Below are 144,179 nucleotides of genomic sequence, written 5' to 3'. Positions count from 1 at the left end.
ATATATATATATATATATATATAGGCTCATAGTCAAATATAAACCAAACTTAAAATAAAAACTAGAAATCTCCTATTTTATACTACCTACTCCACCCACTTATGCTTCACCTGATACCCTGCCGCCTATCTTCCCCAATCCCGACTCTCCTCCAGACCTCCAGATGGTTAAAGATTTTATAATTCATTAAGATATCTCATCTTCCCTGAGTAATGTTCAAATCACACCCACAAACAATAACCCAATCTACTTTTCACCTGCCTTCTTCTCCCACCTCCTTGCCGCCAGAATAGATACATATACACATACAACATGGATATATTTACATAAATATCACCACCTACGAGCAGTATATTCAGTGAATTACACTATTATTTAATAGATCTCGATGAGCTTAGAAGATTAAGATATACATCACCCCCTATAAGCAGTAAATTAAATGAATCGTGTCACCTTACTGTGATGTAAGTTAGTGATTCTTATAACAGGATTGGTGATTTTCGTTATATAAATTAGTGATTTTCGTTGTATAAATTAGTGATTGTCGTCGCTCGATTTAGTGATTAAAGTGTAGACCTGGTGATTTATTTCATAAAATTTGGTATTTGTATTCATATATCATGTTCAAATTTCAGATCTTGTGAGTTTATTGAAAATTGGTGGTTGTTGTTGGTAATTGTCAATAATTTTATATTTCATATATCTCCCCCTCCTATTTCACAGTAATCATTCAAAATTTCACTCTCCAACACCTTTGCGGCCTGTACATTCAACTCCGATCTTTTTCATCATTTTATATTATACAAGTTAGTGATTTCTGTAATATAAACAGTGATTGAAGTCGGAAATTTTGGTGTTAGATCACGGTGGCGGACGAGGTAAATCGGAGATGATGGTGGAGATAGATTGGAGATGGTGAGGTTGAACAGAGTTTAGTATAATAGAAGATGAAGATGGTGATTAAAGATGGAGTATGCGTTTTGTTGGTGTGATGTACTGTTGTGTGTATGTATATCAAGCTTATGTATAATCTTTGTATATGTAATTGGGTCTGTTGCAATGAGTTGGGCCGTGTAATTTAAATGGATTGGACATGTTTCTAGTTTTTATTATAAGGTTGTTTCTATTTGAATATCCCTTATATATATATAATTATAAATATTAAAATAATATTTTTCGTTCGGTTTTTTAGTTCGGTTAATAAGCCAATATCGAAACCGAACTATTATTTCGGTTCAGTTCGGTTATGGGTTTTTTTTCAATTTTTCGGTTTCAAATTTTTCGATGCGATTTTTCCATTTTTCGACTCGGTTTTTATTTTTCGATTTTATTTTGCTCAACATACTTAATTATTGATTTTTTAAAGAAACCTATTAACGAATAATGAACTTAATTAATTAAACCACATGTTTCTTGTCGTTTTTGTTGTTACCGGAGGTACACACGCATTTTAAACCTTCTTTGTATCTTTTTCAATTAATAATATCCGGCCCGCGTACATACATATATTTGCCTAGATTAAATTACGTCATTCATCATGTCACAATAATTTATAACGAATTTGAAAAAAAAAATATAATATATAACACTGAGTTAATTATTGTAGTTAAAACAATGAATTAAAATAAAATAAAATGCAGGCAAGCTTCATGTATATGTTAATTAATCTTTAGTTGGCAAAAGGATAAGTGTAGAACTTCCCAAACTAGTCTCGAACCATCTGGCATCTGCCACCTGCCACGTTTTGAAGAAACGTGAAACGTGTCAACATCATATATCCCCAACATAGCACCTCCTAAAAATATGTACGCCCTGCACTTTGCATAACATACAAACATATCACATTTACTTGGGCTTCAAAATAATACCCCAAAGAAACTTCGAGCAAAGTTAGCAAACACAACTCAAGCTAAAACATACTACAAAACACCATGCAAACAAGAGTAATAGCCACAGCTTTCTTCTCAAAACTCAAGCCTTTAGCTATAACTGAGCCTAATCGTTTATTGACAAGGCTACTTTGTACATCTACTGGAAGTACGGCCGACCCAGCAGTTCACTCGACAGATGATGCAATGGGCCCAAACTCAGCTATTCATTCACCCGAAGAAGCTTACAAAGGTATGGAAGCCACCGGAGAAAGAGATCCAACTCCTGTTAAAGATAAGGACCTCTTTGAAACCTCCAAAGCACCTTTATCTTCATCTCCTCAGCTTAAGTCCAGCGTTGCTGATCAGCCCATCAGGCCCACCACACAACAAAAGCGCAGTAATGTCACTATTAGCTGTACGGGCTTGGATGCATGGGCCGAAGAGAAGAGTGATGGGGAAATGAATAGGAGGGAGACGAGGAAAGAGCAAGAGGAGGATGATAAGCAGTATTTTAGTCATCGTAAGGCGTCTCCGTTGTCGGAGGTTGAGATTGCTGATACGAGGAAACCTGTGACTCAAGCTACTGATGGGACTGCTGGTGGGAGTGATATTGGTTATGATGCTGGTGGCGGTGGTGTGATTATGTTTAGGGAGGAGCAGCGTGTCGGTGCGGAGGAGACGATGAGGAGAGCTATGGAGATGTGGAGGGAGACGGCGGCTAGAGGTGATCCTTTGTCGCCTCATGGTAGGGTTTTAAGGGCTCTTCGTGGTGAAGATTGGTGATTCGGTCTCGATCGATTTATTTGGATTTTGTAGCGTTTTAATTTCTCATTTACAATGTCAACCTTAAGTATGTTAATGCTTTTTCAAAATGTGTATGTCAATATGATTTTGCACCGGACTTGTTTCTTTCTAGTTTGAGTTTGGTTTTTTGTGGCTTGGCTATAAGTCATAATCTTGATCATAAACCGCATCCCTTTTGATTTTAAAGTTTATACTGGGTTACTTTTTAACATTCTTCTCAGAAGCGGAAATCTATATATGTTATTCAGTAGCAGTAATCTTTCATTAATTAATTTGATAATCGGTGGATCGATTAATCAGAGTATTAATCGGATGTGTTTAATAAAATATAAAAATAATTAATTTATTATATTAAATATATTAATTTAAGAAAATAGTGTAGTTAAAATTGAATCGGCAGAAGATATTAAAACAATGATCTGATTAATAGGTAATTAAAACAATGATCTGATTAATAGGTAAACAACGATTGATAGGTTGATTAATTGGTAAAATTGATGATTTTTATGATAGCTTTTTAACATCCAAATTCGTCTGCATCCAAGCTTCCAAATAAGCTTGCAATATCCTGGTCAGCTATCTGAATTTCGAGTGCATTTTTTTTATGGACAGAAAAATAACATAAAGATTAAACGTAAGTTATCAAAGACAGTTTCCTTTTAGCTGCTGGAGGCCCAAACCAGTTTTATTTTAATACTGGCCCAAACCAGTTCTTATATGTCTCTATTTAGAGTTTCAGTCTTTCAGACGCATTTGCCTTTAGTTTATGAGCAAGTCCTGAAATGGATGGTTCCGTTTTGTAGTGCTATCAGGAAAATTAGATGACTGTTTTATAATTTTTTTTATTTATACATATTTTGAGTTATAATATATAAAAATAATATTTTTGAGAAAGTTTGATGGGAAACTGATAGCTACTTTTTATAAAAGCTGAAAACAACTTTTTTCAAAAGTATAAGTGGACATACTTTTGCTAACAGCAGTTTTTAGACCAAAAACATTTTTGCAGACAGCAGTTTCTAGAATTTATCAAACACCTTTCTGATAACCTTTTAGCAAAAAATTGTTGTAGTTGTTTGTAACCGCAAATACCAAACGGAGCCATAATCTTCGAGCCAATATAATTCAAACGGAGCCATAATCTTCGAGCCAATATAATTCATTTCAGGGAAAAAGAAAAATGCTACTCAGAATAAGTAAATTCACCTGTATCATTAAATAAGTGCATTCTCGTGAAATCGAATCCAACCTAGGACCTAAGCCCCCTAAAATCTCAGTTCCTCACTAGTTGAGCTACTTGGGTCGGCATATATAATAAATTTTGTTATCAAATGATTTAAATTGATGACTAGTCGTGTACTCTTTAATACATGGTTCGGTACGAATTCGAAACTGGTTTAACTCATCAGTTTAAAAACAAAATGGGGTGTATTTAGTTGGGATTTTGAAAGATTTTTTTGTATTTTTAAAATTCCGGAATATTTAATTTGAATTCTAAATAATTATTTAAAATCTGATGATATTTAATAAAAATTGCAAAAAAAAAATAAATTAAAATCTGGGTGTGTATTCAATTTATTTGATGCCCTCAAATCCGGGTACTGACGGCTCACAACACATATACTAAACAATATAATTAATATAATAATTAATCCCGAGACTCATAACAGGATCAATCCAGGATAAAGTATGAAACAAGACTATAACTATCAACCAGGAGCTTAAAATTACATAAACAACTTTTTTATTACAATTTACAACTCCGAATTTGAATGGCAAGATAACCCATAAATATCTGGAACCAAAATTTATATAACAAAAACTAAAGTGATCCTCCCATTTGCCATCTACCTGAGCAGGGACTGCAAACCTAACAATCTGCAAAGGTCCACTAAACACACTCTTACGGATGTGCACCTAAGAATCGCCATCTTCATGCTTAACTGCCAAGGATTAGATCAAAACAAAATAAATGAACCACATAGCTCAACAAGTAATTTGAATTAACAATAATATTTAAACTTGGCAGTAAAAGTCTAACTAAACATTTCAACTCTAACTCAACGTGATTTAAGGTTTAAGCCGAAGGTTATGAAGAGGGTATTAAACAGGGTTCTATAGTTCCTTTCTGTTGTGCAAGACATGCCTGAACAATAACAAGACTAAGTCAAATTGACAACCCTAAGTAAGTTGTATTGTAATCTAAGTTTGCATTTTGTATTGTACCACTTAAGTCTGTAAAAATGTTCAAGCAGACTGGAGTCTTTCTCTGTAAACAATATCAAGACTAAGAATTCTATCTGGAAGAAGATCAAGAATATCATGACTCGGAAGAATTATGAAGAAGTTTGGAGTTGAATAAATCTGTTGTGGGAAAAATATTCTAAGTCAAGATCTCTACAAGTCACAAATTAAGTGTTATAGAGAAGTCATTCGAGAACTCCAGAATAACTTATCGAGAAGTCAGGAAAGCTACTAGAGAACTCAGAGATATCGACAAGCCAATTTGAAGACATGAAGAATGGAGATATCGACAAGTCATTTCTTCACTAGAGAAATCTGAGATATCGACAAGACAAAATATCACTAGAGAACTCTGAGATATCGACAAGTCAAAAATATCATTAGAGAACTCAGAGATATCGATAAGCCAAAGTGAAGACATGAAGATGAGAGATCTCGACAAGCCAAATTCTCTTATAGAGAACTCAGAGACTTTGATAAGTCAAATCAACTGTAGAGTGATTAGAGATCTCGATAAGCCAATATACTTATCGAGATGTCAAGTTCTCTATATGCCAAAATAGAGATCTTGAGGTAAAACTCAAAGTACAAAATGCAGACCAGTTCAACATCCAAGATTATCGATCAACAAACAATCTAATCAAGTTGGATTGACAAGTCTACAAAAGCAGCTTGAAGAGTGCAAGATCAAAGGTCAAGATTAATTGGCAAAGTAAAGTCACAGGCATGCAAGACTAGAAAAGATACACTAAGCCAGAAATAGAAAAATTTGATTATCTAAAAATAGGGTTTAGTACATGTTGTTGCATGTTGTGTAATAACCAGTGTTTAATCTTCTATAAAGTAAACACTGGATGCTTTACTAGATGTAACAATTTAGATAAGAAAAATCTTGTATTCTCTCAAGAAAGAAGCTAAGCTCTTTATCAATAAAGAGCCTAGAAATTTTGTAACAAAACATTCTTAATTTTAATATAAAATTAAGTGAGTTTTGAAAGATTTGTGTCCATTGTTCTTGCTTGCTTAATTTCAGTATTAACACATTTCACTACAAGATTTAATTTGTTTTGTTCATTACCATAAACATTTCAAGAAAAGCAGAAAAACCCAAAAACACATTCACCCCCCCTTGTGTGTGATTCATTATCTAACAAGTGGTATCAGAGCAAAATCTGAAAGTAAAAAGATTCAAGATCTTGGAAGAATGAACACACAGAAAATCAGTAGCATCAAAATCCCTACTTTCGATAAGACTAACTACACTCTTTGGAAGAAGAAAATGTTGTTGTTTATCAGGATGGCCAATTTATTATATATTCAGATTCTCAAAAATAGGCATTTCACTCCTATGGTAAGAGTTGAGGAATCTACAGATGAAGACATGGTCATTTCAGCTCATTATGCTCCTAAAGACCCTTCAGAGTACACTGATCCTGAGAAAGAAAAAGTTTCCCTAGATAGTGGCTTACAGCTGATCTTGATATAGTCACTTGACAATGTAATGTACAATAACATTGTCAACTGTGACACTGCTAAGCAGATCTGGGAAAAGATTGAGATACTTTGTGAAGGAACATAAGAAGTTAGGTCAAATCAAAGAAGGATATTGATTTTACTGAAAGAGATGTGTCCTAAGTCCAATCATGTATGATGATTTAGGAATAACTTTTATGTAATCTGTTTTGATTTCATTGATATTAATAAAAGACTTGTTTTGGTTTTATTGCGGGCTTTATCTATTTAAGTGTTTAAATAAGATATACCATAATTTAGAGTAAATCTTTTTATGGATTATGATGAGATCATAATAATGAGACCTAAAAGATGATAACTCTAAACTTAAATATTTCCTGGTCGTAGGATTACTAAATGGTAATTAGTAATCCGCAAAGATCGGTACATACTATGCTTGCTTCATTATGAAGGATGTCTGTTCTCATAGACATTTGTGTGGTGACACTATAGCTAGTATGTAGGTGCTTATTATAGAATAAGTTCACTGAACATGACTCACACAGCTGAACAACTGATGGAGTTCACTCACATGTCAGCAGATGTTCACATAGTGATAGTTGTACAAGTATCCTTAGACTTGATGTCATCATAGTCATCTTGTGTACACTGAACTATACTTTGGTTTAGTTTTTAGTCTCTAGGGACAATAATAAGAGCTCTACTGGGTGTAGGAATTTGTACACGAAGATAGTGTATGATCAATAAAGGATCTACCCCTTCCAGTGAAAGGAAGAGAATGTTCAATGTTGATCCACTTATGCTAGTTCAGGAATCTCTGGCCAGAGTGAATGAAATTAGAAAGGAGTTTCTAATTTACATTAAATAGAACTAAACATAGTGAATGGGAAAGCAAATGATTAAATAAGATAGGCTTGACACAAGTTCCATGCCTTGTATTTAATTGTGACATTGCAGGGTAGAAGGAATTGATTGTACGGTAACTACTCACTGAATAGGTTCTTGGTATTCTAAGCAGTGAATTCGTATTATCCACGATAGTCGCGATATACTGAGAAGTATCCCTCACGATGTAGAATAAATATGATAAATTATTTAATTAATCATATTTAATGAATTAGAGAATTTATATAAATAATGATAAAATAATTTTATTATTATTTATTTCTACTACCGGCTTAATATTGAACCTACAGGGTCACACCATAAAAGAGAATGATTTAATGGTGGATGAATTAATTAATAATGGCTGGTAATTATTTATTTGTGAAATAAATAATTAATTAGCATATTTAATAATTGATTAAATGAGATTTAATTAATTCTTAATATTATTAATTAAGAATTTAATTTTGGAAATTAAATCTAGTGAGAGAATTATTTTTCTAAAGTGTTTACAAAAGGGATTAATGATTAAAATGTGTTTTAATTATTAGTTAATTGGTTAATAAGAATAATCAATTAAAGGGTTAATAATAATAATATTTTATGGAAAAATTTCAGCTGAAAATTTTGTCTATAAATATACTATTATAAACCCTATTTGCCTTAACCCAAATAAAAACCCTAATTCTAAAGTAGAAATAGAGGGAGGCAACTAATTCTCTCAACCTCTTCCTCCTCCATTACATTGATCTCTTGGTGGATACCGGTGGAGTGCTTCACACTTGAGGAGCAGCTGTTAGGGATCTCCGCTCATCGTTCTTGGATCGCTATTAAAGACCTCCATCTTTCCATTAACGTAAAGCTTCTTAAGGTAAACATATTGAACTACGAATTAAATATTATTTTTCGCATGGATCCTGCTGAGGGTTTCGGTTTTTTTAAGATTTAAATTTACATTTTTGTTGCGTTTATGTGCTAAAACCTTTCATTTACAGTATGAGGGTTTCATGGCTAAGCCAAAGGAAAGTATTACTGATGTGTTTGAAAGGTTTAACAAGCTGATTAATGACTTGCAGCTACATGACAAATATTATGAAGCTGAAGAAGTGAACTTGAAGTTTTTGCTCACACTCCCTGACCATTTGGAATAGAAATTCTCAGCAATCAGGGAAGGGAGAGACTTGAGCAGGATAACTCTGGAAGTTCTATATGGAATTCTCAAAACCTATGAACTAGAGATGATTCAAAGGAAATCACTGAGATCTGGCCAAGGACATGTTATAGATGGTTCAAGTGCTTTAATTGTCAATGAAAGTCAGACCTTTAAAGATGAGCCAAGATCCCAGACTTCAGTTGTCCCAACAAGTGAGCAAAGAAATAATGATTCACAGGAACAAGTCATACGGGAATTGGAAGAAGATGATTATACACCTTGGATGAACTTGATAAGCTAGATCAGTCAATGGCCTATTTGGCAAGAAAGTTCTCTAACATTAGAGTAAAGAAGCCAAGATTCTTCAAGGGTAAAGGACAATCATTCAACAAAGACAGCAGCTATAAAGGAAAAGGGAAGTACACATTTGATAGCAAAAATGGTTACAAAACTGGATCTGTTGACAGATCAAAAATAAGGTGCTATAACTGTGATGAGCTAGGCCATTTTGCTACAGAATGCAAGAAACCCAAGAAAGGAAAGAAAGACAAAGCTTATCTTTGACTGGAAATAAAGTATGAAGCTCTTCTGAAGAAACAACAAAGCGAAGCCTATATTACAGAGGGAAAGAGTTGGGATGATTTTGATAATGATGAAGATGAGGAAGTTGGAAATTATGCATTTATGGCGTTGGAGCAAGGAGAGTCATCCTCATCAAAAATACAGGTACCAACTCATACCACCATTGATTTAAATGTGAGTCAATATAAGGAAACTGTTGAAAAGATGAGCACAGAAATATTTCACATTCATACAAGTATGGTTGCTGCTAATGAAAAGGTTAGCAGACTGACAAAGATAAATGAGAAGCTTGAAACTGAGAAACAAGAGACTGAATTGTTGCTCGTAGAGCTTGAAGCCGTGAAACAAGAAAATGCATATCTAAAGAACAAGTTCAAGTGTGCAAATGTGATTGAAGTTGTGTTAAGGGAGAAGTTAGAAAAGAATGAAGTCAAGTTGAAATCTTTCAGGAATGCATCTGAATTGGTTGGACAATACCATGAGAAGAACAAGCCATGTGCAAATATTGCTATTGGTCTTGATTATGATGCCTTGAATAATAAGAAGAAAGTTGTAGGTGAAAAAGGGAAAGCAAATGAAAATAAAGATGTTCCAGCTATGCTGAAAAAGGTTGGCTCACCTATGTTCAAAGCATGTGAAGTAGATTTTAGTGAAGAGGAGTTGATCATAAAGCAAGAAATTGCTGATGAAGACAATGAGAGGAAAAGTGCAGAAACAACTCAAACTTCAAAAACTGAAAAGAAGCTCATGGATAACCAAGATTCCAAGACACCTGTCAAGGAAACAAAGACTGAAGATGCAAAAAAAAGAATAGAAATGGGAAGATTGGGATAAATAAAAGTAACAATTTTTCTTATGTTACAGATGCTCCAAGAAAGAAATGTGAAAAGTGTGGCTCTGTGAATCACCTAACTCACCTTTGTAAAAAGGTTGTTAGTAAGCCAACTGAAGGAGCCTGCAAGTATAATGAAGCCAAGGCAAATGATCTCTATTCATTTTCTGATAAGTTTGACTACATTCCCTGTAACTTAAAAGTAATGAAAATTTTCCACAAGCTAAGAGTAGATCTCAAGGAAGTTAGTATTAGATCTACAGCTGCAAGGGAAAATGCACAAATATCTATGAATGTCATTCTTTCTGAGACTTCTAACTTTACTTCTGCCAAATTAGTTAACAAGAAGAAATTACCCAACACTGTTGGGGTTGCTAAACACATTTAAAACTCATTGTGTACAGGGCAAAATGAAGAAGGTCATATGGATCATAGACAGTGGATGCTCCAGGCATATGACAGGTGATAAGGCCCTGCTATCACAATTTGGGGAGAAGGCTGGCCCTTTGGTGACCTTTGGAGGCAACAACAAAGGATTCACAATGGGATATGGCAAGATTGTTTCTGGAAATGTTGTCATTGATGATGTAGCATTGGTAGTTGGTCTTGAAGTAAATCTTCTTAGTGTCATCCAGTTTGCAGACAAAGGTTTTAAAGTTTTATTTGACAAAGAAGAATGTATTTTCATCAGCAAGAAAACCAATGGAGTTGCTCTGAAAGGAGCAAGGAAATGAAGCTTGTTTGTTGCAGACTTGGACTCAATAGATGAGAATGGAATTTTTTACTTCTACACCAAGGCATCCATAAAGCAAAGCAAGTTATGGCATAAGAAACTCTCACATCTAAATTTCTAGGCAATCAACACTCTAGTCAAGAAAGAGTTAGAAAGAGACATGCCAAAATTAGAGTTTGCTCAAATTGAAGTATGTGAAGCCTGTCAGAAAGGAAAAATGAAAAGATCAAGTCACAAGTCAAAAATTGTGAATTCCATTAGTGCACCATTTCAACTTATTCACATGAACTTGTTTGGGCCAGTGAATGTCTTATCAATTTCAAGAAATAAATATGCACTTGTGATGGTGGATGACTACTCAAGATACACATGGGTAGAATTTATTCATTCTAAAGATTAAACTCTACACATCATAATTTAGCACATAAAGAAGATAGAAAACAGGCTGAAGATCAAAACTGTGTGAAGAGATTGAGAAGTGATAATGGAACATAATTCAGAAATGCAACTTTGAGTGAATTCTGCAAAAACAAAGGTATTGTTCAAGAGTTTTCAGCTGCTAGAACACCTCAACAAAATGGATTAGTTGAGAGAAAGAACTGAACATTAGTAGAACCTGCAAGAACAAAGCTGCAAGATATCAATCTGTCAACTAGTTTTTGGAAAGAAGCTGTAAACACTACATTCTACACACAAAACAGATATCTCATTAACAAGGTTCATGGCAAATCACCTTACTCAATCACGTCTAAAAGAAAGCCTACTGTTAAGCATCTTCATGTGTTTGGAAGCAAGTGTTACATTTTAAAAGACAACTCTGAATATGTGGGAAAATTTGACTCAAAGGTTTTTGAAGCAATTTTTCTGGGATATTCATTGGAGAGAACTGCCTACAAGGTCTATGTAATTGATCAAAAGAAAATCATGGAGAGCACAGATGTGACTTTGATGATGATAACTGTCCAAGCTTGGAATGTCTTGATGAAAATGAAGTTGAAGCCCTTGCATTTGAAATTCTCAACATTACCAGTAATTTGATGAAGAGGATGAAGACAATGCACAATAGATGATGAATGAAGAGACTACTGAACAGGATAATCATGAAAATAGAAGCTCATCTCATACACCTGAATTTGATAGCACAAACTCAGGGGAAGAAAGAGAAGAAGAATCTACCAGTCATACAAATAATGAAGAATATGATGAAGGCACCAGTCAACAAACTCACACCAGAAAATGGGATAGGAGTCATAATCAAAATGCAATAATTGGTGATCTTAATGCTGGTGTAAGGACTAGAAGTGCAACTGCTAATGAGTGCCTACATGCATGCTTTCTGTCTCAAGTAAAGCCCAAGAAAATTGAAGAAGCTCTTATGGATCCTGATTGGATATCTGCCATGCAAGAAGAGCTCAATCAGTTTGAAAGAAACAAAGTTTGGGAGTTAGTTCATGCACCTAAGAATAGAAGTGTAATTGGAACAAAATGGGTGTTCAGGAACAAGAAGGATGAAAATGGTATAGTTACCAGAAACTAGGCAAAGTTGGTTGCAAAAGGCTACTCACAAGAAGAAGAAATTGATTATGATGAAACTTTTGCTCCAGTTACAAGACTTGAAGCAATAAGGATTTTTCTAGAGTTTGCTTCACATTCAAACTTCAAAGGGTATCAAATGGATGTCAAGAGTGTCTTCCTAAATGGTGAGTTGGAAGAAAAAGTTTATGTGCAATAGCCATCTGGCTTTGAAGATCCAGAATTTCAAATTTTGTGTACAAGCTATTCAAGGCTCTATATGGACTAAAGCAGGCACCTAGAGCTTGGTGTGACACACTGACAGATTTTCTACTTAAACATGGTTTCAATAGAGGAACAATAGACAAGACACTATTCTACAAGCTGCATGGTGGTGATATGATCTTAGTTCAGATTTATGTGGATGATATCATCTTTGGTTCTACTAATGAGAAGCTCTGTCAAAGATTCTCTAAGCTTATGCAGAGTGAATATGAAATGAGTATGATGGGGGAATTAAGTTACTTTCTTGGACTTCAAGTCAGTCAAGGAAGTGATGGAATCTTCATCAACCAAACTAAGTATGCTAAAGATTTATTAAAAAAGTTTGGTATGGTTGATTGTTCACCTGCATCTACACCTATGTCTATAGCAATAAAGTTGGATGAAGATAAAAAGGGCAAGAGTGTAGATATTTCAAGCTATAGAGGAATGATTGGATCATTGCTTTATTTGACAGCAAGTAGACCAGACATCATGTTTGCTACATGTCTGTGTGCAAGATTTCAAACCAATCCAAAAGAATCACATTTGATGGTTGTGAAGAGAATTTTCATATATTTGAAAAGGGACTCCAAACTTGGGATTATGGTATCCTAAGGGAACTGGTTTTAAAGCTGTTGGATACACATATGCAGATTTTGCTGGATGCAGGGTTGACAGAAAGAGTACTAGTGGAAGCTGTCAGTTTCTTGGACAGAGACTTGTATCCTGGTATAGCAATAAACAACAATTTGTGTCAACTTCCACAGCTGAAGCTGAATACATAGCTACTAGAAATTATTGTGTTCAAGTGCTTTGGATTAGAAATCAGTTAATGGACTATGGTCTAGTGTTACACAAAATTCCAATTATGTGTGACAATACTAGTGTTATATCTATTGTGGCTGTTAAGTAACCAGTACGTCTAAAATCTTAAGGTGGTAGAGTAAGGCCCGAACATGAACTTATACTCTTTAACAGTGGCTAATCCAGTTAATCATTCTAGAACAAAGCACATTGAAGTAAGGTACCATTTTGTTAGAGAACATGCTGCAAATGTTACCATTCAGCTCATTTTTGTTCCAACGGAAAAACAATTAGCTGACATTTTTACTAAACCTTTGGATGAAGCAACTTTCACTAGACTTGTAGGTAAAATTGGTATGCTCAATTCTTCATCCTAAGGTAAGAACTCAGCTAATGTGTTGCAGCAGAGTAATTTCTAGTAAATCAAAATTAATTTTATTTAATTAGAAATTAACTGAAATATGAATTATAAATATGTCAGAAATCTCTGCATATTTATTTTTCAAAATTCAAAATTCAGCTTGGAATTTTTCAAATTCTAAGAAAACTGTCTAATTGTTAGTTTACATTTTCAATATATGAAATTAACACAAGATAGAATCAAAGTGATCAAAAGTATATATAGAGAACTGAGTTCTCGATAAGTCTAACTAACTTATCGACAAGTCATTTTAATACTTCTCAAGTGAGTTCTCGATAAGTCAATTTACTGATTTCTCGAGTGACTTCTTGATAAGCTTTATTATGACTTATCGATAAGTCTTTGTAGAGTTCTCTATAAGTGTTAACTTATAGAGTTCTTTACAACCATAATTTTAGACTTATGAATAACTCAGAACTGAAATAATTTAATTTAATAAATTACTTTAGTAAAATACTTTTGGAAAAATTATTCTGATTTTATTTTGATTTATTCAAATAAAAATTGGAAACAATTTAGTCCATTTTTGGACAAACTGGGTATTTATTTGACATCTCGATAAGTTAATTTTTAGTTCTCTAAAAGAGTAAACTAAAATGAATTCTCGATATGTAATTCACTTTCAAAATAACTTCTTGATAAATATATTCCAAACGTCTATTTTTGACTTCTCGATAAGTCATCTGCTTTTACTATAAATACCCAGACATCTTGATACACATATACTTACGCCTTCGAGAACTTTAAGTGACCTAGCTTTTTTAATCCAAAACCGATTTCTTTCTCGTTTCGAATCCTTTCTCTTCAATTTCTTTTACCCATTAATATTTAAACTCATAACAATGCCAGCAAATAATATTGTACCCTTCATCCCAAAGGAGACCAACTTCCTTGCATTCTTAGATGCAAATCAAGCTCCTGAAACTTTCAAAAGTTTTGTCAAGTTCTTGTCTGAGACCTATTTTGTTGAAGCTCTCACAGCTAATCCAATTCTTTATCTGAATGTTTTGGGTGATTTCTGGAACACAGCTGTAGCTAGGACAGTTGTGCATAAAGATCAATCTTTAAACCTGGTTGTTAACTGTCAAATCAAAGGACAACAGGTTGATATAACTGAAGTTGACATGAACTTGGCCTTGAACATTCCAACTGACAAGGTAGTAGGGATCCCAACTCAGGATGAGCTGTATGAATTTCTGGACTTCATCAACTATTCTGAGAAGATTAACTTGGCCAGCTTGAACAAGAAAAATCTAAGAAAAGAGTGGTCTTTTCTGTTTGATTCTGTGATAAGAGCTTTCACATACAGAAAATCAGGATTTGACAACATTTCTAGTGTTGTCCAGAAGCTGGTCTACTCAATGGCTCACAACAAACAGATCAATGCAGGACACTGCATTCTGGAGGAACTGAGCATCAGGCTCATCATGCCATTCACTTCAAGAGGTAAAGAAATTTTCCTTACTAGATTTATTATGTCTGCTTTAAATTAGAAAGTAAATGACATACATATGCTTGAAGGTGTAAATAGGTCATTAATAGGCGATTTTAAACAAGTGTCCAAAATCCTATTTGGATCACTTTTACTAAGAATAAGGTTCCAGTTGGTCTTAAGTTAACACCTTTCATTCTTGAAAGATTTAAGACCTACCCTTATTATATGCCTGACATGAGGCCTAATGTGATTCTACCTAGTGCAACAATGGTTCCTGGGCCTGTGGAAGTACAAATACAGGCACACCCTTAGGAACCTACCCCTGTTGAGCCTACTTCTTCAAAACCATTAGCAGCTAGGAAACCAATCACATCATTCTCTCAAAAGGATGAAGTGAGTAAAAAGAAGAGAAAGGAGATAACCCTTACAGTAATGAATGAGAGTGGTGAGGAGCAAACACAACCTGAGTCACCTTTGGTCAGAAAAACAAAGAAGGCTAGGAAAACTGAGTTGACCACTCAAACCACCTCTGTATCCTCCCAAAAGGATGCAATTATACAAATGGGGCCAAAACAGATTCTAGAGACATCTTCTCAACATGATATTTCTACTGAAAAGAGCATTCTCCCAAATGCATCTTGTACAGAGTTTGCACAACTAACACTTGAACAAATCCAAGTGTATGGTATGAGAAATAAGGATGGCACACACAAGGAGAGCACATCCCTTGAAGCTCCCTCATCCACTCAGGGGGAGCTTTCAATACTCAAACTAAGCTTCATAATCTTATATCTAATATTTCTTCTTCCTACATTGAAGCACTTGAATCAAATCCTCAAGTGTTGTCCCAATTCTAGTGACTTGGTTCAAGAAAACTTGCTCACTACCCAGAAACCATAATTAGTTTGTGAGAGGCTGCATGCTGGGGTAGACCTTGATGACACCAACACAAATATGGAGGATTCATCAATTTTTACTAAAGACCCCATAGAGATCACAAATGCACCTTCATGTGCAAATCACTCTTCACAGACTATTAGGTTTAAGGGTAGTAATCCTGAGGGGGAGCTATCTAAAACCTCTCCAATTAAATTGGAGGTTCCTGTTCCAGGAACAACTCTCCTCAAAACCCTAGCAAAAATTGCATTAGCAGTTGATGCTAGGAGTACAATTGCAAATGATCCTGTCATAAAGGAGGCAAGTATAGCACATTTAAGTGACAGTGTGGTGCAAGACACACAAGGGTTTGAGACTGGTGCACATGACAGTAACCCAGTCAAATCCCCTCCAATTCAATTGGAGGTTCCCCCTACATGTGAGGAACAACAACTTGTCACAAACACAGAGAAATCTGTGAGTCTAACCGTGAGTTCTGTCACCGGTGGTTCTGACCCTCAACCCTCAACCTCTCAACCTCAACAACCTCACCTAATCTCCAAATGGCTCCAAGAAACTGCAGATCAACCTTCAACCATTGAAGATCTTAGAATTGATCACCTTGGAGGCCTTGCACAAATATCACAACAGCTACTCACATCCAACATGTCAAACCAGAACTACCAAGCTATCATGCTCACCTACCAGGCTGATGTTGAAGAAAATCAAGCTAAAATTGTTGATGAAGCTGGTCAGGATGCAAACTGTGATGCTTGGCTGGATTAGGAATTCACTATTGAAATGGATGTTGTGCTAGCTCAGTTCAGAGATGAGTACATCACCATTCTGGGAAGCAATGCTAGATCCCTAACTCTTCAGGAAGTGTATGATGCCATCAATAATGTCTACAAAGATCAAATCAAGGCATTCCAAAATTATGGAAAAGCACTTTAAATCATATTGAATGGACATCAAGACAAAATTATGAAAATGGTGAGGGAAAAGATGGATCAAATCATCCCCTCTCAGACTGAGATCAAGAAGCAATTTAAAACCTTCTCAGAACAAATGTCAAGGTATGATCTCAATGGGTTTGACAAGAGTGTTACACAACTGAAGGACTCCTTTGTAGCTTTGCACAAGGTAGTTCAATATCACATCACAAACTCCAATGACACAAGGTGGAAGCTGGATCAAATGTACACTGCAAGATACACTCCTTCCCCTTTGGTTATTGATGAAATACAGAAGCATGTACAAGCTTAATTTGGACCATCTACTGCTATCTCTACTTCAGGATCATCTACTCAAGAAATTCAAGACCTCAAGACACAAGTTGCTTCTCTACAGACCTCAAATGACTCTTTAAATGCTCAAGTCCAGGCTTTGACTTCTCTAGTCAAGAGTCAACAATAGGATATCAAGACCTTAGTGGACTCTCACAAGCATCTTCAAATGCAGAATTATGTTGCTTTGGGAGCCATCATGGGAAAACTCAACATTCCACTGCCCTCACTACCTAAAGACATTAGGCCAGAATTACCAACTCACATACTCTTGCATGTCATCAAGACTAAGGGGAGATTGAGGCTAAGATTTAACAATCCAGGGATGCTGAAGCTAAGTCTAAAGAGCCTATTCAGGTTGGTCAAAGCTCTTCAAGTACTCAAGTTGATGTTGGAAAAGAAAGACTTCTAAAGGCTGCAGAAGGACCCAATCAAGACGAAGACTTCAGTGAACTTCTTGTAGTGCTAAGAATGACTCTTTAAAATAACTACATGACCTACAAGAAAGCTTTGGCCAAGAACATCAACTTCATCAGGGCAGCAGTTGTAAAAATTAATAATTTCTTGGAGAAAAGAATTATTGTGAATATCAATGATGGTGGTGTGGATAGATGTCTTCAGGTGTCTCCTCCAAATCTCAAAACCTTAAGAGTATCTAAACTGGATGTAATGATTGACAGAATAAATCCAGTCATTCCAGAAGACACTCAACTCCTCCATGAGCTCAAAAATGCACAGATAACAGCTTTTAATGAAGCCTACCTATATCTGAATAAAGGAGTAGTCTACATTTGTCCAAAAACCAAGAAATGCAAACATTCATTGTTCCCAAGAACTGTGTGAGGGAATATGAGGCTGATCATGACTCTTCAAGCTGATTTGAAGTATAAAAATATCAAGAAAATTAAAGATAAAGAAATGATCAGGATTCTTGAAAGGTATCTCAGAAATGTCGACACCATGTTGTCATCCACTCAGTTTAATCTAAGAAGTGACAAGGATGATGATGAGCAGAAGAATGATGAATAAAAACCTTCTGCCTCAAATCCAAGTCAATCTTCAAGAGCAACTGGTAGCAATAATAAGAAGAAGGATGAGAAGAAGGATGGTGATAAGAAAAGAGGAGAGGAAAGAAGAAGCAAGAAAAGGCAAGATGGCTCAGAACCACACCAACAAACCCTGAAAATCCAAATTGACCAAGCTCAATCCTGTGTGCCAACAACCTCAAACATCAAACCACTTCAAACCTCTAAGCCTAAATTCCTATAAAAACAAACTGCTAACACCCTTCTAAAAATACCAATCATCTCTAACTAGACATCTCTCAAGAAAATCACAATCCCACCCTCTATAAAGCCATCACTCATAGTCAACTACAAGTCTGTTGGGGGGAAGACTAAGAAATCCAAGCATAATGAAAAAGTGCAAGTTACTAAAAGGGCCATCTGGAACTGTTTCAAGCAAAGTGATTTTCTACCTCTAAATTGGTGCATCTCAGATGAAGAATATTTTCAACAACTAGCTGAGGAAATAGTTAGAGTCTGGGTTATAACTTTAAGTGAAGTAAGAATCTACATTGAAGATGGGTCCTTCACATTTCTTGGCAGCAACTTAATGGACACACTCTCTCTCTCCCACATAAATTAAAAGAGTGATAAGCTTACTAAAGGATAAGGATACTACTACAAGAGCATGGAGATCTATTTTAGCTGAATGGTTGATTGCAAGGGAGGAAAGAAGTGCAAGGAATAAGGCTGAATATGAGGAGAAAAAGAGGAAGTATGATGAGGGGATTGAAGTGTATATCAAAAGATCAGAAGAACTCAAAGCAAAAGGGATGAGCATAATTTCCAAAGATGGAAGATTTCTAAATATAAAAGTTGGCTCATTCTCAAAGTTTGGGATTGAGATGTTAGATGGTTATCCAAAGCAAGACAGACTCAAACTTGTGGAAGCTCTAACAAGGACACCAATCATAGAGGAACTTAAAATTCTTGTATATCTAAAGGACCTCATTAGAGAAGAATCAAAAGTTGTAGTCTTTATCTGATGCATGTAACTATTCAAACTCAAGAAATCATCTAATGTTAAAATGTTGTATTTGTGTCAGTTTTTATGTATTAGTCTTATTTTCCATTATAGCTTGGGGTTAGTCTTGTTAACATGTATGAATTTGTGATAAGCAATCTTCTCACAAATTGGGGGAGATTGTTGTGCAAGATATGTCTGAACAATAACAAGACTAAGTCAAATTGACAACCCTAAGTAAGTTGTATTGTAATCTAAGTTCGAATTTTGTATTGTACCATTTACGTCTGTAAAAAATTTCAATAGCAGACTGGAGTTTTTTTCCGTAAACAGTATCAATCCTAAGAATTCTATTTGGAAAAAGATAAAAAAGATCATGCCTCAGAAGAATTATGAAGAAGCTTGGAGTTGAATAAATCTGGTCTGGGAAAAATATTCTAAGTCAAGATCTCTACAAGTCACAGATTAAGTGTTATATAGAAGTCATTCGAGAACTCCGGAATGACTTATCGAGAAGTCAGGAAAGCTACTAGAGAACTCAGAGATATCGACAAGCCAATTTGAAGACATGAAGAATGGAGATTTCGAAAAGTCATTTCTTCACTGGAGAACTCTGAGAGATCGACAAGTCAAAATATCACTAGAGAACTCTGAGATATCGACAAGTTAAAATATCACTAGAGAATTCTGAGATATCGACAAGTCAAAAATATCACTAGAGAATTCAGAGATATCGATAAGCCAAAGTGAAGACATGAAGATGAGAGATCTCGACAAGCCAAATTCTCTTATAGAGAACTCAGAGACTTCGATAAGTCAAATCAACTGTAGAGTGATTAGAGATCTCGATAAGCCAATATACTTATCGAGATGTCAAGTTCTCTATATGCCAAAATGGAGATCTCGAGGTAAAACTCAAAGTACAAAATGCAGACAAGTTCAATATCCAAGATTATCAATCAATAAACAATCTAATCAAGTTGGATTGATAAGTCTACAAAAGCAGCTTGAAGAGTGCAAGATCAAAAGCCAAGATTAACTGACAAAGTAAAGTCACAGGCATGCAAGATTAGCAAAGATACACTAAGCCAGAAATAGAAAGATTTAATTATCTAAAAATAGGGTTTAGTACATGCTGTTGCATGCTGTGTAATAACCAGTGTTTACTGTTTTATAAAGTAAACACCTGATGCTTTGTTAGATATAACAATTTAGATAAGAAAAATCTTGTATTCTCTCAAGAAAGAAACTAAGCTCTTTATCAACAAAGAGCCTAGAAATTTTGTAGCAAAATATTCTTAATTTTAATATAAAATTAAGTGAGTTTTGAAAGATTTGTATTCACTGTTCTTGCTTGCTTAATTTTAGTATTAACACATTTCACTACAAGATTTAATTTACTTTGTTCATTAAAATAAACACTTCAAGAAAATTAGAAAAATACAAAAACACATTCACCCCCCCCCCCCTCTGTGTGTGATTCATTATCTAACACTTTCAAAATATCTTTCTTTTCAAAATATTTTCATTTCTTACCATTCAACAATTTGAATTCACTCTGCTTTTAAATGTAAAAGTGCTACCGCACATATATCTCATTTTAAAATAAAATAAATTTTTTTCAATTGAAGTGTATATCAATTTCCATAAATCAATAATGCGGGCGATCAGCCCGTACTGACCTCCATGTGGTCATTATAGGTACCTAAGGCACTGTTTGGCCTTTAAATATATTCCGGTCCAGCTCTGGATTCAATAACACACCGGTCCTCTCCGGCTTCATACACTTGGCAGGACAATTTTTATATGGCTGATTATGCTTCCAATCTTTAGGATTTCATTAAAAACCTTTATATTGGAAAATCATTTCACTTTTCAAAAGTTATTTCATTTTAAAAATATTTACCAACATTTGAAATTATTCACTCTTTCAAGTCAAAAATCAGTTGTCGCTTAAATACGGTTTCAATAAGGCATGGGTATTCAATCAACATAGGTGTTATTAAAGCAAAGTTATCGTTGTTCGTAATATCAACAGGATGAAAGTATCAACAGAACATAAAGGTTATTAATGGTGCAATGTTTAGGTTTCAATTAAGGTTGATAAGTATTTTAAAGAAAACTAGGTTAAGCAATGTAAAGCTATGAGATTATCAGAAATCATACTATCATTAAATCCATATTTTCATTTCATGATCACAATCTTTATCATTATAAGAAGGGCATAGTTACTTGTCTCACAAGCTTTCCCTTTTTATCTGAATCAGTTTACTGCCACTCAGAACCCCATTTCCTTTCCTAGTTCACGTTTCCTCACTTTCCAAGTCTACAATCAATAATAAACCCTAATTAGGGACCCTTTTAAATAAACGACATTCCCTTGACGTCTAAACTTTCTACCATTTTGAACCCAATATCATACTTATATACATACACGAATATTTATATTCACTTTGCCACAGACACATAATCATATTGTCACGTTTATATGTATAATCATATATATTACTTACTTGTATTCATCCTTCATCGATTTTACTTTGCTATCTACCAAGTAGTCATGTAGGTACACCTCGACTACACATAACACGTTTTATCATTCACTTGGTGTAAGTCATGTAATCACGATTAATAACATACTCATATTCGTATACTTATCGTACAAGTATTTAAACAATCATTACTAATAGTCATAGACCCTTACGTCTTTTAATTATTAATCGATTACATTCTTATCAAAAAATTGACATGATGTATTCGTATTTATTGACTATCCATTTTGCACAACCAACCACCCATCACAATTACACACTCCGTTTTATATTCATCCAATCTAAACTTCGTAAAACCAAAACACGTTCTCAAGTCTCATACAATCATATGCTATATTTTCATATACAACTAGTAATCATAAAACCGAATCGAATTTAAGCAAATTCGAACTAACAATCTAAAAATCCGAATTAACATGCATGCATACATACGAACGAGTTTATTATCAATTTTTAACTACAAAACCCGATTCAATCTTAAAAAAAATTGAAACAAGATTTTGAAAATTTTGAATAAGTGACATGCAATCATAATTCCAGATTTAATTCAATTATTAGGGCTCAAGGGAAGCATCACAGCCCACCACCGGCTCACCGTGGTTCACCTCTAGTGGCGGTAAAGTTTCGGTGGTGCCCGATACGGGTTTTCACCCGAAACTCTACCTATTTACGTAATTTACTGCAAGAACACACTTAACTTCACAGATTCAACTCGAAACTATCAAACCCAAATCAGGATTCAGAAAAACCGAATAAATTCGAAAAAGGGGTTTCGAAAAACCTCAACTAACACACATGCAAGAACACAGAGTCATAGAGGAAGCAAAACCACACACACATGTGGTCTCAGATTGAAAATTGAGTGGAAAACAAGAGAGGGATATGTGAGATACCGAGAGAGAGAAGAGAGAAGTCGAGAGACTGTGAGAAAGAGAGAGCCACGGAGAAGAAGAAGAAGAAGAAAGGAGAGGGGGAGGTGTCCTTGGGTTTTATATGCCCAAGGGCTTCTTCGTAATTTTACAAGGAAACATTTCATTTATAATTTTTTGAATATATTTAAGTATCGATTATGATTGATAAATCCAATAAAATAGGAAGATGAGGAATTTAAATCCGAAATTTATATTTAGAATAAAGATCATGAAATAAGCTACCAAGCCATATTTTTAAAATAATTTTTGAGCGAGTGGTTGAATTTCGCAAGATAAACCATAAAATAGAAATAATTTTTATAAAATTTTAAAATACCAAAATCTTAAAGTAAATCCAACCCCTATTTTTAAAAAGTCTCTAGGAATATTCTAGAGATAATAAAGCAAGTTTCATAACTTTAACATACTCTGATCTTTTTATAAAAATATTTAAATATCAAATAAACCTCATTTCTCATAAAATAAATTATTTAAAAATATTTAAACATTTTCCAATCACAGTTTTGAGCATATAAAGGTCAAATAACATACATTAATATATCTTATTCAATCAAATCTCATATCTGCCATTTTTCTCATTTAAACTTTATTTACAAGTAATTTTCGCATTTAACAATAAATCGATAATTCCAATATTAAAGCAATTTCACATACCCTTAATCAAATAATTATATTAACACATGCAACCCTTTTTCATCTCAAATATTCCACATACTTCATTTATATTCCGCTCTTAACCATCATATAAATTCCACTATTCATTTAAGCAGCTTTTACGGGTCACGTCTCATCTGTCGGCCCAGCTGACACTTTAACTCGGTTATTAACCTCATTTCATATTTTAAGTCATGTGATGACTCCTCAAACTGGAATAATATATTTTTAAATATTTCTCCACTAGTTCATATAATTTGCATATAATTCATATAATTTATATTTTATTCACATAATATAATTTACGAAAATCCCAATCGTTACATCCTTACCCCCTAAAAAGGATTATGTCCCCAGAATCTTACCTAAGTAAACAAATGAGGATATTTTTAAGCATTTCACTGTCAAGTTCCCAAGTCGATTCTTCAACTCTAGAATTTCTTCATAACATTATTCCCAATGGCACTACTTTATTTCTAAGTGTGTTCACTTTCCGATCTAATATTTGAACTGGTTGTTTGACATAAGACAGACCTTGTTGAATCTCCACTGGTTCAATTTCTATCACATGATTCCCATCGGCATTATATCTCTTAAGCATGGAGACGTGAAAAACATTACTGTACGCCATAAATGGCCTTATACAACATGATTAAGTGATGTTGTCGTAGAAGATTTTGCCACATCATTATGATAATCTACCCTATTATAACATATTTTAATTATGTTAGCATAAGTCTGTTAAAGTGTTTCCAAGCCATACTATAAATTAAAATATTCAATTTTTATTAAAAATAATTAAAAATCTGCTAACTTCTCACATGTGGGTCCCACATGAGGGTTCCCCTTGCTGACATGTCCCTGGTAGGCCAATTTGCGGGCCCCACGCTGCTGATGTGGAAGGTGTTGTCCCCACGTAGGCGACCATACACTGCTGATGTGGCTGATGGGTCCCACATGGGTTACCCATACTGTTGACGTGGCATGTGTGGTCCCCACATGTGGGTTCCATACTGCTGACATGGCATGTGTGGTCCCCCATTGCTGACGTGACGGGGGGTCCACCCTACTGATGTCGCCACAGATGGGACATATTTGTGGTGAGCTGGCAGTAATATGAAGGTTAAGTAAAAATTTTGCACAACCTGGAAATTGAATCCATGATTTCCCATATAGCAATATGAGGTGCAATCCACTACACCACACATGACAATGTATTTTATTCCACATTGTTTAAATATAATCTTATACAAATAACTGATTTTTATTTAAAAGAAAAGACTCTTTAATTGACTCCTTTAATTTTTTTAATTATTTTTTGACGATCCATCCGTATGAATTTTAAAAACTATTGGTGTACCGTCATTTTTAGGATTTTATATATTTATTTTGTAAGATAATATAGAGTCAAAGTAGTCAGAATAAACTAACCCTTAAAATGCATTATTGTCTCGAATGAAGTATCAATTTTTTTAAAAATAAAATTTCGATAATCCATTCGTACTGATGTTAGAAACTATCGATTTTGGGGGTTTACCATCATTTTTAGGATTTTATATATTTATTTTGTGAGATAATTTAGCATTCAAAGCAGTCAGAATAGACTAACCCCTAAACTGCACTATTGTCCCAAATGAAGTATCGATTCTTTTAAAATAAAATTTCGACGATTCATCCATACGGATGTTAGAAACTATCGATTTTAGGGGTGCGTCATAATTTTTAGGATTTTATATATTTATTTTGTAAGATAATATAGCAGTGAAAGCAGTCAGAATAGACTAACCCCTAAACTGCACAATTGTCTCGAATGAAGTATCGATTCTTTTAAAATAAAATTTCGACGATTCATCCGTAAGGATATTAGAAACTATCGATTTTAGGGGAGTGCCATCATATTTGGGAGGATGTTAGAAACTATCGATTTTAGGGGAGTATCATCATATTTAGGATTTTATATATTTATTTTGTGAGATAATATAGCAGTCAAAGCAGTCAGAATAGACTAACCCCTAAACTGCACTATTGTCCCGAATGAAATATCGATTCTTTTAAAATAAAGTTTCGAAGATTCATCCATACGGATGTTAGAAACTATCGATTTTAGGGGTGTACCATCATTTTGAGGATTATATATATATATATATATTATGAGATAATATAGCAGTGAAAGCAGTCAGAATAAACTAACCTCTAAACTGCACTATTGTCCCAAATGAAGTATCGATTCTTTTAAAATAAAATTTCGACAATCCATCCATACGGATGCTAGAAACTATAGATTTTAGGGGCGTACCATCATTTTTAAGATTTTATATATTTATTTTGTGACATAATATAGTAGTCAGAATAGACTAACCTCTAAACTGCACTATTGTCCCGAATGAAGTATCGATTTCTATAAAATAAAATTTCGACGATCCATCTGTACAGATATTAGATCTACCGATTTTAGGGGTGTACCATCATTTTTAGTATTTTATATATTTATTTTGTGAGATAATATAGCAGTTAAAGCAGTCAGAATAGACTAACCCCTAAACTGCACTATTGTCCTAAATGAAGTATCGATTCTTTTAAAATAAAATTTCGACAATCCATCAATACGGATGTTAGAAAATATCAATTTTAGGGGTGTACCATCATTTTTAGGATTTTATATATTTATTTTGTGAGATAATATAGCAGTCAAAGCAGTCAAAATAGACTAACCTCTAAACTACACTATTGTCCCGAATGAAGTATCGATTCTTTTGAAATAAAATTTCGATGATCCATTCTTACGGATGTTAGAAACTATCGCTTCAGGGGTGTACCATCATTTTTAGGATTTTATATATTTATTTTGTGAGATAATATAGCAGTCAATTTTTAATTTTACCCCTAAAATACCGCATGGTCCCAAATGAGTCCATATGTTATAATACTAATTAAAACTTAACAGTACTTAATATATGTTTTTATTATTCACATGAAATACAAGAAATATTTATAAAATTAGAATAATAATTTAAAAATGAACAAATATATGTAAAAATAAAAAATAATTAAACATTTCTTTTTGTGATAATTACACAAATTATACAACAGGCCAAAGTCCAAATTATTCAGTTGTCCTAAAATTTGCCGCCTTGTCCAAATTATATGAAAACGTGGCTCAAAGTTGACTAAGTAAAGTTCCCTTTTATGAAAATAAGAGCGGCACAAAAAAGAGGGTTTGGGAGTTGGAAACGAAGAACTGAAAAGGATAGCTGAAAATTACCGTTTGGAGAGCTCAATTAGGGTTCTTGAGATTCAATTAAGGTTCGGGATGAATTAGATCTTCAATTAAGATACTATTCTTACTTGATTTTGTTTCTTATATGTGTATTCTTACTTGATTTTGTTTATAGATTGTTGTTTGTGTATGTGTATGTGTTAACTCACTCACTCGCTCACTCAATCACCCCCCCCCCGCTCTCTCTGTATATTTATGTGTATTTTTATAGATTTTTTCTTGTATGTGTATGCTCGCTCACTCACTCTCCCCCTCTCTATGCATCTCTCTCTCTCCCTCCCTCCCCCCTCCCCCCTCCCCCCCTCTCTCTCTCCCCGTGTCTCTATATATCTCTGTCTCTCTCTCTGTGTCCATTTCTCTTTAAATCTCACTTACACGCAGTCTCTCTATCTCTATATGTCTCTATGTCTTTTTCCCTCTAAATCTGACTGACACACAGTCTCTCTCTATCTCCCTCTCTCTCTCTCTCTCTCTTCAAATCTCTCTAAATTTCACTTAGCTTAATTATTGTCGCTTGAAATGTAATCAGTCTTTACTTGCTTAATTGTCGTCGCTTTGAAATTTGATTAGTCTTTACTTGCGTAAGAGTCGTCGCTTTAAAATTTGTAGTTACAATGACTTGTCCTGTTTGTATTTGTGATTAGCAGTGGTCACTTTGAAAATAAAAAAGTATCATAAGAATGCATTTTTCATTAGTCCTAGCAAGCTGTTTATAGTATCCTTATGTTGTAGGAAGGTTGTGTTTGTGCAGTAGTTGTTATAAGCATGCATATGTGCTTAGTACTTTTAGGCGTGATTAGTCCTTTTAAGCTTTTTAATCTTTTTCTATAGTTATAGACGACGAGGATAACATGTGGAAAGAACTTCCAAAATTTAGCGAGAGATATATAAGTGGTGTAAGAGATTTTATTCGAAATGCGTTTTCTAGATTCAGCATAGGTTGTCCTTGCAAATTTTATAAGAATACCAAGTGGCGTCCTCAAGATATAATATATGATATGAGGAACAATGCTTGCTTATAATAATATGAGGAAACGCCAGAGGAAAGATAATGAAAATGGTGGTACAAGTGGAAGCGGCACTGGAAATCAAGGAGAGGCTGGAAATGCTGGAAATGAAGATAAGTTTCCAGTTTTTAAAATTCAAGATGTAGAAGGTATATAATTGCCTAATATTAAAAATGAAAAGGAAAAAGTCACACACATTGTTCTTTATATGATAGCACTAATTTTAGTTGCATAAATTGCACTTTAATTTATGATATTATTTAACTATCATTGTCATTGGTTTTTTTAGTATATTATACTTGTATCAGCCGTAGATTCAAGACTGGGAAAAACTGTTGGTTCTTTACTAAGCTTAGGTTTTAAATTTCAGTTTGTTTTGGTTTAAATTCGTGTTGGATTTTAAGTTTTATTGGATAATGTTTCGTAATATAAGTTTGGATTATGGACTCAGTAGTAATGAAATGAGGTAAGAGTAAAATTGGGAAGAAATGCGAGGAAATGAATTTAGTGAGGGTAAAATAATGAAGAAATGTGAAGAATATTAGAGGAATTTTGATTGTTGTTCTTGTGTTCAGTTTGATAGATATGTTGAGATGATATTATATTAATATGATAAGATTTGGGAATGAATTAGGTTGAGTGTGAAAATTAAGTTAACAATTTTTCATGGATTGAGATTTGTATTGTATATGAGAATGTGAAGAACATTGGAGGTGCATGTGAAGAATGAGTGGGTTAAAGTAGTAATTTATATGATAGCACTAATGTTAGTTGCCAAAATTGTACTTTAATTTATGATATTATTTAACTATCATTGTCATTGTTTTTTCGCTAAATTATACTTGTAGATAAAGCTCCTATAAGACCCGGGAAAATAATAGGATGGATAAAGTCCATACTAGGTCAGTTGACAAACAAGTTGTCATAAGAATGAATCACAAGTTCCAACCTGTAGCAGATGATGATACAATTAGAGCTGAGCTGGGAAGTTTTTTGGGGACGCTGAAGAGGTGTGTATCACTAACTTACAAAAATTGGGCTCATGTTCCAAAGAACTTAAAGAAGACTCTGTGGAATTATATAAAGGTATTGTATTAATTATTCTGATGTTTAAATAAATAATTAAAAATTCAGATACACCAACATTTCTTATAAATTCTTTTGCCTTTTCTTGAATTTTATTTAAGAAATGTTACATTATTCTCGACCAATTGAAAAAGTACTGTATCCAGTCAATTCGTGATTCATGGATGGGGTGCAAGTGTCGCACTAAAAAGAATCATTGTGTAGATTATAAAACTGATCAATAGAGGCTGGAACACAGGCTAGATGATATTCCACTAGAGGAATTCAAAGTGCTGCTAATGTACTTGGCTGATGAAGATGTTCAGGTTAAACTTGAAAATTGATGCCATTAAGTTGTCCATCATCTGGTATAAATTTTTATGCGGAATAATGAAGTAATCTTTTTTTTGTTATTGTAGAAAAATGCTGAGAAAAATCCTGAAAGTCATATAAATCGTATACGGACACACACACACCGCTGGTCCTATATCTTTTGCCCAAATTCGGAACAAATTGGTATATACTACCTTTGTTTGTTATTAATTAGTGTCGTATGAAGATTACTCATTTATTTAGTTTTAGTTGTGCTTTATATCTAGTGCATTAGCGAATAAGAGTTCGTTTATAATCTGTGCTAAAATAATTTAGAAAATTATTTTAGTCTAGTTTGAAATATACATGTATAAATTAGTCTAAAGTAGCCTTGTTCATACTTAGTCATATAACTGTAAAACTAGACATTCTGTTTGAGAACACTGTGATTTATTTTAAACACAAGAATTTTTATATTAACGAACTTGAATTCATGTAAAATTGACTTAATTCTGGTTTTGGATCCTTTTTTCACTTTCAATACTAAGATGCATGATAAAATTGTCTCAATCAAGCTTTTTTTTTACCAGTCACCCGGTTACTTTCAATTTTAGTACTCAGTCATAACTATGTTGTAAATGTGTGTTGAAATTGTCAACATGTATCGGCCCATACCATCAGATGCAGCAGTTTTTGTTAAAACTCGCAAGCATAAAGTCGGACACAAGTACAAGTCTGATACTGCGGTGATGAACTACGGACTTGTAAGCATGTGATTTTTTAGTCAATCCAATAGAACCAATTACTTAATGTAGTATCAAATGTCATAAATTGTTCTTGGTTTATTTTTAAAGGAAAGATTGAAAAAGCACTGACTGAAGAGGACGGCACTAGTAATGTCAAATATCTTGTTATTGATGGTAAATCGCATGGCCCATCTTGGCTTGTTAGGCGACAGGTAAAGTCTGTTGATGTTTCAACCTTTGCTCCCACAGACACATACATCGAAGAGTTGACAACTCAAATCAAGAAAAATCTCCAAGTTGAATTTGAAGCCAAGGTAAAGAAGGATGTCGCTGCATAGGTCAAAAAGAATGTGCAGGAAGAAGTAGATTCAAAGTTGGTTTCGGTTCTTAAAAAGTTGAGCGAGGCTAATCTAACTTTGCAAATTAATTTAGGAGGTCTTTGTGCGGCCATTTTTAGTGACGACGACAATGGTACTCCGTTGACCAGGGATTCGAAGTTGGCTTAGGCAGATAATACAGTTAATTAGATATTAAATTGTGTGGTCTTTTGGTACTTTATATCTATTAAATATCTGCTTGCAATTTCGTTAGGACCCTTATTTACTTTTGTTTAGGAAATTGGTACTTGTGTCATCTTAAGATGCTTTGGTATTGGTCTATGCATCTCTAGTAATATCACATTTCCAAATGTGATCTTTTGGTACTTTGGAATTTGTCTAAATGATGTAGTTCATCAGTACTGGTGCTATTGTATTGTATTTTTCATGACTTTGATTAGGAAAACAGTTCTATATAAAATTGGGCATTGATATATGCAAAAGTATATTTCAAAATTGACCATTGCGTAAATATTGCAGTAGGTATTAAAAAATGTTGCAAAAACTGTATATTGTTGTTGTTATCTTTAATAAAGTGTTGGCATTTCTGTAAGTGTTACAAAATAAAAGGGGGACCCGCATGTCAGTGGGACCCACATGTTAGTGGACCAACCTGTCAGTGGTCCCCACATGTCAGTGGGACCCACATACATGGGACCCATACGTCAATGAGACCCACATCTCCACGTGTCAAAGCCACGTGTCAAGCCACGTGTCCAGCTACGTGGCAGTCCACGTGACAATCCACATGTCATGTGGGCCCATTTTTTTAAAATCACAATTTTTGGCAACATAATTTCTTTTGTTGCACTAAATTAAGAAATATTGCCTTTGAACCCTAAGGCAACATCGAAAATACTAACATCAGAAAAATATTGCCAGCGGAAGATATTTAGCATAAATGACCCCAACTAATCCAAGATCTTTTAAGGTTACAGTTCTAGAAACAAGAATTCCAAATTCCACAAATAAATTTTTCACTTCCTTTTAAAACTCTTTTCAATAATTCTCAATCTCAAAACTAAACCCACTAGTATAACTTCGAAATGAAGTATACTAGGCCCAAATAAAATACACAACTATAATATAATATAAACAACTTTACACAATAGAACTTACACTAGTTCACAAACCCTGGACCAACCACCTTCCAAAAGCTTCTTCTTTGCTTCCTTAAATTACGCAGCTAAACGGCGCAAGCTAACCCTCACTGGAGGTTAAATTTGAAAACAGACAAGTATGGGCGAAAGAAATGCTCAGCAAGATCATTATGACATATATAGGGTCTTTTGATATAAAACCGACATCTACATTAGAGCAGAACATTTAAAATCATAATTGCTGAATCATAAAATTTTAGTGAGGAATCCCATAATTGATTTCTTAATTGTATTCAAAACCATTTTGATATTTTTGAGCAAAATGCTTCAGCAATACCTTGAATCTTGACGAGAATAAAACTCGTAAAACATTGTTTACGGAAATATCATAAACAATAATAACAAGAAACAATGATTATGGATTGAATCATAAAACTTTACTCAAAACCGAACTCTTCAAATTAATACTTATTTTGCTGTCATATCAAATTAGATATCAATACGAGCTTTGATGCTCACAACACCCATACTGAAGTCAACATCAATCATCTATAGTAATACCACATTTGATATTTAACAACAACGTAAGTATCAGCATAAATCAGAATCTGAATCAAAACCGCATTTTACCATTATTCCAAAACAAAAACAGCTGATAAATCATTTTTTCTATGAATATCAAAACGATATGATAATTTAGATTAGGATCATCCTCCGACGGACGTACTATCACATGCTGATCAGCCCGTGTGATAGCACAAGGTCATGAATCGTAGAAACGTGACCCCAAAATACGAGTACTCAAACAAAAAGGAAATATACCTGCCTGTGGAAAAAATTGTGTCATAATATTCCATATGGCACTTAGAAATAGCCCTCCGATGGACTGTCTGTCCCGGTCACTTATGCAATTATGATCCAACCTTAAAACCTTTTATTGAAATGGGGTCATAATAATCGACACCCGAAATAATTTTATTCCCCCAATTCTTGGGTAGGAATATTCGTAACCAAATCACTTTTCTCAAAATCCAAAACATTTGTAAATTCGATAATTGGATAAGTAAAATCACTTAGCTGCTCTGAACATAGAATAGCGGAAGAATACTTGCATAAACAAAATTATTTATTCCAGTGATGTGTAAAACAATTATCTATTACGAACTGAATAGGGAAAGCAATACTTGCATGATAAGATTCAAAATAAATATCACTTGAACGATAAGTGATGATAGGGATATTGCCTTTGGGTTTTAGCAGTTAGTCACACTCGTAAAGACGCATCTATTCTAACATTTTGTCTCAAAACATCACCGTCTTTCCTTTCAACACTTTACTGATATGCTGCTCCTGCGATTACTAGAAGTCAGCTACCCAATGTCATTCCATCTTATTTTTTATCCAACATCTTGTCCTGATCAACTCGAATGATCCGCATCTATAATTAAAAGATATAGCTTTAATTGTCTAAACGATAATCACTCGACGAACTGCGCGTCAAAAGCCTATCGTCTACCCATACGATAACCCACGCATAAATATAACAGACAAACACAGGACTCTTGATCCACATATACACATAATTCACATAGCACATAAGCACATAACTCATATATCACATATGACTCGGTTCGTCAAAAGGTTCGACTCAATATGTTTAAAACTGAAATTGGGTCCAAAAATATGATTTATCGATCAATAATCGACTCAGAATGATTCGCAAAACAAGCGACCTTTCGAAACAAAAGGATTTGGGTCTCGAAAGTATTTTTAATGAAAGCGGAATATTTTTCTGAGTCTAGATGCTTTCGTTTCGTATTAAACGGACGAACGGTTGATTTATTATGAATTTTTGAACATTTTTAAGAATAAAAACGGGTCTCTAAATCATTTAATAATTAAATAATAAGGCTCGAACATCCGTAAATAATTTTATAAGAATTATTGAGCCTGTAAAATAATTTAAAATAGTATTTAAAGCTCAAAACTATTTTTCAGAATTTTTAAATCAAAATAATTAATTAAATCTAATTAAATAATCAATTAAAATTAATTAATAACTAATTAAATTAATTAATCAATTATTATTTAAATTAATTGACTAATTAAATAATTAATTATCAACTAAAATTAATTAACTAAATAATTTAAATTTATTTTTGAATTAAAATAAATTTTCAGAATTAAAATCACGAATTTTTTAGGATTTTTAAATAATTAAAACAATTTTCTGAAAATAAATATAAAAGAAATATAGTTTTTATAAATTTTAGAAACAGAAACCTAATTTTTGAAATTTTTATAAACAGAGATCCAAATTTTATAATTTTTTAAAACCTGAATATCAAATATGCAAACCAGGGAAAACTTCGGGTACTAAAAAGTAATTTTGCCCGTCGTCTTCCCCCTTTTCAGCTCCGGTGACCGGCCGCCATTAACGGCGGCCATCGAGCTTTTCCAGCAAGCTACAGACTGCCCAGAAACTTGTAAGATTAGCAGCGTTTGTTTGTTTCAACGAAGGGAATCCAAATACGCAATTATATTATCCGAACAACACATATTTTGGCCGGAACGATTGATTGAAAATATCGCTGTTGGTGAGGTCATTTTTCCGGCCATCACCTTCCAGGAATCATTTATTAAAACCAGTGGTACCATTCGATTCTTCTTTTCATGATCTACAACATAGTGTAATCAATTGCGTCTAATAACCTGTTAGGTCACACACACACTGTAGAGGGGGGTGAGTACAGTGTATAGCACAATCAAATCGAACTTTAATAACTCAAGTAACAGAAAACAAACTTTATTGAAATAATAAACTATGTTACAGTATGGAACTGTTCTCTCTCAGTGATGAACAAATATCACGAGAGCTGTTAGGGTTACAATGAATAATCTCCTCGATTGTGATAACACTTTTAGTGTAAACCCTATGTCTGTGTTTATATACTACACAGTTACAAGATAATCGCTAATTGATATGGAATATAATTCTGCTTCCTAAAATATATCAATCAGATATCTTTTCTTCCAAGTATTCTATTCTTCATAGAATTTCATCTTCATGCATATCTCTTCTTATGTTTGTCTCGATCTTCTTTCCTTTAACCAGCTGCCTTCCTTATCTGAACGTCCTTCAGTACTTAAGTTCTGATATCTATCTTCTTATGATTATCTCCTGATAAGATAAGTACTGATATCCTTAAGTCCTGACTTCCAGTAAGTACTGATTTATTATGTTTAAGTAAGATCTGAAAACTAAACATAAATCACATTAGCCATGACATTATCAAATATATCTAACAATCTCCCCCAACTTGTAAATTAGCATAATATACAAGTTTAACAGATATTTGATGATGTCAGAAACATTAAGTACAAATGCATGAGAATTTGACTAGATAACTACAACTTACAGTCCTTAAAGTTTTACCAATCTTTAACTTCTGATAACAACTTCAGTCTGTATCCATATCAGAATTTAAGTAGTTATAGATCTTGACTTGGCTTCATCTTCTGATCTCTCTGATGTCAGGAGTTGTTCTGGGATAGTTCTTCAACAAACATCTCTCAACATATCTGAGTTCATCAATCATCCTCCTTTTAGCATCTTTAAGTTCTGCAGAATCTTCACCAGTTTGAAAGATTGCAGCCCTGAGATCATTAATTCTAGCTTTCCTTATGTCCTGATCCAGTCTGATCAAATATGCCTTGTCAGACTCAAGATTGAATTCCACAGCCCTGTAACCCAGAAAGGTACTTATAATCTTAGCAGAATTGGACTTCATCTCAACAATATTACCCTTTTGATCTCTGTACTTTGGAAGATATGAGCTGTCAGGCTTAACAGAATAAAGCTTTTTCTGTTTCTGAATTTGTCTCTTCAAAAAGTTTGCAGCACTTTCTGTTATTTTGTCATTCACTTGAAGTAAGAATAATACATGTTCCAGTTCTTCAAAATACTTTAGTGGAATGGCATTTTCCCTTATATGATAAACCCTACCATCTGTCATGAAGTACAACAAGATGTGTTCTTTCAAGTAGGTATGGTAAACCATTTGTACAGATTCTAGTTGATTCAATCTCTCAGGAGTTGCTCCAATACCTGGTTCACTTAAGGAAGTTGGATCATTGGTTGTGTTCTGTATTCTTCTTTCATCAGCACTTCCCAATCCCGTTTTATCTCTTGCTTCCTTTCCAGTAACCACTCTTGCTTCAAAACCACTTGCAGCAGTCTTCAAAGGTTGAGTCTGTTTGGCTTTGGTGAATCCGGGTAGAAGTATCTTTGAAGGTTTAACATGAGCAACGTCAGAGGTTTCCTTTGATTTATCTTCTGATATCAAGTTAACTTGAGCTATGTCAGAGGTTACTTGCTTCTTTGAGATATTAGAACTAACTATCTCTTGACTCTGAATAACTTGAGCCATGTCAGAGGTTGTCTTAGAAACTTTTCTTGAAGTCAGAGCAAGATCAGCATCTTCATCAGTAATTTCTTCATTCACAGGAGGCACATAAACCTTTATAGGTTCACCAACTTTCTCTTTGCCCTTGGACCTTGGATCTATCTGCAGTTGTGATTTAGCTTTGGTTGCTTCAGAATTTGTCCTTTCTTTTATCACAATGCCTTTGAGTTTTGGAAGTTTCTTTTTACCAGAAGCTTCAGATTTAGATTTGACTTTTTCTGATTTAAGTCTAGCTTCTTCTTCCATCAGACTCTCCAAGTCCATTCCTGGATTTTCCTTAAGAAAAAACTGTCTTGACATTTCTTCATCAAGATCTAAAAGTTCATCAGAACTTATCCTTTTACCAGTAGCTGAAGTAATTCTTTTTCCAGAATCAGAACTTGTCCTGTGACTTGTGATTTAAGCTTTTCTTGATGAGAAACCTCTACCTTGACTATGACCTCCACCCATTCCAGAGTTTTCCTGGTCATCTTTTTCATCATCCTTCCCCTTTAGTATCTTATCAGTTTTGCATTTGGACTTAATTACTTTCTCCCCCTTTTTGGCATCAGCAGGTAAGAGAAGAGAGACAAGCAATTCCACTGAGGCTTGGATTTCATCAAGTTGAGATTACTGAGAAGCTTGATTTTTCAAAATATCATCAATCTGAGATTGTTGTTTCTCTTAAGTCTTTTCAATATAAGCAACTCTGTAAAAGGTAGGTTGGAAGAATTTTTTCTTGTCAATTTTCTGAACTTGTTCTTGCTTGATTAATTCTTCCTGAATTTTATATAACTCTGCATGAGTAGTTGAATGGAGACCTTGCAGATGTTTAGTACTCAATGCAGTGACTCGAAGCTGTGTTTTGAAATCATCAGTAATTAACATCTCATCAGCTTTTGTCAAGTGCTCCGCAAGATTCTTTGCAGATGGAACACAGGTAACTGAGTTCCATTCTCTAGTCCACTCTTGTCCTGCAGGAGTTTCACTCCAAGGCACTGGTACTTCTCTTGTAACAAACTTCTTAACTAGTTCAATTTTGTGAACAGTTTGCTGAGGTGCATATCCTGAAGGACCTGCTTCATCAGCATCTACATTTGGAGCAGCATCACCAGTATCATCAGCATTTGCAGCATCAGAACTTACAGAATCAGCATCTTCTGATAAAACAATAGTATGAGAAATAATTGAGGCTTCAGCATCATCCTCTTAGTGCTGATCTGGTTCCTAGTTCTGATCAACATCCATATCCTGATGCTCATCTATATTCTGATCATCAACATCTAGATGCAGAGAAGGTGTAGTAGACAATTCTGGAGTTTAAGTAGCATCAGTAACAGGTGTTGTTGATGGATTAATTGATGTTGAAGCTTTTAAGTAAAGTACCTCAGGCACAACCTGGTTCTGAATATCAATTTCGGCACTTGTGCCTGGATCAATAGGAGATACAGTCTTATGTACAGGAGACACAGATGGTGTGTTGGCCTTTTCTGTAGCAGTTTCATGAGTTGGAGTCAATGGAGAAGCAATGGCTTCAGCAAATTCTGGTTCTTGTGAGATCAGAGATTCCTGATCTCCTTCCTTAGCTGCTACTTCATCATCATCTGAAACTGGCCTTTTAGCTCTCTGTTTCTTGTATCTCTTTGAAGGTGGGGATTCCTCGCGAGGTTCAGCTGAAGTCATTCTTCTAAGCCTTTTGAGAAGCCTAGATCCCCCAATTCCAGAATCCTTCTGAGAAGAGACCTTCCCAGCTTCTTTAACAATAGGTTCTGATGGAGAAACCTGTTCCTCACTATCAGACTCATCTCTCAGAACAATCCTCCTTCTCTTCTGTGGTGTTTGAGAAACAGTCTTTGTCCTCTTGGGCTTGGAAGATGAAGGCTTCACAGTAGGTGCTGAGGATGAAGATTGAGCTGTCTGTGAAGTTGAGAGATATGATTTGAGATATGTTCTGAGGGAAGGTTGAGGTATAGATGTATGAGTGGTATGTTATGATGGTTGCTGTGGTGTTTGAGTTGTGGTGGTGGGTTGGACATCAGGATAAACAGATCTATAGGTTTGAGAATCGGCATTTACCAAGATCTGTTTTACAGACTGAGGAATCTGTAAAGGTCTAACCACCTTTTTCTTAAGGTCAGCATTTACCAAGTCATTAAAAGCTCATTTTGCAATTTTGAAAGGTGGAGTTAAGTCAGTGGTAGGTTGGGGTTCATCAGCACAACAAAAATTATATATAAGCTGACAAAATCTAGCAAAGTAGACAACATTCCTATCTTCTGTCATCCTATCCCCAATAAAACCTATCACAGCATTTGCAAAATCAAAATGAGTTTGGTTAATGATAGCATACCCGATGTGCTGACTCATTATAGGAATGGCATCAAAGTTGGAACACTTATTCCCAAAGGCTTTAGTGATGCAGTCGAAGAAGAAGCTCTATTCCTTTCTGATATGAGCCCATTTCAACTGTCCAAGCTTAGCCAAACTCTGCTCATACCCCAAACTTGCCATTAACTCTTGTAGAGCTGATTCATCCGGTGTTGAGAAAATACAACCTTCTGGTAGATGTAAGGCCTTGCGAAATGTACTAGGAGTTACCACATGTTCAGCATCATCCACTTCAAAAACAATGCTGGGAGTACCATTAGCACCACCATTGTCAAAATGCCCAGTCCGCCAAAACGTCAGAACTTGTTGGCTTGAAAAGACTGAAGGCTGGGTCAATGCATACCCAATTTCACTGTGTGCAAGAAGATCTTGCACAAAATACAACTCAAACGGAGCTTCAGCATGATCGAGAATTGCAGCATAGTTATTTGGAACGAACTTAGCTCCATCAATGATCAAATCCTTAGGTGCCATGAGAATAATTGAAATTTAAGATTGCCTGTTAGGTGTTTGATAAAATGTCTGTATGAAAAACCAACGTCAGAAGATGAGAGAGAGTAAAAGCAAAAAAAGAGAGATAAAGTGTAAAAGTAAATAAAAGATTGTATAATCTTCTCTCTCTCTTACTTATACTTGGAAAAAAAATAGCCGTTGGACACCTGTCAGACATGCAGCAATAATGAATAGTTAATGGGCACGGGAAAACAGTAATCATTACTTACCCACTTGCAGTTTTTCAAGGAAAAACCGTTCCACTTACCCAGTAATTCCATTAATTGAGGTAAATCAGTTTTAATTCAAAATTTAAACTGTTCCCACTTATTCAATTATTTGCACTACAACACCAATATTCTGGAAAAAAAATTTGAGTGTGAGAATGACCAAAATAAATCAAATAAACAAGTACTGATATTTTAAGATCAGAACCTAATTTAAATCAAAAATGAAATGGTCATCAGAATATAGATATATCAGAATTTATCAATGCATTTAAATTACAAACATCTCAGAGACAAAAACTTGCAAAAAGTAGAAATTTCATTAATATATTAAGAGAATACATTCATGAAATTTAAATTACATCAGAGCATTACAAGATTGTCCTAAGCTTCTAAACCTAACATCAACAGCTTTTGTCCTAGCTCAAGAAGCAGGGCAAAGCTGACGATGAAGAAAAACAGGAAGAAGAAAATAAGTTATTTCTTCTTCCTACTCTCTACAAAAAGAATAGCGAGTATGATGATTCGCTCTTGCTGGCGGAGAGCTTCCGGTCTTTCTTCCTCCAATCACTCCAGATGGCGATGGTAGTCCATGTAAAAGAACAGGAGGTGTGTGAGAACCTCCTGGGGAACCGAGTCCCATATCTCATCAGGAATGACAGTCATGTGTCATTCATGCTGCCAGGCTTCACAGCTCAGCTCCATGTTGAAGGTTTCATAGTTCAAAAACATGTTATAGTTGACCATGGTTTTGTTGGTATGAAGAAAATGAAGGTGAGTATGTGAGAAAAGAAATTATGTGTAGGCTGTTGTGAAGTGTTTGTTTATATATGCAAGAGAATGCCAGGAGACGCAAGGAAATTTAACGCTGACAGGTAGAAATAATTCTACCTCGTCTCCCTAGACTTGGAAGAAGAAAAACAGTCATTGGAAAGGTAAAACAGGGTTTAATGCGCACAAGAAACAAGTAAAAATTATTGTGCATGTACGTGTACCATTATCCCTAAATATATTGACTGTTAATATTCCACCCAAACATATTCTGATTTAAAATGAGACTGTTTTTAGATTTTATCCACAAATAAGTCAAGTAAAGGATCAGAATTTAATATCAGAACTTAGACTTATATCAGAACTTAACAGTTATCAGAACATGATTTCTTAACTCGAAAAATGAATGCGTGTCTTTGTAATTCTTCACACAAATTCTGATATAGATTCTTCAGAACTTAATCATCAGAACGTTCAACAGAACTTGTCCTCAAAATTTATGCAATCTGACACATAAACTGTTTATCTAAAATAACATAGATCACCACAGTAATTTTCATCATTCATATGGAGTGTTTTAGTGTGTACATTAAGCTAAATATCAGACAAAGAGTAAAGTCTGATTCACTTTAGTACATCTTAGAAGTAAGGCATAACTAAAATTTACTAAAAATCTGTCATTATTCCGAAGCCTACTATTGAATGAGTTCATGCTTGAGTCCACCTCAACTGTTTTGTGCTAATTTTGTGCATCTTTTTAAATTCCACTTTATAGTGGCTTCTCAGTGTAAGTGACTCACGACTGCTTATCAGAATTTATGCTATTGTCAGAGTATTTCTCCAGTAATCATAGAGTGTGAAAAGTCACCAAGAAAATATTTTGCTTTTCTGATGCATATTACTTAATACCAGCAATGCACTTGGGTCGTCCCTTCCACATTTTTACTCTAGACCTCAAAGGAGTACCTGATTTTTATTTCTTTTTCGTTTCCATTTTTCTTTTGATAAGTGAGGTTTGTCAGCACTTGGTACATTCAGCAGATTTACTAACATCAGAACTTAACAGATGAGAAGCATTATTCTAGTTTTTGACTTAGTAATAAGATAGACAGAGTAAACTTAACTAAGCTCAATATTCTGATTTGCTTATGTCAATGGATTTCCATATAAATAATTACTTCTAGCATGGGATCTCTAGTATATTGAAGACTACTAGGTCAGCATCTAGCACAGGTATCCTCATAGGATAGAATAGTTACATAAACAGACATATCACTATTAGAGTTTAGAAAGTCACATCAGACAACAGTCTGTACTTAAGCAATTTTCAATTAAGCACAGAATACACAAAGAGAGTAATTTCTGTAAATACTGATCATAAAGTCTGATGCATCAGAACAAAACTAAGCAGATTTAGAGAAAGAACCTAAAACCATTCCAAGTTCATTTACCAATCTTGTAAAAGTAGCTTCACACAGAGGTTTTGTGAAGATATCTGCTCGTTGTTGATCTGTTGGAACAAAGTGCAATTCCACTGTACATTCATCCACATGTTCCCTTATGAAATGGTACCTGATGCTGATGTGCTTTGCCATTGAGTGTTTAACTGGATTACCTGTCATAGCAATAGCACTTTGATTATCACAGTAAATAGGGATTTTAAAATATGTTAAACCATAATCCAGTAACTGATTCTTCATCCAAAGAATCTGTGTACAACAGCTTCCTCCAGCAATGTACTCTGCTTCTGCAGTTGATGTGGAAATTGACTTTTGTTTCTTGCTAAACCAAGAAACTAATCTGCCTCCAAGAAATTGGCAGCTTCCACTTGTGCTTTTCCTGTCAATTTTGCAACCTGCAAAATCTACATCTGAGTAACCTATTAGTTTAAAATCTGATTCTCTGGGATACCACAATCCCAGATCAGCTATTCCCTTAAGATACTTGAAAATTCTTTTCACAGCTATTAAGTGAGGTTCTCTTGGATCTGCTTGAAATCTTACACAAAGACAGGTAGCATACATGATATCAGGTCTACTAGCAGTTAGATAGAGTAGAGAGCCAATCATACCTCTGTAATCAGTAATATCTACTGATTTACCAGTATCCTTATCCAGTTTTGTTGCAGTGGCCATGGGAGTGGATGCACTTGAACAATCTTGCATTCCAAATTTCTTCAGCAAATTTCTGGTGTACTTAGTTTGACAAATAAAGTGCCTTCTTCATTCTGCTTGACTTGAAGGCCCAGAAAATAGCTAAGTTCCCCCGTCATACTCATTTGATATCTTGACTGCATCAGTTTGGCAAACTTCTTGCAAAGTCTGTCATTTGTAGAACCAAAGATGATATCATCAACATATATCTGAACCAGAAGTAAGTCCTTTCCATGGTTGAGGTAGAACAATGTTTTGTCTATTGTTCCTCTGTTAAATCCACTTTCCATAAGAAACTGAGCTAAAGTTTCATACCATGCTCTTGGAGCTTGCTTAAGTCCATAAAGTGCTTTATCAAGCCTGTAGACATAATCTGGATATTTGGAATCTACAAAGCCTGGAGGTCGTTCAACATATACTTCTTCCTCCAATTCTCCATTGAGAAAAGCAATTTTCACATCCATTTGAAAGACAGTAAACTTATTGTGAGCAGCATAAGCCAAAAATATCCTTATGGCTTCCAATCTAGCAACTGGTGCAAATGTTTCATCATAATCAATTCCCTCCTGTTGAGAATATCCTTTTGCTACCAGCCTTGCCTTATTTCTTGTAATTATGCCATCACTATCAGTTTTGTTTCTGAATACCCACTTTGTACCAACAACAGATCTGTTATTTGGTCTTGGCACTAGGGTCCAGACTTTGTTTCTTTTAAATTCATTTAACTCTTCCTGCATTGCTTGCACCCAATCAGCATCTTGAAGAGCTTCTTCCACTTTCTTTGGTTCAGTCTGAGAAAGAAAAGAATTATAAAGACATTCACTTGAAGTAGCTGTTCTAGTTCTAACACCTGCATCAGGATTTCTAATTATCAAATCAGGTGTATGTGATTTAGTCCACTTCCTTGCAGATGGAAGGTTTTCTCTAGAATTGGATGCTCCCCCATGATCCATGCTGTCTTCATTAACATTTTCGGATGCTCCCCCTGAAACTATGCTCTCTAAGTTGGATTCTTCAGAATTTAGATTTTCAGAACTATCAGAACTTGGCTTATCCGAACTTGACGAATCAAAACTTGAAGAGCCAGATGTATGTTCTGATGCTTCTTGAGATGTGGTTATATCTTGAGTATGCTCCCCCTGCATAGGTGCATCTTCCTTTGGCGTAGTCACCACAGTTTCAATAACATCAAAGTTTAATCCATCAGAGTTTGCAGTATCAGGATTTAGATTGTCAGGATTTTCAGTATCAGAATTTGAGTCTTCATTTTCAAATCTCAGCTGATCATGATCAATAAAATCTTCAAGTCCAGTAATCTTCTTATCATCAAAAGAGACATTGATAGATTCCATGACCACTCTTGTTCTCAAGTTATAGACTCTGAAGGCTTTTGTGGAAAGTGGATATCCAACAAAGATTCCTTCATCAGCTTTTAGATCAAATTTGGATAGCTGTTCAGGATGAGTCTTAAGAACAAAACACTTGCATCCAAATACATGAAAATACTTCAGATTTGGCTTCTTTTTCTTCACCATCTCATATGGTGTCTTTCCTTGCTTGTTAATGAGTGTTGCATTCTGAGTAAAATAAGCAGTCTGCACAGCCTCAACCCAGAAATAGGTTGGAAGCTTTACTTCATCAAGCATTGTACGTGCAGCTTCAATGATAGTTCTATTCTTCCTTTCAACAACTCCATTTTGCTGTGGAGTTCCAGGAGCAGAGAATTCCTGTTTGATTCCATGGTTTTTGCAGAACTCTTCCATTATCAAATTCTTGAACTCAGTACAATTATCACTTCTTATTATCTTCACTGAGTCTTTGACCAATTTATCCAGTTGCTTGACATGATCAATCAAGAGAGATACAGTTTCACTTTTTGTGTGCAAGAAATACACCCATGTGTATCTGGTGAACTCATCCACTATGACCATAGCATATTTCTTCTTTGCAATAGACATGACATTTACTGGACCAAATAGATCAACATGTAGAAGGTGATAAGGCTCAAGAATTGATAATTCAGTCTTGCTCTTGAATAAGGATTTCCTTTGTTTAGCCTTCTGACAAGAATCACAAAGGCCATCAGGAGCAAATACTGACTTTGGCAGTCCTCTCACAAGATCTTTCTTGACTAGTTCATTTATATTATTGAAATTTAAATGAGATAGTTTCTTGTGCCAATTCCAGCTTTCTTCAATTGATGCTCTACTCATCAGACAGATTGCAGAACCATCAGTACTTGTTGAAAGCTTGGCTTCATAGATGTTACCACGCCTGTATCATTTCAGAACAACTTTGCTTATAGATTTACTTACAACTTCACAGTGTTCTTCAAAGAAATCCACATGATAACCCCTGTCACAGATTTGACTGACACTCAGCAGATTGTGTTTAAGTCCTGAGACCAGAGCTATTTCCTTAATGATGATATTCCCAAGATTGATATTGCCATATCCCAATGTTTTTCCAATGTTGCCATCTCCATAAGAAACACTTGGGCTAGCCTTCTCCATAAAGTCTGATAGCAGGGCTTTATTTCCAGTCATATGTCATGAACATCCACTGTCCAGAACTAGGATATTTTTCCTGTTGCCCTGCAATCACAAAGACCACTAATGATTAGTTTTAAGGACCCAGACATGCTTGGATCCTTTGGACTTATTAAGTCTGTTAACATTTGCAACAGATTTTCCATCAGAGTTTATGTTAACAATTTTCTTATCAGAATTTACACTATCAGACTTTGAATCAGAACTTACACTCGAAGGAACAATGGTAACTTTCTTTAAAGAAGGTTTTATTTGATAATAATCATAGTACAAACTATGATATTCCTTACAAGTATAAATGGAATGCCATAAACTACCACAATGAAAACAAGGATTTTGTGGCTTATATCTAACAGACTGACTCTTAACTCCTGACTTTGAAGGTAAGGAGTTTATGTACTTATTCTTCCTACAAAAAGAAGCCAGATGGTTAGAACTTCCACAGTTATGACACGATTTCCTAGGAGCTTCAGGAACAGGCTTATAATCATTGCTTTTATTCACACCTTCCTTTCCATTCCTATTTTTCCTAGGTGATTTTACCTTATTTGCATTCTTACCATCTTTCAGCTTATGCTTAAGCTATTTCTTAGTCATTAAGCCTACGTTTACTTCAGTTGTCTTTTCCTGTTTTAGTTTGTCAGAAGTTAATTCCTTTTTGACTTCTGATTTCTCGTTATCAGACTTTACAGCTACAAACTTAACAGGTTTTAACTTTGGCTTTTGTTTAACAACTACAGGTTTAATATCTACAGTTCCTTTATCATTCTTATCCTCTACAAAACCTAAGCCCTCTTTCCAGTTTTCACTACTTAACAAATTCTGAGTTGTTCAGCCAGAGTTAGTCCAAGTCCTAATAATCTCTCTTTCCTTTTCTAACTCAAGGTTTAGAGATTCATTCATTTTAAGCACTTCATCCCTAACATAGAAAGCATCATCTCTATCTTTCTGAGTTTGATGGAACATGACTAACTCTTTTTCTAAATAATCATTCCTCTTTTTGCAAGCAAGATTTTCAAAAGTTAATCTTTCACATGTCAAAGTTTAATCTCTATAACTAATGAACATGGTTTTAAGATATCTTCTCAACTCATTAATATCATCAGTATGAAAGGCATAAGTAGTTTGAGGTACCTTTAATTCAGCAGCTTCAGAACTGCTTTCAACACTTGCCTTATCAGCATTTGCCATCAAGGCATAATTCTCCTCACTTTCAGAATCTGAGGTGTCTGTCCAGCTTTTCTTCTTTGTGACAAGAGCCTTGCCTTTGTCACTCTTCACTTTCTTGCAATCAGGAGATATGTGGCCTTTCTCACCACAGTTGTAGCATTTGACATTTGTATAATCTCCTCTGTCAGACTTTTCTCCTCTGCCCTCAGATTTTATGAAATTCTTCTTATCAGAACTTGTGCCTTTCCTGAAAAACTTCTTTCCCTTCCTGAACTTCCTGTATGCAATCTTTGTGATCCCTTTCACCATAAGAGCACACAGCTTCATCATCTCGTCATCAGCATCCGTCTCAAGTAAGCTTTCAGATTCTGAGTCATCATCACTTTCAGAACTTGATGATCCAGTATCAGACTTTGTGAAGAGAGCTTTACCCTTGTCTTTCCTTGAGGTAGCTGCCTTGGGGGATTCTTCTTCAGCCTTAAGAGCAACTGTCCTTGACTTTCCTCCTTTCCTCTTGCTTCTTTGTTCCATCTCAAGTTCATGAGTCTTGAGCATTCCATAAATTTCATCAAGAGTTGTTTTATCAAGATTATAGTTGTCTCTTATTGTTGTTGCCTTCAAATCCCAGCATTCAGGAAGAGCTAACGGGAATTTAAGGTTTGAATCTTCAAGATCATACTCCTTATTAACCAGTGACAAATCATTCAAGAGTTTGACAAATCTATCATATAAATCAGTTAATGACTCATTAGCCTTTGAGTCAAAGTGTTCGTACTCTTGAGTGAGTATTGTCTTCATGTTCTTCTTAATCGTGTCTGTTCCCTGACATCTTATTTCCAAGGCATCCCATATCTCCTTTGCAGTCTTGCAGTTTATTACCCTGTTTGACATTACATTATCAATAGCACTATGCAGTAAGTCTCGTACCTTAGCATCCTTAGCAATTGATGCGATATCTTCAGCAGTGTAATCACTCTTCTCTTTTGGTACAGACTATGTTGCTTCACCTGCAAATGCAACAACGAGCTTGTTTGGTTTGTGAAGTTCTTCCTTGATTCTATCAAGATATTCTGGATCTGTAGCTTCCAGAAACATGGTCATCCTCACCTTCCATATGGCATATTCAGATGGTCTCAATATGGGAACTCTAATAGTCTGATATCGACTTTGAATTTGTATCTTTGGAGGTTCTTCAGCTTTGGTGGGCTTAGTTGGAGTTTCTGCTTCAGACATGATTGTGTTTGGATCTTAAACTGTTTGTGTGTTAACAGATAGGCTCTGATACCACTTGTTAGGTCACACACACACTGTAGAGGGGGGTGAATAAAGTGTATAGCACAATCAAATCGAACTTTAATAACTCAAGTAACAGAAAACAAACTTTATTGAAACAATAAACTCTGTTACAGTATGGAACTATTCTCTCCCAGTGAACAAATATCACGAGAGCTGCTAGGGTTACAATGAATAATCTTCTCGATTGTGATAACACTTTTAGTGTAAACCCTATGTCTGTGTTTATATACTACACAGTTACAAGATAATCGCTAATTGATATGGAATATAATTCTGCTTCCTAAAATATATCAATCAGATATCTTTTCTTCCAAGTATTCTATTCTTCATAGAATTCCATCTTCATGCATATTTCTTCTTATGTTTGTCTCGATCTTCTTTCCTTTAACCAGCTGCCTTCCTTATCTGAACGTCCTTCAGTACTTAAGTTCTGATATCCATTTCTTATGATTATCTCCTGATAATATAAGTACTGATATCCTTAAGTCCTGACTTCCAGTAAGTACTGATTTATCCTGTTTAAGTAAGATCTGAAAACTAAACATAAATCACATTAGCCATGATATTATCAAATATATCTAACATAACCCCTAACAAAGAAACGCCTAATTTTCAATTAAGAATATTTATTGCTTCAAAACCCTAATTTAATAACCCGAGAATCAAACATCAATTTATATATGATATTGAACTCTATTTTTGAATTATAATATATGAAATTGACCAGGAAAACATGCTCTACAACATGGAATCATCAAAACACTCAAATAATCACGTCTGCAAAAATTCATATTTTATTCACTAATTAATTCGAATTAAAAATAATTAAATAAGAAAATACCTTGATTTCTGCACTGAAATGGTTGGTTGAATCAGAAAGAACTTTTCGAGAGCTTCGTTTTGATATGCTGCATGCCCGAATCGGAGTTCGATAACGCCTTCGTTTGTGCGATTGATTCTCAGGAACGTATCGGTTTCTAGGATTTTCTCTGTATTTACGGTATTTTTACGGGTTGCAAAATGAATAAAGGAAATAAAGGAAATAAGAAATAGGTTATTTATATTTATGGAATATTGGATCGTTCTGGATCATTTTGGATCGTTAATTTAGTTGCTTAGCCGCTAAGTAACTACAAGATGATCCAAAAATAGATTACGTAGCCGCTAAGTAACTATAAAAACGATACAATTCAATATCAGAATTGAATAATTATCAAAATCGAGCTTTTCATAAAACACCATATACGAAAATAATGTAAAAATATCCCGTCTTTCCAGAATACGGGTTTTATTGATTTATCGAAATAACTATCGTTTCGAAAATCTTACGTCGGGGCCGCGCACGGGTCAAACCGTAATCCGGATTGAAAAAGTCAAAACACGAAAAATGTCCGGAATTACCAGATTAGGTTAGGAAGGAGTTTTCAGAAGAGTTTCGAGTTGTAAAAACGTAAAAACAGTTGAAGTTGAAAGATTCCCGACTTTATAAAATAATTTTGGTAATTATTCAGAAAATAATTAATAAATCATTATAAAATCATCTAACAGTCCAAAAATTACCAGAAAAATATCACAATTATCAAAATTTTATTCTGGACATATAATAATTCAAATACTCAAATAATATCACATATAAACACCCAAACATCAATTCCAATTACCAGATAATTCCCTAAAATTCACATAAATAATTCCAAATAATTATAATAATAATATTTGAAAATACGGGATATTACAATCTACCCCCCTTATAAGGATTCCGTCCTCGGAATCAGCAGAAGAAAACACTAAGGGATCTTCTAGCCAACTTTCCATTTCCAAATAACCTCAATTTTCCATAACCTTAAATAAATCTTGTATTCCTTGTGTTAGATATATTTGATAATGTCATGGCTAATATAATTTATGTTTAGTTTTCAGATCTTACTTAAACAGGATAAATAAGTACTTACTGGAAGTCAGGACTTAAGGATATCAGTACTTATATTATCAGAAGATAATCATCAGAAGATGGATATCAGAACTTAAATATTGAAGGACGTTCAGATTAGGATAACAGCTGATTAAAGGAAAGAAGATCGAGACAAACCTAAGAAGAGATATGCATGAAGAAGGAATTCTATGAAGAATAGAATACTTGGAAGAAAAGATATCTGATTGATATATTTTAGGAAGCAGAATTATATTCAATATCAATTAGCGATTATCTTGTAACTGTGTAGTATATAAACACAGACATAGGGTTTACACTATAATTATCGAAAATATTATTCGTAGTAACCCTAGCAGCTCTCGTGATTTTTGTTCATCACTGAGAGGGAACAATTCCATACTGTAACAGAGTTTATTGTTTCAATAAAGTTTGTTTTCTGTTACTTGAGTTATTAAAGTTCGATTTGATTGTACTTTACACTGTATTCACCCCCTCTACAGTGTGTGTGTGTGTGTGTGACCTAACAAGTGGTATCAGAGCCAATTTGTTAGCGTACAAACAGTTTAAGATCCAAACACAATCATGTCTGAAACAGAAACTCCAATTAAGCCCACCAAAACTGAAGAACCTCCAAAGACACAAATTCAAAGCCGATATGAGACCATCAGAGTTCCCATATTGAGACCATCTGAATATCCCATATGGAAGGTGAGGATGACCATATTTCTGGAAGCGACAGATCCAGAATATCTTGATAAAATCAAGGAAGTGCCTCACAAACCAACCAAGCTCGCTGTTGCAGTTGCAGGTGAAGCAGCAAAGACTGTACCAAAGGAGAAGAGTGATTACACTGCTGAAGATATCGCATCAATTGCTAAGGATGCTAAGGTACGACACTTACTGCATAGTGCCATTGATAATGTAATGTCAAACAGGGTAATAAACTGCAAGACTGCAAAGGAGATATGGGATGCCCTGGAAACAAGGTGTCAGGGAACTGATACGATTAAGAAGAACATGAAGACAATACTCACTCAAGAGTAGGAACACTTTGACTCAAAGGCTAATGAGTCATTGACTAATTTATATGATAGATTTATCAAACTCTTGAATGATCTGTCACTGGTTGATAAGGAGCATGATCTTGAAGATTCAAACCTTAAATTCCTGTTAGCTCTTCCTGAATGCTGGGATTTAAAGGCAACAACAATAAGAGACAACTACAATCTTGATGAAACAACTCTTGATGAAATCTATGGAATGCTCAAGACTCATGAACTTGAGATGGAACAAAGAAGCAAGAGGAAAGGAGGAAAGTCAAGAACAGTTGCTCTTAAAGCTGAAGAAGATTCCCCCAAAGCACCTACCTCAAGGAAAGACAAGGGTAAAGCTCTTTTCACAAAGTCTGATATCGAGTCATCAAGTTCTGAAAGTGATGATGACTCAGAATCTGAAAGCCTGCCTGAGACGGATGCTGATGAAGAGATGATGAAGCTGTGTGCTCTTATGGTGAAAGGAATCACAAAGATTGCATGCAGGAAGTTCAGGAAGGGAAAGAAGTTTTTTCAGGAAAGGCACAAGTTCTGATAAGAAGAATTTCAGAAGAGCTGAGGGCAGAGGAGGAAAGTCTGACAGAGGAGATTATACCAATGCCAAATACCACATATCTCCTGATTGCAAGAAAGTGAAGAGTGACAAAGGAAAGGCTCTTGTCATAAAGAAGAAAAGCTGGACAGACACCTCAGATTTTGAAAGTGAGGAGAATTATGCCTTGATGGCAAATGCTGATAAGGCAAGTGCTGAAAGCAGTTCTGAAGCTGCTGAATCAAAGGTACCTCAAACTACTTATGCTTTTCATACTGATGATGTTAATGAGTTGAGAAGATATCTTAAAACCATGTTTGTTAGTTATAGAGATCAAACCTTAACATGTGAAAGATTAACTTCTGAAAATCTCGCTTTTAAGAAAAGAAATGATTTCTTAGAAAAAGAGTTAGTTATGTTCCATCAAACTCAGAAAGATAGAGATGATGCCTTTTATGTTAGGGATGAAGTGCTAAAAATGAATGAATCTCTAAAAACTGAGTTAGAAAAGGAAAGAGAGGTTATCAGGACTTGGACTAACTCTGGCAGAACAACTCAGAATTTGTTAAGTAGTGAAAACTGGAAAGAGGGCTTAGGTTATGGAGAGGACAAGAATGATAAAGGAACTGTAGAAATTAAGCATGTTATTGTTAAGCAAAAGCCAAAGTTAAAACCTGTTAAGTTTGTAGCTGTAAAGTCTGATAATGGGAAATCAGAAGTTAAAAAGGGATTAACTTCTGACAAACTAAAACATGAAAAGACAGCTGAAGTAAACATAGGCTTAATGACAAAGAAGCAGCTTAAGCATAAGCTGAAAGATGTTAAGAATGCAAACAAGGTAAAATCACCTAGGAAAATAGGAATGGAAAGGAAGGTGTGAATAAAAGCAATGATTATAAACCTGTTCCTAAAGCTCCTAGGAAAACGTGTCATAACTGTGGAAGTTCTAACCATCTGGCTTCTTTTTGCAGGAAGAATAAGAACATAAACTCATTACCTTCAAAGTCAGGAGTTAAGAGTCAGTCTGTTAGATATAAGCCACAAAATCCTTGTTTTCATTGTGGTAGTTTATGACATTCAATTTATACTTGTAAGGAATATCATAGTTTGTACTATGATTATTATTAAATAAAACCTTCTTTAAAGAAAGTTTACATTGTTCCTTCTAGTGTAAATTCTGATTCAAAGTCTGATAGTGTAAATTCTAATAAGAAAAATGTTAAAATAAACTCTGATGCTAAATCCGCTGCAAATGTTAACAAACTTGATAAGGCCAAAGGATCCAAACAAGTCTGGGTCCTTAAAACTAATCATTAGAGGTCTTTGTGATTGTAGGGCAACAGGAAAAACATCCTTGTTCTGGACAGTGGATGTTCAGGACATATGACTAGAAATAAAGCCCTGCTATCAGACTTTGTGGAGAAAGCTGGCCCAATTGTTTCTTATGGAGATGGCAACATTAGAAAAACATTGGGATATGGCAATATCAATCTTGGGAATATCATCATTAATGAAGTAGCTCTGGTCTCAGGACTTAAACACAATCTGCTGAGTATAAGTCAAATCTGTGACAGAGGTTATCATGTTGATTTCTTTGAAGAACTCTGTGAAGTTGTGAGTAAATCTACAGGCAAAGTTGTTCTGAAAGGATACAGGCGTGGTGACATTTATGAAGCCAAGCTTTCAACAAGTACTGATGGTTCTGCAATCTGCCTGATGAGTAGAGCATCAATTGAAGAAAGATGGAATTGGCACAAGAAACTCTCTCATTTAAATTTCAACAATATAAATGAGTTGGTCCAGAAAGATCTTGTGAGAGGACTGCCAAAGTCAGTATTTGCTCCTGATGGCCTTTGTGATTCTTGTCAGAAGGCTAAACAAAGAAAATCCTCATTCAAGAGCAAGACTGAATCATCAATACTTGAGCTTTATCACCTACTACATGTTGATCTATTTGGTCCAGTGAATGTCATGTCTATTGCAAAGACGAAATATGCCTTGGTCATAGTAGATGAGTTCACCAGATACACGGGTGTATTTCTTGCACACAAAAAATGAAACTGAATCTATCTTGATTGATCATGTCAGGCAACTGGATAAATTGGTCAAAGATTCTGTGAAAATTATAAGGAGTGATAATGGTACTGAGTTCAAGAATCTGATAATGGAAGAGTTCTGCAAAAACCATGGAATCAAGCAGGAATTCTATGCTCCTGGAACTCCACAGCAAAATGGAGTTGTTGAAAGGAAGAATAGAACTCTCATTGAAGCTGCACGTACAATGCTTGAAGAAGCAAAGCTTTCAACCTATTTCTGGGCTGAAGTTGTGCAGACTGCTTGTTTTACTCAAAATGCAACACTCATTAACAAGCAAGGAAAAATACCATATGAGATAGTGAAGAAAAAAAAGCCAAATCTGAAGTATTTTCATGTATTTGGATGCAAGTGTTTTATTCTTAAGACTCATCCTGAAAAGCTATCTAAATTTGATCTAAAAGCTGATGAAGGAATCTTTGTTGGATATCCACTTTCCACAAAAGCCTTCAGAGTCTATAACTTGAGAACAAGAGTGGTCATGGAATCTATCAATGTCTCTTTTGATGATAAGAAGATTACTAGACTTGAAGATTTTATTGATCATGATCAGCTGAGATTTGAAAATGAAGACTTAAATTCTGATACTAAAAATCCTGACGATATAAGTCCAGATACTGCAAACTCTGATGGATTAAACTCTGATATTATTGAAACTGTGGTGACTACACCAAAGGAAGATGCACCTATGCAGGGGGAGCATACTCAAGATATTACCACATCTCAAGAAGCATCAGAACATACATCTGGCTCTTCAAGTTCTGATTCGTCAAGTTCTGATAAGCCAAGTTCTGATAGTACTGAAAATCTAAATTCTGAAGAATTCAACTCAGAGAGCATAGTTTCAGGAGGAGCATCAGAAAATGAAAATGAAGACAACATGTATCATGGGGGAGCATCCAGTTCTAGAGAAAACCTTCCATCTGCAAGAAAGTGGACTAAATCACATACACCTGATTTGATAATTGGAAATCCTGATGCAGGTGTTAGAACTAGAACAGGTACTTCAAATGAATGTCTTTTCAATTCTTTTCTTTCTCAGACTGAGCCAAAGAAAGTGGAAGAAGCTCTTCAAGATGCTGATTGGGTGCAAGCAATGCAGGAAGAGTTAAATGAATTTGAAAGAAACAAAGTCTGGACCCTAGTGTCAAGACCAAAGAACAGATCTGTTGTTGGTACAAAATGGGTATTCAGAAACAAAACTGATAGTGATGGCATAATTACAAGGAATAAGGCAAGGCTAGTTGCAAAAGGATATTCTCAACAGGGGGGAATTGATTATGATGAAACATTTGCACCAGTTGCTAGATTGGAAGCCATAAGGATATTTTTGGCTTATGCTGCTCACAAAAAGTTTACTGTCTTTCAAATGGATGTGAAAAGTGCTTTTCTCAATGGAGAATTGGAGGAAGAAGTATATGTTGAACAACCTCCAGGCTTTGTAGATTCCAAATATCCAGATTATGTCTACAAGCTTGATAAAGCGCTTTATGGACTTAAGCAAGCTCCTAGAGCATGGTATGAGACTTTAGCTCAGTTTCTTCTGGAAAGTGGATTTAACAGAGGAACTATAGACAAAACATTGTTCTACCTCAACCATGAAAAGAACTTACTTCTAGTCCAGATTTATGTTATTGATATCATTTTTGGGTCTACAAATGACAGACTTTGCAAGAAGTTTGCCAAATTAATGCAGTCAAGGTATCAGATGAGTATGATGGGGGAACTTAGCTATTTTATGGGCCTTCAAGTCAAGCAGAATGAAGAAGACACTTTTATTTGTCAAACTAAGTACACCAGAAACTTGCTGAAGAAATTTGGAATGCAAGATTGTTCAAGTGCATCCACTCTCATGGCCACTACAACAAAACTGGACAAGGATACTGGTAAATCAGTAGATATTACTGATTACAGAGGTATGATTGGCTCTCTACTCTATCTAACTGCTAGTAGACCTGATATCATGTATGTTACCTGTCTTTGTGCAAGATTTCAAGCAGATCCAAGAGAACCTCACTTAACAGCTGTGAAAAGAATTTTTAAGCATCTTAAGGGAACAGCTGATCTGGGATTGTGGTATCCCAGAGAATCAGATTTTAAACTAATAGGTTTCTTAGATGCAGATTTTGCAGGTTGAAAAATTGACAGGAAAAGCACAAGTGGAAGCTGCCAACTTCTTGGAGGCAGATTAGTTTCGTTTAGCAAGAAACAAAAGTCAATTTCCACATCAACTGCAGAAGCAGAGTACATTGCTGCAGGAAGCTGTTATGCACAGATTCTTTGGATGAAGAATCAGTTACTGGATTATGGGTTAACATATTTCAAAATCCCTATTTACTGTGATAATCAAAGTGCTATTGCTATGACAGGTAATCCAGTTTAACACTCAATGATAAAGCACATCAGCATCAGGTACCACTTCATAAGGGAACATGTGGATGAAGATACAGTGGAATTGCACTTTGTTCCAACAGATCAACAACTGGCAGATATCTTCACAAAACCACTGTGTGAAGCTACCTTTACAAGATTGGTAAATGAACTTGGAATGGTTTCAGGTTCTTTCTCTAAATCTGCTTAGTTTTGTTCTGATACATCAGACTTTATGATCAGTATTTACAGAAATTACTCTCTTTGTGTATTCTGTGCTTAATTGAAAACTTGCTTAAGTACTGACTGTTGTCTGATGTAACTTTCTAAACTCTGATAGTGATATGTCTGTTTATGTAACTATTCAATCCTATGAGGATACCTGTGCTCGATGCTGACCTAGTAGTCTTTAATAAACTAGGGATCCCATGTTAGAAGTAATTATTTCTGTGGAAATCTATTGACACAAGCAAATTCTGATATTGAGCTTAGTTGAGTTTACTTTGTCTATCTTATTACTAAGTCACAAACTAGAATAATTCTTCTCATCTGTTAAGTTCTGATGCTAGTAAATCTGTTGAATGTCCTAAGTGCTGATAAACCTCTCTTATCAAAAGAAAAAGAAAAGAATCAAGGATTTAAATCAGGTACTCCTTTGAGATCTAGAGTAAAAATGTGGAAGGAACGACCCAAGTGCATTGCTGGTATTAAGTAAATATGCATCAGAAAAGCAAAATATTTTCTTGGTGACTTTTCACACTCTATGGTTACTGGAGAAATACTCTGATAATAGCATAAATTCTGATAAGCAGTCGTGACTCACTTACACTGAGAAGCCACTGTAAAATGGAATTTAAAAAGATGCACAAAATTAGCACAAAATAGTTGAGGTGGACTCAAGCATGAACTCATTCAATAGTAGGTTTCAGAATAACGACAGATTTTTAGTAAAGTTTTAGTTATGCCTTATTTCTAAGATGTACTGAAGTGAATCAGACTTTACTCTTTGTCTGATATTTAGCTTAATGCACACACTAAACACTCCATATGAATGATGAAAATTACTGTGGTGATCTATGTTATTTTAGATGGACACTTTCTGTGTCACATTGCACAAATTCTGAGGACAAGTTCTGATTGCACGTTCTGATGATTAAGTTCTGAAGAATCTATATCAGAATTTGTGTGAGGACTTACTAAGATAGGCATTCATTTTTCAAGTTAAGAAATCATGTTCTGATAACTGTTAAGTTCTGATATAAGTCTAAGTTCTGATATTAAAATCTGATCCTTTACTTGACTTATTTGTGGATAAAATCTAAAAACAGTCTCATTTTAAATCAGAATATGTTTGGGTAGAATATTAACAGTCCATATCATTAGGGATAGTGGTTCATGTACATGTACAGTAATGTTTACTTGTTACTTGTGCGCATTAAACCCTGACTTACACTTCCAATGACTGTTTTTCGTCTTCCCAGTCTAGGGAGACGAGGTAGAATTAACTCTACCTGTTAGCATTAAATTTCCTTGTGTCTCCTGGCATTCTTTTGCCTATATAAACAACCACTTCACATCAGCCTTCACATCAACTCTTTTATCACAAACTCACCTTCATTCTCTTTATATCAAAAACACCATGGTCAATTACAACATATTTTTGAACTATGAAACATTCAACATGGAGCTAAGCTGTGAAGTCTGGCTGCAGGAATGGCACGTCACTGCCATTCCTGATGAGATATGGGACTCAGTTCCCCAGGAGGTACTCACCCACCTCCTGTTCTTCTACATAGCTCTCCACCAGCAAGAGCGAATCATCAGACTCGCTATTCTGTTTGTCGAGAGTAGGAAGAAGAAATGATTTATTTTCTTCTTCCTATTTTTCTTCATCGTCAGCCTTGCCCTGCTTCTTGAGCTAGGACAAAGGCTGTTGACGTTAGGTTTAGAAGCTTAGGATAATCTTGTAAAAGTTCTGATGTAATTTAAATTTCATGACTGTATTCTCTTAATATATTAATGAAATTTCTTTTTTTTTGCAAGTTCTTGTCTCTGAGATGTTCCGTAATGCATTGATAAATTCTGATGACCATTTCATATTTTGATTTAAATTAAGTTCTGATTTTACATTATCAGTACTTGTTTACTTGATTTATTTTGGTCATTCTCACTCGAATTTTTTCAGAATATTGGTGTTGCAGTGAAAAATAATTGAATAAGTGGAAACAGTTTCAATTTTGAATTAAAACTGAGTTACCTTGATTAATGGAATTACTGGGTAAGTGGAACGGTTTTTCCTTGAAAAACTGTAAGTGGGTAAGTAATGATTACTGTTTTTCCGTGCCCATTAACTATTCATTATTACTGCATGTTTGACAGGTGTCCAACGGTTATATTTTTTTTTCAAAGTATAAGTAAGACAGAGAAAGGATTTTCTAATCTTTTTTTCACTTTTATACTTTATCTCTCTATTTCTTTTACTCTCTTTCTTCTCCTGACGTTGGTTTTTCATATAGACATTTTATCAAACACCTAACATGCACTCTTAAATCTTGATTATTTTTATGGCACCTAAGGATTTGATCATTGATGGAGCTAAATTTGTTCCTAATAACTATGCTGCAATTCTTGATAATGCAGAAGCTCGGTCTGAGTTGCATTTTGTGCAAGATCTTCTTGCACACAGTGAAATTGGGTATACTTTGACCCAACCTTCAACCTTTTCGAGCCAACAAGTTCTGACATTTTGGAGGACTGGAAACTTTGATAATGGTGGTCCAAATGGTACTCCTAGTATTGTTTTCGAAGTGGATGATTCTACATATGGGGTAACTCCTGGTACAATTCGCAAAGCCCTACATCTACCAGAAGGATGTACTTTTTCAACCCCGGAGGAATCAGCTCTTAAAGAGTTCATGGCTAGTTTGGGGTATGAGCAGAGTTTGGCAAAGCTTGGGCAGTTGAAACAGGCTCATATCAGAAAGGAATGGAGCTTCTTCTTTGACTTTGATGATATCCCTATAATGAGTCAGCACATCGGGTATGCTATCATTAACCAAACTCATTTTGATTTTGCAAATGCTGTGATAGGTTTTATTGGGGATAAGATGACAGAAGATAGGAATGTTGTCTGCTTTGCTAGATTTTGTCAGCTTATTTGTAACTATTATTGTGCTGATGAACCCCAACCTACCACTGACTTAACTCCATCTTTCAAAATTGCAAAACGAGCCTTTAATGATTTGGTAAATGTTGATGTTAAGAAAAAGGTGGTTAGACCTTTACAGATTCCTCAATCTGTAAAACAGATCTTAGTAAATGCTGATCCTGACACCTACAGATCTGTTTATCCTGATGTCCAACCAACCACCACATCTCAAACACCACAAAAACCATCAGAACATACCACTCATACTACTCAACCTACCCTCAGGTCATATCTCAAATCATATCTCTCCACTTCACAGACAGCTCAACCTTCATCCTCAGCACCTATTGTGAAGCCTTCATCTTCCAAGCCTAAGAGGACAAAGATTGTTCCTCAAACACCTCAGAAGAGAAGGAGGATTGTTTTGAGAGATGAATCTGATAGTGAGGAACAGGTTCCTACTTCAGAACCTGTTGATAAAGAAGCTGAGAAAGTTCCTTCTCAGAAGGATTCTGCAATTGGGGGATCTAAGCTTCTCAAAAGGCTTAGAAGAAAGACTGTTGATGAAACTCCCAAGGAATCCATACCTTCAAAGAGATACAAGAAACAGAGGGCAAAAAGGCCAGTTTCAGATGATGAGGAAGCAGCAGCTAAGGAAGGCGATCAGGAATCTCTGATCTCACAAGAACAAGAATCTGCTAAAGCCACTGCTTCTCCATTAACTCCAACTAAGGAAGCTGCTACTGAAAAGGCCAACACACCATTTGTGTCTCCTAAGAGTGTATCTCCTGTTGATTCAGGCACAAGTGCTAATATTAATATCCAGAACTTGGTTGTGCCTGAAGTACTTTACTTAGAAGCTCCAACAGCAACTAATCCATCAACAACACCTATTACTGATGCTGCTCAAACTCCAGAACTATCTACTACACCTTCTCTGCATCTAGATGATGATGATCAGACTAAAGGTGAGCATCAGGATATAGCTGTTGATCAGAACTTGGAACCAGATCAGCAATTCTAGGATTATCCTGAAGCCTACATTGCTACTCATACTGTTGTTTTATCAGAAGATACTGATTCTGTAAGTTCTGATGCTGCAAATGCTGGAGATACTGGTGATGCTGCTCCAAATGCAGATACTGATGAAACAGGTCCTTCAGGATATGCCCCTCAACAAACTGTTCTTAAATCTGAATTAGTTAAGAAGTTTGTTACCAGAGAAGCACCAGTGCCTTGGAGTGAAACTCCTGCAGGACAGGAGTGGACTAAGGAATGGAACTCAGTTACATGTGCTCCAACTGCACAGCATCTGGATGAGCACTTGACAAAAGCTGATGAAATGTTAAATACTGATGATTTCAAAACACAGCTTAGAGTCACTGCATTGAGTACTAAACATCTACAAGGTCTCCATTCAACTACTCATGCAGAGTTACATCACTTAAGGGAAGAATTAATGAAGCAAGAACAAGTTCAGAAGATTGACAAGAAAAAATTATTCCAACCTACCTTTGACAGAGTTGCTTATATTGAGAAGACTCAAGAGTCACAACAAGCTCAGATTGCTGATATTCTTAAAAATCAAGCTTCTCAGCAATCTCAACTTAATGAAATCCAAGCCTCAATGGAATTGCTTGTCTCTCTTCTCTTACCTGCTGATGCCAAAAAGGGGGAGAAAGTAATTAAGTCCAAATGCAAAACTGATAAGACACTGAAGGGGAAGGATGATGAAAAGGATGATCAAGGAAACCCTGGAATGGGTAGAGGTCTCTCATCAAGAAAAGCTGAAATCACAAGTCACAGGACAAGTTCTGATACTGGAAAAAGAATTAGTTCTGCTACTGGTAAAAGGATAAGTTCTGATGAACTTTTAGATCTTGATGAAGAAATGTCAAGACAGTTATTTCTTCAGGAAAATCCAGGAATGAACTTGGAGAGTTTAATGGAAGAAGAAGCCAGACTTAAATCAGAAAAAGTCAAGTCTAAATCTGAAACTTCTGGTAAAAAGACACTTCCAAAACTCAAAGGCATTGTGATAAAAGAAAGGACAAATACTAAAGCAACAATGGCTAAATCACAACCGCAGATAGATCCAAGATCCAAGGGTAAAGAAAAAGTTGGTGAACCTATCAAGGTTTATGTGCCTCATGTGAATGAAGAAATTACTAATAAAAAGGATGATCTTGCTCTGACTTCAAGAAAAGTTTTTAAGACAACCTCTGACATGGATCAAGTTGTTCAGAGTTAAGAGACAGTAAGTTCTGATATTTTGAAGAAGCAAGTAACCTCTGACATAGCTCAAGTTAACTTGATATCAGAAGATAAATCAAAGAAACTCCTACCAGGATTCACTAAAGCAAAACAGACTCAACCTTTGAAGACTGCTGCAAGTGGTTTTGAAGCAAGAGTGGTTACTGGAAAGGAAGCAAGAGATAAAACTGGATTGGGAAGTGCTGATGAAAGAAGAATACAGAACACTACCAATGATCCAACTTCCTTGAGTGAACCAGGTATTGGAGCAACTCCTGAGTGATTGAATCAACTGGAATCTGTACAAATGGTTTACCATACCTACTTGAAAGAACACATCTTGTTGTACTTCATGACAGATGGTAGGGTTTATCATATAAGGCAAAATGCCATTCCATTGAAGTATTTTGAAGAACTGGAGCATGTACTATTCTTACTTCAAGTGAATGACAGATTAACAGAAAGTGCTGCAAACTATTTGAAGGATCAGATTCAGAGACAGAAAAGGCTTTATTCTGTTAAGTCTGACAGCACATATCTTCCAAAGTACAGAGATCACAAGGGTGATATAGTTGAAATGAAGCCCAACACTGCTAAGATTATAACTACCTTTCTGGGTTACGGGGCTGTGGAATTCAATCTTGATTCTGATAAGGCATATTTGATCAGACTGGATCAGGATATAAGAAAAGCTAAGATTAATGATCTCAGGGCTGCAATCTTTCAAACTGGTGAAGATTCTGCAGAACTTAAAGATGCTAAAAGGAGGATGATTGATGAACTCAGATATGCTGAGAGATGTTTGTTGAAGAACTATCTCAGAACAACTCCTGACATCAGAGAGATCAGAAGATGAAGCCAAGTCAAGATCTACAACTGCTTAAATTCTGATATTTGTACAGACTGAAGTTGTTATCGGAAGTTAAAGATTGGTAAAGCTTTAAGGACTGTAAGTTGTAGTTATCTAGTCTAATTCTCATGCATTTGTACTTAATGTTTTTGACATCATCAAATATTTGTTAAACTTGTATATTATGCTAATTTACAAGTTGGGGGAGATTGTTAGATATATTTGATAATGTCATGGCTAATATGATTTATGTTTAGTTTTCAGATCTTACTTAAACAGGATAAATCAGTACTTACTGGAAGTCAGGACTTAAGGATATCAGTACTTATATAATCAGAAGATAATCATCAGAAGATGGATATCAGAACTTAAGTATTGAAGGACGTTCAGATAAGGACAGCAGCTGATTAAAGGAAAGAAGATCGAGACAAACATAAGAAGAGATATGCATGAAGAAGGAATTCTATGAAGAATAGAATACTTGGAAGAAAAGATATCTGATTGATATATTTTAGGAAGCAGAATTATATTCCATATCAATTAGCGATTATCTTGTAACTGTGTAGTATATAAACACAGACATAGAGTTTACACTATAAGTGTTATCATTATCTAAAATATATTCGTAGTAACCCTAGCAGCTCTCGTAATTTTTGTTCATCACTGAGAGGTAACAGTTCCATACTATAATAGAGTTTATTGTTTCAATAAAGTTTGTTTTCCGTTACTTGAGTTATTAAAGTTCGATTTGATTGTACTTTACACTGTATTCACCCCCTCTACAGTGTGTGTGTGTGACCTAACACCTTGTATAATAAAACTTTTACAGGAGCTTCACTGTGCACCACTGTTCCATTCACATCCTTTGACCAATTCTTCAATAGAATTATTTTTTTACTGATTGCGAGAAAGAAGAATAGAGAGAAAGATAGAGAGAAAGAAACGAAAGAGAGAGATAGAGAAAGAAGCAAAGAAACAGATAGACTTCGTTATACGCCGTTGATATTTTAATTGCATTGCAATTCACTGTCGTCTTTCGTAATTCCATCACATCGCCCTGCTTTGACTTGACTAGGATACTCAACTTAACCTGATTGGCATACCTTCGAATATTTGGAATGATAAAATCATGAAATTTCAAAAAGAAAAAGAAAATAATTTGATACCATAATGGGAGCAAAATCTGAATTTGAGAAAAATATTGTCGAAATAAAAAAAATAACTGAGAGATCAATATGATCAAACGAACTTGGTATTGCGTGTCCAAATTAAGACACTACTAAAGGTTGTTAACCTTCTTATAGTCACAACACACACAAGTGATGGCGTCCCATCCAACTCCTATCACACAGACAGGTATACCTTGTGTCCCCCATAGTTAGGGTTGTTCATCTCAGTCAGAATAAAAGAATATCAAAGGAATTCAAAATCAAATGAATAAAATTGAAAAGATTTCAAATCTGATATTTCTAAAGAAAATGAAATCCTGAGAACAAAATTCTGGCACAAAGTGAATAAATGGGTGTTAGGGATTATGTCTTCTAACTGATATTTCTTTTTGAGAGAAGTCAAAAGAATTTATAGAAAGAGAAGCAATTGCCAAAGTCTTAATATTTATCTTCAATTTGAACTCTTCAGTTGACTCGCCATCTGATTCTAGACGCTTCTTCATGTTCCAAGGATATCAATAATCTTCATCGTCGTCAAATCGTAGTATCCTCGGAAGATTCCACAATAGAAGTTTGCAGCTTCCCGGAGTTTCATCCAGCTGAACACAACCATCTCGAACAAATACGCCTATCTTAACTTACTTGTTGGTACTATATCCAATAATCCAACAGGAACTCGATATGAGCTCAATCATCCTCACATAGCTATACACACTCCTACACACTCTCGTTTCTAGTTTACTATAACCTCGGCTCTGATACCAACCTGTAACGCCCCCAAATCCGGGGTCAGGGGATTTGGTCGTCACGAAGAAACATCAATCCAAATCAACCTGTTTAATCGATAAATAAATGCCAGCGGAAGATATTTAGCATAAATGACCCCAACTAATCCAAGATCTTTTAAGGTTACAGTTCTAGAAAAAAGAATTCCAAATTCCACAAATAAATTTTTCACTTCCTTTTAAAACTCTTTTCAATAATTCTCAATCTCAAAACTAAACCCACTAGTGTAACTTCGAAATGAAGTATACTAGGCCCAAATAAAATACACAACTACAATATAATATAAACAACTTTACACAATAGAACTTACACTAGTTCGCAAACCCTGGACCAACCACCTTCCAAAAGCTTCTTCTTTGCTTCCTTGAATTACGCAGCTAAACGGCTCAAGCTAATCCTCACTGGAGGTTAAATTTGAAAACAGGCAAGTATGAGCGAAAGAAATGCTAAGCAAGATCATTATGACATATATAGGGTCTTTTGATATAAAACCGACATCTGCATTAGAGCAAAACATTTAAAATCATAATTGTTGAATCATAAAATTTTAGTGAGGAATCCCAGAATTGATTCCTTAATCGTATTCAAAACCATTTTGATATTTTTGAGCAAAATGCTTCAGCAATACCTTGAATCTTGACGAGAATAAAACTCGTAAAACAGTGTTTACGGAAATATCGTAAACAATAATAACAAGAAACAATGATTATGGATTGAATCATAAAACTTTACTCAAAACCGAACTCTTCAAATTAATACCTATTTTGCTGTCATATCAAATTAGATATCAATACGAGCTTTGATGCTCACAACACCCATACTGAAGTCAACATCAATCATCTATACTAATACCACATTTGATATTTAACAACAACGTAAGTATCAGCATAAATGAGAATCTGAATCAAAACCGCATTTTACCATTATTCCAAAACAGAAACAGCTGATAAATCATTTATTCTATGAATATCAAACCGATATGATAATTTAGATTAGGATCATCCTCCGACAGACGTACTATCACATGTTGATCAGCCCGTGTGATAGCACAAGGTCATGAATCGTAGAAACGTGACCCCAAAACACGAGTACTCAAACAAAAAGGCAATATACTTGCCTGTGGCAAAAATTGTGTCATAATATTCCATATGGCACTTAGAAATAGCCCTCCGCTGGACCGTCCGTCCCGGTCACTTACACAATTATGATCCAGTCTTAAAACCTTTTATTGAAATGGGGTCATAATAATCGATACCCGAAATAATTTTATTCCCCCAATTCTTGGGTAGCAATATTCGTAACCAAATCACTTTTCTCAAAATCCAAAATATTTGTAAATCCGATAATTGGATAAGTAAAATCACTTAGCTACTCTGAACATAGAATAGCAGAAGAATACTTGCATAAACAGAATTATTTATTCCAGCGATATGTAAAACAATTATATATTACGAACTGAATAGGGAAAGCAATACTTGCATGATGAGATTCAAAATAAATATCACTTGAACGATAAGTGATGATTGGGATACTTGCCTTTGGGTTTTAGCAATTAGTCACACTCGTAAAGACGCATCTATTCTGACATTCTATCTCAAAACATCATCGTTTTTCCTTCCAACACTTTACTGATATGCTGCTCCTGCGATTACTAGAAGTCAGCTACCCAATGTCATTCCATCTTATTCTTTATCCAATGTCTTGTCCTGATCAACTCGAATGATCTGCATCTATAATTAAAAGATATAGCTTTAATTGTCTAAACGATAATCACTCGACGAACTGAGCGTCAAAAGCCTATCGTCTACCCATACGATAGCCCACACATAAATATAACAGACAAACACAGGACTCTTGATCCACATATACACATAATTCACATAGCACATAAGCACATAACTCATATATCACATAATTCATATCACATATGACTCGGTTCGTCAAAAGGTTCGACTCAATATGTTTAAAACTGAAATCGGGTCCAAAAATATGATTTATCGATCAATAATCGACTCAGAATATTTCGCAAAACAAGCGACCTTTCGAAACAAAAGGATTTGGGTCTCGAAAGTATTTTTAATGAAAGCGAAATATTTTTCTGAGTTTAGAGGCTTTCGTTTCGTATTAAACGGACGAACGGTAGATTTATTATGAATTTTTGAACATTTTTAAGAATAAAAACAGGTCTCTAAATCATTTAATAATTAAATTATAAGGCTCGAACATCCGAAAATAATTTTATAAGAATTATCGAGCCTGGAAAATAATTTAAAATATTATTTTAAAGCTCAAAACTATTTTTTGGAATTTTTAAATCAAAATAATCAATTAAATCTAATTAAATAATCAATTAAAATTAATTAATCACTAATTAAATTAATTAATCAATTATTATTTAAATTAATTTACTAATTAAATAATTAATGATCAACTAAAATTAATTAACTAAATAATTTGGATTTATTTTTGAATTAAAATAAATTTTTAGAATTAAAATCATGAATTTTTTAGGATTTTTAAATAATTAAAAGAATTTTCTAAAAATAAATATAAACAGAAATATAGTTTTTATAAATTTTAGAAACAGAAATCTAATTTTTGAAATTTTTATAAACAGAGATCCAAATTTTATAATTTTTTAAAACCAGAATATCAAATATGCAAACCAGGGAAAACTTCGGGTACTAAAAAGTAATTTTGCCCGTCGTCTTCCCCCTTTTCAGCTCCGATGACCGGCCGCCATTAACGGCGGCCACCGAGCTTTTCCAGCAAGCTACAAACTGCCCAGAAACTTGTAAGATTAGCAGCGTATGTTTGTTTCAACGCCAAGAATCCAAATATGCAATTATATTATCCGAATAACACAGATTTTGGCCGGAACGATTGATTGAAAATATCACCGCCGGTGAGGTCGTTTTTCCAGCCATCACCTTCCAGGAATCGTTTATTAAAACTAGTGGTACCATTCGATTCTTCTTTTCACGATCTACAACATAGTGTAATCAAATTGCGTCTAATCACCCATAACAAAGAAACACCTAATTTTCAATTAAGAACATTCATAGCTTCAAAACCCTAATTTAATAACCCGAGAATCAAACATCAATTTCTATATGATATTGAACTCTATTTTTGAAGTATAATATATGAAATTGACCATAAAAACATGCTCTACAACATGGAATTATCAAAACACTCAAATAATCACGTCTGCAAAAATTCATATTTTATTCACTAAATAATTCAAATTAAAAATAATTAAATAAGAAAATACCTTGATTTCTGCACTGAAATGGTTGGTTGAATCAAAAAGAAATTTTCAAGAGCTTCATTTTGATATGCTGCACGCCCGAATAGGAGTTCGATAACGCCTTCGTTTGTGCGATTGATTCTGAGGAACGTATCAGTTTCTAGGATTTTCTCTGTATTTACGGTATTTTTACGGGTTGCAAAATGAATAAACGAAATAAAGGAAATAAGTAATAGGCTATTTATATTTATGGAATATTGGATCGTTTTGAATCGTTAAATTAGTTGTTTAGCCGCTAAGTAACTACAAGATGATCCAAAAATAGATTATTTAGCCGCTAAGTAACTATAAAAACGATACAATTCGATATCAGAATTGAATAATTATCAAAACCGAGGTTTTCATAAAACATCATATACGAAAATAATGTAAAATAATCCCGTCTTTCCAGAATACGGGTTTTATTGATTTATCGAAATAACTATCGTTTCGAAAATCTTGCGCCGGGGCCGCGCCGGGGCCGCGCACGGGTCAAACCGTAATTCGGATTGAAAAAGTCAAAACACGAAAAATGTTTGGAATTACCAGATTAGGTTAGGAAGGAGTTTTCGGAAGAGTTTTGGGTTGTAAAAACGCAAAAACAGTTGAAGTTGAAAGATTTCCGGCTTTATAAAATAATGTTGATAATTATTAAGAAAATAATTAATAAATCATTATAAAATCATCTAACAGTCCAAAAATTACCAGAAAATATCACAATTATCTAAATTTTATTCTGGACATATAATAATTCAAATACTCAAATAATATCACATATAAACACCCAAACATCAATTCCAATTACCAGATAATTCCCTAAAATTCACATAAAATTCACATAAATAATTCCAAATAATTATAATAATAATATTTGAAAATATGGGATATTACAATTAGCGAGGATGTTATCTTTTTTACTTTTGAAGGAAACTTAAATTTAAAAATCCCAGAGTTGATTGATGGTAACGAGAAAACTAGCTAACTACCGTATTATCCCGAGATATGTCAAATATGGTGGAGTAAAATCCTGAGTTGGTTGATGTAATGATGTAAGGAGTGAATTCTTAAATTGTATTATTTATATTGTTAGGGGTATTTTAGTACAAATATACATGTTTATGAGTTAATTATACTAGTTTAAAATCCATGCCATGCACGGATTGTTTTGAATATTTAATTTATTTTAAAGAGGAAATTTTAAGATATGAACTTTTATTTATTTAAAATTTTAATTAATATGATTTTATAATAATTATATATTTACGCATTTAACGCGTAGTGATTTTTTGAAATAAGTGATATTTTAGTTTTTTTTTAAAAATATTAATAATTAAAATATATTGTTTAATTGATATTTATATATGTATTTATAAAAGATAATTATATTTTAATTAAAAAAAATTAGTTTAGATCAATAGTATACGATTTATCTTTAGTTTGATTTTAGTCTTGTTTTCGCCCGAATCAAGTTTATGCATTATTCTGTATTACCCTGAATCCCATTATACCGAAAAGATTGAACTAACTATCTTCATATTTATTTTAGTTTAATTTTTTGAAGTACAAATCATTGTTAATTTTTTATTTTAGTCGAGATAAAGTATATATAATTTTTTAAAATGGTCTAGTTATATTCTGATTTTAATTTTATTTTATCATAGATCAATTGTATTAATTTTTTTAGCTCATATGCATACTATATATTGATTTGTTCTAGTCTGAAACTATTATACCAACTAAGAAATTTCTCTAGTTTTGTTTTAATAAAGTAGTATGAATACTACAAAAGTTGAAAAAAACTCATAATTATATAAACTCAGTATACACAAACTAACTATAAAACTTTTTATGTCTGGGTTGTTAGAGGAGGGTACAAACTCAGTATACACAAACTAACTATAAAACTTTTTATGTCTGGGTTGTTAGAGGAGGGTACCCGTTATCATACTCATTTTAAATCCATATTATACGTGCCAGCTAATTAAGTAGACTATAATTTGATTTTAGCCCGATCTATAATATAAGAATTGTCTTTAGTTTGACTTTAGTTTTGATTTTAGCACATGTCAATATTATACATTATTTTGTTTTAGTTCCATACTCGTTATATCAACTATATCCACCTAATTATATTTAATTTTTTTTTTATTTTTATTTTAGCTCGTAATGAATATTAATTTGGTTTACACCGGATGAATAATAAATATTGTTTGTTTTAGGCTGATGACATTATACCAACCAACGAATTACTTTTCAAATTTTAATTTTGTTTTAGCCTAGTTCAATGGTATAATTCTTTCTAGCCAAATTAGTAGTATTTATTATTCAATGGTATAATTGTTTTTAGCCTAATTAGCAGTATTTATTATTTTGTTTGAGTCCGAGAAAGCAAATCTAACTATCTAACTATATTAGTTTAATTTTATTTATTATTCAATGGTATTATTTAAGACTTGATCGATATATATAATTTTGTTTAGCCCGAATAAATAGTATATATTATTTTCTTTAAACCTCAAACCTTTATATAAAATATAGTTCTATTTGTATTTGTATTTATATAGCTATATATGTAATATTGATTTTTAAATATAATTATAATTGCAGGTGGTCAAACCGACTAATAACAAAATTATCATTTTTTCATCTCTAATATAATAGCACAAATAGATAAGATAAATTTATTTGAGTTGAATTCTTAATTTTTTTTACTAATATATTATATATTTTAATTTCAATTTTGTTTTAGTTTGTATTAATTGTGGTAATATTCTTTTTTAGCATGAATGAATAATTTTAATTATTTTGTTTAACCCTGGTTCAAATAATATAATTTTATAGTCGGATTAATAATATTTATTATTTTGTCTTAACTCAAGTCACATTGTATCAATCAAATCCAACTAATTATATTTAGTTTGATTTAAGTTTTATTTTAACTCGTATTAATAGTTTACTTTTATTTTAATACGGGTGAAAATAGTAGTTTTTTATCTCGAGGCCGTAATACCGAGTTACAAATTATTTTTTATATTAGAGATATAGATATCTATAATATCTATAATATCTATATAGTAGATATTATTATATATATTGTAGTTTATTAAATATTATAATATTTATTTTACAATTTTTTAAATAATACTTAAATTGATTGTTATAGTAAAGATTATTTTAGATTTCAATGAAATAAATTTAAAATTAATAGAATTAGTTGACTTCAATATCAATCAGAATAATATAGATTTCAATCTAAATTAAAATTTAAAATTTTATAAGAGGTTGATTTAGAGTTAGATATATTTTGGAATTTAAATTGATAGAAGAAATTGACTCCAATTTCAAATTAGAATTGACCAACTGGTCAATCGAGCAACCAATCATTTAATGTTGGTGACATCCGGACTGGTTTTGGATATGTGCAGCAGGTGCACCTGCACATGGCCCAAGATTTTGGTCAAAATTTAGGGAACCCAAATTTTTACTACCGTCTTTTATTTGCTACTCTCCTGATGACAAATATAAATCTTCTTATACGTTCAAGTGATAGTTAATATTTTTTAAATTGGCTGCAATTAAACAACAATTGTAGGAGTATAATTTATGGACTATGTTTTGTTACTCTAAATATTTATAAAAAAATTGTCATTAGTGAGGGCCTCATTTTTAAAATTAGCACAGGGCCTTATAAAAGTCCCACAAAACCATGGGTGAGATGATTGTACCCGATTTGTGATTAATGAATTTGTTGGATTGAGTATCAAATATCAACTAATAGAGTGGCTTCTGCTGCAGAGACAACTTTGTCGGACAGAGTGAGATTTCTGCTAGATACAAAATTATTCGGGGAGACTGAATTATGTAGAACAACGATTGGGTATAATACTAATTAAATAAAAATATTTCAAATATTTATAGTTATGGGTTATTAGATAAAATCTACCTTATGTGTAATCCTCTTGTTACGCCCGGATCCTTTCGGTCGCGTGAACAGGCTTTGGCTGGATTGAAGATGGCTTCGGCCGTACCTGAAAGTGAAGAGAATGCGAGGGTTTGTACCCCCGATTCACCTCCGGTATGAGAATCAGAATCTGGCTGTAAAAGTAGGGTAGTAATACAAGAGAAGTAGAGTGTTGAGAATGTGTGTATGTTTTGTTTTACTTCACAAGGGTTTTTATACCCAATCCAGCCATCAATGTTCATCCGTTACAAATCATTAAGGAGGGAGGGAAAAGGGGGCGTTATGTCCCTTGTTCTGTCCAACGGTCCGCGAGTAATGGGTCTCGGCCTGGGCATCCGTGGGCCTGGAGGTCCTTCGGCCCAATAGCTTAACCGCTTAATGGGCCTTCGTTCAATGGGCCTTATTGGGCCTATGACCAACATGTCCCTGTCCTTCGGCTGGGCCTTCGGGCCGGCCGACGGACATCGGTCTCGGCCCATATTGGGGTGAAGGAACCCTAGGGCGATCGCTTCAGTCATGCCTCGATCTTCGGTCGTACACGTGGCAAACGTGTGGGGACTTGTAGTGCATTGATGACAGCTGTTGGCACGTCGTTCCATGACTCAATCTCAGCCGTTGAATGTCAACCGTCTTGATCTGGGACGTCCATTTCAAAAACCCCCAAACGTCGCTTTTCTAAATTTATTTTAGGCGCCTATATAAGCCCATTTGTATGTTTCATTTTCTTTTTATCACTTTAGTTTCTCCATACACAGTGACAAATTGTGGTGAATCTTTCAATCACGGGCAACAGCAACTCAATCTTCCCAAATCATCCCATTTCAATCCACGAACATCTCCAAATAAGTAAGTCTCTTTTCTTGTTTCCCAGTTTTGAATTTGCATGCTAGTTTTCTGTCTTTTTGGGAGTTTGCATGTGGACTGTGGTTTGGTTCTGGATTCATGGGGTTTTTCTGGGTTTTGTATGTGTGCCATTGTATCTGTTTGGGGTTTTTGGGTAGGTAATAGAGGTTTCTCCTGGGTTTTCCACTTTAAGGGGGCCCCATGGGTTTAAAGATGGCATGCGGGGCGTTTTCTGACCAAGAACGTTCTTCGGGATTTCTTGGTTTTAGAACGCCTTTCGGGAGCCGACCCAGGGCTTAAACCGGTGGTCTGGAGTGATGTTTGCGAAAGGCTCTGTAGGCAAGAACATCCTTCGGGCGGGCTTGCCTTAGGAGCAGCCTCCGGGGTTCTGGTTCGTTCGGTCCTGGGACGTGTACTCGGGTTTTTACTTTTTCTTTTATTTGCTAATCCGAATACATGGACTAATATCTCTCTGTTCCTGATACAGGGACATGGACCGAGCAGACCGTCCTCCAGATTCTTGGGACCCCTTATCCAACAGCTTGGTGGGAACGCCTTCCATTCGCCCCGAGCGGACGGGACGGGCCCTATATGCTTCGGCTGCCGACTATCCCGCAGCCAATAACAGATCTGAACTGACGAAAGGGCGCGTAGTTCAAATGTATGATGATTACTCTGTCCCTCGAGGGTTTTGTTGGTTGTACGCGCCGAGGGAAGGCGAGAGGATCTACGACACTCCCGGGGTGTCGGATGGATATGGAGGCTGCGCCGTAGGGATTTCGGAGGCGGCCTTCAAGTGTGGCTTGAGGGTGCCACCGTTGAAGCTGATCAAGCACATTTTCTTCCAGATGGGTATCGCCCTCGGACAGATGGACCCGAACGGGTTCATCCATATTAACTGTTTTCAGAACAGGTGTCTTCACGCCGGGATCGCACCCAGCACTCACCTATTCTGGTATCATTATGATTTTAGAAAGAATCCAAAGAGTGCTGTTTTTATACCATCGCCCGTCGGGCGGGGCTACCTGATTGGACGGTGACCAATTTGAACAATAAATCCACTCACACTCATTGGTGCTATGTGAGTGGTCCAAGGTTGGCGGCCATGTCGGTTTGGCGGGATGTGAACCCCGCACTGCTTCTCATGCCGAGCTTGACCTTGGAGGAGAAGGAAAATTACACGGCGTTGGTGGACGTCAATGTGAAGAAGCTGGGTCCCGGAGAATTTCTGGACAAGGACTGGCTCTTCAGCTTGTGGGATGGGGGTAACAAAACTTCTTCCTTGGTCTTTTCTTTAGTTTTGTCCCAGCACCTGTATTTGCTTTTCCTTGTTATGCATTCGATTATATATATGCTTGGACTGACTTGTTTTCCCTTCATATTTCAGTGTCTTCAAGGGAGGCTCTGATCGAGAGAAAGAAGGCCAGGGCGGCCGAGAAGAGGGCGGCCGAAGAGGCGGCAAAGAAGGCCTCCGACCGGAGGGTTACTCCAGACCCTTCGGAGGGCACAGGCGAGAGGGCTCAGACCGAGAGAGCTCCGTCACCCGCCAATCTCATGCGGCTTCTGAGGCCGAGGAGGGGGACGATCTAGAGTATATGGGAGAGCGGAACCCTTCCAAGAGGACCCGGAGTAAGGAGGGGATTGTGCACTCTTATCTCCCGGGGTGGGGCGTGCTCACGTCCGACCATACTGTGTATCCCGCCCGGTAATCCACGAAGGAGGTGGCTTCGGATCTATGTCATGGCCTCCAGCTTCCGGTCGATCTTCCGACCTTCGCTTCGGCCTCTGCTACCGAGGCCCCACGGAGCTTCTGTCCTTCCTATCCTTGGTACGTTTTTTGGTCTTTCTATTTTTCTTCCATCTTTTTCCTTTCGACAGCTTTTAGTAATATTTTTGTCGTCCTTTTGCAGGCTGCCCCTTGGGCCGCAGTCGTGGAGGATAAGGTTAAGGACATGGAGACTCGAATGGCCGAGGTGAAGGAGTTGGAGAGGAGGGTCGCGGCGGCCGAGGAGGAACTTGTAAGGGTGAAAGCCCAGAACGAGGTCGAAGCCGTGGCGCTGAAGAAGGACAGATCTCGGCTGGAGACTGAGCTGAAGAGGGTGAACCGGAGGATCTCCCACCGGAACGTCCAGCTGAAGAGGTCCCGAAAGGAGCTTCGGAAGAAGCAGAAGCAGCTGGACCGGACGGAGGAACGATGCTTCCAGTTCGGCGCTAATTATGTCCTGGAGAAGGCCCATGGCCTGAACTGGGACTATAAGCAGTTGTTGGACGACAGCCTAGAGGATCCTATCGGCCGTCCAGCAGTCGAAGTCCCTCCTGTCTCCTCTGGCGAAGATGAAGAGCTCTCGGATGAAGACCCTCAAGCCTAAACCTTCAGCACTAAGGTGCTTGACATGACGGAAGATGATCTTGTTGTGAAGTTTGCCATTGGTGTTTCCATGGTCTTACCCAACTCTTGCAGCGGCATTCTTCGTTCGTCTTCCTGTATTTCTATTTTTTGTAATCGGTACTCTTTGTAATTGGCACTCCTTGTAGTTGGTACTCTTTTTAATTGGTATTTGTAATTTAACTAGCCTTCGGGGTTTTATATTTTAATGCATCTTTTGTTTTTCATCAGCATTGTCCGACTGCATTTAATTGTTTGCCTTAAAAACGAACCGTCTCTTCGGCGTTATTGGTGCCTTAACGAAAAATGAATTGTATCTTTGGCTTCGTTCGCCTTAACAATCTTACAAAATGAATTGTATCTTTGGCTTCTTTCGCCTAAACAATTTTAATAATTTGAATAAAATGAATCGTATCTTCGGCTTATTCATTTGCCTTAACGAACTTATCGAATTGTATCTTCGGCTTTATCTGCCTTAACAACAATAATAAAATGAATCGTATCTCCGGCTTCATTCGCCTCAACGATCTTGTTGAATTGTATTTTCGGCTTTGTCTGCCTCAACAATTTTGATAATTTGAATAAAATGAACCGTATCTTCGGCTTGTTCATTCGCCCTAACGATTTTAATGAATTGTTGCCTTACTATCCCTTACGGCCCCAAGGGTTAAAGGTCGAAGGTGAGTTCGGGCTGTTAATCCTTTTACTGAATTCAGGCGAGGGAACATGGGTGCTGATCTTTAAGCGATTGCCCCTAGATCAGCAGGTCATGGTTCGTTTGTCCAAGTGGAGGTCTTCTTCAGGATCGCCCCTAAACCTGGTTTTTGGTATAATTTTTAATACCTGAGTGAGGCTGAAGGACCATGTTCTTCTTTTGATCGCCCCGGGACGGGTTCCTTGGGCCTCGTTAATAACAAATGATTAAGTTAAGCCGAATGATAGGGCATTATTTTAGGATTGCCCCTTAAGGCCCTTAATTCGTGTTTACCAATTCCAAATTGTCATAATTATGTAGTGAAGGGTGTGTCGGGCGATTACCACTTATGTCGCTTAATTAACAAATTAGACAAGGGCGGCGGCTGATGGTTTTATCTTCTTCGGGATCGCCCTCAGATAATACTTGGGCGGCCGCAGCACGTATAAATAAAGAAATTTGACGGGAAATGCATCTTTATTTAGTCAGATTGCTTACATTTTTCACATATAATTCAAATACAAGCTTTTAAGAAATTTCTTACTGACAAAATTTTCGAAGGTGACTGGCATGCCAAGTGTTTTTGATTGATTCCCCTGAACGACTTCGATCACCTTGTAAGGCCCTTCCCAGTTAGGCTGGAGCTTCCCTTGTTTGGTCGGCATAGATGCGGCCAACTCCCTTAGTACTAGGTATCCTACTCCGAAGGCCCTTTTCTTCACATTGGAGTCATAGTGTTATGCCGCTTGCAGTAAATACCTCATATTCCTTTGATGTGCGGCTTCTCTTTCTTCCTCCAGTAAGTCTATGTTCGCCTTCAACCCGAAGCTATTAGTTTCCACATTATAGGTCTCGGTTCGGTATGATTCGAAGCCTACTTCAACAGGAACTAGGGCCTCGGTGCCATAAGCCATTCTAAAAGGAGTTTCTTCGGTCGATGTCCGGGGGGTGGTTCGGTAGGCCCATAAGATCCAAGGGAGTTCTTCCGCCCATCTTCCTTTTGCCTCGCCCAGCCTCTTCTTGATTCCCCGGAATATCACTTTGTTCTCCGCCTCGATTGCCCCATTTCCTTGCGGGTGGGCGACTGAGCTAAATTTCTGTTCAATTCCGAAGTGGTGCAGAAACTTACGGAATTTGTTCCCAATGAATTGAGTTCCATTATCTGAGATGCAGGTTTTAGGAATGCCAAACCGGAGAATGACCTGTTTCAGGAAGAACTTTTTAGCGGCTTCTTCGGTTATGGTTTATAGAGGACGGGCTTCGACCCATTTGGTCATGTAGTCGATGGAGATTATGCAGTATTTCGCTTGCTTCGTGCTAGTGGGCAGTATTCCAACTATATCCACGGCCCATACGGCGAATGGAATTGGGCTTAGCACAGAGGTCATTTCTTCTGGAGGCTGTTTCGGGACAGTGGAGAACAGCTGCCATTGTACACATCTTTTTGCATAGTCGATGGCGTCTGCCTTCAGAGTGGGCCAGAAGAATCCCTGCCGGAGAATTTTAAAGGCGAGCGACCGGCCAGCCAGGTGCTCGCCGTAAATTTCTTCGTGTACTGCCTCCAAAGCCTGTTGCTGTTCTTCGTTGTTCAAACAGCGTAAAAGGGGTTGACTGACTGATCGGCGATACATCCACCCATTGATTATAGTGTAGTTAGATGCTCTGTATTTAATTTTCAGCGCATCCTTTCGGCCGGGTGGTAGAATGCCTTTCTCTAAAAAGTTCCTGAGGGGGGTCATCCAGTCGCTCCCCTGGTGAATCTCTAGACATTCTTTCTTCTCGATCGAAGGCGTCTTGGCTTCGGTGAGGTAAATAGAACCAGTTAAGTTCTGTGTCTCGGACGAAGCTAGCCTAGAAAGGGCATCTGCCCTAGAATTGTTCTCTCTGCCAATTTGACTTAGTTCAAAGGTTTCAAATGATAAAGAAGCATCACGTACCTTGGCAGCATAGGCTTTCGTTCGGGGATCCCTTTGTTCACACTCCCCCGTGAAGTGTTTCACGACCAACATGGAGTCGCTGAAAGCCCTTAGGTGTTTCGCCTCGAGGCTTCGGGAAAGCTTCATTCCTGCGAGGAGGGCTTCATATTCGGCCTCATTATTTGTCAAGGGGAAGTCGAACCTTATGGCTTGAAATATTTGAAATCCTTCGGGGCTGGAGAGGATCAAGCCGGCCCCACACTTTTTTCCGGCTACCGACCCATCTACAAAGAGCTTCCACTTTCCTGGGATTCAGATCAGTTGTTCATCAGGCGAAAGATCCTTCGGACCCGAGAATGTGCATTCAACCATGAAGTCGGCCAAAGCCTGGGCCTTAATTGCCGTTCGGGGAACGTATTCGAGATCAAATTCCCTGAGTTCGATGGACCATACTACGACTCTCCCAGAGGCTTCGGGCCTCGTCAAAATCTTCTTCAGAGGTTGGCTGGTGACAACTTGGACCGTCCTGCCTTGGAAATAATATCACAATTTTTGGGAGGCCATAACCAACCCATATGCGAATTTTTCGGCGTTGGGGTACCTTGTCTCTGCGTCCTTGAGGACATGGGACACGTAGAACACAGGATGTTGATTACCTTCATAATTTTTCACAAGGACGGCCCCCAGAGTTCTGTCGGACACAACTAGATAAAGCTGAAGAGTTTTCTTCGGATCGGGCCTCATCAAGAGTGGTGCCTTCGTCAAATATTCTTTTACTTCCTCGAACGCCTTTTGGCATTCGGGCCCCCACTCAAAATTCTTTGACCCTTTGAGCACGGCGAAGAAGGGAAGTGCATTTGGGAGGTTCCATATTGATAACTGTTTCGATCTTCTCCGGGTTCACCTCTATTCCCCGGGCGCTGACCATGTACCCGAGAAACTTTCCACTAGAGACTCTGAAGGTACATTTGTTCGGATTGATCCTCATGTTATTCTTTCGGAGAGTTTCGAAACATTCCATTAAGTCTTCGGCTTGATCTCGGAATAGTGACTTCACTATCATATCATCCACGTATGCTTCCATGTTCCTCCCGATCTGCTCTTTAAAGACCTTGTTCACCATTCGTTGGAATGTGGCTCCAGCGTTCTTCAATCCGAAGGGCATTTTAATATAAGCATAAGTCCCCTTCGGAGTTATGAACGCTGTCTTGGGCACATCCCTATCATTCATAGTAATTTGATGATAACCAGAAAAAGCGTCCAAAAAACTAAGTACCTCATATCCTGCCGTTGCGTCTATTAGTTGGTCGATGTTAGGCAAAGGGTAGTGATCCTTCGGACATGCTTTGTTGAGATCATTGTAATCCACGCACATCCTTCATTTCCCATTTGACTTCTTCACGACCACCACATTGGCTAGCCAGTCAGGATACTCGATCTTCTCGATAAATTTGGCTTCTAAAAGTTTTTCCACTTCGGCTTCTATTACCTTCTGTCGTTCGACTGTAAATGTCCTCTTCTTCTGCTTTACCGGCTTGGCCTCAGGCTGCACATTCAAGCAGTGCGTTGCCGTCTTGGGATCCAATCCGGGCATATCTTCGGGGCCCCAGGCGAACACATCATGGTATTGCCGGATGACAGCTATTACCTTTGCCTTCAGATCCGCCCCCATGTTTTTTCCAATTCGGACCATTTTTCCCGAATGTCCCGCATACAATTCCACTTCTTCGGTTTCTGCTGCGGGTTCGGTAATTGGGCTTGAGAGATCGGCCCCAAATTTCTCCAGCTCGATGTTCAATGTTTCCCGGCTTCCGCGGGGTTCGGATTCTGCCCGCTTCCTCTTCCCGGTTCCATCTGGCCCTTCGTACTCCTGGTCTTTCTCAAGGTCTTTGAGCATTATGATTCGGGCGGTTTTCTGATCGCCCCTCATTTCTCCTACCCCTTTTTCAGTTGGGAACTTGAGTTTGAGGTGGGGTATAGACTCCACTGCTTCGAAAGTTGATAAGAAGGGCCTTCCAAATATTGCATTGTACGGGCTTTCAATCCGGACCACATAGAACTTCACCAGCTTCTCGGCGGTATACGGCAACTTGCCCAGGAGGACCGGAAGAGTAATCGTTCCTTCGAACTGAATAGGATGTCCTCCGATGGCATAAAGGGTAGCCTCGTTACAGGGCTCTAGTTGCTCTCCCGCCAAGTTCATCTTACAATAGGTTTTGTGGAATAGTATATTGGTCGAGCTGCCGGTATCCACCATCACTTTCCATATCTTGTTCTGCCCGATGATAGGATTGATGATCAGAGGGTCCTCGTGCGGGCGAATGACATCCTCATAGTCTTCAGTGCTGAAGGTCATGGGCATGTGGGGCTTTTCCTGCCCGAATTGATACAGATTGTACACCTGTCGGGCATACTTCTTCTTTGCTGTCTTGCTATCTTTATCCAGGATGCTTCCCCGAGATATAGTTTTTACTTCGCCCCTTATCATGTCCCTTCGCTCTGGCTCATCGGCCTCTACTTCCTCCTCTGGGTTCTCCTTCGGCCCCAATCTATCTCTCAGATCTCGGACAAACTGATTAAGCTCGCCGTCTTTGATCATGCGCTCAATGAGCTTCTTGAGGTGATAGCATTCATCAGTGTTATGCCCCTTGTCCCTGTGATAGTCACAGTACTTATCGGGGTTTTTCTTGTGGTTCGGGACCTTCATTTTGGCGGGGCGGACAAATCCTGGCTTGCCCTTTATCTCATGGAGAATCTTGGAGATCGGCGCATTCAAAGGAGTGAACACGGCCGAATCTCTATCTCGACGCCGTTCGGCCCCACGATCTGTTTCTTTCCTTCCTTCCTTTCTGCTATCCCTCCGGTCAGATCCTGATCTTGAGCCCTCATATCTGTCGGCTCGCTTTGATCGGTCGTCCCTTCTTGAGTCTTTATACCCCCCGATACTTTCCATCTTTCGGCGAATATTCTCACCTCTTATATATATATATCATTTAGGGATTTTGGGGGGAAATCGTAAAGATATGAGCGAAGCCTTTTACCTTTATAGGGGTCTAGCCCCGCCGTTAGGAAGCCCATTGCTTTAATTTTATCCAGATTAGTGACCATCCCCGCTTCTTTCTTGAACCTAGCGAGATAATCCCCCAGCTCTTCATTCGCCCTCTGCCGACAGTGGACCAAGCCTTCGGTATCCTTCGCCTTTCAGCACAGGTGCGAGTAGTACTTTAAGAATTTCCTCTTCAACTGCTCGTAAGACCCGATGGACCGAGGCTTCAGGGATTTGTACCACATCGAAGCAGACCCTTTGAGATAAGTCTTGAACATTTTGCACAGCATGATATCGTTGTGGCCCATCCCAACCATCGGGAGTTCATACTTTTCACAGTGGTCCTCGGGGTCTCCTTTCCCGTTGAACTCGCTCATCTTGGGGAATTGTCTCTTCGCCCGGAGGGGGTCGGTACAGTTCAATCTCTTGTGTTACAACAGGTTCTCGATCGGGCCTCCTATCACCGAACAAGGCCTTCTCTAAGTGATTGAGCCTGAGGTGGGATCCATCGGGCTCCTCATCTGAATCGGAAGAGTAAGGTTGCTTAGCCCTCTTCCTTCGGGGATGCGAATCAGATTCAGACTCATCTTCTTCGTCATACGCCCTACGTTCCCTTCTATCTTTATTTGCTCTGTCGGTCTCTTCGGCCCGCATCGCTTCCCTCAAGGCTCGTTCTTGCAGTTCAATTTCCTCCCTCTGCAGTTGCAGGGCTTTCAGCCGGAGCGCATCGGCTTCTCTTTTCTTGGCTCGCGCTTCCGCTTCTTTGTCAATCTGATCAACTTTGGTCTTACCCTTCTCCGCGGCCTTTTCCGCCCGGATCTTAGGAGTAAGGCCTCTTCTTCAGGGGTTAGCGTGATAACCCCTTCCTCATCGACTAGGGAGGATGGTTGTCCCTTGTCGGTGAAACCAGGTGGCGGTGAGTGCTCATGAATTATTTCTGTCATAGTCTTCTCAACTTGTAACTCTCGTACTTCCCACAGACGGCGCCAAATGTTACGCCCAGATCCTTTCGGTCGCGTGAACAGGCTTCGGCTGGATTGAAGATGGCTTCGGCCGTACCTGAAAGTGAAGGGAATGCGAGGGTTTGTACCCCCGATTCACCTCCGGTGTGAGAATCAGAATCTGGCTGTAAAAGTAGGGTAGTAATACAAGAGAAGTAGAGTGTTGAGAATGTGTGTATGTTTTGTCTTACTTCACAAGGGTTTTTATACCCAATCCAGCCATGAATGTTCATCAGTTACAAATCATTAAGGAGGGAGGGAAAAAGGGGCGTTATGTCTCTTGTTTTGTCCAACGGTCCGCGAGTAGTGGGCCTCGGCCTGGGCTTCCGTGGGCCTGGAGGTCCTTCGGCCCAGTAGTTTAACCGCTTAATGGGCCTTCGTTCAATGGGCCTATGACCAACACCTCTAAAACTAAATGTAGGTACCGTATCAAAAATTTTAATATTTCGTATATAATATATATAAATAAATATGAGTATAGATAAAATTTTAAATTAATTTGTATATACATCTAATAAATAAACGCAATCATCCAGCTAAATTTTTGACTTCCGTAAAAAAAACTAAATTCTTGACCTATTTTTGTTGAGAATTTAATTAACCCGAACCAGTAACTGATTCTTCGGAAAGTGTTACATTAAATTTCATAAATTTTTAGTTGTATAGCCGAACTGGGTTTAGGCGGAAGATGGGGAGTTTAGCCAATTAGATATGATACTCAATCTTTTAGGCACAAGAACTAGACTTCTTAAGATGGGGAGTTTAGCTAATTAGATATGGTACTCAATCTTTTTAGGCACAAGAACTAGACTTCACTCCTTAAATGTTGAATGCAACTCTTCTCTTTATATCTTCAGGAAATCATCTAAATCCCCCTGGCGGGCTGCTGCCAACACTTTCTATAAAGTTCATAATCGGACTCCTGATCCATGTTATCCAAAATTTGTTAATATATATTATTTAATAAAATTGATATTATTTAAAAACATGAAATAATTAAGGATAGTAAAGTAATTTCAGCAAGTACTGTCGACCGACTATCAAATTTTTAATATTTTGTGATAATATATACATGCATATTAGTTATATATGAGTTTAAATTAACTATAGGACAAATTTATTTTTTATGAATAAAATAAAATATATTCACAAACTAACTCATTAATTTGAGATATATTATATAAATTTGCTTTAGAAAATGAATATACGGCCCTTCTGTAATATATGAACGGCAAGGCATTCAACTTTGATTTTGAAGTTCTAAAATCGTCGTGTAGCATTTGTTGTTCTGCTTGTATTTATACGGCTTGTTTGTTAGTAATAAGTTGTAAGATATGACCACTTGTTTCTATATTCGTATATCTTCAAAGACCCGAATGTATATTCTTCTCGTTCTTAACACCACAGTAGTTTTTAATTATCGCAGGTACATGTAACCAAATAATGAGGGCATCTTAAAATTTAATATATGGCTTATAGCTCATAAAAAAATTCATGTTGCACGTTATAACCGGATTCCTGTTCCCGGAAAAGTGTGTAAATCTTGTATTATTCTGGTGATCTAGAAGAATACTAACTAGTTAACAGCTGCCATATATATGCATTCCAATCGATGATCAGGGCTCCTGGATTTGGAGGATTTGATGCTCATAGAATATACCTGCGACATTTATTAAAAAATAAATTGTCATATATATAGGGAAATGGGTTCCATTCACATCATAGGAGTTCGAGTGTCATTTGCAAGTCAAACAAAAATAAAATTAGCAAGTTAATTGCAACAGGCACTTTCCCGATTGTTACCCAGTTATTCTCAGTAGTCAAATTTAGATGAAGTGTTCATTTTGGCTGGCTAGCGCATTGTTTGTGCGAATAAAACATCTTTGAAAATGACTAGCCTGCGTACCAAATAAAAAGTCAAGTAACTAATTTTTATCAGCAATCCCAGTAGCTTCGGATCTTGAAAACTCGGATGATAGCTCCAATTCACACCTACCGGTTAAGTGTGACGTTCTTGTCAATTGGACTAGTACAGGGGTAAACAAATGACTAAAACCCAGACTTAAAGTCAACTAGGCGTAGAAAATGGAGAGATTTAAATAAAGCTATTTTGGACTGAATCTCATTCTCATCCGCATAACTGGCAACAGAAAACCAATAAACCATTGCATTTATGTTTGCGTGTTTCTTAAACACCAAATATACATGCACGGTGTAACAAAATTTGCAGTTGAAGTAGTCTAAACCTGATCGCCATTTAGAGATGGGTCATCATTTCTGACAATTATTTATCAAATACAATTTATATGATACACTTCGCCCGGACGACATATTTATATTTGAAGGAATAAGAATGAAAAAAAAAATATCAACCTCTTTCATTCTGTGAAAAACAATAAAAAACTCTGCAATATAAATAATTGATTTTTTTTCCATTGCCTGAAAAATTGAAACATATTATTTTTTACTTTTCGCTAAAATTTCAACAATATAAACCTCTTTCATTCTGCGAAAAACAATAAAAAAAATTTGATTTAAATATTTAAAATAGAAATTTAATAATTCTGAAGCAGCGTGTTATAGAACTTACCTAAGAACATATCTCTGTGTCTAACATATTGGATTTTTGACATTTAAAATCGTTCAACCTATCCAAATATATATAAATTCGTTTTTATCAGATTATAATATACAGCCAGTTCCAAAATAACCATAAACATATACATGTAATAAGTTTAAATATAAAAAGTTTTCCAATCTAGAACTTTTGCTAAATCTGATTTGATATCGCTATTGCTGTTATTTATAATTATCCGAATAGATGATCGCATATTTTAACGCGTGCGGCAATTTAATTAACATAAACAAACACCTATTTACTCCAGGAAATATAAAAGTACTAATTTTAAATCCTCACAGGTCACTCTAAAAATATATAAATCGTGTCAAAGGCAAAAACAGAGAGTTGACGGAGGATGAGTAACCCACGTTAGAAGCAATAAAAAATCAAACGGTGAAGATTTAACGTATCTACATCGTGCACATGCATTTGATATAATTATATAATTGATACAACTACAACCCCACACTCTTACCATATCACCCGTGAAAATAATATATAAACACTATATTTAGGTACGAACTGCAATCACCCAAACAACCAAAACCAGCTTCTCATTTATGGTTTCATCACTCCTTCCTTCATCTCTTCAAACATTTCTATCTATATATACTTTTTTATAGTATCTCGTTATCTCTACATCTACTGCATTAATAGTCTCACGCTTTCTTTATTTCTTTATATATGGTCACGCAATTTTCCTCACTTTCATCTCTCTACGCAACGCAAATATACAATAACTAACTACTAGTACAGCAGAGAGAGGGAGATAATTAGAGACTGAGAGTGAGAGAGATTATCAGAGAGAGACAGAGAGAGAGATAGAGATTATCAAAGACCGAGAGTAGATCAGAGAGAGAGACATAGAGAGAGAGAGAGAGAGATTATTAGAGACTGAAAGTAGATCAGAGAGAGAGAGATTATACAAATATATTGAAGAATGGAAGGTGTATCGACAAAAGTGTACAAGGGACTAAAAGGCTATTGGAGAAGAAGGGGTTACGAAAGAATTAGTGGCCCCGGAAGCCGACGGAATATTCGGGCGGTTGAGTTGGGTTCCGGCGGGTCAACCCGGAGGAAACGGTTTTGGAAGGTGAAGATCAACCGCAAAATAAAGATCAAATGTTTATTTGTGTCACCTAAGAAGTTTTTTAGCGGGTTACGTGACGGTTACGTAAGGATGATGATGCGGTTTGCTAATTCGAGAGCTGTGGGAGTTAGCGGGTACGGTTCCGGGTTCGGAGGTCCAGCATGCTTTGCAACCCGACCCATTAAAGAGTATGATGAGAAAATGATCGTAGAGTTGTACAAGTCGATTTTGCTGGCTCAGAATCAGTTGGTTCAACGGGACGCAGCCCGGTTTGGATCCGAGATCGTTAATTCTTCGACGGTAACTAGTAAACTAACCGTGTAAAAGATTTGGCATTTTCATAATATTTATAATATGCTTTTGTTTTTAATTTGGTGATAATAATATATTATTATTAGATTACAATCTGTGACGAATGGTATTCAAAAAATAATGTTTGGCGTTTATTTTTGTATGCATGTTACATGTAGTTCAAGGAAAGTATGTATATAAATAATAAATTATCATATGATATTTTTTTTTATTAAATATACATACATGTATTATGCCTGTCTTCCGTAAGAAATAAAAGATTTCAATCAATGCACTTATCTTCCGCAAGTGATACAAGAGCTCAATTAATGCACCAACATTTCGTTGGCACGATATACTTGGTATCGTAAATAAATTAAATGTGAAAAAAAAATATAAAAGTAATATTATTTAGTCCGAATTGGTTATAAAAATTTTCATATAAGAGTAGTTCAATATACCTAGCATTTTTCATAATATAATTATGATTACTAACAGGTGCAATTGGTCTTTTTTAACGGGTGCTAAGTGTCGAAATTTCTATTTCAAATCGTTGCAAATGATCGTTTTTGTTTTTCAGACTAAACGTAGATGATCATTTTTGTAGCAGTGAGAAGAGAATGTAAAAGATGTGCTATCTTTGTGCGGTTTGAAGAGAATTACGCCTATTACAATGTTGTGATAGTTCAGGTTATTGATGCAGTACAAAAGAGAAACCGAAAACCTGATTTAGCTAAATAATTAAAGCGGATATCTTTGGATTGTATTTTTGAAAAAGAAAAAGATTTTGGTAAAATGTCAAATTAAACGTGTACTCCATAAGCGTTAGCATTATCGTGTAATAACGAGTTTGCTATCCACTGGTACTCGGTAAATACTTTAAGGAGCTCTAGGCTATACATTAAAGAGTTAAGAGCAGGTTACAGTTAAACCTCGATAAATTAATACTAGATAAATTAATAATCTCGTTAAATTATTATGTCTTAGTCGAAATTTTAAATATAATATAAAATATTATGTCCTAATAATTTAGGACATATTAATCTTATTTGAACTCTAACAATTTATCTTATTCTCATTATATATTTAATATTTTATTATTAAAAACTTACAATATAGGTGTTCACTAGTGGAAGGGACAAAAGTACCGAAATTGCCCCACATACCAGTCATTAAAGTACAGTATATATTAGAGAGGAATGGAGGAAATGTACCACAATCTATACTATATTATAATAACCGGAATGGAGAAAATGTACCAATCTATACTATACTATAATAACCGAAATGGCCTATAATTTGTAATTTGGTTAACCCTCATTTTGGTTATTCCTTTCCATCATTACCGTCGGATCTTGTTCATCAAATAATCAGAGCCATTAGATCAAAATACTAAAAAAATACAGTACACAAGGTCTCAGGTTCGAATCCCGCCAATAACAAACATTTATATTATTATTTATAAAGATACATATAAGTTCTTAGGCTCGAATCTCTTTAATAACAAATATTTAAATTACTATTTATAAAAATATATATAAGTTTTCAGGTCAAATCTCACCAACAACAAACATTTATATTTTTATTTATGAATAGGATCTCATAAATCATATATTATTTATACTATTTGAACTTATCTTAAATTATACATCATGAAATTATAATTATATAATCATTATTTAGTATTTAAGATCAAAATACTAAAAAAATATAGTACACAAGGTCTGAGGTTCGAATCCCGCCAATAACAAATATTTATATTATTATTTATAAAAATACATATAAGTTCTTAGTCTCGAATCTCTTTAACAACAAATATTTAAATTACTATTTATAAAAATATATATAAGTTTTCAGGTCAAATTTCACTAACAACAAATATTTATATTTTTATTTATGAATCGGATCTCATAAATCATATACTATTTATACTATTTGAACTTACCTTAAATTATACATCATGAAATTATGATTATATAATCATTATTTAGTATTTAATTATTTATAAAGAAAAATAATAACATTATATAAAATAAAAATAAAAATATATAAATATTTATTAAGACCCGTGCATCGCACGGGCCGTGAGCTAGTATATAATAAAATATGAAATAGGGTAAGGATAGAAGTGACTTATGTTGTCCTAGTGATATAAGACATCACTGGACATTGTTGAATCAATTTTTTTTGTAATATGCCCTAAATTTCAATTTAGATATTATATAAGGCATCTCTTGGATTTGCTCTAAAATCAAATTAATAGTATCTTTTTTTATTAACCTTTGGATATTTACAAATGAAAAGGATAAATATCATGTAAATATATTATTATTTTTTTCGCAGTAAGATGGTTATTCCCATACTTTTAGTGTATATCAATGCATTATCGCACGATACTGGAATCTGAAATTGTAAAAGAAGTTGAAGTAGAACGCACGATTTAGTGAACCAACATACAATCATGTCATATATATATATTTTTTATATGCCTATAATTTTGAAGAAATGGTCCCATAGATCCCCTAATGCATATGCATTTTTCAGCCAGGATCACTTTAGATAGGTTAATTATCCCCAAATTTTTGTAAGGAAAATTCTTATGCTATCTTATTTTATTTTAAAATTTCATATAGGTTATCAATCTATTCATTTATCCATTCATACTAACTATAATATACGAAATATTAAATATTTGGTTAGTCGGTTGATCATTTCGAATTTTAATTAATATTAAAGTCAAATTTCTCTATCAATTAAATATCTAATATGATGTTTATATTATTTTAATCAATACCGAAGTCAATTTATTCTACTAATCTAATATTTATTTAATTAATTTTTATAACAGTCTTTACTATAACAAATAATTTAAATATTATATAGATATTATAGAATCTATATTTATACTGTCAAAAGTTAATATATCAGAATATAATTCGACTAATTTGTCAGGGTTAAAACAAAATTATCATATTGAACTGACTTAAAAATTCAAAGTAAACTAATAAAAATTAGTTGAATTTTGTCGGTGTAACTAGTCTCGAGTTAAAATACAATAATGTAAACTATTAATTAGGATAAATTGAAGTTAATATTAGACTAAGTATAATTTATATATTATTGATCCAAACTAAACTAACTTTAATTAAAATATAATCATTATTTGTAAAAACACGTAGAAATATTAATAAAATTTTATCGTTCAATAAGTATCATTATATTTTTCAAATATCTTTTATTAAAAATATCATGTACATATACGAGTATTAATATATTTATCACGAAATTATTTCATTTAAAAAATTCAAATGAGCAAATTTAGGATTTCAATTTAAATTACTTTTTTAAAAAAGTTATATGATATTAAAAAAATATCTATGTATCCCACGAGTTTTAAGTTAATAATACATCTACGTTAAAATATAAGTGTACTAAACGTACAACTACAAGTCCAAAAAGTATTGATCTTTGTAAGAAAAGCAAAAGCTGAATGATTAATGATTTTATGAAAATAATCTTTTAAATATTTTCTACAAATTTAAATTGTTTCTTGTTCAAATATTTTAGTTGTAATGTTTGTAAATGTAGAATATTGTTAAGAGTATCGAGAGGATGCAAATTTTGAAAATTAAATAGCTAACGAAATTATTAACTTAAATTATAATGTTTTATTAATAATATACAAGAAATTTAAAATATATGATTATCACTTGTAACTTGTAAGTCAGAAATAAAAAAGAGTCTAATTTGAAAAGAAGAAAAAGTTAAAAGCAAAGAGTATCATTGACAATATTCATTTTATAAAGTCAAGTTTTATGAATACCACGTTTTCGTTTTAGACCACGGAGACCATTTATGTTCTACAACTAAAATCTTGTATAAAAATATTGTAAAACGTATTATTTTAAAAAAGAGTCTAATTTGAAAAGAAGAAAAAGTTAAAAGCAAAGAGTATCATTGACAATATTCATTTTATAAAGTCAAGTTTTATGAATATCACGTTTTCGTTGTAGACCACGGAGACCACTTATGTTCTACAACTAAAATCTTGCATAAAAATATTGTAAAACGTATTATTTTACGAATAATATTCTACAAAGATCATTAATTTATTCAAAATCTTAAATATCAAACATATACCGCATGTAGAACATCACAAAAAGTTATATTCTACGAAACATATTTAGTTTGCAGAACATTTGTTCAAATTGCAGAACATACATATTATACTTATTAAACTTAAACGATCTTCAACAATTTTAATGAATTAGTGATATTCATTGACATACTTCACAAAATAATATATTTCATAATATTTTGATTGCAGAACATAGGTGGTTTCCGAGTTCTCCCATAAAAATGTGGTCTCCATAGAACTTCTCTCTCATTTTATGATATAATAATTATATTGAAATTTCTTTTACTATGTCAGAAGAGCAATCTAATTTTTATAAAAATATATGTAAAATTGTTTCAGGCTCTCCTGTAATTAATATGAGTACAATATATTTGCAGGATGAGTAGAATTTTTATGGCTTTATCACTGTTCGTTTTTCTCTTGTTTGTCCTTGCACCACATTAAATAGACTCCATATAAATGTCAAGAATGGACAAAACTTAGGAGTTGGTAGAAATTTAGAGAGCTGAGGAATTAATACATGAAGGCCGGTACGAGTTAGGTGGGAGGTCATGCATGCCTACCGATCGTATCACATTTCCGACGACAGCTTATTTATAACCTTGCCAAAATTATTTATTCCCTTGGATTAGACAGGATCCTTAATTAAGGACCAAGGTCACATCACCACTGTTTATGGGTGGAAAGAATGATAAGTTGACAATGGCTTATTAGAGATCGCCCCAATCTCATTAGCGGCTACCGGTCCATCTAAAAATGCAACTAATATTTCAACCCCAATGAAAATGCATTTGTTAATTCGGATATGTGGTGGGGTTCTCTAGTTTTAATTGATTGCTTGAATTTGTAGAGCGTACATTTATCTTAAATTTCGTGTCAACCATGAAGTGTCTCTTAGAGCAGCCCCAGCGCGGGGACAGTTGCATACCTAGGGCCACTACAAACGACTTGTCCACTGAATTAGCCGTTGGAGCAAAAAGAAAAGGTGTCCCCGAGGACACTTTCCTGTCCCTGGACAACTTGTTCACTTTCTCTTTTTTTTTATTCTTTAACATGCATATTAACGTATACATAGTAACGTATATAATACCGTTAACATTTCTAAAATTGCTAGCCGTTAAATGTCTACACAAAAATTCTATAAATAGCAGGTCATTTGATTTTTTCTTTACACAACCCACAAAATGAACCCCAAAAATTCCACTTCTTCAAACTCACAAAATCCAAACCCAAATTCTCAAGTTCCAAATGCTCAATTTAACTCAAATTTTCAAGCCCCAAATGCTCAATTTAATCCAAATTTTCAAACACCAAATACTCAATTTAACCCAAATTTTCAAACCCCAAATGCTCAATTTCCATATTCATTTTCAAATCCAAATCCAAATCCAAATCAACAATTTCCATTTCCAAATCCATTCTTTCCATACACTCAAAATTCTCAATATCAATTTCCATATCCTCATAATTTTCAAACATTGGGTTCGCAACTTGGATCCCAAGAAACGTCTATGAATAATCAAAATTCTCCACATTCACAAGTTTCTGCTTTTGATGGTACAAATATTATTGATCTCAATGATGAGCATGATGAATTTGAAAATTCGCGAGAGATTATTGGTCAGTGGAAATGGAGTGAAGATAAGCTCTTGATTAGTGCATGGTTGAATGTATCGATTGATCCTCTTGTAGGAACAGATCAAAAAGCAGACGCATTTTGGGATCGAATTCGTCAATATTGTGAAGAAAGCAATCCCGGTCTCATCAAGAGAGGAGTTCAAGCTATAAAGAAAAGATGGCAACGAATAAATGAAGGAGCCCAAAGGTATGGATCGTGTTATGATCAAGCTGAGCGAAAAATAGGTAGCGGTTCAAATGTAGACAACATCATCGAATTAGCCCATGAACTACATAAAGCAAGATACAAGAAAAAGTCTAATTTCGACAAGCATTGGAGTGAGCTTCGAAAACAACCTAAGTGGAGAACTCCTTCATCCAGTGGAAGTGCGAAAAGAACTAAATTAAGTGATTCGGGAGCTTATTCGTCATCAGCTAACAATGAAACACCGACAAATGATAATGATGTTGCGATGTCCCCGGTGCGTCCTCAAGGCACAAAAACAACTAAGAGAAAATCAAAGGGAAAGGCAAAGGCAGAGATGATTGAAGAGTTAGAAGAAATAAAAGCCGTTGAAAACCGAAGATTATCACTGTTGGAAAAATTTAATGCAAATCACGAAAAGGAGATGGATCTAAAAATTATTATGGCGGACACTAGTGTTATGAATGAGGCTCAGCTTAAAGTGCATGCGACCCTACTTGAAGAAATCATAAGGAAGAGAAGTTAGTTTATTGTCATTTAGTCATTGTCTTTTAGTCATTGTCTTTTACTCTATGTTTTGTAGTCATTGTCTTTTACTTATTGTTTTTATGTCATTGTAAAATGCCGTTGGAATATATTCCTTTGGAGTTTTATATAAGTTCTTCAATGCTGTGATATTAGCTCATTCTTGTACTGCTTTCTTCTCACAAACAAAATCTACACTAAAGCAACCATCATGGATAATAGTTCTGAAGCAATGAAGGATTTCATCAAAGATATGCTACTCGATGATTCTCTACACAAACGACGTATTGAGCTTGTTAACGAAGTATACGGAGAAGGCTCTTCATCCACGCCTCGTAGGATGATACATCGAGATCGTGAATCAGGTCATGAACGTCTAGTGAAAGATTATTTTACAGAAAATCCGGTGTACCCACTAGAAACGTTCCGGCGAAGGTTCCGTATGGGGAGACATATTTTCCTTCGTATTGTGAATGCTATCTCAAACTTCGATCCATATTTTCAGCAAAAAGTTGATGCATTAGGAAGAAAGGGCTTATCACCCTTACAAAAATGCACTGCAGCTATGCGTATGTTGGCCTATGGAATATCTGCTGATGCAGTTGATGACTATGTGCGAATCGGCGAGTCAACTGCTGTTGAATGCTTGAAGAAGTTTGTCAATGACGTGATATTGGTATTTGAAAGTGAGTACTTGCGGAAGCCAAACTCAAATGATGTTCAACGTCTACTAGCAATGGGGGAGGCTCGTGGATTCCCTGGTATGATGGGTAGCATTGATTGCATGCATTGGCAGTGGAAAAATTGTCCTAAAGCATGGAAGGGGATGTTCTTGAGCGGTCACAAAGGCATTCCAACAATTATACTAGAAGCAGTTGCCTCATCTGACTTGTGGATATGGCATGCTTTTTTTGGAGTTGCTGGTTCAAACAACGACATAAATGTTTTAGATCGGTCACCATTATTTGATGAAGTGTTAGAAGGTCGTGCTCCAGAAATAAATTACAATGTTAATGGTAATAATTATAGCATGGGATACTATTTGACAGACGGCATATATCCTGAATGGGCAACATTTGTCAAGACGATCCCACGTCCACAGGGTGAGAAAAGGAAATTATTTTCCAAATATCAAGAAAGCCAACGTAAGGATGTAGAACGAGCATTTGGTGTGTTGCAGTCTCGCTTTGCAATTGTACGTGGTCCAGCTCGATTTTGGGACAAAAATGATCTTGCAAAAATAATGAGAGCATGTATAATTTTGCATAATATGATTGTGGAAGACGAGAGAGATACATATGCTACTCCATTTGGACCTCTACCAATTTATGATGATACAACAAACGGTTTATCACAACCCAACCTTGGCGAGGAACCTTTTGCTCCTTATGAAAGATATATCGAAAGAAATATTCAAATTTGTGATAGACAAAAATATCGTCAATTACAAACAGATTTGGTGGAGCATATCTGGCAATTTCATGATACCACGCAAATGATGTAATTTCTTTAATGATGTAACTTTTTTTAATTCAATAATATTTCTTGTTGTACTAGCTTTTTAAATTATTTGATTCTAAATATTCTAAAATAGTTTGATATAATTATTTAAATATAATATACATATATAATTAATAAAATAAATATATTTATGAAAATGTTTTTTTCATTGCTAATTGAATTGAAAAAAAAAAGGAAAAAACAAAGAAAGAAGCAGCTGTCAAAGTGTCCCTGTCCCTTGCGTTGGACAGAAACGGAAACTTTCCTTTAAAGTGTTCAGCAGGCTTACTTGGCAATATGGTGGGGTCAAAAAAAAGGGAAGTTGTCCCTTGGGGCTGCGGATGCTCTTACTCAAATAGTAACAATTTTGATTTCAATGTTAGAGTACTCGTTCATTTTCTCGCATGATGTATTATTGTGTCTGTTTCGGAAATTCTAAAATAACTAATTTATAATTTAAAATGAATAATTGACTTATAAGTGATAAGTAGATGAATATTTATAAGTTAAATACGTGTTTGGTTAAATGTTAGAATATTTTTTACTTAACTGAGCTAAAATAAATAAATTTTAAATATAATTATCTTAATTCATAAATTTTAAATCAGAAAGACAAGTAAAAACATAAATTTTAAAATAAAAATTAATAAAAAAGCGAAAAATCAAAATAAGTTGAAAAAAAGTACGCCGTTGATAACATTCAACTTATTAGCTTATAAGTTGTAAATTCGACTTATAAATTGGGTCGACAAACACTCGCTAATAAGTACTTATTGGCTTATAAGCTAATAAGTAACTTTTTTTAGTAGCCACACACGCTCATTATCTTTCATATTTTTACTAGATAAAGAGGGTTACCTGATAAATTGCGGATACAAATGTGAATACAGTCACATCTATATTTGAATTATATGTTTAGCAGTCCTATACTTCTTAGCACCCGTGTATAAATCAAAAAGTCGGAAAATTTAACTTATTAACGGCGATAAGTAGTAAGTATATTTCGGGGTAAAATGGCATTTGGGTCACTCAACTGACCGGAAACTTGCAGTTGGGTCATCCAACTCAAAAAACTTTCAATCACATCATTTTATTCTTAAAACTTTTCATCCAGGTCACTCGCCGTTAAATTCAACTTATTAGCTTATAAGTTGTAAATTCGACTTATAAATTGGGTCGACAAATACTTGCCAATAAGTACTTATTGGCTTATAAGCTAATAAGTAACTTTTTTTAGTAGCCACACACATCCATTATCTTTCATATTTTTACTAGATAAAGAGGGTTACCGGATAAATTGCGGATACAAATATAAATATAGTCATATCTATATTTGAATTATCTGTTTAGCAGTCCTATACTTTTAGCACCCGTGTATAAATCAAAAAGTCGGAAAATTTAACTTATTAACGGCGATAAGTAGTAAGTATATTTCGACAATCATTTGGTAGACCTAAGTTTAAAAATTTGGTACTCTCTTATAAATTAGATTAGTGCAATTTATCCAAATTCATTTTGAGAATCTTAATCAAATGGGTTGAAGTGATTTGTAAAATTTTAATTTGACACTCCTATACTTAATTTGACAGTCCTATACTTATTAACGACCGTGTATAAACCAAAACGTCGGGAAATTCAACTTATTAACGGTGATAAGAGCATCTCCAATGAGATTGATTATAATGATTGATTAAAATGGATATGTAAGATATTATGTAAAATTATAATGGTTGATTAAAATGGATATGTAAGATATTATGTAAAATTTGTTGAACCTGTAAGATATTTTGTTTTGATGGTATTGATTATATTGGTTGACTATAATTTAAAAATAGTATGTTATTAATATTTTAGATTGTTATAAATAAAATATATCACTTTAATATGGTAATAACTGATGTGTAATTTTCCTACATATTTTTTACAGGCATGCAGTGGATCGACAAATATAGACATCCATGGGAGGTTGGTTATAATTAGAGATGCGTAAAAAGCCTTTACCTGAAAATCTGACACGGCCCGATCTGATCAAAACCCGGTCAAGCCCGGCCCGGTCAAAGTGCCGCCCGGTCCCAGCCCGGGCTTAGAGCCTCAACGGGCCCTATATTTTGAGGCAAAGCCCGGCCCGGTTAAAAGCTCGGGCTTCGGCCCGACCCGGTCTTTGGCCCGACCCAATTTAAAGCCCGAAAAAACCCGGTTAAAATCTGATTATTCTAATATATTTTGTTATATATTTATGAATTTATGTTTACAATAAATATAAATAATACTTTAAACACGTATATATTTACATTTTCGTGATTAATAATATTATTTATATACTTTATTGCATGACTAATGAAAGAAGATATATTAAGTACACTTGGATAACATTGATAAAACATATTATTCTATAAACATGTTTATTTTTTGACGAACTTAAATGTTTTAAACGAAGTAACATTTTCATAAAATATTCCATGCAAACTAATACATTTTTCCGATGATCTAATCGATAACATATGTAGTCTTCATAATCTCTAATAAAACTCGATCCAATTTAAATTAGAAAAAAGTCTGGCCCGGCCTGAAAAAAGTCCGTTGAGGCCCGCCTCGAGGGCCCAAACGGGCTCTGAAATTTTTGAAAAGCCCGGCCCGACCCGGTCAAAGTCAAAGCTCGAAAAACCCGACCCGATCAAAGCCCGGGGCCGGTGGGCCTTTTGTGCATCTCTAGTTGTAATTATAAATAAGGGGTGGTTATAGTTGAAGTGTGATTTTTTAAAGAGGTTGGCTATATTTTTTATTTCTGGTATGCTAATTCACCTTTGAGCCAAGGCTCTTAATGATTGGACACAGTGGCGGATCCGGGAAATGAGAAATGGTGTGTCGAATATTAAAATTATTTATGTATAATTTTTTTTACTATTCTTGAATATTTTGTATATTTAATTTTCTTAAGTTATGTTTGAATAATTTTTGGTTAAATTGAGCAAATTTTGACCTTAATTTTTCAATTTTGTAGTTATTAAGTAAAAAAATAAATAAAATTATGAAATTATCTTTAACATGTTATCATTTCCAAGTTTAAGTATCCAATATTAATAAATATTTATCTGTCACCGTCAAAATTTGCCTAATTTTAAATAAAATTTAGTCAAAGAAATTAGATAAGAACTTAATAAGTATAATATTATTAAAAGAGAAAAATGTGCCTAAGTACATATATAGAGGCCGCGGGTTATATGAGTAGAATGTGTATTTTTAATCTGTATTTTTAATGGTGGAGTTCTAAATTTTTAATCAAATTCAGTATTTATTCATGAATTCACATTAAAAATCTCTTAATACTCGCTCAAGTTAGGTGACCCACTATTAATAGTAAAACATCATTACTCCAAAATTATTACAACCTCCTACTTTTAATTATGAAGTACAACAAAGTAGAAGAAAAATTGCTTTTAGAAAATGAAGATAACGAGTCTAGGAACATATAATATATTATATTTTATGCATACTTGTTAAAAAAAAAACTTCTTCCCCAAATAATGGCGTGTCATTTGACAAACCATGTCCATATGTATATTCACCACTAATTGGAGATAATTGGAGATGCTCTAAGCAGTAAGTATATTTAGACGATAATTTGCTAGACCTAAGTTAAAAAATATGATACTCACTTATAAATTAGATTAATGCAACTTACCGAATTCATTTTGAGAATCTTTATCAAATGGGTTAAAGTAATATTTGTTAAATTTTAATTTATCAAGACATATATATATATATATATATAAGTCGGTTTCATTTTCATCTCATTGTTAATTAAAATATCAATTATACACTTTACACGTCAATATTTAGGAATTAATTTATAAACTAACCGGAAACTGATGCACAAGATGATAAGGAAATCAAATAAATTTTCACGTACAACGGTGCAATACACTTGCTTTTGGGCTTCAGAAGTTTGATTGGGCTGGTTAGTCGGACTCGATATTTATCAACTAAATGAAAACGCCATGGCCATTTATTCTTACCTACGTACACCACAGTTTGCATGTGTGTAAATAATTACTCCATTTATTTTTATATATATCTATCGTTTAATTTTTCTGCAAGCTCAGGTTATGGAAGAAGGAGAAGAAGATGTATTTTTATATGAAAAAAATAAAAAAGTTAAATAATTATTTTAAAAAAATTATTTTTGTGAATTTCGGTATAAGTTATATATTTTTATTAGGCTAAAATTTTAAAATAATTATTTTTACTAGCCAATCAAAACACTTTGAGATTTGTGCAGAAAAGTCAAACGACGAATACAAAAAAAACAGATGGAGTTAGACCAGGCAACTTTTTGTATCGTATACAAACGTTCCGTGTGCTTTCGTGTATCAAACCTTAAACCCGAACCCGACCCGGATTCGCATTCGTGTACCAATTTGGTGACATTAACCCAGAACTAATATATTCGTGTTTACCCGCTTTAGTACACTAAAGTACACGGATTATATACGAAAAATATTAATTGTTAAAAAATGCAATACATAATTTAATGGTGAAGTGCTCACTCACGTAAGCAAGAAACAATAAAATATATTTTATTTTTTATAATTATATATATGTTATTTAGAATAGATAAAATTCACATTTGGTATTTAATATATATGTATATTATATATTTTTAAAAATTTAATTATTTATTTATTCCATGTACTTTCGTTCCGTGTCGTGTACCAATATTGGAAACCCAAACTCGACCCTAATTATATTCGTGTTTTTTCGTGTTCGTATACTTTCTTGTTCGTGTACCAAATTTTCGAATCCAAACACTAATTATTCGTGTCGTTTCGTACTGTGTTCACGTGTCGTATACCAGTATTGCCAGGTCTAGATAGAGTATATAGCCTCGAGGCCCGAGCAATATAAAATTGTACAAACTCCAATACTGTGCAGTTTGAAAAAATCGATGAGTGGTCAATTTAGTTTAATTTGAATGCTTTCCTTTTAAAGAAGATCATTGTGCCAAAAATCTGAGCAACTTATAATTTGTTAACCGGAGAGCATTAAGGGGTCAGCCATGGCACAGTACAAAATCTCATCTTCGTTAAAGGAGGAGTTGGTCTTTAAGGAATGATGGAGTATTTGTTATTGTCTACTTAAGGAATAGTTGTTCTTCCTTGAAGAATCCATACAACAATAGCAATTTTATCGCGAGCTATATGAAATACAACTAATATTTTGAATATAGGTTTAGTGGTATCAAATGCTAGTGTGATATTGCGGCTCCATGCAAAAAATGAATGTTAATAAGTGTAATACTTTTCTTTAACCGAAGAGTCGCTACTCCTTTAAGTAGACATTGAAGATGGAAGAAAGAAAAACAAGAACCCTAATTGACAAAGAAAGAGAATTAGGAAATGGAGTAAAAAAACATGGGTTGTGCTTATATAAATTGATTTTATATTGGTTGGGTCGGATCAAAATTATCCCAGCTGACGTGTTCATGCCGCATTGGATCCATTGAAGCTAACTCATCAAGCATCGTCATCTTTCTGTCTATTTTTTAACGTTAGTAACGACTAATGCCATGATTGCAAGTTTTTAAGAATGAAATGATCTGATTGCAAGTTTTTTGACTTGGATGAATTAGTTTCAAGCTTTGAGATGTTAAGAGATCAAATTGTCATTTCACCCTTTATTTATATCGAGTATGAAGATATATGAGATGTGCATACTTACTTAAATCCCAAGGTAGAACACATTTCAAGAAATACTATCAAAAGTGATATTTTGGATGCATATAGTATTGAGAAAAGTAAAATAAAATCTATACTATACTATTATAAGTGAAACATGGTTTCGTTTGGTCGATCGGTTAACAACTTCCAAAAAAATATATTAACACCTTCCAAAATAAAGTTTTAAAAAAATATTATTTAATGAAAAAAATTAAATTTATGTATCTAATATAAATACAAACTCTATCAATTATTATCCAACTTAATTTATAATCAAACTAAACTCCTTTCTTACCCCTTTTTTAAGGAACCAAACACTTTCAAAACTAATTTTAATAATTAAAATTATAATATAACAAAATAATTAAAAAAAACAAGAAAAATTAAAAAATAATATAAAAAACAATATCAAATCATGCACATACACCACTACTATTCAAAACACACACTTTCCTATAGGCTCTGCCCCACGCAGCGAAGCGATCTGTAGGCTTTAGTAGGAGGACATTTTAAGATTTTAACTATCTAAATTTTGAATCATTCAATAATATAATATATACAAAATAATATGTAAATAGTTTAACTTCGTTAATCTCAATAATATATAATTACCGTCTTTTATAAATTATTTTTATAAAATAATAAAATAATAAATATATAATTCATCCGTGCATCGCACGGGTTATAGGCTAGTATATATTACAATCCTTACATGGAAAAGTATGTCTTACTTCTGATTTGTGGTCTTCATCAGTTATGGATGAATATATGTTTTTTACTGCTTGTTTTTTAGAAGGTAATTGAAAACCACATTCAAGAATTTAAAATTTTAGATTTATGCCTCCATCACACAATGGACAATTATTGGCTGAAAAATTTATTAATTTGTATTATAGCCAAAATTTGGTACAAAAGATATCCGGGTCAAATTTGGGTGAACATAATTTAATAAGGGCGGACAGCCAAGGGTGTACAACCAAGGGCGGACTGCCAAGGGTGGACTGCCAAGGGCAGACGACCGGGGGCAGACGACCAAGAACGAACGACCAAGGAAGGACGTCCAAGGAAATGGGTTTTTGCTGGAAAAGTTAGGGCGAGCCCAAACCTTGGACGAGTTAGGGCGAGCCCAAACCTTGGACGAGTTAGGGCGAGTCCAAACCTTGGATAGCTTGGCGAGCCTAAACCTTTGGACGGGTCAGGGCAAGCCCTTTTCATTGGAAGAGTTAGGGGGAGCCCTAAATATTTGATTGACAGATTCCTTGGACGGATTTCTCGGACATAATTACTTTGACGGATTCATACATTGGCTTTTCTTGGACAGAGTTAAGGCGAGCCCTAACCATTAAATAAGTTAGGGCGCGCCCTATAAAGAGATCAAAGGCTGATAACACAAGGTGGCGCCAACATACAGAAATGTTTGGGCGCACCCTTAGATTCTACTTAGCGCAGAATACAGCTTTGACATGTTGCTTGGACGTGGACTTTGGATGCTTCAAGGAGGATGGAAATTATTATTACTAATTTATTTGATGCAGGTACTCTATTGAAGAACTCCTTTCTATAACACATTTATAGGAAGGCGGTGTCCGTGGTTAGAGACCTCTAGGAATATGCCTAGACTGAAGACCTCCTTCTGTAGTCAATGAGTGTCCTCATTGGGGATGTGGGGTAAAATCTGGTGTGTGCTTTGGGAGCTCTGTCTCTGTAGTCAACGGGTGTCCTCGTTGGGAGACTTCGGAGTATCCTGCACTTTGCACCCAAAAGTTTGGGATCACTTATCTTGTAATCTGGTAGGGGCTCCTTATCGTGGGGCAAGGATGCGTCCAATATTTGGGGTAAACCACGACTATACCTGCGTCCACGGACTAGAGAAACAGCTGGTAGCGGAGGGTTATCCTTGGCCAGGGAGATGCCTTATCCGTGAAGTCTCAAAGCCGCGGACGAGCCTTGGGCCTTTATGATGGGGCCTCATCGGCGGATATTCCTAAAGCTAGTAGAAGACGGTTTCCAGTGAGTTTCCCATTGGGCCTCGGGACAAGAGATCTAAGCCCGTTAGGTTTCTTGTTCCCCAAGAACTATGTTAGCTTGATTCCCTATAAATAGGGATACGTAGGCAAATTGCAAGGGGTCAGAAGCGAGAGCGCAAAAGGAGCCACCACTAACCTTGAGCAATCTCAGCCAACAATAATCACCACCACCAAACACTGTTCATAATTTCCGATGAACACTGTTCATCAGATCCATCGGTTACTGTACACATTTCCGATAAAGAACCACCGTCACAGATCTTCTTTCCTGCTACGAACCTCAAAATTTGTTGTTACCAAATTCCTCCATCAACAAATTAGCGCTAGAAGGAGGGGCTAATCAAGATCTGCATCTAGGAGGAGAGATGTCTCAATACCGTGATGGAAGTTTTTATGAAGGAAGCTCTGAAGAAGAATCTGATCATGACTATGATCGCCATGAGCCTTATATTCCGTCTATGACTGATCGCCCCACCCAGATGTTGGGGGACAGCCACATATGCTGATCAGTAACGCCGACTTGCTGGAACAACTTTATTGTATGGGAGATGCTCTGAACGGGTTCGACTCAAGGCTGAGCACCGTGGAACGACGAAAGACGAAGAGGGGCCTTCGCCAAAATCGTGCCGCCCACGCACCTGGAAAAACACCCATAACTGAGAGAGATGACTTGGCCGACCGCGGCCGAACTGAAGAAGGGTGCATGCCAATAACCCCGCGGTGCCTCAATTACTCCAACGATGTGACCCCGATCGTTGAATTAGTTGTTGAGGACCCGGATGATCGAGAGAGGTCGCGGACAGATAATCAAGTGATTACTTACCCTCATCGGTCCGGGCGTAGTCTCGAGGAATGACAACAAGTAAAGTCTATGTCGGAGAACGAGCAACGGAGATTCGCTGCTTTGAAGGATCGTTTGGGGATCCGCCTGGTAGGTGATGATCTAAGGATGCTACTGTTGGAATGGCAAAAGGAAGCCGACCGCGGAGATGTGACGCCCCATGGTACAACGCGTGTGCCCCTGACTTCCCTTGGGAATAAGGAGCGGCACCGCGATCATGAGAGAGCTCCTCCTCGCGGGTCGTTGGATCGGTATGGCCGGGGATATGGAAGTGACCACTGGCGAAGATCCCAATGGAGGGGAAGAGGCGGAGGACGAAGCCGGTACTCGGATGGCTACCGCCGCGATAACTATCGGGGTTATAGGGGCACTCGCACCTATGACCACACTGAAAGAGACAACAATACGGAGAATCATGGCCGGAGAGAAACCCAAAATTATGATCACGAAATACCTCGTGGCCGCGGCCAAGGCCAAAGAGGAACCCAGGGAGGAGATAGAGGACATAACAGGAAACAATAGAAAGGCCTGGAGAAGGGAAGACTAATACCCATGGCACCGATCAACAACAGGCTCCTCCTGGTGGCGATCGAGTAGTGATACCTCTGCCTCAGCCCCAAGATCCACAACCTCATATGCAGGTTATCCCGGGCGTGGGAACTTTTAACGTGGATGACCTAAAGAGGCTTCTTAATCACTTGGAAGGAAGGGTAACGGCCACGCCCGAAATCCCCTCTCCGTTCTCTGTTATGGTAAGAGAGGCTCAGTTGCCGGCCGGATATCGCAACACTACTAGCGATCTCTATTTCCACGGAAGCTCTGATCCTGTGGAATTCTTGGGCCGATTCAATACAGAGATGGACGTGTATCAAGTTCCGGACTTGGCTCGATGCCGATTCTTGGTGGAAACTTTCAGGGAAAGTGCTCAGCAATGGTTCCAGAAACTCGGGCCAGGGGTGATCACTTCTTGGGAACAAATGAAGACTTTGTTCCTAACTAAGTTCCAAGTAGCTGTAAGATACGCCCATCTGTCACCACTCTTGCCAACGTCAAATAAAGGGAAAATGAAAGCTTAACATCCTATTTTAAAAGGTCCAACTCAGAATCCACCAGCGTGAGAGGTGCTTCGGATGAAGCTCTGAAAAGTTTTTTGATAGCAGGACTAAGGGTTGGCTCGGATTTCTGGAAACATCTATAGGGAAAAGACCCGGCAACTTTGGCAGATGTCTTTGCCTTGGCAGAATCATTCAAAGCCATAGAACAATCTCCGACGGAGGTACAACCAGTTTCACAAACAGGTTAGAGAGTCAAGGCAAGGAAGAGAGATAGGTCTCCGAGTCCAAGATACCGAAAGAATAGTTGATGTCCAAATCGGATAAATGCTACGACTACAAGGAGGGAATGTAGTCCTTCCTCGAGCTATGACAACAGAACAAGTGGATACACGCCTTTGACCGTGTCAATTGAGCACATATTTGAAGTAATCAAGAACAAAGGACTATTTAGAAAGCCAGAGGCTCTATCATCTTGGCAAAGCAAAGATAAAAAGAAATATTGAGAATACCACGAGACATCTGGACATAGCACACATAAGTGTCGGCAGCTCAATGATGAAATTGAAGCTTTAATCAATGAAGGATACCTCGGAGAATGGGTGGTGAAGGAAGTAAGAAGACATAAAAACAATGTTGACAGAGTAAAGGAGGCATGAAGTCATACACTTCGAGGGCCAAACAACGAAATTCTGGAGGAGAATAAGTTCGTTAGGGATGACAGCATCCGAGCGATATACGGAGGAGATCCTGGGATGGAGTGTAGCAATAAAGCCTCGTCCAGACATGCAAAGGAAGCCCGGTTCAGACCTCTAACTGACATTCACAGGGTGGAGACTCGGCCACCCAAGGTATTGAAGGGCGAATCCATGGATATCACCTTCTGGGAAGCAGATGCTCGGTGGGTGCACCACCCCCATAATGATGCCCTGGTAATCTCCATCCAAATTGGAACTAAGAACGTCTATAGAGCTTTTGTAGATAACGGAAGCTCAAAGAACATCTTCTACTACAGCACTTTTAAGAAAATAGGGCTGCCCGATCGAGATAAGTCAGGAGAAGATTCTTGGGTCTATGGTTTTTCTAGCGAAGGATTCCGCGTCATGGGATCAATCTGATTGCAGTGCACCTTAGGAGAAAGTCCGTTGGCCGTAACGAAAATGCTCGAGTTCAAGGTTTTAAATCAGGAATCATCCCATAATGTACTGCTAGGACGCCCCTTCCTTAGGGAGATGAGGGTCATCACTTCAATCCACCATCTTACCATCAAATTTCCAACCCCAAACGGGGTCGACAGTACAAAGGGCTCCCAGTATGATTCTAGGGAATGTTACAGACAGGCTATGAGGGGCTTCAGGAAAAAAGATGTCCAAACAGGGGATGCGTCAGACGATGAATGAGAAAAAAATATCGAATAGCCACTCGAAGAAATTCGAGTCCATTATTATGTAGAGCAAGAAAATGAATGTTCCTTTAAATTTCCTTCGGCAACGCTGTTCTTAGAAGATACTATCATAATTTCAATGTTGGACGATGAAGAGCCTCCAAACTAAATAATCCAAGCAAATTTCAATAGAAAAAGGCTCGAAGGAAGACTTGATGTCTTGGAGAGTCTTGGACTAAATATACATAAGGTAGATGCCTATCTCCCTGAGAGCGCGCCCTTATCTTCGAGAGATCTTGGAGAGGTTGATGCCCCTGTTATACAGGGCGCGCCCTCAACAAAGGTTGATGCTCCCCGTGGGGATGCGCCCTCTCAGGAAAGTGATGAGGATCATAATCAGCTCGACTTAGACCCACAAGTACCCATGCCAACAGAAAAAATGGGTCCAGTGGAAGACACAATCGAAATCCATGTCGACGAAAAAGATCCAAGCAAAGTTCTAAGGATTGGGTCTCAATTGGATCCGAAATTGAGAGAATGACTCTCTATATTCCTCCTAGAAAACCTTGATGTATTTGCATGGAGTCACTCCAATATGGTGGGGATTGATCCAAAAGTCATGAGCCATCGACTGAATATCGATCGCAAGCATAAAGAGGTTCGACAAAAATGAAGGGCTGTAAGCAAGGAGAGGGCTATAGCCTTGGCAGAAGAAGTAGATAGACTCTTGGATGTCTGCCTATTCAGAGATTCTTTTTACCCAGAATGGTTGGCCAATCCAGTGTTAATAAAAAAGCCTAACGGCAAATGGAGAACGTGTGTGGATTTCACCGATCTAAATAAGGTGTGCCCAAAAGATAGCTTCCTTTTGCCAAGAATAGACCAGTTGGTCGATGCCACGGCAGGACATGCTCTGTTGAGTTTCATGGACGCATACTCTGGTTACAACTAGATTCCCATGTATGAACCTAATCAAGAACACACCTCCTTCATCACAGACAGAGGTCTCTACTGCTACATTGGCATGCCATTCAGTCTAATCAATGTCTGGGCAACATACCAAAGGCTAGTGAATAAAATGTTCAAAAAGCAGATTGGGAAAATGATGGAAGTATATGTTGACGATATGTTGGTAAAATCCAAGAGAGCGGAAGATCACAGAGCGGACTTGGCAGAAATGTTCCACATTCTGATGCAGTTCAGGATGAAATTGAACCCACAGAAATGTGTGTTTCGAGTTGAATCAGGGAAATTCTTCGGGTTCATGGTAAATTACCGTGGAATCGAAGCCATTCCTGCAAAGATAAAGGCCTTACTGGACATGAAATCTCCCGCCAGCATTAGACAAGTGCAAAGTCTGACAAGAAGGATTGCAGCGCTAAATCGATTTATGTCAAAATCTTCAGATTGGTGCAAGGAATTCTTTAAAGAAATTAAAGAAATGGGAAAAGACTTTGTGTGGACCTCAGATTGTGAGGAGGCCTTTAAAAATATCAAAGAACAATTGGGGAATCCTCCCATGTTGGCCAAGCCAGAGGACGGAGAAACGTTGATTCTTTATTTTGCAGTCTCTGAGTATTCGATCAGCGCAACATTTTTGAAAGAGGAAGAAGGTCGATAGTCCCCGATGTACTACGTAAGTAAAAGGTTACAAGACGCAGAGACTGGGTATACTAGCATGGAGAAATTGGTATACGCCCTTATCCTTGCGGCAAGAAAGTTAAGGCCATATGTCCAAGCTCGCCGAATAGAAGTCCGCACCACCTATCCTCTTAGGCATATTCTACATAAGCCAGAATCGTCGGGAAGAATGTTAAAATTGGTGATAGAGCTGGGACAATTTGATTTGGAATATTGCCCTCACACAGCAATCAGGGGACAAGCACTAGCCGATTTCATACTTGAGTTTGACTCTGAGGTAGATGGTAAGGCTATAGTGTTGGCAGAACCTTCCTCACAAGGTGATGCCCCCGCCAAAGTAAGAGAAGATTTCCCACACCCTTGGTGGATCTTACATGTTGACGGGGCTGTAAATAACAGTGGAGCAGGGGCTGAAATCGTCTTAGTTACCCAGAAGGACATCATCTGATGAGCGTAATTCACTTCAAGTTTTACGTCACCAACAATGATGCTGAGTATGAAGTATTAATCAATGGCCTGAAGATAGCTTTGGAAGTGGAAGTTGTGAAATTGATCGCTCGAAGTGACTCAGAATTGGTAATAAACCAGGTCAACGGAGGTTTTCAAGCCCGAGGACCCCGAATAGAGTTATATATGAGATGTGTATGACGTCTACTAGAAAAATTTGGAAGTGCCAAACTAGAAGGTGTGCCCAGGGAAGATAATAGTAATGATGATGCCATGGCTAGAATGGGATCACAAATGGATAGCGTGCTGCTCAGACAAATTCCTTTGGGGATCCAAGAAATCCCGAGTATTCCGGAAATAAGGGTGTTTCAGACTCAAGTAATCCCACAAGAGACTTGGATGACTCCCATTCATAACTATATTCGAATGGGAACTTTGCCGGAAGCCAAATTGCAGGCTCGACGTCTTCGCTATCAGGCTGCGAGGTATGTTGAGTATGATGGAGTGTTGTACAAAAGAGGGTTTAACCAACCACTGTTACGATGTGTGGATTTGAAAGAAGGAAATTATATTCTTAGGGAGGTGTACGAAGGTATTTGTGGCAATCACTCGGGGGTGGTTCGTTGGCATTAAAAGTCCTCAGACAAGGATATTACTGGCCAACTATGAAAGAGGATGCCTTCAAGTTTGTTAAGGCATGAGATCGTTGCAAATGATTTGCTAATTATTCCAATGCTCCAACAATATCTATCACTTCGTTGACCAGTCCTTAGCCTTTCGCACTGTGGGGAATTGATCTCATTGGGGAATTACCCAAGACCAATGGGGGTGTAAAATATGTTGTGGTGGTTGTGGATTATTTTAAGAAATGGGCGGAAGCCATGCCACTACCTACGATCACGGCAAAGAAAATCAAGGACTTTATCTTCAACTCCATAGTCTACAGATTTGGTATTCCATATAAACTCATATCGGATAATGGAGAGCAATTTGATAACAAGGAGCTAAAAAAAATTGTGTGAAGATGTACGCATAAAGAAAGAATTTGCCACGATCTACCACCCGTAGAGCAATGGTAAGGCGTTGACAAGATCATCAAGTATACGTTGAAGGTGATTGACCAGAGGATCTCCCTATGATTTTATAATCTTAAAAAACCGCTCCAACATCAACTATTAGAAAATTTCCTTTCACGTTTCATGGGTTCGAAACCATGGTTCCCGTGGAAATTAGAGTTGTGTCATTCCAAATAGATCACTATTTTGAGGAAGAAGCCAAGGCAAACCTCACATTTTAGTGGGAACTTTTAGAAGAAGCAAGGGAAACATTGAAGTGTTTGGGAAAACCCTCACGGTCGCCCTAAATATTTGGCGGGTGTCTGAGAAAAAGCCTCAGGATTCTCCCTAACTGGGTTAGTGAGGACACGCCCGCCACGTCTGAAGAATCTTGTCGAGGTAGATGCTCTTCTTGCAGAAGACGCGCCCTCCAAGGATGAATATCTTGTTGAGGTAGATGCTCCTCTTATAGATGACGCGCCCTTCAAAGATGAAGACCCTTGTCGAGGTAGATGCTCTTCTTGCAGAAGACGCGCCCTTCAAGGATGAATACCATGTCGAGGTAGATATTCTTCTTGCAGAAGACGCGCCCTCCAAGGATGAATACCATGTCGAGGTAGATGCTCCTCTTATAGAGGACGCGCCCTCCAAGGATGAATACCATGTCGAGGTAGATGCTCCTCTTATAGAGGATGCGCCCTCCAAGGATGAATACGTTGTCGAGATAGATGCTCGTCTTACAGAGGACGCGCCCTCCAAGGATGAAGAATTTATCGAGGATGATGCTCCTCTTGTATAGGACGCGCCCTCCAGAGATAAAAACCTTGTCGATTAAAATGCTCCTCTAAGAGAAGGTGCACCCTCCAAGTTTAAAGACTTTATCGAGTTAGATGCACTTCTTACAGAGGAATTTCCCTCAAAGTGGTGGGAAAGATGCTAAGACCGAGGACACACCTTCATAGATGAAGATGCGGAGGGTGCGCCCTCATGATTAAGGATAACATAAATTTTTGCTTGGGTTTAAAGATAATGTAGACGAATGTCTTCCATGATTGACTTATTAATCAGTTAAAATTCTTTGGATGCGCCCTGAAAGCTACACCAACATAGGTGCACCTTATTAAGAGAACGATGCATACAAATTTTTGAACCCAAGAAAGTTAAAAATTCCAATCCCATTTCCAATGACATATGGAATTTGGGGGTAGTTGTTATAGCCAAAAATTGGTACAAAAGATATCCGGGTTAAATTCGGGTCAACATAATTTAATAAGGGCGGACAGTCAAGGGCGAACAACCAAGGGCGGACAGCCAAGGGCGGACGACCGAGGGCGGATGACCAAGGACGAACGACCAAGGAAGGACGTCCAAGGATATGGGTTTTTGCTGGAAAAGTTAGGGTGAGCCCAAACCTTGGAAAAGTTAGGGCGCGCCCAAACCTTGGACGAGTTAGGGCGAGCCCAAACCTTGGATGAGTTAGGGCGAACCCAAACCTTGGACAGCTTGGCGAGCCAAAACCTTTGGACGGGTCAGGGCAAACCCTTTTCATTGGAAGAGTTAGGGCGAGCCCTAAATATTTGATTGACAGATTCCTTGGACGGATTCCTCGGACATGATTACTTTGACGGATTCATATATTGGCTTTTTTTGGACAGAGTTAAGGTGAGCCCTAACCATTGAATAAGTTAGGGTGCACCCTACAAAGAGATCAAAGGCTGATAACACAAGGTGGCGCCAACATACAGAAATGTTTGGGCGCGCCCTTAGATTCTACTTAGCGCGGAATACATCTTTGACATGTTGCTTGGACGTGGACTTTGGATGCTTCAAGGAAGATGAAGATTATTATTACTAACTTATTTGATGCAGGTACTCTATTAAAGAACTCCTTTCTGTAGCACATCTACAGGAAGGCGGTGTCCGTGGTCAGAGACCTCCAGGGGTATGCCTGGACTGAAGACCTCCTCCTGTAGTTAATGAGTGTCCTCATTGGGGATGTGGGGTAAAATCCAGTGTGTGCTTTGGGAGCTCTGTCTCTGTAGTCAATGGGTGTCCTCGTTGGAAGATTTCGGAGTATCCTGCACTTTGCACCCAAAAGCTTAAGATCACTTGTCCTGTAATCTTGTAGGGGCTCCTTATCGGGGGCAAAGATGCGTCCAACATTTGGGGTGAACCACGACTATAAACATCTGGTAGCGGAGGGTTATCCTTGGCCAGGGAGATGCCTTATCCGTGAAGTCTCGAAGCCGTGGACGAGCCTTGGCCCTTTGTGGTTGGGCCTCATCGGCGGACATTCCTAAAGCTAGTAGAAGACGGTTTCCAGTGGATTTCCCATTGGGCCTCGGGACAAGAGATCTAAGCCCGTTAGGTTTCTTGTTCCTCAAGAACTACGATAGCTTGATTCCCTATAAATAGGGATACGTAGGCAAATTTCAAGGGGTCAGAAGCGAGAGCGCAAAATGAGCCACCACTAACCCTGAGCAATCTCAGCCACTAATAATCACCACCATCAAACACTGTTCATAATTTCCGACGAACATTGTTCATCAGATCCACCGGTTACTGTACACGTTTCCGATAAAGAACCACTGTCACAGATCTTATTTCCGGCTATGAACTTCAAAATTTTTTGTTACCAAATTCCTCCGTCAACAATTTGCTAAAGGATCGGGAAATTTAGAAGAAGGTTTTAACATTAACTCTAGATAATACTTCTCCCAATGATGCTTTGATAGAGGTTTTAAAAAGCCGCTTGCATATGAATGATACAATATTTTGTGATGAAAAGTGTTATAGCCAAAATTCGGTGTTGAATTATTCTGGGTCAAAAGTGAGTTAATTGGAGTCAAATTGAGACAAATAAAATGAAGAGCTAGGTTTTAGGCCACACAGCAGGAAGGGAGAACACGCTCTAATTTAGTGAAATATGTGATAAGGGCTACTTGGATGATGGATTGTAATGCAAGAAGAGGTGAGCGCACTCTATAGGGCGATGGCGCGCCCTGCCTTAAGGTGATGCAAGGATGGACGTGTATGTGTAACTGGAATCATTCTCATCCAGAACGATGCAAATATGTGAAATCTTAAGACGTTATTTTTACTAACGTATTTGTTGTAGGTACTCTTTGAGAAATTATCTCATTAAGTCGGTTAAGGAGGGGGATGTCCGTGAAGAGTTTGAAGGCCTCCGGGTTTCCGGGATCTGGAACCTTCCAACGGTCCGGATTCAGGGACATGCTGGCCCATCACAGACGTCCACGCGTTCCCCTATTAAGCACATGCCAACGGTCCAAATTTAAGGTACAAACCCCCAAATTCTAATGGGAAGCCTATAAATAGTTGTTCAAAAGTTATATTAAGGTTACTCATCCTATTCTCCAAAAACCTATCTTATTTGCCACCCAGAATCCAAACTACAGCTAAATCACAAACACCACTATTTCTGTATAAATGGATATTGAGTCCGGATAGGAAAGAAGAGGAGTTATCAGGTATTTCACATGACCTATATATGTGGGTCGATCCTCTTAGCAAGGCTGGAGCATTTTTTTCACCTGGATATTTTGAACGCTGATGCATTCAACCGAATCAGATGTAATTATAGGTCAAACAAAAGTTCACATCATTTAAACAATGGCTTTGGTTATGCAAAGGAGTCAGGAGTGTTTAGCTGATATGAGACTAGAAGAACCAAAAATCAGGGAGATAAACCTTTAAACCCTGAAGCCAATCGTCTGCTGCTTGAAAGATCAAAACTAAAAGAGGCCCTCTCCCTAGAACTTGACTCTAAATTGTATTTTTTTAGTCGAGGTCTTTATCGTTAATTTAGTAGTATATACATTACCTTTGCTTGTCTTGAAAATTCTTTTATAGGAAAATGTGGTAACATTGCTTTAAATTTAAATGACGCCAGGCTTTAGTTTCTTATGCTGAGAAAAATTATCGAACGTTTAATTTCTAGATGTCATAATTTCTTAATATTTTTACTGAAATTGTACCATCAAGTGGGAGATAACTTTTAGGCCAATACCTGCAGTTTGTAATTTTTCTGAGGAGAGATATTGAGCTCTTATTAGAAAGACGCCCCTTTTTGGTGATCTGGTATTGTTGTCCAGACAACAATGAGCTACATAGGCATTCAGCAAGTTGTCTGTGAAAGTTCACAATGGTCTTGGAAAAAATGGTCACACTGATCTAATGGGATGTTGTGACATGGTCTGGACGTTTTAGAGTTGTGATGAAGGAACTCTGATAGTTTATGCAGGTTTAAGTGAAGTTGGATTGTGGGAGTCCTTATATTAGATTCTTCACGTAATGAGATTGACATAATTTCACTCAAGTTTTCAAGTTATTTATAACCTTCTGGTAGTACTTAGTTGTGATGTTGCAGGTTTTTAATATTAATTCAGTTAAACCATCTCAGCATACTCATCCTCCAACTCAGCACATTACTAGCCACTAGTATTAGTTGGCATTCTATTTATAAAAATGTAACAGAATTGTTATAATTGGTTAGAAAGTTACATTGTATATATAGATAAGTAGAGTATACAGAAGAGGCTAGAATAACATATTGAGAGATACACTAAAAACTAGATCCGAGAAATGTAATGATGACCTAAAAGCTCTTCAAGCTATTGTACAGTTTTATATATTTTGCAATTCAAAAATTCATAAAAGTCTCAAAGTTAACATGGTATCAAAGCGATTAGTTAAATGTTGATTGATCATCTTCTCCGTTTTCATAACTATGTTGTTACTGGACGTTATTTTCTGATCATCTTGGCGAAATCATTGTGTTTCAGAATCTCATCTTCTTGTTCTTCTTTCTGTTTCTGACGAATCATCTTCTCCAAGGTATTTTCTTATATTTTACTGAAATTTACATCTCTATCGTGTGATTGAAGCTACAATCGCTTTAGTTTCCTTGATCAATTAATTTTACCACTGTATTTATCGACTGAAAACTAATACTTCAATTATCTTTTACTCAGAGTTCCTATCAATAGAAATTATTCAATAAAATATTGAGTGATTGTTATCATTTTCTTGAATCTTTGTTCTGAATCGAATTTGTTTACTGAAATAAACACAAAAGAAATGTCTACTCAAGATACTACTACATCTAATAATACGACAAATCCTGATTATTCAAGTGTTTACTACATTCATCCTTCGGATGTTAATACAACTCAATTAGTTTCAGTTAAATTTAGCGGAGTTAATTACAACAATTGGAAATGTTCAATGATGCTCAAACTTTCATCCAAGAACAAGTTAGGGTTTGTTAATGGTACAATCCTTATGCCTAAATCTAATTCACCTGAATTTATCGTTTGGGAAAGATGCAATGCTTTAGTCACATCCTGGTTACTTTTCAATCTTGATGAAATGATAGCACGAAGCGTGTTATTTCTGAAAAGTGCTCGAGCAATCTGGAAAGATCTTGAGGGCAGATTTGGATATCCTTCTATTAATGAGTTGTATTCCTTGGAATTGCAACTAGCTGAAGTTACTCAAGGAAGTCAGACTATTTCTGAATACTATACTAAAATCAAAACTCTGTGGGATTGTATTGATGATATTTCGTCCCCGCATGTGTTGCATCTGCATAAAATGTACCTGTGAGTTAGGTCATAAATTCCAACAAAAATAACAAGAGCAACGCTTACTATAATTTTTGATGAAGTTGAATGACAAATACTATGCAGTCAGGGCTCATATCATGATGATGCAACCACTCCCCTATGTTTTGTCAATTCAGTCTGAAAGTATGGATTTCTTTGCAGAAAAGAGGTTTCAAAAACCTTATTTTCCTTCTCATGGTCCTCGGAAATCATATCCTGGCAATCAGTTTTTTAGACCTACCAATAATGTTAATGTCAACACTAATCCTGGCAATTCTAGTTCTGGTGTTAAAAAGAGTCAAAAGCCTAAATCAAACTACTACTGTACTCACTATAAGATACATGGACACAACATTGAAAGATGTTTTAAAATACATGGGTATCCATCTGGTTTCAAGAATTTCAAAGACAAGAAAGCAATGTTATCCTGTACCCATGCACCAGATGATCAAGTATTTGTTCCAGATGCATCTCAGTGTTCAGACAATTCTTCACTAATCATAATGGATCAATATAATCATCTCTTAAGTTTGATCAATACTCAGAATCAGAATTTCTCTCCATCAGCTACCACTCAAAGTTCATAATCGCATGCTTTACTTGCAGGTAATATCTGTCTCATGACTGCCACTAATCATGGTTGGATTTTAGATAGTGGTGCTTCTGACCATATCTGTCCAGATACTACTAAGTTTGTGCATGTTAAACATGTTAATGAGCCTAGTTTTATCACCATACTAGATGGTAGGAAAATTCCAGTGCAGAATACAGGAACAGTTCATCTAACTGATAACATTATCTTGTATAATGTCCTTCATGTTCCTGATTTTCAGTTTCAATTAATTTCAGTGCATAAACTCTGTCAGGATTTAGATTGTAAATTGGTTTTTTCTGATGGAGATTTCTATGTTCAAGACCTTTCTCAGAACAAACTGCAAATTGCTCTTGGTAGATTGAATACAGGCATTTACACAGTTTCATCATTGGACTTCAGTCATGACTCTTTTCCAAAAGACTCTAGCTCTACTTGTTTCTCAGCAATTGATCAAGCCAAGCTTTGGTATACAATAATGGGTCACTTTCCATTTTCCCAGTTAATACTCATACAACCTGATTGTGATGTCAAAACTTGTAAAGATCAGGTCATCTGTTCCATATGTCCTCTTGCCAGGCAATGTAAATTACCATTTACTCATAGTAGTATTAAAATGACTGCTCATTTTGCACTTTTGCACATTGACGTATGGGGTCCATACAAAATGAAAACTCATTCTCATTGTAATCAGTTTCTTACAATTGTAGATGATTACACTCATTATACCTGGATTCATTTATTGCAACATAAGTCTGATGTTTCTTCTGTCTTTCAAAAATTTGTGGCATATGCTGAAAAGCAATTTAATTGCAAAGTTTTATGTGTGTGATTTGATAATGCTTTAGAGCTCACCGAGGGTACTTTAAAAGAATTCTACTTATAGAAAGAAATAGTTCATCAGACATCTTGTAGTTATACTCCTCAACAGAATGGCGCCGTTGAGCGTAAGCATCGACATTTGCTAGAGTATGCTCGTGCTCTATTTTTCCAATCTAAGATTCCAGCTCGATATTGGGGAGAATGTGTTATTTATGCAGCATATCTGATAAACAGGATGCCTTTGCAGAGCTTAGGTAATCTTACTCCTTATTTTAAACTCTACAAATCTAATGCTTCTTTAGATCACATTAGAAATTTTGGATGCTTGTGTTACATAGAAACTGTTAAAACTTATAGGACTAAATTCGATACCATATCAGTTCCTACTGTTATCTGGGTTATACTTCCTCTCAGAAAAGATATAAAGTTCTCAACTTAAACAACAATCAACTTCTTGTTTCAAGAGATTTTATCTTCTTTGAGAATCACTTTCTTTTTCATCTTTCTTCCACCCCTGCATCTTCATCAATCTACTTACCTACAATTACTTCTCATCCTAATATTTTTTATGATACAAATCCTTCTAATTTTGTTACATCACCTTTTAATTATCTCAATTCTGATCCTATACACGCATTATCTACATCACAATAATCTTTTCCTTTTTTAACAACATTCTTTATCCTCACCACAAGCTTCTACTACTTATTCTAATCACACAATTCCTTCTCATCAATCTTCACCTGATACTATTACTTCTCATCCTGATAATTTAATTGACATCATCCTCCTATTAGACAATCTATTCGACAACGACATCCTCCTACTTATCTCAATGATTACAAATGCCATTTCAGTTCTGCCATTTCCCAGTAGTATCCTTCATTTGCTTATGATCAGTTTAACATCACCCATAAAGCATTGTTATCAAGTGTTTGCAATATTTCTGATCCTTCATCTAACAAGAAGGCTTCTACTCATCCCTTATGGATGGAAGCCATACCTAAGGAAATTCAGGCTCTCACTGACAATCACACTTGGGATATTATTCCTTTACCGCCTTATAAGAAACCAATTGGCAGTTAGCGGGTTTATAAAGTCAAGTTAAAGGCTGATGGGTCCCTTGAACGTTGTAAGGCTCAATTGGTTGCAAAAGGTTTCAACCAAAAATACGGTATCGATTATGAGGAGACCTTCTCTCCTGTGGTCAAAATGACAGCCGTACGTTGTTTAGTTGTTTTAGCTGCCTCCAGAAAATGGGATTTGTATCAATTAGACGTAAACAATGCGTTTCTTCACGGGGACTTAAGTGAAGAAGTATATATGAAGATTCCTGATGGTATTTCTGCTGCTCTTAATATGGTTTGTCGACTACGAAAGTCTATATATGGTCTTAAGCAGGCCTCCCGTACTTGGTTTGAAAAAATGGTTCATGAACTTCTTGATCAAGGTTTTGTTCAGTCGAAAAATAATTACAGTCTCTTTCTTAAGAAATCCAATTCTCGAATTACTATATTTGTTATTTATGTCGATGACATCATAGTTACATGTAATGATTTTGATACTATTGTTGCCATCAAGTGTCACCTAAATGATGTTTTTGGAATTAAAGATTTAGGTAAACTCAATTATTTCTTAGGAATTGAGGTTGGGTATTATCCTTCTGATATTTCTTTGACACAACATAAGTTCACTAAAGCACTTCTTCAGCACTGTTCCTTTGACTTATCCAAAAAAGTGATCAAACCTCTTCCTCTGAATCTCAAACTCACAGCAACTGATGGTACCCTTTATCTGATCCTGAGCATTACCGTTCCTTGGTTGGTAAGCTAAATTATCTAACCAACACAAGACCAGATCTTTCTTATGTTGTCAAAATGCTTAGTCAGTATATGCATCAGCCACGTACTTCTCACAATGCTGCACTCCATCACACGTTATGCTACCTTCATCATTCCTCTACACAGTGTATTATGCTGAATGCCTCAGATTCATTGACTTTACAAGCTTTCTCTGATTCTGACTGGGCTTCCTGCCCAGACTCCAGAAAATCAATTACCGGCTATGTTCTTTTATTTGGGAACTCTCATGTTGCTTGGAAATCGAAGAAGCAATCTACTATATCTCATTCTTCCTCAGAAGCCGAATATTGTGCTATGGCATCAGCTGCATCTGAGGTTACTTGGTGTGTTCGTCTATTAGAAGAATTGGGTGTTAATGATCTTAAACCAGTAACCCTTCATTGTGATATTCAGTCCGCCTTACATATAGCTCGTAACCTCGTCTTACATGAACGTACGAAGCATGTTGAAATTGATTGCCATTTTACTCATGATAAAGTGTTAGAGGGGCTCTTACAACACCAGCTTGCAGATGTTTTCACCAAAGTTCTTCCTTCATCTCAGTTTTAACTGTTACTTTCCAAGTTGGGACTGTCTTCAATACCTCCCAACTTTAGGGGGGTGTTAATATTAATCTAGCTAGACCATCTCAGCACACTACAAGAAAAACGGCTAAATATAACCGGTCCAAAATCGGTCGTATTTAACTAAATACGACCGCCAGTGGTGGTATTTAGCTAAATACGCCCGGTTTTAGTCTCGGTCGTACATATGAGAGTGATATTTAGTAGTCAGTTGTATTTAGTCTAAATACGACCGTATAAATATGACTGGTCAAATATGACCGTATAAATATGACAGGTCAAATACAACCGACACCGGTTGAAATTGATTTTTCACTTAAAATTTGAAAATCCCACCCAAATATTTAAAATTTCTGAAATATTTTAAAAAGCCTGCCCAATTATTAAACTTGACCATATCTTGTCAAATATAAGGTATTAAATTCGACCTCATCCAGACGAATTAACAAACGCCGGTTTTTTAAAAAAATCTCGTCGGAAATCCGAAAATATCCAGATTCCAGCGAGCTTCAAAAAACCGAATAAAATTTCGGCAAGTTGAATTTTTCTAAAAACAAGGCTAACTAGTATATTGGCTTGAAGCATAGAGTCAAGAGAATGTCCGAACTGGTACCTTGTAATAATCAGAATATTAGCTTTATCAAATTTACATAGAAATTCAAAACAACTGCAACAGTAGTAGTAATATAAGCTCTCATTATAAATGATTCTCTGCTCATATATAATCAGAATAACGTATATTGCCTTCAGAAAATTTTAATCACAGAGCTAATCAAGTCCATAAGCTAATTAAAACTTCAAAATAAAAAGAGAGAGAGGGGGAGAGAGAGAGAGAGAGAGAGAGAGAGAGAGAGAGAGAGATCAGAGTTTAGGTAAGGTTTTCCGGTCACGGTTAATCTGAAACATGGACCAAATAGTTAGTCATCACATCTTTCTTGATGTAGTAGTAAAACAGGATAAAAAAATACATTCAAGAATATTTGAGATGAAATCATTAAAGACATAAATACTAAGAATCATGTAGATTCATATTGTTGTAGTTATATTTTCCTCACTTGATTTCACCAAAATCAAAACATATAAACAAACCTTGAGAATTGAGATGATAGGAACATACGAGAAGAGGGATGTCTATGTTCTAACTTGTGTTTTCAATTTGGGTGTGATAGCAATAAGTTATAAAACGCTACTTAAAACCCTAAATCTTGCAGGCCGCAGCGAGGTTCCTTGGGCTTGGACCACAGGTATGGTCGTATGGGCTTAGTCTATGTTTTTTGAGGGCCCATTACAGATGTATATTGTGATGTTGGAAAATTGGAATTAACAAAATTCACCAAAAAAAATCACTATTGTACCAGTTGTAATATTTCACTAATTTCGATAAATTACCAACCGATTATTCATAAAAATTAGCTCTGTAACCCGTGCAATGCGCGGGCATACTCTAAAATATTACATAAATATAATAATTATGCTAGAAAATTAAATATCCTATAATTTTTAAGACATAAATATAATAATTATTAAAAAAATATTTTTCAACGATCCGACCATATGGATGCCAATAGTAATATATATTAGTGACATACCCAAAATTTCATATCGAAATAATTTATTTGATTTGCCATTTTATAGTCAACCTTCAGTTTGACGAGTACAACTCACTAGCGTTTAATCCTGAATTGGTGTTTCGATTTTTAAAAAATATTTTTCAATGATCTGACTGTATGGATGTCAATAGATACATGTATTAATGATATAACCAAAATTTCATATCAAAATGATTTTATTTCGTTTTCCATTTTAAGAGTCAAGGTTCAGTTTGACTATTACAGTTAATTAGTGTTTAATCCTAAATTGGTGTTTCGATTTTTTTCAAAATATTTTTCAACGATCCAACCGTATGGATGTCAATAGATATATATATTAGTGATATTGTTAGTGTTTGTGCCCTAGAGACAACACTATGATGTTTTAGTTTAAGACATTAGGATTATTAATGTTTATGTTATATCGATTATTCTCTTTATAATTTATTAATTCTTAATTTACTGCGATATAAATGTTAGATTAATAAATATCCTTGGAATATGATATACAATTCTATATCTCTAAGTACGTGACTTAGAAATGAGATTATGAGAATAGTATCAATATTCCTAAAGATCCCTCGTCGAGTATTATTATTAAGGGACAATAATAATACATTAAGACTGGTGTGTTTGTTGACTGATCATCACATCTCATTGATCATAGGTATAGTGATACTATAAGTCAAAAACACAAGCAAATGTATATGTACATGCTGGATAGACCCAATGTGAGATTCTACATATCTGTTGTGTCATGAGTAATTCTCACAGTGAGAATGATGTAATGGTCCTTAGACCTGAAGTCATTGTATTTCTATATGAGAATTAATATACATTGATTCCATTAAAAGTTATCCTTGACCGGGTAATGATAAAAGTGGAGATTGGGTATATTATGAATCGTGTGAGAAATATGAATGATCTAGATGGAATTTAACCCTCCTATTTTAGTAGTGATATTATTGGCCTCTTGTGTGAGCTAGACTATGAAATGCGTGGTCACGCTCAAATGTTGATTTGATATGATAGTCTACTCATTGATCAAGGAAACTTGGATTAAACTATGATGAGGATTACACATTACATGCCTCTAGTTTAATCTATAATATTTGGTTAAAGGGATTATATTATATTGTACATTATTCACGAAAGGTTTAATCGATCACCGATTCGATTATTATTACTTGGGTAGCAATGATGTATTACCAGATGCCGCTCATTATTTACGATTTTAAATTAGATTCAAAATTCGTTGCCAATGTAATGACAGCCTATAGGGTCACACACAAATAATGCTTGAAGGATTATTTAATTTAAATTGGATTTAAATTAAATTAAAGTAATTTAAATTATTTAGGGTTAAATCTCAAAGTAGTCACTAAACTGAAGGGCACATATCGAAAAAACTATTCAACTTATCGGCATCTCACTTGCACCACTCTAGTTGTGCATAATGATATGCACGCTAGTCAGCGCTGTTGAATTGACGACAAACGTTACGTTTTTGACGGAATTTACAGGAGATTTGATATGGACGTGACATGGCAATACGTGGCTGTTAACGTGGACTCCAACTAAGCTGGGCTGAAATATATTAACCAAAAAAAGGAAATATAGACGGTCATAACTAAAAAACAAATATAACAAATATAGAGGGTGCGATTGGAGAATTGGGGAAAAAACCCTAACTTTGGAAAATTGGGGGAAATCACGCAATTGAGGGCGATTACGTTCATACATCGTCTAGTTTCGATCGATCTCTAGACTAAAATGTATGTTCTTGTTCTTTAATATATGAACCCATATATTTGTTGAGTTGTATGTATCTGTATAATTGAGTGCGTATGTTTAGTGCGTAATTTTTATGTGATATTTTGTGTATTTACAGCATGTCTGTCACTTTATACCTTCACCACCATGGTGATTTCACACCTCCTCCCAATGTGACTTATGTTGGGGGTAGAACTGAAGTAATTAAAGATTTTGATATTGATGTGTTTTCGTTTCGTGATCTCGAAGATTTTGCAAAAAAATATGAATATGATGTGAATTTTCTGGTTTATTTTAAGTGCGATGGCCGCAATTTTAAGAAGGGGACTAGAGTAGTTTATGATGACATGTCTGTGAGGGATTTGGTAGCACTATGTAAGCCTCACGGTAGGATAGAACTGTATGTTGATCATTTCAACCTTGATGAGTTAGTTGATGTTCCCCAAACCCCAAAACAAAGTAATAGGATTGATAATAATGAGGATAAAATTGTGGAAGTAGATACAGTTGGGGGTAATATTGAAAATGAGGAGGAATTGGATGGTTTGAGTGATGGTACAGATGATCCTGAGTACCAAAATGTGAGTGACAGTGAGGAGTCCTCTGAAGGAAGTGATGTCCCTGGTAATGAGATAGAAAGTGATGATGAATTGCATGCTATTCGGGCAAATACAAAGAAGTTTAAAGATAATCTGTATAATGCAATGAATATACCTCAGAATTCTCCAAGTGAAGACTCGGGTTTTGATAGTCAAATGATGAGGTCTTTCTCATCCTCAAGTGAGGATGAAAATTCTAAAATTGGATACGTAGGACCACCTAACTCCAGGAAAAGAAGATCATTTAAGAAAATTGGAGGTACTGATGGGATTCCACAGTGGGAAGTTGGGATGAAATTTGTTAACATGGCTGAATTTAGGGAGTGTGTGAGGAGATATAGTGTCCTTGATAGAAGAGGAGTGCAGTTTGTCACTAATGATAAATGTAGATGCCAAGTTTGTTGTATAGGAGACTGTCCCTTCTACATTTGGTGTAGTAGGGATAAAGACAGTGAGACATGTAGAATAAAGACCCTGGTTAACTCACACTTGTGCACCAAACCTTACACTAACAAAATGGCATCAACCAGATATTTGTGTGACTTGTTTAGAGATAGGATCAGAAAGCACCCTCAATGGAGTTGCAAGGAGATGGCTGAAACCATCAAGAATGAGATAGAAATTGAAGTGCCTAAGATCAAAATTCTGAGGTTGCGGGAAATGGCACTTTAGGGAATTGCAGAAAGTCTTAAGCAACATTATTCAAGAGTGAGAGATTTTGGCCATGAAGTACTTCTCGGTAATCCTAAAAACACTGTAAAAATTTCAACTACTAGACTGAATGAAGGAGATCCTGTGAAGTTTAAGAGGATATATGTATGCTACTTTGCTCTGAAAACTGGGTGGAAGGAAGGTTGTAAGAAAGTTATAGGTTTAGATGGCTGTTTTCTGAAAACTGTTAAAGGTGTACAACTTCTCTCTGCAGTAGGCAGAGATGGAAACAACCAGATGTTTCCAATATGTTATGCTATAGTTGAATCTGAGAATACAGATTCATGGAGATGGTTCATCACCTTAATGAAGGATGACCTTGAAAGGAATATGTCATAAGTCCAATCATGTATTAGGATTTAGGAATAACTTTTTATGTAATCTGTTTTGATTTCATTGATATTAATAAAAGACTTATTTTGTTTTTATTACGGGCTCTATCTATTTAAGTGTTTAAATAAGATATATCATAGTTTAGAGTAAAGCTTTTTATGGATTATGATGAGATCATAATAGTGAGACCTAAAAGATGATAACTCTAAACTTAAATAGTTCCTGATCATAGGATTACTAACTGGTAATTAATAAATCCGCAAAGATCGGTACACACTATGTTTGCTTCATTATGAAGGATGTCTGTTCTCATAGACATTTGTGTGGTGACACTATAGCTAGTATGTAGGTGCTTATTATAGAATAAGTTCACTGAACATGACTCGCACAGCTGAATAACTGATGGAGTTCACTCACGTGTCAGTAGTTGTTCACATAGTGATAGTTGTACAAGTATCCTTAGACTTGAGGTCATCATAGTCATCTTGAGTACACTGAACTATGCTTTAATTTAGTTCTTAGTCTCCAAGGACAATTATTAGGGCTCTACTGGGTATAGGAATTTGTACACGAAGATAGTGTATGATCAATATAGGATCTACCCCTTCCAGTGAAGAAAGAGAATGTTCAAGGCTGATCCACTTATGCTAGTTCAGAAATCTCTGGCCAGAGTAAATGAAATTAGAAGGGAGTTTCTAATTTGCATAGAACTAAGCATAGTAAATGGAAAGCAAGTGATTAAATTAGATAGGCTTGACACGAGATCCATGCCTTGTATTTAATCAGGACATTGTAGGGTCGAAGGAGTTTATTGTACGGTAATTATTCACTGAATAGGTTCTTGGTATTCTAAGCAGTGAATTCGTATTATCCGGATAGTCGCGATATGCTGAGAAGTATCCCTCACGATGTAGAATAAATATGATTAATTAATTAATCATATTTAATAAATTAGAGAATTTATATAAATAATGATAAAATAGTTTTATTATTATTTATTTCTACTACCGGCTTAATATTGAACCTACAGGGTCGCACCATAAAAAGAGAATGATTTAATGGTGGAGGAATTAATTAATAATGGCTAATAATTATTTATTTGTGAAATAAATAATTAATTGGCAAATTTAATAATTGATTAAATGAGATTTAATTGATTATAAATTAATTAAGAAAAGTTCTTAATATTATTAATTAAGGATTTAATTTTTTGGAAATTAAATCAAGAGAGAGAATTATTTCTAAAGTGTTTAGAAAAAGGATTAATAATTAAAAGGTGTTTTAATTATTAATGAGAATAATAAATGGGATAATAATAATATTTATGGAAAATTTCAGCTGAAAATTTTGCCTATAAATATACTATTATAAACCCAATTTTTATTCTAACCCCAATTTTTAAAAAAAACCTAATTCTCTCCACCTCCTCCTCCTCCTTAACGTCGTTTTCTTGGTGGATACCGGTGGAGTGCTTCACGTTTGAGGAGCAGCTGCTAAGGATCTCCGATCGTTGCTTTTGGATCGCATATTAAAGGTTAGTAATCGATCCCTATGTTTTAATCACGATTTATATGCTTTTATTTGGATTTTTATATGTGTAAAAGTGCTTTTACATGCCTCCGCTGTGATTATAATCCAACACTGGTATCAGAGCATAGGTTGTATGCATATAGATCTGTGGTAAAAATTTCAGAATTTTATGTGCTTGTATGAATTAATTATGATTTTTACAAGTTATATTATGGATTAATTTTGTCTGATGAGAAATCGTTTCTCAGAATAATTTTGAATGTTGATATGGGTTCTACAAGTGTTGTAGATCGTCTGGGTATTTTTTTCATAATTTTATGATGTATAGATTTTTTTATTATGAATTTTTGAAGTTATTGCAATTAAATTCGTAATTAAATAATCATATATATATATAAATTATTAGTATATATATATATACATCTGCTTGTCTGCTATCATCTGTTGAAACAAGAAAAGCACGGAAAAAGAAGAAGACACGGAAGTCAGGCGTGGCGTTCGAGAAGCTGTCAGGAGGCGGCTGCTGCAGGCGCGTGCGGCGCACGCGCGCGCGCGGGGGGGGGGGGTGTCGCGCATTCCGGGAATGCGTTACACCCTGTGGCGCATTCACGGAATGCGTTACACCTTTTAATGGCTTAAAAGGGTTGTAACGCATCACCGGAATGCGTTAGAGAGCTAGTAACGCGTTCCTGTAATGCGTTACAGCCCGACTGTCCACATTAAATTTGATTTTCTGGGAGTTTCGTAACTCCGTTTTGGGCGTGCAATATATCGTTGGATTCGTTTTTCCGAGACGGATCTAATGGAGTGATCAAATTTTAGTTTATATAAAAGTTTTGAACTGTTTATATTTCCGAAAGTGTTTTAAAGCTGTTTTTGACTGTTTTAGTTGCTTTTAAATGCTTCATGTAATACATAGAGATGTATAATGCTTAGACTAATATGCTAGATGATGTAACATGTCTACCTTTATGTTTATTCATGTTGATATATGTGATATATGCTTAGTTTATCATGCGATGATAGATTTAGGTGAACTTAAATGAACATAAGGCGTTTGTTAGACAACCTAGTATAGTGAAAGTGTTTCATAACCTTAATAATAATATTATGAATACAATCATGAGATTCTTGTGTTTATGAAACACGTAATTGAATATGAATTTTCGATATGAGAGAAAGGATGATTCTGTCAACAACAGATTTCTATCTGTAAGAAAGGGTTATTAAGTGACGCCTCTTGACAATGCTCCACCCGATCTGGGAATCATCTGATTATTGATTATTGATTTGAAATATTTAATTTAAAAGGAAGAATCTCTTTATAATATGATTATGATTGTAACGTAATATAATCCCTCTAAAATTAAATAATATCAAGTAGTAATTGGCCAATGATACAACGGGCTTGTGTCGGTCATAGCCTTCCAACATGATAGAAAGTAGTTCTTATTTTTGAATCATTGTCGGTTCGTGCTACAGCCGAGGGCTTTGATTTCGAAATAAGAAATACTTGTCTATTACATAGAGATGTGTACATTGAATAAGAATCTAAAGGTCGGTACGTGCCACAGCCGTGGGCCTTTGGAGACTGATTCAAATGTACGGAATGTTGGGTTAGACTTGACTTAGAATATTGAGTTTGCCGTGCCACAGCCGTGACTCGAGTATTCAAGAGGCTAAAGTATGATTAGGGAATAACATAAGATGTAATTGACAGGAGTTGTCTGCCTATTGAATATTACATGGCGGTTCGTGCTACAGCCGGGGTTGTGTAATGGAATGTAGGATCCCTATTCCCACTAGCATTATGAATGCTTAATTTTTCACGTAGGGGGTTGAATAAATTAGATAAATTAGTGGGAGCCACTTATGAATAAAGACCCAATTCGTATAGTGTTTTTAAAATGAAATCGAATATTTGCTAAGTGTTGTTATGTGTTTATCATTTACAGATTTACAATATACATTATGTCTTCTGCACTATCACTCAGGAGCATACTGGATGCTCACAAGTTGACTGGTCCTAATTATGCTGACTGGCTTCGAAACTTGAGAATTGTTCTCAGGATTGAGAGGCTGGAATACGTGATTGACTCACCTAAGCCTACTGAACCTGCTAGTGATGCACATAATGATGAACATGTTGTGTATCGTAAGTGGGTAGATGATGCAAATATTGCTCAATGTATCATGCTAGCTTCCATGAACATTGAGCTACAGAAGCAACATGAGCATATGGATGCTCACATTATCCTCAAGCATCTACAAGAGTTGTATGATGTGGCAGGGAGGATAGCTCAATATGAGATATCGAAGGAGCTGTTCGGTTGTAGGATGTCTGAGGGATCATCTGTGAATGACCATGTACTTAAGATGATCAATTTGATTGAACATCTTGGACAACTTGGTTTTGCCATGGATGGGGAGCTGAGCCAAGACTTGGTCTTGCAATCACTTCCGAGTTCGTTCTCGCAGTTTGTTATGAACTTTCACATGAATAAGTTGGATGTTAGCCTGCCTGAACTCCACAACATGTTGAAGACTGCGGAATCGAATTTTCCCCCTAAGAAGAGTTCTGTTCTTCTAATTGGTGAAGGTTTCAATCCTAAGAAAAGGAAGAGGAACCCTTCCAAGAAGAAGAAAGTAGGTGAGAAAACGTCGGTTCCACCAAAAGCTGAAGACCCCAAGAGCAAAGTTGTTTGCTTTCACTGTAACAAGGTGGGGCACTGGAAGAGGAACTGCAAGGTTTACCTTGCAGAATTGAAGAAGAAGAAGGGTAGTGAGACTACCGCTTCTGATTCAGGTATGTTCATGATAGAAGTGAATATGTCATTAAATCAAATTTCTACTTGGGTATTAGATACCGCCTGTGGTTCTCATATCTGTAATTTGTTGCAGGGACTAAGGAGAAGTAGGACTCTTGAGGAAGAGGAGGTGATTCTACTGATGGGAAATGGAGCAAGAGTTGCTGCTAAAGATGTAGAATCATTTCATTTTCATACGCTTACGGGCAAGACTATTGTTTTAAATAGTTGTTATTTTGTTCCCTCGATTGTGAGGAATATTATTCCCATGTTAGACTTGGCTGGATTTTCATTTATTATTGAGAATAATGAATGTTCTATTCTTAGAGATAATATTCTTTATGGACGTGGTACTTTAAATAATGGTCTGTATGTATATGACATAGAGCATGATTTTCTTCAGATTGAACAAACTAATAAAAGAAAAGGGATGATGAAAATCTCACTTTATTGTGGCACTGCAGTCTCCATTTAGTGGACATGGAGAGAGGGCTGCAGATTTGCTAGGATTGGTACACACAAATGTATGTGAACCAATGTCTACGCAAGCCATGGGTGGATTTTCATATTTCATTACTTTCATGGATAATAGATCTAGATTCAGATATGTGTTTGATGAAACACAAGTCTGAAGGCTTTGAAAAGTTCAAAGAGTATAAGTATGAAGTGGAGAAACAAACCAAATATAATATTATAATTCTTCGATCAGATCGAGGTGGTGAATACTTGAATGGGGAGTTTCTAGATTATCTCAAAGAAAATGGTATAGTCTCCCAGTGGACTCCTCCATATACTCCACAGTTGAATGGGGTATTTGAAAGGAAAAATCGAACTCTGTTAGACATGGTTCAGTCCATGATGAGCTATGCAAATCTTCAAGTATTCCTATGGGGTTACGCATTGGAAACCTCAGCATATTTACTGAATAAGCTGCTTTCCAAATCTGTTCCTCAAACTCCGTATGAGATATGGAAAGAAAGGAAACCGAGTCTTAAACACGTTAAGATTTGGGGATGTCCAGCTTATGTCAAATAAGTTGACCCAGATAAGCTGGAATATCGATCCGTAAAATGTAGTTTTGTGGGATATCCTAAAGAGACTTTAGGGTATTACTTTTACACCGATCATCGGGTGTTTGTCTCCAGACATGCTACTTTCTTGGAAAAGGAGTTTATCCTTGAAGGAAACAGTGGGAGCAAAATTGAACTTGATGAAGTTCAAGAAGCACAAACTACTACGGATCAAGTGGAAACACCTGTTCTGACTGAACAACCTTCTGTGGAACAGCCCATTCGTAGGTCAGGGAGAGTGTCTCGCCAACCTGAGAGGTAATATGGCCTTGTCATTGAGAATGACAATGAGTTGTCGATCATTGATGATGACGACCCTGTGACCTATAATGAGGCTATGAGTAGTGTTGACTCAGAGAAATGGCATAGTGCCATGAAATCCGGAATGAAATATATGTATACGGGATACAAAAGAATGATTAGAGCAAATGGCCAGGTGGAGACCTTTAAGGCCAGGCTTGTGGCAAAAGAATTCAAACAAAGGCAATGGATTGACTTTGATGAAACCTTTTACCTGTAGCCCTGTTATAATCAGTTCGGATTTTGCTTGCGAATGCTGCTTACTACGACTATGAGATCTGGCAAATAGCCAGATGGTTTTCTTTCCAAGAGAAATGAAAACCTAGTGTGTAAGCTGCTGCGAACCATATGTGGTTTAAAGCAAGCTTCTCGTAGATGGAACATCCGTTTTGATGAGACAATCAAAGAGTTTGGTTTTATGAAAAACGTAGATGAACCATGTGTCTACAAAAGGGTTAGTGGGAGCGCGATAACATTTCTTGTTGTATTGAAATAGAGTTGACACACATAACAACATAGCAGACCCACTCACAAAGCTACTTTATGAAAGTCACTTTGATCGTCATAAATACAAGATGGGTATTAGATACCAGAGTGATTGGCTTTAGTACAAATGGGAGATTGAAAGGAATATGTCCTAAGTCCAATCATGTATTAGGATTTAGGAATAACTTTTTATGTAATCTGTTTTGATTTCATTGATATTAATAAAAGACTTGTTTTGTTTTTATTATGGGCTCTATCTATTTAAGTGTTTAAATAAGATATACCATAGTTTAGAGTAAAGCTTTTTATGGATTATGATGAGATCATAATAGTGAGACCTAAAAGATGATAACTCTAAACTTCCTGATCATAGGATTACTAACTGGTAATTAATAAATCCGCAAAGATCGGTACATACTATGCTTGCTTCATTATGAAGGATGTCTGTTCTCATAGACATTTGTGTGGTGACACTATAGCTAGTATGTAGGTGCTTATTATAGAATAAGTTCACTGAACATGACTCGCACAGCTGAACAACTGATGGAGTTCACTCACGTGTCAGTAGTTGTTCACATAGTGATAGTTGTACAAGTATCCTTAGACTTGAGGTCATCATAGTCATCTTGTGTACACTGAACTATGCTTTGATTTAGTTCTTAGTCTCCAGGGACAATTATTAGGGCTCTACTGGGTATAGGAATTTGTACACGAAGATAGTGTATGATCAATATAGGATCTACCCCTTCCAGTGAAGGAAGAGAATGTTCAAGGCTGATCCACTTATGCTAGTTCAGGAATCTCTGGCCAGAGTGAATGAAATTAGAAAGGAGTTTCTAATTTGCATAGAACTAAGCATAGTATATGGAAAGCAAGTGATTAAATTAGATAGGCTTGACACGAGATCCATGCCTTGTATTTAATCAGGACATTGTAGGGTAGAAGGAGTTTATTGTACGGTAACTATTCACTGAATAGGTTCTTGGTATTCTAAGCAGTGAATTCGTATTATCCGGATAGTCGCGATATGCTGAAAAGTATCCCTCACGATGTAGAATAAATGTGATTAATTAATAAATCATATTTAACAAATTAGAGAATTTATATAAATAATGATAAAATAGTTTTATTATTATTTATTTCTACTACCGGCTTAATATTGAACCTACAGGGTCACACCATAAAAAGAGAATGATTTAATGGTGGAGGAATTAATTAATAATGGCTAATAATTATTTATTTGTGAAATAAATAATTAATTAGAAAATTTAATAATTGATTAAATGAGATTTAATTGATTATAAATTAATTAAGAAAAGTTCTTAAGATTATTAATTAAGGATTTAATTTTTTGGAAATTAAATCAAGAGAGAGAATTATTTCTAAAGTGTTTAGAAAAAGGATTAATAATTAAAAGGTGTTTTAATTATTAATGAGAATAATAAATGGGATAATAATAATAATATTTATGGAAAATTTCTTGCCTATAAATATACTATTATAAACCCTATTTTTATTCTAACCCTAATTTTTAGAAAAACCTAATTCTCTCCACCTCCTCCTCCTTAACGTCGTTTTCTTAGTGGATACTGGTAGAGTGCTTCACGTTTGAGAAGCAGCTGCTAAGGATCTCCGATCGTTGCTTTTGGATCGCATATTAAAGGTTAGTAATCGATCCCTATGTTTTAATCACGATTTATATGCTTTTATTTGGATTTTTATATGTGTAAAAGTGATTTTACATGCCTCCGCTGCGATTAAAATCCAACCTGGAATTAGAAGATGGGTTTGGAGTCACAGTAATAAGTGATCAGCAAAAGGGCCTAGAAAATGCAGTGAAGGAGCTCCTACCCTCTGTTGAACACAGATTGTGCACAAGGCATCTTTGTGCCAACTTCAAAAAGAGGTAACTTACAATTCATATAATAATATGACTTAATTTTTTGGTTCCTTATTTGATTACTACTGATTTGGTGCTTGTTTAATTTTCAGGTTTAATACTGGGATTTTGAAAAGGTGTTTTTGGACAATAGCACTATCAACACACAAGGTTGCTCATGCAGAACTGAAGGCAATAAACCCCAAGCAATGGTGTAGATCTCATTTTGCTACACACTCTTTGGTTGACAATATAGACAACAACATGTCTGAAAGTTTCAATTCTTGGATCATCAATGAAAGGTAATAAACCTAAACTTTGTTGGATAATTCTCCTTGTGACCTTAACATTGTAATGTGTGATTAATTTTTTATTTCAGGTTTATGCCACTGCTCACAATGCTACAAGAGATTCATTACAAGCTCATGAAAAGAATGACAGCTAGAAGGGATGATATGTTGAAACTGATCTCCAACTATGTCCCAAAATAAAGAAGACCTTGGATTTGCTTGTCACTGAATCAAGAAAATGGTATGCAGCTTGGGATGGTGAGAAAAAGTTTCAAGTCAAGAGTGGAACCAGACCTGTAACAGTTGATTTGGAGAAAGGCACATGTGACTGCAGAATGTATGATCTAACAGGCATTCCATGCCAGCATGTCATTGCTGCTATCCACTCTAGGAGGCAAGAACCACAGGCCTATGTATCTGACTACAACTGCTGAAGGAGAGGGAACCAAGAAAAGAAAAGGAAAGAAAAGACCACAACTACTGAAGGAGAGGGAACCAAGAAGAAATCTGCAAAGGAGCAAAAAAGGCAAAACAATACCTGTGAGAAGGCCTGAGAAAGGAATAAAGATTTCCGAACCATAAACTCAAGGCTCAGAAAGTGGTCCTACAAAGGTGAAACAACCATCTTATACAGGTAAAGGAGAACCATGCTAGTTCAGACAGTGAGGAGGGTAATGATGATATGTGGAGGATGTTTGAGCAAGATTATGGGGAGGGTGAACAAGTTGGCTTTCAAGAAAGGGAGGATGCAGAGAAAATGTGTGGAATTGAAGATTTAATTGATGAAATACTTTCATCAATGAGGGAGAAACATAAGGGGGTAAAAGCTGGTGCAACTTCATAGGCTGAACTTGCTGATGATGAGCCCCTGGCTTCTTTTACCAAAGTTACAAGGAAGAAGCTGCCATTGGTGAAAGGTAAGGGTGCAGGCTCAAAGGCCATCTTCATGCCTACACCAGGCTTGGTACCTTTAAGACCTTCAAGATGTACACCACCTGCAAGTACACCACCAGCCCCTAGAAGTTATGCTTTTAGACTAAGCACTGAGTTAAAAAGGTTGGGTGGCTTTAAGAACAGTGTTGAAGATCCCATCAACCTAGTTGACTGAATTAAGGCACTATGTCTTTGAAGACCTTGGATGTCCTTTTTATTTAATTTTATGGTTTATTTGCTTTAAGTACTCGTAAGACTTATTGAATTTGGTAGTCATGCATTTGTAAGACTTCTGATGTTTGGATTTTATGATATTAGCATTTTGCATCTGTTATCTTCATATTTCAAGTTAGTGTTAGTTTTGGTTTGTCATAATTTCTCAACTGTTTTTCAGATGAATTCATATCACTATTGATTGATGATAATTTGTATAAAATAAAGAAGAATCAAAATGAACCAAAATGTGGTCTATATGACCATTTAATTCATTGCATATACCCCATACATGGAAATACACTTCCTTCCAATCCATAATAGCCTAACAACCATAAATCATAACATTTACTTCCAACTACATCATATTCATTACAAAGAAAACCACCATCACAGCTACTAGCACACATATCTTCAACTGCTTTTTCATCTTACACTTCTCATCCTCTAACATAATTCTCACATCAATTAACACCTTCCTCTCTTCCTTCAAAATTTTCTTCTTTTTCAAGACTTTCCGCTAAGTCTTCTTGGACAATTTTCAACTTCTCCTCCAAATAAATTCTCCGGTAGTTCAAGTGAGTAATCATTTCCATTGCTCTAAGACAGAAATCTTCATCAAACCATTGAAAAAAATGGCAGCCTTCACCTTCCTACAATTAACAATTCATTATATAAATTTTTTTATTCCAAGAAATGAAAAATAAAAAAAAATACATTTGGTATTGCACAAGTGTAGAAACACCTTCCAGGATTTTTTAGAGTCCAAGAAACACATGTTCTAGCTCATCTCCCACAAAAACAAAATTTTTGTTCTTCATTCTTTACCGACGGCAAAGAGCTGGAAGATTCCGTGCTTCTACCCATGGGGCTTCTGTTTGTTGACATATGAGGATAAACAATGTTAAATGAATTGAACTGAAATGTCGATAATTTTTATTTGAGTTGATTCAATTGTGAAGAACCCTAATTTTTACAGTTATACAGCTCCAGGATTGGATATATAGCCGTTGTCTAGTGCCACGTCGGAAAAAAAGACCGTTTTATCTACTCTGTCAAACCGGTACATGCCACGTATTGTTTGTCGTCAAGTCAACAGCGCTGACTAACAGACATATCATTATGCACAACTAGAGTGGTGCAAGTGAGATGCCGATAAGTTGAATAGTTTTTTTGATATGTGCCCTTCAGTTTAGTGACTACTTTGAGATTTAACCTGAATTATTTATAATATTAATTAAGTTTGACTTAATTAACTAAATAAATAATGATATTCAAATTTACTAATATTAATTATGAAATTTATTTGTTAAATAATTAAGTGAGACTTAATTATAATACAAATAGGAATTTCGAATTAATAATAACTCCTAATTACTTAAGAGTTATAATTCGTTTTTCTACTCTCTATATAATATCTCTTGAGTGGCTGATTTTTGGAAAAAAAAGACTTTTACTAAAACCCTAGCCACCAAGAGAGAAGATGGAGAGAGCAAGAAGAAACGAGTTTGTGCTAGTACACATCCAATCCTTGAGTTCAAACATTCGTGTGGATACCGATAGAGCGTAGATCGCGAGAGCGGGATGCGTGGTGATTGAACAAGTTTTGGATCTCCATTAGTCAACCAATTAGTAAAGCTTCTTAAGGTAAATAATCTGATCTACGAATTAAATATATGTTTTTCGCATGGATCATGCGGTGGGTTTCGAAAATTCTGAATTTTTATGTTTTTAATTACTGTTTCCGTTCCGTTTATGTGCTCGAAACCCAACAGATATAACCAAAATTTCACATAAAAATAATTTTACTTGGTTTTCCATTTTAACAGTCAAGCTTCAGCTTGACTAGTACAACTAAATAGTGTTTAAGCCTCAATTAGTGGTTCGATTTTTAAAAAAAATATTTTTCAACGATATGCCGTATGGATGTCAATAGATATATATATATATTAGTGATATACCCAAAATTTCATACCGAAATAATTTTATTTGATTTGCCATTTTAACAGTCAAGCTTCAGTTTGACTAGTACAGCTAACTAGCGTTTAATCCTGAATTGGTGTTTCGATTTTTTAAAAAATATTTTTCAACGATCCGACCGTATGGATGTCAATAGATACATATATTAACGATATAACCAAAATTTCATATCAAAAGAATTTTATTTCATTTGCCATTTTAATAGCCAAGGTTCAGTTTGACTGGTACAGTTAATTAGTGTTTAATCATAAATTGGTGTTTTGATTTTTTTACAAACAAATTTCAGCGATCCAACCATATAGATGTCAATATATATATATATATATATTAGTGATATAACCAAAATTTCATATTAAAATAATTTTATTTGGTTTGCCATTTTAATAGTCAAACTTCAGTTTAACTAGTACAACTAACTCGTGTTTAACCCTAAATTGGTGGTTCGATTTTTTAAAAATATTTTTTAACGATCCGACCATATGGATGTCAATATATATATATATATATATATATATATATATATTAGTGAAATACCCAAAATTTCATACCGAAATAATTTTATTTCGTTTGCCAATTTAATAGTCAAGGTTCAGTTGGACTAGTACAGCTAATTAGTGTTTAATCCTAAATTGGTGTTTGGATTTTTTTAAAAAAATATTTTTCAACGATCCAACCGTGTGGATGTCAATAGATATATATATTAGTGATATAACCAAAATTTCATATTAAAATAATTTTATTTGATTTGCCATTTTAACAGTCAAGCTTCAGTTTAACTAGTACAACTAACTAGGTTTTAAGCTTGAATCGGTGGTTCGATTTTTTTAAAAATATTTTTCAACGATCCGACAGTCTGGATGTCAATAAATATATATTAGTGATATATCCAACATTTCATACCGAAATAATTTTATTTGATTTGCCATTTTAACAGTAAAGCTTCAGTTTGATTAGTACAGCTAACTAGCGTTTAATCCTAAATTGGTGTTTCAATTTTTTTAAAAATATTTTTCAACGATCCAACCATATGGATGTCAATAGATACATATATTAACAATATAACCAAAATTTCATATAATTTTTTTTTATTCGGCTTGCCATTTTCACAGTTAGGGATGGCAAAATAATCTGATCCAACGGATACCCGATCCGAAACCCGAACTTTTGGATTTACCGAACCCGGTTTTTTGGATTTGGATTTGAATTTGGATTTAATTTTTAAAACCCAAAAATTTTTGTATTTGGATTTGGATATTAGGTACCGATCCGAAATCCGAAACTATATCTGAACCTGATCTGAACCCGAAATCTGAAAAAAAAACCCGAATTATTATATACTAGCTTAAAACCCGTGCGATGCACGGATGCACTGTTCTAAAAATCCCCGATTTTTTAAAAAATCCCCGATTAATCCCCAATTAATCCTTAAAAAATATTTGGCCGATCTATTTTTTGAAATCCGATTAATATTTATAAATTATTTTTGAATTATATATTTCATAATAAATAAGGTAAATATATTAAATATTATTAAAATATTTAAATATATCCGATTTTTGTTCCGATTAATCCCCGATTTGCCGATTAATCCGTAATCGGTACCAAAACCGATTAGTGCCGATTACTGATTTTTACAACCATGCACGGATGCACAAATCTTTTTTAATATTATATAATTTTTTAAACAAAAATATTTTGAATTGAATTGTTTTAATCATTAATTTTTTTTTATTTCTACCTTTTTAAATAATATGACTTTATGATAATTATATTAATACGTGTATATGTTCATATGCTTTTTAAATATTTTAGCGATTTAATAGTTTTTTGGAAATGAAAATACAATGTATATATTGTGTTGGAACTTTAATAAAAATATTTCTTTAGAGAGTTTATTACTAAATCGATAAACTATAAGTGTTATTTGAAAAAGACAATATTACTCATTGAACGGTATAGTTTATTGATCATTTTATGCGTGTTTTAAAAATAATAATTATTATGTTTAGTTAAAAGTTGATTTTTGGTTCATATCAATAGGATACGAATTATACTTAATCTTATATTAATTTGATTTATCCCGTATTATTGGCTTACATTATTTTATTTTAGTCGATGCCCATTATTACGACCAAATTCAACTAACTAAATTTAGTGTAATTTTAATTTTTTATGTCCGGATTAATTAGATAATTTTGTTTTAGTCCGAATAATTAATATATATGATTTTATTTTAGTTGATTGAATTATATTTTAATTATCTTGGATGACTAATATGTATTATTACGTTTATCCTAGTTCAATAGTATAATTTTTTATACGGATCAGTGGTATTTATTATTTTTTTCTTAACCCGATGCACATTATATCGACTAAATTCAACTAATTATATTTAGTTTGCTTAAATTTATTTTAGTTCGAAATATCAATTAGAATAATATATACCTAAATATGAATTAGAGTTTTTAATTAAAAGAATAAGTTGACTTTAATATCAATTAATAATAATATAGAGTTGCATATGAAACAGAATTTAAATTGATAGAGGAAATTGACTCTTATATCAATAAGAATTGGAATTTACCAATTAAATATAGAATAAATAATTAAGGGTAATTAAGTAATTTCAGCAAGTACCGACCGACCGACTACCAAACTTTTAATGTTTCGTCTATTATAATATAGTATAGATATATTAATTATATATATAATATTATAATTTTATATATTACATATTTTAATATTGTAATATATATATATATATATTAATAATATACATTATACATATTATTATATAATTTTTAGAACATATATCTTTATATTTATGTTAAAAATAACTAATTATAAAGTTTAATTAAATATAATTATTCAATCATTTAAACGGGTGATAAGGTTTATAAGGTTAACAAAACATCTTTTAGTAATAAATCTAAAAAACTGGGTATCAATTGAGTTGATTTTTTAAAAATTAGCTATACATATAAATAATAATACAATTAATGATGTAGTGTAGTGGTTGAAGATGACATGTTAAAACTCTTTCTCTACAAATCGCGTGTTCGATCCCAAGCACTTGCAATATCAATAATTATACAAATTTTCAGATTTCATATTCGGGTTCGGGTTTCGGGTTCGGGTATGAATATCCAATTCAAAAAAATTCAGGTTTCAGGTATACCCGAATCCGATCCGAAATCCGATGGATCGGGTTCGAGTATTCATTTTCGGGTATTTTTCGGGTTCGGGTCGGGTTCATGTATGGATAAAATTTTCGGGTTTGGATATGGATTCTGCAATACCCGATCCGATCCGACCCGATTGTCATCCCTATTAACAGTCAAGCTTTAGTTTGACTATTACAGCTAATTAGTGTTTAATCCTAAATTGGTGTTTCAATTTTTTTACAAACAAATTTTAACGATCCAACCATGTGGATGTCAATAGATATATATATTAGTGATATAACCAAAATTTCATATCAAAATAATTTTATTTGGTTTGTCATTTTAACAGTCAAACTTCAGTTTGACTAGTACGACTAACTAATGTTTAAGCCTGAATTGGTGGTTTGATTTTTTTACAAATATTTTTCAACGATCCAACCGTATGGATGTTAATATATATATATATATATAGTGATATAACTAAAATTTCATATCAAATTATTTTTATTTGGTTTGTCATTTTAATAGTCAGCCTTCAGTTTGACTAGTACAGTTAACTAGTGTTTAATCCTCGATTGGTGTTTTGATTTTAAAAATATTTTTTTTTTAGTTTTTTTTGAGTTTTTTGGTTTACTAAATACAACCACTTACAATCAATTTAATTATTTCAACCGATTTTTTTTTTGCATTTGGTTGATTTTTTTCCCATTTCAGTAAACTCAAACAAAAAAAACGGGAAAATATCCCTCCATTTGATAAGGCTAAATTCGACTACTAGAAGTTGAATTTAGGAGCATAAAATATTTTAGTTGGGGAAAATTCTCTCCATTTTTTTGCAAGGCTAAATTCGACCGCACAAAAATACTGGTCGAATTTATACTAAATTCAACCGCTGGCGGTCATATTTAGCTGTGCCCGGTCAAACATCTAGGTTAACCATAAATTCGACCAAATTCGGTCGAATTTAGACCGGTTGAATTTATTCAGTTGTCTTATATTCTTGTAGTGGCATACTCATCCTCCAACTCAGCACATTACCTGCCACTAGTATTAGTATTAGCTGTTATTCTATTTATAGAAATGTAACAGAATTGTTATAATTGGTTAGAAAATTACATTGTATATATAGTATATATAGATAAGTAGAGTATACTGAAGAGACTAGAATAAGAGATTGAGAGATACACATAAAACTAGACGTGAGAAATGTAATGGTGACCTGAAAGCTCTTCAAGCTATTATACAGTTTTATATATTTTTCAATTCAGAAATTCATAAAAGTCTCAAAGTTAACACAGGTAGTTTGTTGACGGGGTTGTTAGTTTGTTTAATTGACAACGTTTTAACTTGTCTCCGCTATAAAAAAATGATAAATATCTTTAGGTAATTGTATTTTGTGTCTCGTAATATATCATTTTGCAGATATATTTGATGCTGATTTAATACTAAAAATCTGGGCAACTCTGTTAGGTATGGCATGCCAAGAGGAACTTACGGAACCTTTTGAGTTTCAGACAGTGTGATTTCTTTAGTAGAAGATATATATGTTCTAGTTTAGGTGAAACGTAAGGAAAGTTGATACATTGTCTACTTCTATTTGACTATACTCTTGTTTTGAACTTGTCACTTCTGTTGCGTGCATAATTAGTATGACTATTATGTGTTTTTCTTTTTGTTGAAATCTCTTGTTAATCTATTGAAGTGCTGAACAGTTTCTTGAACAATATTTCTCATTGCCTACCAAAATGTGACGACTTTGAGGGCTTGCCTTTTTTGTTTTGAAACCGATTTGCAATTGCAGATACAATTGATGACTTTGCTTAGGAATTCCAGATCACTCTACTATGGGGAACATATATATGAAGTTGTCTAAAGGTGCTAGTCTTTGCTAATATTATGTTCATGAACTTTAGAAAGTACTTGTAACTTGTAAGTTATGCCTTATGCCTAGCAGACGATTTGGTGTGTTAATTATCGTCTGTACAAGCTTTTGCCATGATCAGCATGTCATACCGCTGTCCCAGTTCCCATATAATATTAGCACCAAGTTCACCATATACTTTCACAGGCCACCGCGCTCTCAAATTGGTATAAATATCTTTGAGTTGGGCATTGCAGAGGTGAAGAACCTGCTTTTCCCTTTTGGTGCATGTGCGTATGTGATTAGAGTTTTCTTCACATCCTTCGGCTTGTTTTCTGGGCTTTCATGACAGAATGGTCCATGTTGGTCCAACAAATATATTATTAATTTATCTGTGTTAAGCCCTACTATACCAGATTCTTTTAAGAGGATGAGATAGGATCAATCAGAATAATATACCCCTTAACGAGGAGTCCATAACTTTAAAGCTGTGTGGGTAGGGTTAGTAGTGTATTAAGAAATGGTTATAGTTAGCTTTACATCCTAATGCCAAGTATTAAGTGAACTGACAGAGAACATAAGACCCCATTGTATAACAATTTAACAACTCATGATCTTAGATAACAAAAGGATGCAATGTCTTGCTTTAACTTGGACAACTTGGAGACCCTTTAACTAAGCTACTAGGCCCTCTTTTCAATCTAACAATAAATCGTGCTGCCCTTCGGCTGAGTTATCGACATTATTAGTCCCCTTAATGAAGTAATTTTTGCAACGTGTTGAGAAAATATGGAACATGATGTCGATTCCTAGATGCTCAATTTGTCGTCATTTTGCTTTACAGCAGTAAATTGCCGGTTGCCGATTATAATAAAATGTGTAAGCTATAGTAATTCAGTGCTCGTACACTCGTGATTTCACTGAAACTCGAACACTTACTCTATTATTACTTGGAAAAGGAAGACGTTAGCTACGACCTGAACTCGACTCGATTAATTAAGTGACTACATTGACAAGATTTGAAAATGACATAGCCGGAATAAAAACCACAGATGATACAATTTTGTCCTATAAAATCCAGTAGACTTGACTTGAGCTTGAGTATACATATCAACATAAAGTGTAGCATTTGATGGATTAGTGGGGTTGAAGAGAATGGGAGGAGCAAGGAGGTCTGTCTCTCATCCTTCACCATTTGTTAGGTACTTTGGTTGGGCCGGTCTTTAAAAAATAAAGTCTAAAGCAACCAGGAAAAAAATATAGTAGAGGAGTGCTATACTTTCATGATTCAATATGAATGGTCAGTTGCCGCTATGGCCCTCATATGTCATAATAAATCATTATTATTTTTACTAAATAAAAAGTAAACACCATATGATGATATTAAAAGTTTTCTTTTAGAAAATTTTCTATTATTTAAAATCACAGCTCTAATTAATTGAAACTTTAACAGAAAGCACCAATACCGTGTTTTTTCTACCTTAAAATTATTAATGTCTCAGCTATTTGCTTTCTAAATATGTGAATAGATTTTAAGCATTAAAATTTACTTAACTTCTCAGTTCACTTGCGAAAACCAGACTTTACTTGGTAGTCACTAAACTAAACAGTGGAAAGAACTAAAATGAGCAATCATAATATCCAAGAATAGAAATATTCTGCCATGTGAATTACTATCAAAACAATGATTCATTTCCCCATTAAAAAAGATAAAAGGGTATAACTGTACTTACATAGTGGGTACCAATGCTGTGTACAAGGTGATGAACAGAATCCAAGCCAAATGATCTTGCTAATCTCTTATGTAATGAAATCAAGCACCTTAAATTTCTTCCACTTTCATTTGTTTCATCATCAATGGAATCTTATTATGACTCATGAGAAACAAAAGAAGTAACAAGTATTATCATAAGAAATCACATTTGAACTGAATGTGCATCTCAATTTTAATGGGTGATTTGATAATTAAGTAGGTGTCATGCTCTTTGATTTTTCAAGTTAAGATTTGTCATTTTAAAATTATTTTTGACTAATTACAATCCCACATCCTAATTGCTATTCATGTCAATATAACTCCATCCCTCGTTAAGGTTCTATTGTGCTTGGCTAATATTGTTCTCTCCTAATTAAGTCCTTAGTGTTAGTTATATTATTGTGAATAAAACAATGAAGTGAGAATAAGAATAGATTGATTTGATTATGACCTTAATGTGGTCAGATTATGTGAATAAACATGACATGACCATTACACTTAACCCTAATCAATTAGTTAACCCAAAAACATAAAAAGTTACTATAGTTTAGAATCATTATTTATAGACAACAATGACATATAATCTTCCTTGCCATTCTTGATTAGGCATTGATAATCAAATAAGATGTCCTGATTAGGACGTAGTGCATGAATTTGTGTATGTACTACAGTCCAGGACGAATCGGCCAAATGTATTAGATTTTAGGTACAAAAGAGAATTGTGATAAAAAAGAAGAAAAAGTAGTATATTAATAATTAGGTTCACATGATATCAATGAAAATATTTATACAAACTATATCAATGCCGCAAGTTTATTAGTCCATCGGAATCAAGCTAAATAGTAATTAAATTAAAATAGATAATTTGATCATTTATAAATACGTCTCATAATTATACATATGCGGGTAATTTTATAGGTAGATTTAACTTTGGAAAAAGTTTATGGTCCACCGCGGGAGGGTGATAATCATTTTGACAACATATGACAGATTCTCGTTCCGCGCTATTTTGTCAAAAGTAATAAATTAATTTCTTATTTTTTCTAAAGGTACTTGAATAATGATATTATTTTTGTCGTTTTAAGCTGGTAAGTTCACTAACGCGCTCGACGAGCTAGTGCTTTATTGAATATTTAGGCTACCTATAGAATAGTAACTCATTTATACCTTTTTTCCAAATATTTTGAGTTACATTTTTAGGTATAAATAATATATATTTAAAAGAAGAATTTTGGGCCCTTAATCGTCTAATATTAAAAAATTTCTTTTTTTTTTGAAAAATAATATTACAAAATTACATGAGCATTTATATGATTTATTTTTAATATATATATATATATTATATGAATGCAATTAGATTATTACTGAGCAGAACAATTAAGTTTATTAGTAAATGAAAGTAAATATTTTGTAATTAACTAAACATATGTTTTGTTAAAAGGAAAAAAATAAACAAAAAAATAACTAAAATAATGAACTACTACTGGAAATGGAATAATCTGCTTGACAGCAATTTTAATAATTCGAAACAGCTCCCAAATTTATTCTCAAATAATATATAATATCTTTTTATCAGTAGGATTCATACATGAACACCAGAAGTTCATTTCATGTAAGTGAGATACACCCCAATATAATGACTATTTAGGGATTTTATAAATACTAATCTAAAGTATTTTCAACATATCCTAATTCACTCTTAAATATAATATAAAAATATTGACAGTTAGTAATTTAATGTAGACTCAACTCTAACAATACTTCTTATAATTACTCTTTATTTTATTTTATATTATTGAAAATAAACTACATCCATCAAAGTATAAAGAAAATAAAAATTTATTATATATAATATTAGTTAAGAGTAAGTAGTAGCTCTTAAAGTTGAGCAGAAAAGTGAAATTTACTGAAGTTACGAGTATTGGAGCAAATAAAACTTCCATCATCTTCAAATTTCAATTTAAAAGCTAACATAAAGAGACTATCGGAGATATTTTCATAATCTGTGTGATACACCGCTTTTAACATTTTACTTTTTTTATATTTTTAAATTTTTTTATTACACATATATATTGTTACGTATGATTTTGTTGCAATATTATCTTTATTTTTTAAAGTTTGTTGTAACAAATATGTAAATATTGAGAAATATGCAGATGTGAAATTTAATTATCATAGTTATATATATTAAATATCTAATCATATTCATCTACTATTATGTCATTGTGTCATATTTGGGTATTTAAATTGTAGAAAAATGTAATACTTTTATATTTATGATTTGTTAAATCTCTAATCATATTCAGTATAGGATTGTATTATATATTATATCGCAATTATTTTTTAAATAGTTGCGAAATAATATAATTATTTTTAATGATTATATTAAGAATATATTAATTTCAAATAAGTTATAATCTTAATCGTCTATTTTGTATAGATCAACAATTAAGATTGTTTTGACGGTAAATGACAAAAAACGGTATAAGACCAAAATTTTAGATAAAAAAATTCTTATATTTATTATATACAAAGATATAATATATATGGTTAACTATCAAATTTTATATATAACATTGTTCACTAATTTTAAGGGATATCATTATAATTACTAAAATTGCATAAATTATTAAATTGAAACCCGTGAAGATTTGTTAACGAATCACTTCACTAATCAATTTGGTACGTAACCCTATACACGGGGCAGACTCGCAGCAGAATAATGTAGTTGGATTTTTATGAGGTTAATATTGTCCTTTTAGCTGGACTTCCCAGAAGTGAGTGGCTTCCACCAAGTACGCTCTTGTAGGGACCGTTTATCTCCAAACCTAATTAGATTTGGTTCCAGACCATAAGTTTGAATTTCTCGAACGTTGGAGGTCACAGTGACTTGACGAATCGTTCCAATTGACCAATCTACCCCTTTACTTAATTTTCGTTTTTTAGTGGCCGGATTGAAAATTGATTTTGAAAATCGGGCAAAGGCTCAGACTACAGACAAAATTAAATATCATTAATTAACTTAAATTTGTTTATGTTGTATAGTAAAAGTTGAGATCAGGATTTTTAATGTTCAATTATTCGCTCTCGAGTTCTGTCAATAAATATCAAAATTGTAAACTTAATTTAAAGTCTCAACATGAAAACTGTTTTGAATATATTTATAAAAAAGTAAGTGAAGAAATTAATAAATTTATGCTTATCACGTAATTATGTAGTGGCAGGATTATTAAACTGCCGACTTATGTTCTTTAGTTGCAAAGTACCCCCCACTAATAAGCCAATGTAATGTCACAACATCACATGGATGCTTTGTGTCAAAGGAAAACAAAGAGTATCCAAAGTCCAAGAACAATAGCAAACTCTTTTGTGGGCGTTGTTTGGTTAATATTAACCCATTATTACTCCATACTAGGGGCCTCTAACTGTTTTCAACTACCATAATATTAACCGATAATGACATTTTGCCTGCACCTCATTTTTACGCCAACACTAAAATATTGAACTCTTGTTAGAACATTTTATTTTAATTACATTCCATTTTTGTAGCTTTAAGATCAAATTTTCCCCTTTTTAGCAAAGCTACTTCTCCTACAAAAACTTCGGACCGAAGGTAATAATTTTTTGTAGGTCAAGTTATGTCCTCTTCCTGATTAACTTAATTTTTTTGCAAATTATGCATGAACAAAATAGTCGAGTTTTTTTCCTACTTTTAATTAGCGCACAAAATTTGTATTTTCCTTACATTTTCCTCAATCACTTTCACAATCTTTGTTTACAAAAAACGCTATATCATTTCCTCCGCCAATTAAATAAATTAAAAATATATTTTAAAATCATTAAAAACGGAATAACATAATTTCTTTATTTCAAAATAAGAGTTTTATTTTTACTTTTGACAAGCATTTTAAGGTGTAAAGAAAAAGTACTTTCATATGTTTTTTTAAATATTTTTTTTACAAATTAAAATTCAATATTTACATTTTTATTCAGAAAAATGGAAAATATATGCAGAAATACTTATTTTTACATATTTAAATATGTGTTAAAAATTAAAGCAGCTCTTATTGTAGGAGAGTATTTTTTTACTTACAAGTTAGAAGTTAAAACCATGAAGACGAGATATGCAGTATTGCAGTGCCTAATCTGGCTACAAAAAATATGTTGAAAAACCTTAGACCAAAAAAACACCTACATTTTTGCAGAGAACTTGTACTGTTATATTTCTTCTTCTAAAATTCAAGATAAACTAGTCATTATATAAACTTTACAAACATATTAAAACTAAGTACTAACCACTACTAATTAATGGGTAAATTACATGTCCATAATTTACTCCACAACTCCACTATCCCACTACTAAACAATTCTAAAATAATATTTTTCTCTAATAATTAATCTATTGCTAAATATCTAAAATATCTAACAATTAAATAAATAAATAATTAATAACTAAATTTAAGATTATTCCAACATTCACCCCCATAATCTTAAATTTACGAAGCACTTTCTTTTCGCCTGTGATGCACTTCTCACCACCATCAATTTTGATGCACTTTCTTCTCCCCAAAAACACTCTGGAGCACTTTCTCTCCACAACTCTAAAGGAGTGGTTCTCCCTCGATCAATTGTGTCATCCTTTCTTCACCATTCTGAAATCTACAATTCTTTGCCAGATGCCCATATTTTTTGCATTTGTAGCATTGTGGCTTTCCTTTTACCAGCAGTTTTTTTCTTCATATCCCATCTTATGACAATGGTTGCATTGAACTTTGTTGCCTGTGCTTTTTGAGGATAAAACTTTAGCTAATAGCAGTCCCTCATTTTTTCTTCAATTTCTTCCTCCTTCATTAATCTCCTTTGAATAATGGAATAGAGACGGAGAAATTGTTTGATGCCATGGAAAATATTAAGGATAATATATATATGTGTATTTTTATAAGAGTTTTATAAGCTCTGGATCATATGGCTCTGATTCCAATGTTGAAAAACCTTAGAGAAAAAAAGACATCTACATTTTTGCAGAGAACTTGTACTGCTATATTTCTTCTTCTAAAACTCAAGGTAAACTAGCCATTATATAGGCTTTACAAACATATTAAAACTATATACTACTCAAACTAACCACTACTAATTAATGGGTAAATTACATGTCCATAATTTACTCCACTACCCCACTACTAAATAATTCTAAAATAATATTTTTCTCTAATAACTAATCTATTGCTAAATATCTAATAATTAAATAAACAA

The 144,179-nt window shown here is 35.2% G+C and overlaps 4 protein-coding genes and 2 non-coding genes across 6 annotated transcripts; 3 read left to right on the top strand and 3 right to left on the bottom strand.

Annotated features, from left to right (window-relative positions):
* The first annotated feature begins 1,797 nt into the window (after positions 1 to 1,797).
* On the top strand, positions 1,798 to 2,772 carry LOC141682989 (uncharacterized). The gene has a single exon (XM_074487675.1). The coding sequence runs from the start codon at positions 1,932 to 1,934 to the stop codon at positions 2,652 to 2,654; it is 723 nt and encodes a 240-aa protein (XP_074343776.1). The 5' UTR covers positions 1,798 to 1,931; the 3' UTR covers positions 2,655 to 2,772.
* A 72,041-nt stretch (positions 2,773 to 74,813) lies between these two features.
* On the bottom strand, positions 74,814 to 76,736 carry LOC141686274 (uncharacterized). Its single transcript, XM_074491318.1, has 3 exons — positions 76,649 to 76,736; positions 75,342 to 76,297; positions 74,814 to 75,278 (listed from the first exon to the last, which is right to left on the bottom strand). Exons 1-3 carry the CDS (start codon positions 76,734 to 76,736, stop codon positions 74,814 to 74,816), a joined length of 1,509 nt encoding a protein of 502 aa, XP_074347419.1.
* Positions 76,737 to 83,599: 6,863 nt separating this feature from the next.
* On the top strand, positions 83,600 to 84,073 carry LOC141686273 (uncharacterized). The gene has a single exon (XM_074491316.1). The coding sequence runs from the start codon at positions 83,600 to 83,602 to the stop codon at positions 84,071 to 84,073; it is 474 nt and encodes a 157-aa protein (XP_074347417.1).
* Positions 84,074 to 89,689: 5,616 nt separating this feature from the next.
* On the top strand, positions 89,690 to 90,526 carry LOC141686272 (glutathione S-transferase T3-like). The gene has a single exon (XM_074491315.1). The coding sequence runs from the start codon at positions 89,690 to 89,692 to the stop codon at positions 90,524 to 90,526; it is 837 nt and encodes a 278-aa protein (XP_074347416.1).
* A 25,818-nt stretch (positions 90,527 to 116,344) lies between these two features.
* On the bottom strand, positions 116,345 to 116,425 carry LOC141688254 (small nucleolar RNA U54). The gene has a single exon (XR_012561710.1). It is a non-coding gene; the product is annotated as a small nucleolar RNA U54 (small nucleolar RNA).
* A 219-nt stretch (positions 116,426 to 116,644) lies between these two features.
* LOC141688251 (small nucleolar RNA Z199) lies at positions 116,645 to 116,717 on the bottom strand. Its single transcript, XR_012561707.1, has one exon. It is a non-coding gene; the product is annotated as a small nucleolar RNA Z199 (small nucleolar RNA).
* Positions 116,718 to 144,179: the final 27,462 nt, after the last annotated feature.

The sequence above is a fragment of the Apium graveolens genome, chromosome 9 (assembly GCF_009905375.1).
Source record: "Apium graveolens cultivar Ventura chromosome 9, ASM990537v1, whole genome shotgun sequence".
Taxonomy (NCBI): domain Eukaryota; kingdom Viridiplantae; phylum Streptophyta; class Magnoliopsida; order Apiales; family Apiaceae; genus Apium; species Apium graveolens.
Note: the sequence above shows the minus strand (reverse complement) of the source record. Positions and strands in the feature narration are given on the sequence as shown.

Excerpts from the sequence above, each read along its gene's own strand:
- LOC141682989 (XM_074487675.1), top strand. The coding sequence starts at position 1,932 with ATGCAAACAAGAGTAATAGCCACAGCTTTCTTCTCAAAACTCAAGCCT.
- LOC141686274 (XM_074491318.1), bottom strand. The coding sequence starts at position 76,736 with ATGAGGCCCGATCCGAAGAAAACTCTTCAGCTTTATCTAGTTGTGTCC. Across the intron at positions 76,298-76,648 it reads CCTTGTGAAAAATTATGAAG|GAAAGTGGAAGCTCTTTGTA; the intron begins GTAATCAACATC and ends TCTGAATCCCAG. Across the intron at positions 75,279-75,341 it reads TCGACTACATGACCAAATGG|GTCATTCTCCGGTTTGGCAT; the intron begins GTCGAAGCCCGT and ends TTCCTGAAACAG.
- LOC141686273 (XM_074491316.1), top strand. The coding sequence starts at position 83,600 with ATGGAAGGTGTATCGACAAAAGTGTACAAGGGACTAAAAGGCTATTGG.
- LOC141686272 (XM_074491315.1), top strand. The coding sequence starts at position 89,690 with ATGAATAATCAAAATTCTCCACATTCACAAGTTTCTGCTTTTGATGGT.